The following is a 105,998-nucleotide window of genomic DNA, read 5'->3' on the forward strand; positions in this document are numbered from 1 at the left end:
GCAGAAGCTATCAGGAAAGATCCATTGATTAAGGGATTCAAAGTGGGTCAGCACGGACACAAGATAAATCTAATGGCAGATGATGTGTTGCTGTACCTGACAGACCTTGCCAGGTCTTTGCCAAAGTTGCTCACCACACTGGAGAACTATGGTACAATATCAGGCTACAAAGCCAACTTAGAAAAAAACAAATCAATATCATGTTACTAAAAAATTGGACCACGAAGAATACCAAAGAAACAGCAACTTCAGTTGGCAGGCAGGAGCTATAAAATACTGAGGAATCAAGGATGATAGTAACATGGAAAACATACAAACTCAACTGCACCCCATGTTTGAGAAGATTGAGGGTGACTTAATGAGATGGAGTGATCTGCCCATCACCTTAATGAGAAGGGTCAACTGCATAAAGATGAAGGTGATGCTGGGACTCTAATTCCATTGCAAATTTTTTTTAAGGAGCTGAATGGCAATTCAAGGACATTTATTTGGAATGGGAAGGTACCCAAAATAGCCTTGAAAAAACTGACATGGGACTATAGCTGGGGAGGGGGGCTAAGGTTGCCTGATTTTAAGAATATTCTCTAGCAGCTCAGTCGAGGTTCCTTGCAACCTTCTTTGAGGAAGGGGAACCATCCAGTTGGGTGCAAATGTGATTGCACGCAATGGGGAAGAGAATGGCAAAGTATTTAATTTACAAATGGGAGGCCAAATTAATAGCAAAATAAAATGGATAATCCCATACTGAAACAACTGATTAAAATCTGGCATGAGATCAATGAATGTATTGGAAAGAAAGTGGAAATATCACCTAAGGCACCACTGATTTAAAAGAATTGATGCCCATGAACAAGGGCAATAAAATCTTGGAGATTTGGCACTGGCAGGGGATCGAACATAGAGGAGTGCTACGAAGGGAGATAGCTTATGTCCTTTGAGCATTTAAGGGGCAAATACAATTTGTCTTATGGGATCTTTCACTGTTTCCTCCAATTAAGATAATTTCTAAGGAGCAGGTGGGGCCTTACTCTGACCCCACCTACACCTAGTGAGATTGAAGGGTTTCTTTGACTGGGAAACGCACCCAAATTTATATCGAGTATGTACTTGGTACTCCAAGGTGAAAGCCCAAAATTGGCTGCACAGATCAAAGGAAAGATGGGAGTCAGAGCTGGGAATTACAATTGAGGAAAGATGTTGGTTGATCAGACTGGTGTAAAGAAAGTGTGACAACAGTTATCATCTCTAGTTACAGACTGGTCCAATACAACTTTCTGCACCGGCTCTACCTCACACCACAAAAAAACCACAAGGCAAAATCAGAGGTGCCAGAAACATGCGTTAGGTGTGGCGTGGAGCAGGGAACATTTGTTCATGCAGCCTGGTCCTGTACAAAGGTAGCCCCATTTTGGCAGGATTTGGCCAACATACTAACTAAAATAATGAAGGTAGCCTTCCCGCCAGACCCAACGTTGCATCTACTAGGGAACCTTATGGACATAAGCTACAAATTATCCAAATTCAATTCATATCTTTGGGCATAGCAACAAAATGCATAGTGATAACCTGGAAGTCCGACTCCCCTCTTCATATCAGCAAATGGATTACTGAGATGCATAGCTGTATTCCCATGGAAAAAATTATGTACAATCTGAGGAACCGACACAGCACCTTTGTTAAAATTATGGCAACCATATCTGATGTACACAGGAGCACGACTGTAGCCACACCCTGATAAAAAGGCTTACAGTGAATAGTAGCTATACAAAGGGGTGGCTCCACAACTTCAATGGATAGACACTAGAAGTGCTGGTGCCACATCCAGCCTCTCTTTCCTTTTCTCCTTCTCTTTTCTTCTTTCTCTCTTATTATCTCTACTTTTCCTTCTCTCTCCAGGCAGAGTTGGGGGGGAAGAGAAAAATCATATATATGTAGATTGGTGGAAGATATTGATTGCTCTGTAACAGTCAATGATGTGTTCTCCTGGTTTAATAATGGAAAATCAAAGTAAAATATTTTTTAAAAATTGTGTCACGAGGTTAAAATAAATCATGTTAAGAACAGTTAACTACTAACCTGAGCCTTCCAAATCTAATATATAAATTGCTATGTATGAAATAGTAAGATTTTAATGTGTCAACCAAGACAATGTCCTTTTATTCTTAGCTGAAGACATGTTATTCAAAACAAATTAACAAAGAGTACAAAGAGAAATAAACATGATCTGATTCCCATTACAAAAGATATAGCTGCATCATTTCATAGTTTGGGATCTTAATTCAAAGATGCATTAGTCAGAAAGGAGGCTAGGAAGCAATGCACAGGTGACTTTGTTAATTAATTGTTGTCTACATCTTTGGCTTGGCTTCGCGGACGAAGATTTATGGAGGGGGTAAATGTCCACGTCAGCTGCAGGCTCGTTTGTGGCTGACAAGTACGATGCGGGACAGGCAGACACGGTTGCAGCGGTTGCAGGGGAAAATTGGTTGGTTGGGGTTGGGTGTTGGGTTTTTCCTCCTTTGCCTTTTGTCAGTGAGGTGGGCTCTGGGGGGGTTCAGGAAACCTGGATGTCGTAGTTCAGACAGAGTGAAAAAAAAAAAGGAATGCAGTCACTTGATGAATTGTGTACAAGTTCCATAATAATAAACAGTTTAAGATGGAGTACAAAGGATGAAGTAATGGGAGCTTGTCAGAAACACAATGATTATTACAAGAGACAATCATCTAAATAGACTGGGGGGGCAAAAAAATCAGACAGGCAATGGTAGCCTCGTGTATAATTCAGTGGTTTTGGGATAGGTTCTTCGTATAGTATGTTTTGAAGCCAGCAATAGCAATGCTGGTATTTTTTGTGGCATGGTTAATCAATAAGCTGCATTAAGAACTCGCTCCTAGATAGCTGCAAGACAGAAAAAAAAATTGCATTTTACATTCAATTTAAGTGAAGAAAGAATAGTCCAGAACCAGTACTTTAAATTTAAAGGCAATTCTGAGGCTATGAAAGGAGAGATAGCTCAACTAAGTTGAGTATTCTCTTGATCTAATTTGTCAGTCTAGATGAAGTGACAGATATTAAGAGGATATTACAGAATAGATGTATTGCAATGACAAAGAAAAATTCCAAGGGTAGGACTCCCTAGCTATTCTCTAAATTTCAGATATAACCTTTTTACTTAAGTATACAATTCCACAAAGGTGAACAGAATAACAGCAAAGGATGAATAAAAATAGCAAAGGAAAACTTGGGAGTATGAAATAAAGCAAGTGAAGAATAAAAAAGCATGTTTCAATCGTACTTCAAAGTTTACAAAGTGATCATTCATTCTATAGAAAGTAAATCTAGAGACAAAACAATGACAGAGCAAATGAATTAAACTAGCATTTTGCAAGATTCTTCACAATGGAGGATACATATCACAGAAATGGCTCCTCATTAACAAGTGAAAAAGAGAGAGAAACTTGCTGTCATTTTTTTAAATTATAATCACCAGGAAGTGATATGTAGCCAATTGTTGGAACTGCAGGCTGACAAGTGTCTGAATCCTGATTGATTATATGCTTTTAAAAAATGGGAAGTGAGGTAATAAATGAAGTCATTCCCCCCTCCCCCCAAAATTCCCTGGATAGAGCACATTTTATTAAATCAGAAAATAGGCCAAACTCTTATTCAAAAAGGGAGGCAGAGAGCAGGAAATTACTGACCAGTTATCTTAACAACTGTTAGAACATATTAGGGATATTTCAGTGGGGCACATAAAAATTAAGGTAATCAGGTAAAGTCAACATGGTTTTGAGAAAGGGAGGTCATGCTTGACTAATATATTGGAAGAATTGGTATGTGGAATGAGTGATGTCCCAAACTTAGAAGGCATTTAATAAGGCATTGTATCAAAAGTTATTATAGAAAATAGGTGCAGGTGGCGTGATAGACTACTGATTGGCCAATAAGAGGCATAAATGGTCCGATTGCCAAGATGTAATAAGTGATGGAGCTATAACAATTTTTTAAAAACAATTTAAAAAATGATTCTGTTGAAGGCAAAGATATTACTAAATTTGTTACCAACACAAATCATGGAAGAGAAAATAAGCTGTAAAGCAAACTTAACCTAATTCAATCTCTTTATGGCCTTGTTAGGTGAGTGGACAAAGATCTGGCAAATTAAATATAATGTGGGGAAAATGTAAAATTGCTTAGTTGACATGAAAAAAATCTAAACTGTGAGAGATTCTAGAAATGAGATGCAGTGATCTGGTATCCAAGTGGATGATTCTCAAAAGGCTAAAATGGAAGTACTGCAAATAGTTGAGAAAGTAAACTGAGTGTTGATATTTATTGTGAGGGGACTTTATTTCTACATCTAAAGGTCATGCTTCAGTTTAAGAGATGGTGCCTTAAGAAAACAGCTTCCATCATCAAGGACCTTCACTATTACTATCAGAAAGTAGGTGCAGGAGCCTGAAGACACACTGAATGTTACAAAAACAGCTTCTTCCTCTCCTCCATTAGTCAAAGAACCTATGGACACCTCATTTTTTCACACCAGTTATTTATTTTTTAAATCTTGTATTTACTGCATTGTAATTTATAGTAACTTTATACCTTGTTCTGCACAATACTGTTGCCACAAGACAACAAATTTTGCGATCCATGTTCATGACAATAAACCTGATCTTGAGTTGCACAGGGCAGCAGTGAGGACGCATTTAGACTTTTGGCCTCTTTATTTAAGGATGATGTTAATGCACAGAAGCTTTACTCGACTAACACCTGGAATCAGTGGGCTGCATTATGAGGAAAGATCAGGCCTGTTTCTATTGAAAGAGCAGGAATGAAGGGGTTTGGTCAGAGCTGATGTGGAGAGAATGTTTCCTCAAGTAAAAGAAAATGTTTCCTAATATAGGTGTTAGCAATTAAAAAAAGTAAAATACTTTCACTCAATTGATTATGGGGTTTTGGAACCATCTTGCACAAAGGATGGTGGAGGCAGATTCCCTATATATTTTAAGCCAGAGATAGATTGATTCTTGATATACATGTGAGGCAATGTAGAATGGATACCTCCACCAGATCAGTCCTGCAGGATTGAAGTGCTCCTACTGTGATGTACTCCTACTTCATGTGTTTCAATGTTTAACTTTAGAAAATCTATTGAGAATGTTTTCACACTAACTTGTGTGCAATGGGATGTTTAATTTGCCTTCATTGGCTCCTGTAAAGACATCTAAACAAACCAAGTATTAAGAGTAGAAGAAAAAAAATTCCACAATTCTTTAATAAAGTGTTCTTAGCAAAAGTTTAATATCTCCAGAATATATTAAAAAGGAACACTAACACCAAGTAGGAGATACAAGAACATTTTGAGTAATCAAGTAAATTTAAAGGCTTACTGCAAATTCAAAGAATCTTAACTGTCTAAAGATTTTGCATTTTCATATTTTTGATCCTATTTTAAAAATAAAAATTCTAAGTTGCAAAGATTGAATATAATGAATAGATAATGAATACATAATGAATAGAAACCAATATTATCTTCGAATCAAAATTAATTAGAAAAAATAAAATGAATACACTACATACAATTAATATAAAATTTATTTCAGTATTTGTCAAATAACACTTAAGGAACTGTTTCTTGATACAGTGATCCAAGATCATCCTAAACTTTGCTGGCATACTGTTGGCATTCACTGCACCAAGCCCCATTCACCAACTTGTATTTCTTGATCTCTCGATGCTACAAGCCCACTTTTAAAAATCTCATACAAATTAATTCTACTTTCCCAAATGAAAGAATTTATTAAAATTATCTGTACATTTATACAATTAAGCATTTCTTTCTATATACAGAGCAAGGTTTTACATAAGCAGGGCAATTAAATACAACAATTAAAGTAGAAATACTTCACTGTATTGGGCAATTTTCAAAATTTAAAATGTTTCTATTTAAATGCCACAAGGTTTATGTCTGCACAGAGGAAACAAGTTTAGATTATAATCCATAATATACAATACTATTACCAGCACTACTGCATATACACTGTACAAAACCACAGAAACATTAAGTGCATATCTGTGATTAAAGAGCAAACATGCACTTTGGTTCAATTTTCCACATTTCATTAGATTGTTTCAATGTACTGGAATTGTAAAAACTTGGTTATTTTCTTCCTGCAGAATTTGTTTCTTTAGTTTTTAAAAAATAGTATACTGTAGTACAACTAATAAGTTGCAAACTTAACCATCCAAGTATTTTCAAAAATATTCATCTTAAGCAAGTCTTAGTAACCTTGGAATACATTAAAGTCCAGAAATGTCCTTGAAATCACTAAAAAAAGTAACTTAAATGATATCAAATAAAATGTATCCACAGAGATCATGTTAAAGATTTTGTAAAGAAGAAACAAAAATAATTGAGGTACAAGAGCGATGCTGCAAAGAAAGTGCAATCCTCTATTTATTTTTCACATTGGTAAATAAAACGCTCAAGACATGTTAATCCATGAATACATGAAATGGATGCAATAGTAATGCTACAGGTCTTCAGTCCACTATTCATTAAATCCTTTGATTATGTGGTGATGCAGATTTCCTATAGATACACATGACTATCCTCAAAAGCCCACTCACTACAATTTTATAAAATTACACGTTCAGCTTTATGGAGATACAATCAGTACAGAACGTATTATTTAAGCTAAATCTAACAATGCCAAGATAAAAGGGTTAATCACAATATCAATAACTTAATTTCATCATGGATAAATATATATCTGTCTGTTAAAAGGTTCTTGAATACGGGATCAAAAGGTCCTTTGCTCCAATCTGCAGGAGTTTCAGAATAGTCAAATGTTATTTCAGGAAGTAACACTGTACAACTGCAGGCCATTTACTTAATTGGCATTTTTAATACAGCAGTCAAAAGCATCTTTTCTAATTGTAAATAGAACTGTTTAATCTAAAATCTAACCAATCAGATTCCTTCCAATCCTTTTCCATTTAAAATTCTGTGGAAACGATATGTATTCACCATCAATATACAGTTTTCATAAACAACATTTTGGAGATCTATCTTTTTCTGCCTCTTTTCCCCCTGCACCCCCCCCCCCCCCAACCCCTGCTCATTGGTGTCATCCTCTCCACTGTCACCTGATGGTAAAGATGAAGTTTAATGCTTACTTATTGTGTAAACCAGCTAGTCAGCAAGTTATCACACCAAGGCTACACACCTTGTAAATGGGCAATAACAGTCTCATTATATATATTCTGGTGCAAAATCAACTGTGTGGCCATGAACATCCTTGGGTCATCAGTAATTAGCTATTCCATGACCATCACTGGTTGTTCCGATGTTCCAAATTGAAGTTCTTCGAAGAGCAGGGGAAATCAACACCTGATTAATGTAAGGTCACAGCTGAAGGGTCAGGTACTTGCACACAGGACAATGTTCCAAAACCACCAGGAAGTACAGAACCAAAGTCTTAGTCATGATGGAGTTAAAGACGGTCAAATTGTATAACCTGCAGAGAATAAGTATTAGTTTGTTCTCTGCAGGTTACACAAAAGTCTACGAGGAGACACTTTCCACCCCCGCCCCCCCCAAAAAAAAACTGGGGAAAAATTATAGTTCAGAGAATACTTGGCTGCATTTACTACTCACACATGTGCTGTCAGTTACAAACAAGATAGATTGCTGAAGCTTCTAGCAGATGCAGACTGGTAATGACTATTTCCTTTTCAATTAGCAGCATGGACCTCTTCTTTACCATGGCTTGCAGCAAAGTAACTTTGAAGTGATTGATCTACACAGGGGTGACTAATATCTCAGGAATGATTTTTAAGACTGACAAACTTCTTGTCAGTGGCAGGCAGGCTCTGGGATTTTCTAGCACAGTGGGTATGAACGAGGCTTCCATCTGGGTACCGCACAAACACTGGCTCTGTGAAAAAGCTGCAACACACTCGGCACACTTTTTTTTCTGAAAGTTTAATACTCTTTCCTCTTGATTTTACCTGAAAATATGAGAAATTAATTAAAAAATCAGTTTGCGGCTAAAAACTCAAAATCGCATTGGGGAGAAAAATGATATAATTAGTACAGTCATCTTGGGTGCAAAAATTGGAACTCAGCCTACAAAATTTTCACATTGTAAGACAACCAAATGCAACTGAATAATAGGCAAGTACATTAGAGTTTTGAACCCAATTGAATGGATGAACAAACATGCCTAATATTTGTTCCCCACAGAAGTGAAACCAAGAGATGCATTTCATATCAGTGCTAAGAACAAGTAAGTGAAGTAAATATTCTGGCTAATCTTACAACGGTTTTCTAGGCACTTTCTGGTGTTCAATATTAATGGAAAATAGACATTGTTACTCTTCATAAGTCTGCGTTCTACATTCATTAGACACACCAAAAATTGGAATTAGGAATGAGACACAAGTGGAACGTGAATGCCTAGAAGTGGCCTTTTTTGTGACTGAATCAATAAGAATTGGGGCTGTATAAAACCACAAGGTCAAGCGAGTATTGTTAATATAGGTGGAGACTAGAAGATGAAACTGATCAAAGGAAGACAGCAGTGAAATCTAAAGATAAGGTAAAGGCAAAAGAGATTGCAAATCATTTTAATTTTATTTTTAAGAAGCACAGAAGATTAGGAAGGAAAGTTGTTAGAAATAATACAGAGTTGGTAGGAGGAAACAAGAATTTTAAGACAACGTCAAATGCTTGAAGGACAAAAGTAGGTAAGAAGACAACTTTGGTGATTTGGATTTGTCTAATAATGAGAAAGGTGGTTTTCAGTGAAGGACAAGTTGTCATCCCCTATAAACCAAATTTCTATTGCAGCCACTAAGGGATTGCAATTGAATGTACTAAGAACAAAAAAAAAAATCAAAAGTGGTAGTAGGCCATTCAATCCCTCAGTCTCCAATTCAGTAATAAAATCATAGCTGACCTTTCAGTATCCTTCCTGCACTTTCCTCACATCGCTTGATATCTAACAATCTATTCAACAAAAGTGGATCAAAACTACTTTTAAAAATATGGTGAATGGTAAAGATCTTGTTCACAGCAAATGGTCATTCTGGGGAAAGGTGAAGAGATAAATTACTGGCAGGTGTCCACAGGGTGAGCGAGATGGAAAGGAGGGTACAAATTAATGAAGCATATCAATGCAAATGAAATTTTTGGAAATCTGATCTCAATGCTTCAATTTCATTTCATCACATAACAGTTTAGAATGGACAATAAAAAAATGTAGTGATAAAGGTTCCTCATTTCATAATGCAAATCAAATATCAAATAATTCTATATTTGCAACTGACTTCTTAAAGGATTTACCCAATCCAAGTTGAAAGTATATTGGACAAGTGCAATTTTTCCTTCTACAAAAAGCTACTCACCTTTGAATATTTAAAAATTAAGTTTTCAGATCTTGCTAAGTTTGATGCAAGTTCTGTCGTGCACTTAGCATGAAAGCTCCCTCTCATTGCTTTGGTTAAGAATGGTGAAACCAGTTGTAATGACCACTCCTCTGGGATCAGCTGTAGAACTTGAATTACATCAAATTGAACAGCATGGTTATTCAGAAGGTCCACACTAGCCATAACTAGATCATCAGTGGTATCATCTGTGCGCAAATACAGTCTTAATAACATGTGGAAGAGCCTCTGCCGGCATGAAGGACTCTTGCCTTTGGAATTCCAGAAACAGTAGTCCTCAGCAGCTTGGAAATCCTTTAACTTGTGAACTAGGATTTCAAGAGCTTTTTCATGTTCTTCCAGTTTTCCATGCAATATTGCACATTCCATGTGGAGATCAGTGTCTTTAACTTTACCTGTAATGCAGGTATTGGGGAAAATACATATTACAGAACAGCTGAAGAAACAAAATGTTACGTTCCTATTCTTGTAGATGACGTACAGTAAAGTTCTAATAATCTGCATTTGAAAATCCTGTGTAAAATCTAAGAAAATAATTACTAATAGGAACAACATTGAATTGTTGGATAATCGGTCAGGTGAGGCACCACTAAAAAAACATGAGTGCCAGACTATCAGAATTTTAATATAGTTAGTTTCAAAAGATTTTTTAAAAGGATTGTCTTTTCATGCTGCAGGTAATTACAGAAGTCAGAATACACAGCACTGCATGCATGAAGACTAAGAAAATGATGTCAGTCTATCACTTAATAAGGATAGAGTCTGCATAGATATTTTCTCATCAGGCATTTCATGATCATGATTCAAAGCCACACAGTCGCTTGCTAGCATTGGAAAAGTTAGCACTGATTAATGTTAACAGCACAGTTGCCGACTGAAATTATGAATCACCTCAGACTTTAAAATATGAACAACTCTTGCTAAGATTGATTGCTTCTTTCAACTGAGCACTGAAGTTAAGTTATTCATAGAAAGTACTGCTCAACAGCTTTTTATTCATTTAACTTAGTGCAGACAATAGAGGAATACTTGTTATAATAACACTACAAGCATCAGAAAAGTATAAATATGTTTTACCCAGCAAAAGATGAACTCTATAAAGATTAGAGTGCTGGAGCAAGTTTTTTAGACTACAACGTGCTGAAGTTAGTTGTGAAACATTCCCCTCCTGGGTGTGCAATTCTAGTACTTTATCCAGGTATAATACAGCCAAATGCGTGTGGTATTTTTCCTTCTGCAGATAGAAGTAGATAAAGAATGATTCATTCCAATGAAAATAGAAAATACCGTTCTGCTATACAAGTTTGAGAACAGTCCAATGCAATGGAATTTACTGGTCCTTTACATCCAAGTCCACATTAAACCTGTTCTGGACATCAGTTGGAACTGGGCAGCAATCAGCACAGAACAAAACAGACTGTTGAATGCAAAGTGGCAATTCCAAGATTACAGCAAGAATTATGCAAATTATCTAAATATTTGAACATATCTGATATAGCCAGCTGGCTCCAGTATAAAAATCAATAGGACACAGCAACTAACAACAGTTAGTTTTGGGCTTCATTAGAAATTCCTTCAAACAAATAATTATCAAATTGAACTCCATCAATTTTGTTTTGATAAATAGACCATTTTTGAAATTGACATAGAAAAAAGTTCACCCAGACATGATGAACCAAAAGGCCTGTTACTTGACGTAGAACTCTGTGTCAATTTGCTGAAGAAACTCAGGCGATTAAGTCACCGAGTTCCACCAGCAGATAATTTTTTTTGCTCTGGTATCCACCATCTGCATTCTTTTGTAGTCATCAACAATTGGATTCAGTAGTGAGTTGTGAGAATGGGAGGGAAAGATGAGGAAGATAAAAGTTTGAGAGTATTACTTATCAGGTGCACAAGCTAAAAAGGGTAAAATCTGCTTCTGCCCCAGAGAAAAAAAACATTCATTTATGTGTGATGGTAATGGCTAGTTATTTAGTTTAACAAAGAATGCTATTTTCTAGAGGTTTTTTTCAAAATACATTTTAAAAAAAATTTCACTCTATCCAGGTTTCTACAATTAAAATTTTGAAGACAGAGTATTGCATAGTTTGTCTTTCAGAAAATTCTATAAAACAGCATGCACTTTCCATGAAAGTGTACCTAATGTTTTTGAAACCCCAAACATAACTAGGTTTGATAAAGATTTACCTGAATATTTCTTTCAAAAACTAAGTGTTCCAAATAAACAACAACAGCTTTCTTATGCTTGTGAAGGTAGTTGACAATGTCATCTGGATTCATACCAGTTGTCTGGTTTTCATCAATTGGTCTTCTTGAGAAAATCTGGATCCCAACCTGACCAGGAATAGCAACATGACAATCATAGCAACAAGGATTCTTAATTTGCCATATCCTACACACCTTCTTACAATGTTTCTTTAAGAACAGTGAATACTTGGAATAAGCATGCACTTGCTTCAACTTTCCGTTACTCTTAGAAATGGTATCAAAACCAGAAAAGCTGCAGTAATTTTCTTAAATGCCATCTGCCAAAAAAAGGCTTGTGTAAATTCACATGGCAATTAATGATTCATTATAATTTTATCAGTTAATATTCATTTACAAAAATTAAAACCCCATGCTCCACAGCAAGATAGGTGGAGGGGTGTATGGTATTGAGGAAGCAGGGAATCTGCAGAGGGACTTAAACAATTTGGGAGAATGTGCAAAGAAATGATCGATGGAAGACAGCAGAGAGAAGCGTATAATCACGCACTTTGATGGAAGGAATAAATATACTACTTTCTAAATGGGAAGAAAATTCAGTAAACAGAGATCAAAAGGGACCTGGAAGTCCTAGTTCATGATTCCCCAAAGGATAATTTGCAGGATGAGTTGGTAGTAAGGAAGGCGAAGTCTACCACCAGAGAGTACAGCGTCAGAATAAAAGGACACCCCGTCAGAATAGAAATGAGAAGTTCTTCAGCCAGAGGCTGGTGAATCAGTGAAATTCAGACCAAGTCACTGAGAATATTTAAAGCAAAGATTAATAGTTTCTTTTTAGTAAGGCCATCAAAGGTTATGGAGAGATGGCAGGATAATGAGATTGAAATGGAAAAACTCATAAGCCACAATTTGAATGGCAGAAAAGATTCAATGGGCCGAATGGCCCGATTCTGCTCCCAGGTCTTGTGGTTCACGCTGACCATTTCTGCTCATGGATGCTCTCTGACCTGCTGAGTTCCTAAAGCATTCATTGTCTAAAAAAAATTCTCTAATTTCAATTTCATGCACCATTTTACCTAAAGTTCTGCTGGTGTTCATGATGACAACGGAACTTTCGCAAAACAGAAAATGAATTCATATTACTGTAGCATAAGATTTAAACAATAGCTTGTGAATAAATTCAGTAGTATATATTAAAATGATAAATTTCTAAAATTATTATATACATTATATTTGTGTATTAAACATTCAAAGATTATTTGTATAATACTATTACAAAACCAATAACTGATAATTTTCTGTTAGCCCGATTTACAAAAGAAATGTTCCACTTGTCTTGCATGGAGCCGATTGCATTGTAAAGAGTGTTATCTTGTTCAGCCAAAAAAGTTGTGTTCACAAGATAGCTCTCAGGAAGCTTTGACAATCAGCTGACATCAATTCTTACTTGGCCAAATGTCAAAACTGTTAAAATATTCAATGTTTCTGGTATTCGATCAAATTTGAAATTTAATCAAGCTATTTTTTTTAGTCAATTAAAAATATCAATGCTTTGTACTTGGAATCACTTCTTGTAATTGAAATCAATGGAGAAGATGGCATTGGATCTTTGGGCAGATGCCCCACGATAAATGGTGGAGAAATGCCACATTTCCTGCCTGTAACTTGGAGACTAGGGCTACAATTCTCTGGGGAAATTTGCAGATATCAAGGATCTGCTAACATTTTCTATAAAGAAATTTAAAAACAATGACAACTCATTTATTATCTATATTAATAAAATGAAAACCAAACCTCTTCATTCTTCTGTAAGATCCAATCAGCATACTTCCACACCAGTTCATGATCAGAGCAGAAGCTCAGGAAATCCACAATATATTCAAAAAGATCTGAACGTGTTGTATCCTGGAGCTGTCCATCTACAATCTTCACCCACAACTATGAGGAAAGGAAATAAATATTAGCTTACAAATGCCTAAAATCAAAAATAGAAAAAGCAGTTTTAGTAGAACTTGCAGTATTCTTTTGCTGGAGAAAACTATTAAATTACTAACACAAGCATGTTCACTAAGTACACATCAATAATATTCCACGACCTGTCACCTCACCATCAACCATCTCGTCATTTCAAAAGAGACCTAGTGCAGAGAGGTACTTAAGCATGCAAAAAAAAAAATCATAATCTAACAGCAAACAAATCATGTTTTTCCAGATACTTTTAAAAAATTGTCAAAAAGTTAAAACTACTTTGTCTCAACTTATTAAGGCTTTTTGAACATAATGTAATCTCTTCTAAAGTAAGGCATCTTCAGGTGCATTCTCCTCCAAGAATGCGCCTGCAGAAGCGGATTCAGTCCTGTGGAATGGTCGTTCAGGTGGCAGCGCTGAAAGCACAACGCTGGCCATCTGAAAGGGACAACTGCACAGGAGGCGCCTTGGAGTGCACTCCGGCTCCTGTCCCTTCGGGCTGCCCCCGAGCTGGGGCGGCCCCGAGCTGAGGCGGCCCCGAGCTGAGGCGGCCCCGAGCTGAGGCGGCCCGCGCGGGTTGTCCCCACACCCCTGTTTCGGTTACCACTCTGAACCCACTTTCCCACTCTCTCCCCATAGCCCCATGTCAGTCCCCACACTGATCCCACTGCTCCATGCTCTCCCCACAGCCCTGTATCAGTCCCCACACTATGGGGCAGCTGGCGTGTGCTTTCCCCACTGCCCCGTCTCGATCCCCACACTGTCCCCATACTGACAGCCCACACCGGCTGCCCCATAGTATGGGGATTGATACAGGGCTGTGGGGAGAGCATGGGGCAGTGGGATCAGTGTGGGATTGACGCGGAGCATCATCTCTCCTCATGGAGACTTACCAATTATGAGAATTCAGACTTTATTGTCTATAATTGAAGGAAATGTAAATATTAAAAGATATTCAAGAATAATGAAGTAATACTCCACCTGTAATGCTGCTTCATTTTGACCATTATAGTGATAAAGAAGACCAAGAGCAAAATACCTGTTCAAGAAAACATATTAACACATTAAAGATTACAAAGCTTACAACCACCCAAATGCAAGAATATTTAAAATGCTGCAGCTCCAAGATCTCAGAAAATATTCATATGTCACAAAAATGCATTTAATCTGCTTCTGTAGTGCCTCTACTTTATATCTCAAAAAGTGATTTTATTTCTTCAAGCAGCAAGCAAAATAAAAATGCTGCAAATTTGAAATAAAAATGAAAAATGCTCAGAGGCCAGGCAGCATGAGTAGAAAGAGAAACCAATTTCAATCATTAAAATGTCATTGACCCAAAACATTAGCTGTTTCTCACTCCATTGATTCTGTCTAGTCTGCTGTGCATTTCTAGCATATTTTTATTTTACTCCTTCACTTTCCCTTTGTTTCTTCAATTACTATAGTTACAATCCCTACCTCAAGGTAAATACCGTGCTTCCAGAAATGATCTTTTTACAATTCTCAACAGTTCAAGCATCAAGTACCTTAGTCACTTTTTACTATTGCACGGAATTTAAAACTTGGAATACCTGGTGTATTATAAAACTGGATAGAAAGTTATCTATCCGTTTTAAATCAATACTTTAAAAAAATTATTTATTACACATTCATGCTGATTTCCCTTTACATTTTTATTGAACCCTTTATTTCAGTTACTCTTATTCCACAGGAGGTCGTGTGCTTGATATTATAAAAAAAAGTCTCTTGGCACTCAAACTCTTGTATTTGTGGGTTTTTCCTGTTTTCCATAAATGCCTTCGACATCACCATCTACTGATGTCACTTACATGACACTATGATGGTTTAAAATAAACAAGTTTGTCAAATCCACTGATTTACTAAAGATGTGTGAATATTGCAAAGATTAATGTATTATATAGTATGAAAAGAGCAGAGTTAATTTCACAAGGAAAGTGGTAATTCCCTGGTGTAAACATTACAATCTGGCGATAACACAAAAGGAAGAAACCTAATCCTGAGTACACTGGAAGAGCTACAAGCTAAGTATCTGTAGAAGAGGTAATGAACACAAATGTAGATAGATATCACAAGGGCTTTAGATAGACAAACTTCACAAGGCAAAATGGTCTCTTCTCTTCCTTGTTTTTTTTTTAATGTTCCTTGAAGCAATGAAAACACAAGTCATCTGTACGTACTTCTCATATTTTTCCAGCCATAGTACAGAATCCACCAAGAGACAGGAATTTTCAGAAACCAACAAATCCAGTAAGCTGTCATGGTTAGCTTCAGCATATAATTTTAACAAAGCTGTGTCAACTTCTTCCTTGTATCCATTTGATACATCAGTGTTTCGGATCTCATTCAAGTAGGTCATAAGGAAGCGCTTGCACTTTGTAATTTTCTCCTGATCACCCTGCATGAGGTGATTTAAGTCTGCATATTCATGTAATGGGGGGTGGGACCGTATAAATGTAGAGGTTGATGGAAGCAGTAATGGATAGAGAGCTATCAACTCTCTTACATCGAGCCGGCCATTCCTGTCAAGAGAGACAAAATTTAAATAAACACGCTGATCAACGTTTTATAAAATATTAAAAAGACAGATAAATAATTCAGACTCTCTGAACAATATCTGTCAATTAAAGGCTTTAAACTAATAGCTCTGAATTAACAAATGGTACCAGTGAAAATCTTTAATCGCTATAGTCAAGAGATGCAGAATTGAGAATAATTAGATAACTCATGTCGAGCCAAGGCACACAATCATAAGCTGAATGACCTTGTTCTATGCTAAAAGATAATTCCATGAAATTTTGATTCATAACTAATCTAAGCCTGGTAAGAAACAAGTGTGCACTGGGTTAGATCTAACTGGAGCTTTTAAACAACATCAGGAAATTCTGATTCATAACTAATCTAAGCCTGGTAAGAAACAAGTGTGCACTGGGTTAGATCTAACTGGAGCTTTTAAATAACATCAGGAAATTCTGATTCATAACTAATCTAAGCCTGATAAGAAACAAGTGTGCACTGGGTTAGATCTAACTGGAGCTTTTAAATAACATCAGGAAATTCTGATTCATAACTAATCTAAGCCTGGTAAGAAACAAGTGTCCACTGGGTTAGATCTAACTGGAGCTTTTAAATAACATCAGGAAATTCTGATTCATAACTAATCTAAGCCTGATAAGAAACAAGTGTGCACTGGGTTAGATCTAACTGGAGCTTTTAAATAACATCAGGAAATTCTGATTCATAACTAATCTAAGCCTGATAAGAAACAAGTGTGCACTGGGTTAGATCTAACTGGAGCTTTTAAACAACATCATGAAATTCTGATTCATAACTAATCTAAGCCTGGTAAGAAACAAGTGTGCACTGGGTTAGATCTAACTGGAGCTTTTAAACAACATCATGAAATTCTGATTCATAACTAATCTAAGCCTGGTAAGAAACAAGTGTGCACTGGGTTAGATCTAACTGGAGCTTTTAAACAACATCATAACAAATAGAACATTTGGGAACCAGCTACAATAGTTCATTAAGCATTATTAAAAACAGAGAATTGTATGATTTAAAAAAAAAACACCCTGAACTATGAAAGCAAGTGGCTGCTTCAAAAACTATTTAAATATTAAAGGGACATTTCACTACAGACCAAGTTGCAATTTGTACATACAAGATTGGTTACAGTTGTCATTAGTGTTTCGTCTTTCATCAGTCTTCCTTAAATTATTATTTGTTGACCACTTGATCATATGTACAATTTAATTAAGAAAATACAACTGATAATTCCAAAATGACTGAACAATTAGGAGTAATATACATAAGACTATTTAATGGTTTACTAGATCTGAAATATGATCCCTTTTACTACTTTTTTAAAAAAGTGTTGGTGAAATAATATGAAAGTGCAGTGAAAGACCACTAACATTACAAGAAATTAGATTTAGGATGCAAACTAACAAGCAAAATCCACCACATATCTTGATCCATACTGTCACAGGAAATGTCCTTACCTGAAGAGTTCTTTAGCTTCTAAAAATTGAAGCTGGCCAAACTGTATAAACCCTGCCTGCTGCAGAATTCTTCTGTACATACCCTGCAGATTTATAAACAGATGTAATTAGTGAAATAGCTTGAAATACAATTAATCAGGTGCGGTTAATTGAAGCCTTGGGGTAATCAACCTGAATTATGAACAAACAAATCTCTAACCTGTTAAAAATAAAGATCCAGAGAGCAAAATTTTTTAGATACAGTGACCGCTCAAATAGGAATTCTGTACACATTTTTCAGACAATTATTTTCTATTAGATATCATTCATTCAGTTACATGTTCAAAGATTAACCTGATAATCATTTAAAAAACACATTCCAGCAAAAATCTGGCTAAATTACAGTTATGTACAAAATACTATTACATTGTGCAAGTATTCTGATGCAAGCACAACAAACAAAATAGCAAACAACCGCCAAATTTCCCGAATTCTGAAATAAAAGCAGGCAGTTCTACTTGTGTTGAAATTCTCATTCACCATTTAAATATTTCGTCTAATATTTTAATTATTCATTGTCAATGGCATAACTGCAAAAATATTATAGGGTCCATTTATATGCACACCTAAAATGGATTACATTTAGCACTATAACTGAAAAGAATATAGAATGCATATTATTCAATTCCATAATGTCTGTACGAGGTCTAATGGAAATGCAGAACTACAATGACAGAAATTAATAACAAAATACATGGCTTCCCAAGGAGAAACTCTTGCCTAATTTCTACTTGAATTATATGCCACTGGACATGGTAGTATATGAAATGGGGCAAAACATGGTCCAAATTGTTTCACTGGATGGCTCTGTTAAATAAGTGTTACAGCCTGGAATTCATTGCTTTGTTTTTATGTTTACTAGAATAATTTTGACAGTTTTCATTCTGAAAATCCGACTTACCTGAAATTTTTCCTTTGGAATGTTCCGTCGAGCTCCTTTTGCCAAGACAAGTGCTTCCTCTACTCTGCGGCTGGCAAGAAGGTCTTGAATCTGCCTTTCCAAAGGCAAAGGCACCAGAACATGAATCTCTTTACTAGTTGCTAAAATCAGTTTCCCTGTTGAGTACAACAGTCCAAACATACAAGATCTGCAAATAATACACTTAATACATCAGCAAAGGTATAACGTAAGCACATAGGACTAAGTTTAGAGCTTCCATTCTCAAACTTTATAAGACTCTGCTCAAAGTTTACAGGCCCCCTTCCCTGTGAAAGTCAAGTTTAGTGGGTTTCTTTGGTACTTCTTTCCTACCGACTATATAAAAAAATATTTTGTTACGTGAGGTGAAAAGAAAACAAGGTTTTTCTTTCTTTGGCTTGGCTTCGCAGACGAAGATTTATGGAGGGGGTAAATGTCCACGTCAGCTGCAGGCTCGTTTGTGGCTGACAAGTCCGATGCGGGACAGGCTTTTTATTCTGAACGTAACAACTGTGGCTTGTGATTTCATAACAAAGAGAAAATAGGAAATCATTCTCATTGAACATATTGGAAAGAAGAAAACATGAACATAGATATTACAAAAAAATTAAAAAAAATTTATTGGAGCACAATGAGGGAACCTTAAACATAAACTCAAGAATATGAAAATTTAATAAAAGAACTTAAGAAAATAATTCTTATAAAATGAAAATGTTAGTGAAATCCTGGATTGGATTCCAGTGCAAATATTTTGATGTCAGGCTCCAAACTGGAGAGTGATGGTTGAAAGTCACCTCGTATAGCGGTATCAACTCTGTTTCTGGATTTTGTCAAGGAAGCTACCTTGCTGAATCCACATTCAACTAAGCATGTTGAGGAAAGGGCAATGAAAAATATTTCAGCCATTTCCCATAGTTTTGGAAGTCTACTCAGAAGATCACTCTTAAATCAAAACTCTTTAAGTTGCTTGAACTTACAACGTACATATCACACTGAAGATCAATAAATCTCTCTTGAATTTCTGTGTCCAACATCGATTGGTTGATCCTCAAATGGATCTAATGTCCAATAGAGGATATTGAAGATTAACAGGTTATTAAATCATTCCTGCAGATCTGTGAGTAATTGCTTGAAATGTTTTATATAAGCAAGTAATGTGATCGTCCTTCAGTGCTTTTGTGTTCATGTTCAAATTTGGAAATCGCAGGTATTCCAGATGTCTGATATTGCTCCAATAGGCTTTGAGCTTGTTCAGGAAAAAAACATGGCTTCATTACTGTCAATAAGGTTATTGTATTTACACTGGTAGATCTTGTTCAATAATCAAAGATATCTGGCAGATAAAATATGTCTGCCTTTGCATCAACAAGTTTTTCTCCATGCTCGTTATGAGAAAGAAAGTAAACAATCTTGTCCCGGAGTGCAACAAAACGATGAAAACATTTTCCTTGGACAGCCACCTCACCTCGGGAGGTTTGGAAGTGTTCATCATTTTCTTCACACAGCTGCTGGATTAGATGGTATTGAAGCCAATATGGTTTTACAAAGTTTACCGTCTTTAAGACAATTGATAGCAAACAATTTAAACATCCTCCTAAGTTTTTAGCCACCAAGTGCTCCCCATGAATGATGCAATGAGAATCAGAATCTACTGTCACAAACACGTCATGAAATTTGGTGTTCTGCAGCAGCAAAATATTGTTGTAAATTACACAAAAATAAATTAGTGCAAAATAAAAGAAAATGAGGTTTGTGGTTCATTATCCATTCAGAAATCTGATGGCAGAGGGGAAGAAGCGATTCTTGCGCTTCTGTATCTCCTTCCTGACAGGAGCAGTGTGAAGAGGGCATGGCCTGGGAGGTGAGGGTCCTTGAGGACAGAGGCTGTTTTCTTAAGACACCACCTCTCGTAGATGTCCTCGTTGGAGTGAAGACCAATGCTCATAATGGCATGGGCAGAGTTCAACTCTGAATATTTTATTGATCTGTGCATAGCTCCATACCAGATAGTGATGTAACCAGTCAGAATGTTTCCCATGATAAACCTGAGGAAATTTGCAAGTCTTTGGTGACATACCAGATCTCAAATTCCTCATGAAATATAGCTGCTGGCAAGTTTTATTCATGATTGCATCGACATGGAGGCCTCAAGAGAGATCTTCAGAAATCTTGACATGGAGGAATTTAAAGCTCTTAACCCTTAGAACTAGTTCATGTTCTCCTGATTTCCCCCTCCAGAAGTCCACAATTAGATCCTTAGTTTTTCTAACATTGAGTGCAAGGAACAGTAGAGATTGAAGGTTCAACATCTTTTCAGGCATGTAATGAATTCTCTGTATCATCTAACCATTGAAGCGGCACCACCAGTTGAATCAGGAACTAGATTCATAAATGGAATAATATTCTTGTTTATGTAATTCTTAACTTTGTCAAAAATACTCAGTTCCCTAGTATCGGTTTTAATCCTTCTGATTAACAACACATTTTCCATCAGCTCGTTTCCATTCCAGAATCTGGCAATAGGCCAATGAGAAGAGCTTCATTCTCTTGCAGTGTATTTGTCTAATTATAAAGAGAATTTCTTGGATTGCAATGGAATGACTAATTGTTTTTTCAATATCTCTTGCGATCTCAGCAATTCTTCTAGAAACAATGGAATTACTCAAAAAAATGACAACAGTTTCTTTGGCATTTAAGCTCATGACATCAGATATTATTATGGACACAGGTAAAATAAGTGGCTCAGTGTCATTATGAGCATTTCCACTTTTAGCAATCAATTCACTTGTCAAGAAGACCCTTTTCTAATTTGTGTAGTTTCATTAGTCATCTGTTTAAGCATTGGCCTTCTCAAAATTATAAGGTTTTGAAGTAATCCTAGCATTTATTTTTCTTCTCTATGTACTGTTATAAGCCCAAAGGACCCCAAAACCCAGCAGCAATAGACATTCACCAAGACAAGTAATTACTTAAACAAAATTTGTTTTTAATTATCTTTAAATATGAAAACAGATCAAACTTTAACTTATCTCTTAACTAACCCAAATTAACCCTCTTCTAATTCTAAGTGCACGTGTATGATGTGTGTGTGTAAATTTAAGAAAAGTTCTTTGGTTCACAGTTCAATCTCACTTCTCCTTCTTCCAAGTTCTCTGGATGCACGCAATTCTTATACTGTGCACAGAATTTAACATGTATAAAGTTCACCAGGCTTTGGTGCTCGAAAGGTAAATATTTACCGCTCAGGAATGATCTTGTAGGGTTTGCAGAGAGAGATTTGTTGTTCCAGGATTTCCACAACTGAGGTACCACCATTGGTCACCTCAAGGTTTCGCTGATGAAACTTGCCCCATCAGGGTTCTCCAGATGATAACCTCTTTCTTTCAGGCTACCACAGAGTTCCTTTCTGTTACCCTTATTCCAAGAGAAACATCAGACACATAGCACTTTCACCCATCCGCCACTCTGGAGCTTTGTTTCCCACCAGCTTTTCCTGGATTGTTTCAGCCGTGACTGTTCAGTCTCTTTCAGTGTCACACACATACTGGAGAGCTTGTTGAGCTCGTCTCTCTCTCTCTCTCTCTCTCTCTCTCTCTCTCTCTCTCTCTCTCTCTCTCTCTCTCTCTCTCTCTCTCTCTCTCTCTCTCTCTCTCTCTCTCTCTCTCTCTCTCTCTCTCTCTCTCTCTCTCTCTCTCTCTCTCTCTCTCTCTCTCTCTCTCTCTCTCTCTCTCTCTCTCTCTCTCCCCAAGACTGCTAGAAAGCCCCATGTGACTCTCTCACTTGCAAAAACCCCCACCTTCTTCAGCAAACCACAGGAGTTATCCTTCCGCTCCCATCTGTTGTCTTAGATAAACAAAAGCCAGGAGTAACCTTTCTGTGACCACTCTGTAGGTACTTGCAAACAGCCAGTTTGTCTCCTCTTCCAAATAATTATGTCATTTCAATTAGCACCTACATGTGAAATGTGCATAACATTCTCCATAGCCTCTGCAATGTTACTAAATATGAATTCTTCAATATTTCAAATAAGATGTTTTAAAATGTGTGTACGTATGTAACCTACTCTAATTTTACCAAATTCTCCAAAATATATATACTCCATCACAGTACCACTTCTAAATGTTGTTTCAGTTTGCTTGGCCTCGTGCTTTTGTTTGAGCATTTATTTTAAAAAAATCAAACACAAGGACAGAGAAGGGTTTCATGGAGAGGTAATGAAACCATATAACTATTCCATCAAATATTGCCGACACTTCTTTTTGCTGAGGGCAAAATTATTTCTGAAAGTAACAAAAATTAACTATAACAAAACAAAAGCACTTCTTACAAGGGTTATCTCAAAAGTCGGCTTAAATTTTATGGAGAATAATGAACAATATATACCTTCTTCAATAAAAGCTAGCAGAAGAAGACATGCATTCACTACCCATCACAAGAACTCGAAGCAAAATGAGGCTGCTTGCCTCATTACAGAAAAGGTTACAGAGCAGTGGGCAGTTAAAAAAGGAAATTAGGGAACTTGCTTAGATGGGGTTAAGGGAGATAATTAAAGTCAGGTAAATGATGACAGACCAGAATCTAGAGTCTTCTGGCTGAGTGCAACTTTAGGAAAGATCATACTCTGTCTCATTTTGGGAGTTTCACAGTGATGTGGAAGTATGTAGAAACAAAATGAGAAACCTATATTTTTTTGGAAGGTGGTAAAGGACATAAAAAAACTTCTTACAAAAAATAAAGAGCAAGCTCCATTTCCTCATTCAACCGAGGAGGAGCAACAAAGTAGTACTTTCAGTCTGATTACTGTATCAAGGTACTAGTTGATAACAACTGATTATTCTAAATGAGGTCATTGCAGGGTTGGTAGTAATATCTTTTCAGGATTTAAAATAATTATGGCATACATTTGACAAGTTTTAGTTAAAATAAGGAACTACGAACAAGAACAAAAATTTGAGGGTGGGATTGTGAAGATAAAGAATGACATTCTTCAGATACCTTCCATAGTACCACCAGTGCAGAGAGAAAACGATCAGACCAATTTGCTCTGCTTGGTTTCCTACTGCAACTTTTTCTGATATTCAAATGAATAGAAGACAGCTCATCCAGAGGGTGATTACAAATAAACTAAGCAAACAGAGTTTTGGATGCAAAGACAAGTTCAGTACTTATGGCACTAATAACAGTGGAGGGTGATACCTAAAATTACTCAATGGTAAAGGCAAACTGCTTTACTCATCTATTGTTCCCATAAATAGCATCTAAAATTGCATTGAAACCCATTAACTTGTTGCAGATGTTCTAAAATGAAATAGTGTGACAAGGTTGTCCAAGTTTGTCCTTTCATAATTTTGATAACAACCTTTCATAATTTTCCTTTCAACCATAGGATGAAGAATCAGGACAATATCAGCATTCATGCTTGAAAACATCCCAAGTATTAAATGTGATTTTCACTCATATACAAGTTGTTGTATACACAAATTTCACAGATAAGTTAATTCATTGGATGATAACTTGCATTTACATCGGCCCTCAAGTAGGGAAAAAATAACCTCTTGTATATTTTATAGAGAAGATCATTCATTTTGACCTTTAGAGTGGGGGAAAGAGAGGCAAATAACATCTTGTTAGAGAAAATAGGTTTGATAGGTCAAGTGGTGGAAAAAGTTACATTACTGAAGGATATTACCATCAGTGTTCAATGTGGTTTGAAATGCGTAACAGAATATGCAATTTTTAATAGAAAATTCATTTTATTCTTTCTTCCCATTTAAAGAATCTGGGCTCACACAGATATACATGTACACTCACACAAATATATAGTTGCAAGCTATTTATATCAGTCTTCACAAAAAAAAGAACATACTATTGACTAAAGAATAACAAGGCATGGAAATGATTTATGTGGAGACAGAAGACATCTTTGGATAAATGGCTAGATTGAATAAAATGCATCTTAGGGTTTCAGAGAAGCAAGAATGAATATTAAAGGCTCTCATCATGCTCTTTTTTTTTGGCTATGCGCAAGCTACCACAATCCTAGAAGAATATTAAAGAATATTAAAGAGGTGGTTTTTGTTTTTAAATGAGAAAAAGGCATTTATTGTGGTGCTGATCTGTCAGCCATTATTGGAAAAAATTCTGAATGAAAATATAAATGAACACAAATTTGTAAAGAGAAGCCTATGTCTAACTAAAATGATGTACAAAGATGGACAACGAGAATAGCACATTTGATGTGGCCTTCTTGGAACCTGGCAAAGCACTTGACAAATCCCACATCAATTTGATCAGGAGCCTAAAAGCCCAATTCTTAATCTATTAAGAAATGGCTCAATGAAAAAGACCAAAGTTACAGTCAATATAGTTTTAGTGATTGATAGTGGGATTCTGCAGGTCTCTTGCCTTTGGTGAGCAATTTGTACCACATGTTAAAGGTTAAGAAATTTCCAATGGTATTAAAAGTAGAAGCATGGTCAATAATAAGGAAGAAAACTATAAGCTGCAAGAAAACATCAGGGGTATGTTAGGTGGACTGAAAAGAGGCAAACAGAATTCAATCTAAGAGAAGTGAGAGATAAAACATAGGAATGGAATACACAATAAATAGCAGGTTACTAAAATTGTGCAGAAGTGCAGAGGTAGATTGTAGATTGCCAAATAGATAGATGATGGTGATTCAGAGAGCATATGGAAGATGGCTCCAGCATAGAATACAAAAGCTGGGTGTCATACTGGAATGGAATACAACACGAGTCAGCCATCTGCAATAGCAAGTATTGTTCTGGTTAATATATATAAATATAAAGCTGACAGTACCAAGAGTGAAGAGCAAATTTCTGAAGATGTTGTCTGACCTGCAGGATTTTGGTAATCTGGGAATATTTCCAAAGAAACAAAGGAATTTGCGGAAATATTTAAAAAAAGCAAAATAAATTCATGAGGAGTCTTCAGTTGGTGGAGAAAGAGCCCCAGAATGGAAGTTAATAACAATATTAATTAGTGGACAGATTATAGTAAAATGATTAGATAAAATACACATTATCTCAAAGTATGAAAAGTTTGGAATTCATAACCTGAAAGGCACGCGTAAGTAAAAACAAATCACTTTTTTAAAAAGCTACAGGATGAACACTTGGTACATTACAACCTTCAAGGTACAGGTTTGAGAATTGTGATCACCTTAAATGTCTCCCTCTTTATGTGGAATGGTCATAGTTGTGAGAATGTTGAACAACCAAAGGAAATGCTCACACTAACCATCCAAGACTCTGATATGTACAAAGCAATATTCATTTGTGTATATGAATACTTGTCCTGAAAATGTTTGTCTGGGTGCATGTCTGCATGTTTTGCACCAAGGCCCAGAGAATGCCATTTCGTCGAGCTGTGCTTGAACAATCAGATAAAATAAACAACTACTAGACTACACAGATTCCTGGGCTATTACTTTCTGGGATGCTCGGTGGAGGCATTTCATTTAAATTACCTTCAAAGTCCTGTAGTATATGGCCATCCCGGAATGGAATGGTCTGTTTCTGCTGTTGATCAAGCATGCTATGTACAGTAACAAACTCTTCATCCAGAGCTACCACATAAGGAAAGCACACAGCTGCTCCAGTCACATTCTCTGACCAGTGAACAGGTGCACGCTGGGAGATTCCTGCTGCTGTCACAAACATTCCTGCAAAGAAATTTAAAGTAATTAATGAATTGCAATCATGTCCCTAATGCTTTGAAATAAATTTGATGCCTGAATGCTAAGTACTTGTTCATAATTATATCACCGACACCATTGAGAATATAAAATGTGCTAATTCGCACATTTAATTACAGGCAATATTCAATCCTTTCCCATTCCCCAGGCTCCAACAAATATAACTTCTATTGGCAGCTGGCTACACAAATTTTTAAAATCTAATTTAATCTTCCCTCATTAATAATGGTGACTAATAAAAACTACATCACTATAAAAACCCATTTGGTGCACAAATATCCCAGTCTGGGCAAACAAGATTCTAGACCCTTCAATGCAGTTGATGCTAAAATGCTTTCTGAAGATGTATCACACATTATATTAGAACCACAACATAGAAATAGAAAGTGTCGAAGCAAACACCAAGCATCTCACTGACTTCCCAACCTCCCAAAATCCAATTAACAACATCTGAGAAATAGTGCCCAAATTGAGAAAGCTAAACCATAGACCAATCGCACAATTGACAGGTGTCCTCAAAGAATCACACCTTACAGACAAGGTACTTGGCTCCTCCATCACAATCCTGGGTACATCTTTCCTACAATCACAACAAATTCCCCAGGGAGAGTGACATAATGAAGAATAGGTGGGAGAGAGAGTCTTCAAACATTAATTCTACATCCCATGAAATTCCTGGTATCAAGCCAAACACAAGCAAGAAAACTTTCTCATGAGTACCATTAACTATATTCTCTCAGATGATAAATCAACAATAACAGGAAGCACTGAAAGTAACAAGTGGTTTTAATGTACCCTGGATATTGTACTTCAGTGTCCACCAGTAGCAACATCACTCTATGAACTGGCCAAGTCCAGAAGGGCACGGCTGCCAGATTGGGGCTGCAGCAGGTAGTATGCAATCTCTGCCAATCCAGTTGCAACAGATACATCATTCTTGATAGAAATGAGCACCACAGTCCTCAGAGGCAAAGTCCCATCTTCCCAAAATTCTAAATGAAAGATTCAGAACAGAACTGACAACTCTCCACAGATGATGCCTAACCTGTTAAACACTTTCAGCATTTTAAAAGCTCTGCAGTCCTACCTCATCTAGCCATTAATGGTACTAGGATAATTAAACAGCTGGTGAAACACAGTGAAGACTCCAATGACATTCCTATTCTTAACAATGGTATGGTTCAGTAAACAAGATATGGGTGAAGATTCACATTCAGCCAGAAGTGCTGAACAGGTAAACCATTCTAACTTCATCCCGAGACCCTCATCATCACAGAACTCAATCTTCAGCCAATTTAATTCATTCCATATGATAACAAGCAGCTGAGAGCACTGGATAACAAATGACATCCCAGCTGCTGTACAGAAAACCTGAAATCCAGAGCTGGCTCCCCTCTAACCAAGCTGCTCAAGTGTAGCTAAAAGTGCTAGCACCTATACAGCAAAATGAAAATAATCCAGTTAGGTTCTGTTCATAGAAGAGAAATGCAGTCTGTCCAATTATCATCTAGTCTATTCACAATCATCATTAAGGAACAACAACATCATCAGGGCCCCTCCCCAGTCTCTCTCCTTCCTTATCCCTCTCTCCACTCTCATCCAGCTCCCCACCTCCTTCCCTCTCCATTCAGAGAGCTAAACCCTCTCCTTTTCACCTCAACTTTTTTCCCTACTGCCCTCCAAACCATATCCACCTACTACCTCTTGTCTGTGGGCCTGTGCTCCTCCCCCCTGCCCTTTCCTCCTCTCCCCTCAATTTTATTCAAGAGCCTGCCTGTTTTGTCCTCATACCTTGACAAACATCTCATCGTTGAAACATTGGTTACGTATCTTTGCCATAAAAAAAGCTGTTTGCCTTGATGAGTTTCTTCAGCACTTCAACATCATTATCAAGTGGCACCTACTCACCCATGCATAGTTTAGGTTTCACCAAAACTACTCAGCTGCTCACAGACTCAGTCCAAATGTGGATTACACACTATACCATCTTCAAAATGCACTAATGAGTAATATAGGTAACTCAGACAGGTTCCGATAATCTCTACCTCCAATAAGGACAAGTAGTTTCAGACACATAGGAGCATTAGCACCTGAATATTAACCTCTATGTCACAGAGTAATTGTTAAAAAAAAATTAAATTTAGACATAGCATGGTAACAGGCCATTTTGGCCCATGAGTCGTGTCACCCAATAAAACCCCTGGAATGTTTCAAACAGTGGGAGGAAACAGGAGGCTCCGGGGAAAACACACGCAGACAAGGGGAGTATGTACAAACTCCTTCCAGAAAGTGCGGGATTCAAACCCTGGACCCGATCGCTGGTGTTGTAAAGGCGTTGCACTAACTGCTACACCAACCTGCTACGCAAATATTACAAACAGTCCAAAAGTCTGACATTGCTCATCAAAAACCTGGAACTTCCTAACCAACAGTACAGAGGAAGTACCTTCTTCACACAAATTACAGCAGTTATGGGAGGAAATCACCACCATTTACTCAAAGGGAAACTTTTACCAAGATTCCCCAAAAATGAAAGAATTATTTTTTTTAATTCTACTTCAGTTTATTTTTCAGTTGTTTTGGTACCAAATATGCTTAAGGATTATTTTTGATTCAACTCTCAACATTTTTCCTCCAAAAGGTTGTCTTCTTCATTAAATTTTGAAAATATCAATCAAGTCTGGGAATTTGGTGGCACTATTAAAAATCTCTTAATTTGAGAAAAATACTAGATCTATCAGATTAGTGCTAGCAGGATTTTTGAATAAAATAGTCATGGAGTTCACCTACAAACTTTATTAAAATAAACTTTTTAAACAAAACAAAATTTGTGCTGTCAATGACTGGTATGCATCTTTGAAAAGAAGAATATTTGAATCTTGAAATTTTATCAGACTGGGGTGTTAACTGTTTTTCTATCCACAGGCTGAGCTACTGAGTTCTCTTATCTTCAATGTTAATATTTCTCATTATAAAAACTCTATACTTCCTTTTTAATAAACAAGTGAATCATTTTTAAATCCTGCTCTGGCAATTAGTGGAAAAATTGTTGACAACATTTAAGTTATCCTGCTTTTATTTGCCATTTTAAAAAAAATCTGTGCATTTCCTTCCTCTTGGGCACAAATAAGAAATGCAAAATTTCACAAAGGGTTGAAGATAAAGGGTAAAAGAAATTAACCATATTTAATTAAAGAACAAAAATGCACAAAAAAGAACTGATGCTTCTGGATCTGCTGACCTCCTCCAGCAGATTGCTTTATGCATCAGATTCTAGCATCTGTCGTCTCTCCCGTGTTCCATTTCATGTTGTTCAGCAATCCCATTTCTTTATCTGAATAATGCACTTTTTTATAAGCAACAAGTATCATAAAAATTTAGTCAGTGGCTATGATTTTCCTTATTTTTGAGGCATGGCTGCTTTTTCAATAATTTGGTCACCAACCAGTCCTCCTGTTCTTGGCTGATAATCGTGAAATTTCTAATGAGCTCCATTTCAACATTTTTCTCTTTCCATTAAGGTGTGAAAACTGCTTTGCTGTGATACATGTGAAATAAAACAAGTAACAACACAAAGAGACAAATGGAACAGAGTGAATATGTTCATTGCTTACATAATATAGTTGACTGCACTTATTGTTTGAAGAGATTGTGTAAATTATTAAGCAGAGCACATATATAAAACAAAATCAAGAAATCCTACACACAATAATCCAGTTTTCAAAACTCTGGTCTCTCCTCTACTTTGGAGTTCCCTGTCCCAAAGGGTGATGAATTTGCTGCAGAATTAGTTTTGCTGCTTTGCCACTCCAGGGATCCAGATTCCAACTTGATCATGTGTGGAGTTTGGACACTTTCTTTGTGAATGCAGGTAGTCCAGCTTCCACCAATAACCCAAAGATGTGCTGTTGGGTTCATTGGCTGTAAATTTTCCCTTTCTATGGATGGGTAGGAAGAAAGATGATTGCCATTAGAGAAGGGAATAGATCTGATGGAGATGCTCTGAGCTGCCATAGATTCAATAGGCAGAATGGCTCCCTATTCAGGAGAAATAGATGAAATATGATTTTGAAAAATTCACATCCTTCCACTCAGCAAAAGCTTGCAAAGATGCTTTCATCATGACTCCTAAACTGTTTCGGGTTCATGGATCATTGAGAAACACTTATCCACTTCTAAGTTTAACACATTAATCTTATAACATCAACTTTGAAGGATCAGCTCAGAAGATAAAACTAACTGATTGAAATCAGCACTCACAATTAACCCAAAGCAAAAGAGAGTGGGTAAAAAGATGAAACTGGCAGAAATTAGTTTTGATTTGCCAACACATGGGATCAAATTATCACCCCTTTGGGACCTACCTCTATAACTACAGGAGGTGCTCCACTTACGCCAACAACTCCTCCATAAGCAAGATTCAGGGTCCCCATACAGTTCTTCAAAGTGAAGCAACACTTCACTTGTGAATCTGCAGGGGGTCATCTACTACATCCAGTGCTCTTGTTGGGGTATCCTCTACATCGTAGAGACTAGACATAGATTAGGAGATTGCTTCGTTGAACTTTTGGGTCTGACCACCATAAGAGCGGTGATCTCCCAGTTGCCATTTCTCTGCCCCATTCCCTTACCAACATGTCTGACCATGATCTCATGCACTGCCAGACTGAGACCACGAGTAAATTGGAGGTACAGCTCCTCAAATTCTGTCTGGGCACCCTCCAACAAAATCGCATTAACACGATCTTCTCCAGTTTCCATTAGTCTGCTCCCTGCCCCCCCCCCCCATTCTTATGTTTCCTTTCCTCTAGTTCACTCTTCTCTCTCTTCCCTTTTCCCCCAGCTCTGCATTCACAGAACCAAACCCCTGCCACACCCCCATCAATTCTCATCTTTCCTCTCTCTCATGTTCTCCAATCTATATCCAATTAACATCTTTTGTTTGTTGGCCTGTACTCTTCCTCCTGTCTTTTCTTTTAATTTAGATGCCTATCTGTTCTTAACTCACATCTTGAAGGGCTCAGGCCCAAAACATCAGTTATCTATCTTTACCTTCTATAGATGCCATGAGACCTGCTGAGTCCTCCAGCATTTCTGTGTTTTTAATATAGTAACTAGAGCCCAGCTATTTATTACCAAAGAATTCTGCACAATTCAATAAACTATCCGACAAGAAAACAAAATATGCATCATATATCTTTTAATATTCTCTGCTACTGGGTTCCACGTGGAGACCAGCAATAGAGCTAGATCTTTCTGCATTTCTCAGTATTTAGCTTATTGTTTTCAGTTCAGTCTGTATGGCTGCAGAAAGATTAATAAGCAGAAGGCAAGATATTTCATTATAATAATCAACTTTGTTTAATGTTTGGAATTATTTGCATTTTTAGTTTTTTTTTAAACCTTGAATAATTTCACTTTTTTTGTTTTAATTCTTTGGGCAGTCTAAACACAGGTGGAAATGGCCTCCTGTGTCAGATACTTTTCAGATTCTGTTCCAAGGTTGCAAATTACAGAGAGATTATTACACTATTACATTCTGGTACAGAAATAGTTTAGTCACCCATTTCTTTTGAAGAATCAGACTTTCATTGAACAATTAAATAAAGGGCATCTTAAAATGGAAAATTACAGAAAGGCAATTGATTTGATTTGTAGAAATAGATTGGTTGATAGATTACAAATTCAGATCAAATATACCAGTGGATCTTTTTTTAAACTAGATTAGGCAACCTAGATATTTTCATTTTTGCTCCAAGATTAATTAAGAAGCTAGTTTTTTTAAGTGTGTATTTGATTTCTATATCTTACACTTCTCAAATATCCCACAATGAAATTCTAAACCCCAAACTCCAAATTTTTACTAGCTTAAGCCCTCAATTGTTTCTAGTAATCAAATATCTGAACTTATTGATCTGAAATGCAGAAGGCCTATCTCACTGGCTCAAAACACACTGGAGTCCAACAGAAAAGTGTTGTTGCAGGATATGACACACATTGTCCTGAATTTACCCTGACAAATCTCGAGTGGGTATAATTGCTGCTGAAGGATTAATACATTGGCATTTAATGGAACAGAACCCCAAGATTTACTGACACTGAAACAATTAAGAACCCCAGTATTTACCAACAAAATTTGGGACATTATGTGAAGAACAGAATTGAAACTATTAGAGATAAAGGTAGGCAGATGTGCCTGGAGGGCGAGGTCATCACTGAATACTTCTCTTCAATATTCACCAAGGAGAGGGACCTTGATGACTGTGAGGATAATATGGGTGGGGTAAATGTTCTAAGGCATGTTGATATTGAGAATGTGTTGGAGCAGTTAAAATGCATTAGGACAGATAGTCCTCAAGGGCTGACTGAATATTCCCCATGCTACTCCACAAGGCGAGGGAGGAGATTGCTGAGCCTCTGGCTAGGATCTTGGTGTCCTCATTATCCATGGGAATGATACTGGAGGATTGGAGGGTGGCAAACATTGTCCGCTTTTTCAAAAAAGGTAGTAGTTAAAGTCCATGCAATTATAGACAAGTGAGCCTTATGTCTGTTGGAAAAGATTCTTAGAGTTAGGATCTATGGGCATTTAGAGAATCATGCTCTGATCAAGGACAGTCAGTGTGGCTTTATGAAGGGCAGATAATGGCTCACAAGCCCGAAAGAGTTCTTTGAGGGGGTGATCAGACATATAGTTGAGGGTAATGCAGTGGATGTGGTCTACATGGATTTTAGTAAGGCATTTGACAAGGTTCCACATGATAGGCTTATTCAGAAGGCATGGAGTCCAGGGAAGCTTGGCCATGTGAATTCAAACTGGCTTGTCCAAAGAAAGTTGTGGTGGAGGGAGTACATTCAGATTGGATGGTTGTGTCTAGTGGAGTCCCTCAAATATCAGTTCTGGGACTTCTTTTTGTGATTTTTATTAATAACTTGTATGAGGGAGGTTATGTAATGCCATAGGGAACGCAGCACACCCTTCTGCCTCCTGGGGATTTTAATTTTAAAAATTAAGTTTTTATAATTAAAGTTATTTTAAAGTTCATCTAAAGTGTCGACAGTTGAAAATAAAATGCCACCGAGAAAAGAAAACTTTAAAAACTACTCTGAAAGAAAAATGCGAACTCAGGAAAGAAAAAGAACCTGGGCCTATCTTCACAGAAAAGCCGGCCGCCAGAGATTCTCCTGGAGCCATTGCAGACAGCCCTGAAGAGGGACCATCTCACAGAAGCATCCCTGCAGCTCTGCAAAGATGGCACCGTCGGGAAAGGTATGTCTTCACTGTGCATGCACGGGGAGTCGAGGATGGGCACTGTGGATGAAAAAAAGTAAAAAATTCTTAATTTTAAAATTAATTCTTAATTAAGAGACGTAGATGTATTAGTAGTAGTAGTAGCAGAAAGAAGAACTACCTGGTATAGAAGATGATTCAAATGATTATGTGAGTGAAGAGGAAGATACAAGCACAAAAAAAAATTTAAAGGCAAGGCAACATTTTTAAAGAAAAAAATGGATAAAATTGAGACGAAACTTGATAAACTTGCGAATGCAATGGAAAATCATTTAAAATTTTTAACTGGAGAAATACAACAAGCTAAAGTTGACTTGATCAAATCAATAAATAACTTTTCACAAAGAGTTGATAAATTAGAAGAAAGAATTCAAGATGACCATAAAGAAGTTCAATGTATTGTGGAAAGAGCAAATGTTAATGAGGACTCTGTTAGTGCTTTGATTTCTATGAATAAAAAAATTATTGGATAAGGTCAATGTTTTGGAAAATTATAGTAGAAGGAATAATCTTAAAATTGTTGGCATGTCTGAAGGCAAAGAAGGCCAAGATGTAATTTTTTTTTCAAGATTGGATACCGGAAATATTTGGATGAGAAAATTTCAAAGAGAGAATTTTGATTGAGAGAGCCCATAGCTCCAACCAAAACTGGGACTGAATCAGAGACCTTGATAATTTAAAAATCTGATCAATATGGACCAAGAGAGAGAGAAGATACTTGGTTTGGCAATGAGAAGAGCTAAATAATGTGGACCTTTGAATTACAAGGGTGAAAGATCTTTTTTACCCAGATTTGAGTCAAGCTCTTTTGAAGAGAAGGAAAGAGTTTAATTTGGTTAAGAAGACTTTATATGATAAAGGTTACAGATTTATGCTACAATATCCAGCTATATTGAAAGTATTTATGCCAGATCAGCAGAATGTCTTCTTCACCAATTATATTCAGGCTGAAGATTTTGTTAAAGACTTACCCAAGGTTCAATTACCATAAGAAGACAGTAAAATGATTTATTAATAAATGGGGAGTATGTTCTCCTCTTTCTATAATGAATTTTCTTTCTTTCCCCGCCCCCCACCACCCCCCCGTGAGTCAGGGGTAGTGTTTGTTAGTTTCTGACAACTGCATGTGTTTTCCTGGTTTGACCACAACCCGTAAAATGGAGGGTGTTAATGCTGGTTCTTCTGGCATTTTCGGGAAGGAGGGATTTGTTATTATTAATTTTTTTGTGAGCTTAATACTTTTTTTTTTATATAATGTTTGTAGTTTGAATAAGTTCAATGTTTTTGGATTACACCTCAGACCAATTTAATTTATGGGAATTCTTCCTGGACAGGAATGTATGATAATAACTTGTTAAAATCTATAGATGAAAATAATGGGTAAAACAGTTAAGACATTGAGTTTTAACATTAATGGGATTAATGGAACAATATAAAGAAAGTTTTATCATATATAAAGAAATTAGGAGTAGATATTGCTTTTTTACAAGAGACTCACTTAACTGAAAGTGAACATTAAAATTGAAAAGAGTTTAGGTAGGCCAGTTAGCTTTCTCTAATTTAATTTTAAATCTAGGGGAGAGGTAATTTACCAGTTAAAATTCAAGATGTAATTACAGACCCAGTGGGCAGTAAAGTATCTTATAGTAAATTGTCAAATATTTTCTGAAGAATGGACTTTATTGAATATTTATGCACTGAATTTAGATGATCAGAAATTTATACAGGATACTTTTTTTTAAATTTAGTAAATGTACATGAAAATGTTTTGCAGGAAGCAACAAAGTATTGACAACAGCTTGCCTGGGAGAGCATGTGATCTTTGCAGGCAGAGGAGAAGAGTTTGGCTCTCAGAGAGAGAGGGTGTGAAACAGAGAGGAGACAGAAATCAGTTCAAGAAGGACAAGCTGGCAAACTTTGGAAGGGTGCCTGGTCGAAGGAGAAGACTGACAGTCTGAAAGGTGACCTGAAAGAAAGAGGATCATCTGGAGAACACAGAAGGGGGCAAGTTTTGTCAGCAAGACTGATTGAGAAGGAATCAGTTGTGGATGTCCTGGAAAAGGAATCTCTCTTTGAAAACCAGCAAGAACCCTGCTGAGTGGTAACCTGTTAAGCATCAAAGACTGGTGAACTTTATTAATGCTAACTTCTGTGCACAGAACAAGTGTCTGCAACCAGTGAGATTGAATTGTGATCCAAAGAACTTTTCTAATCTTAAATATACATTACACACACCTGTGCTTCATATTGGAGGGGGGAATTAAGCAGTTAAGTAGGTTAAGTAATAAGTTAAACTTAAGGAAGATATTAGAGTGGCTATAAGAAAGATATTAGAGTGTAGCAGAGCACTAGTGGAGTGAACAAAAGAGACCAGTAGTCAGTGGGCTCGTCTTCACTCGAAGGTTTATTTTACTTTCGTGTGCAATGCTTTAAGGCCACTAGAAGTCCCACCTCTACTCTGGAAGATGAGTCTGTGTGACACCACCATGCAGTCCATGCATATGCAGGCCCGGAGCCTCTGCTGGAGGAGATGAATGCGTGGAGTCATGTTTGACACAGCTGCTCTGCTGATGCATGCGTGACACACGTAGCCAGTTCACCTGTCCATCAATTATGTGGAGCACCACATAACACCCCCCTGGACTGGCATCAGTGTCTGTACTTTGAGGGGCCTTTAATTTGGGAGGTCTACCCCTATGCTTGGCCAGTGGGCAAGTCTAAGTGGGCTGGTTTCAAATGGTCGTGAAAAATTCTTCCCTACGTCCAATGTCCAAAGTGAATGTAGAGCAGTTGTCGCGGATTACATCCTCCTCATAAGGTTGTTGTAGGGGTGGGAGGTGGGCACCCCTGCGAATGAACACAAATTCAGAGTGTTTTAAGTCTTTTTGTATGGAGGAGGGGCTCTGACCTTGGTGGGATTGTGGGGTGGTGCTAGGTTGCCCAACTTGCTGTGGAGCTGTTCAAGCACTGCAGCGCCCTCTGCCTCCTGGTCACATATTGCTGGCAGGAATTCGCCTGGAAGTGTGAAACATAGAAACATAGAAGATAGGAGCAGGAGTAGGTCATTCGACCCTTTGAGCCTGCTCCGCCATTCAATGAGATCATGGTTGATCTTAAAGTTCAGTACCCCGTCCCCGCCTTCTCTCCGTAACCTTTAATACCCTTATACTGAAGAAATAGATCTAATTCCCTCTTAAATATATTTAATGAACCTGTCTCTACTGCCCTCTGTGGCAATGAATTCCACAGATTCACCACCCTCTAGGTAAAGAAACTCCTCCTCATCTCAGTCCTAAATGGTTTGCCTATTATCCTCAAACCATGGCCCCGGGTTCTGGATTTTCCCATCACTGGAAACATCCCATCTGCATCCATTCTGTCCAGTCCTGCCAGAATTTTATATGTCTCTATGAGATCCCCTCTCAATCTTCTAAACTCCAGCAAATACAATCCCAATTTGCGCAATCTTTCCTCATAAAGTCATTCCTGCCATTCCAGGTATCAGCCTGGTGAATCACCTCTGCACTCCCTCCATTGCAAGAACATCCTTCCTTAGATAAGGTGACCAAAACTGCACACAATACTGCAGGTGGGGTCTCACCAAGGCCCTGTACAGCTGCAGTAAGGTATCCTTGTTCCTATACTCAAACCCTCTTGATATGAAGGCCAACAAACCATTTCCCTTTTTAACCGCCTGCTGTACCTGCATGCTCGCCTTCAGAGACTGATGTACAAGTACCCCTAGGTCTCTCTGCACTTCCCCATCTCTTAATCTATTGCCATTCAAATAGTAATCTGCCCTCCGGTTTGTATTACAAAAGTGGATAACCTCACATTTATCCACGTTGTAGTGCATTTGCCATGTATCTGCCCAGTCCCTCAGTTTATCCAAATCACACTGGAGCTTCCTGACCCCCTCTTCCGTGGACACAACCCCTCCTAGCTTAGTGTCATCTGCAAATTTGGAGATATTACATCCAATCCCCTCATCCAGATCATTAATGTAAATTGTGAACAGCTGGGGTCCCAGTACAGATCCCACTGGTCACCGCCTGCCACTCAGAAAACGAGCCATTTATCCCAACTCTCTGTCTTCTACCTGCCAGCCAGTTCTCAATCCACATCAATACTTTGCCCCCAATCCCATGAGCCTTGATTTTGGAAGCCAGTCGTTTATGCGGGACCTTATCGAAGGCCTTTTGGAAGTCCAGGTACACCACATCCACTGGCTCTCCCCCATCTATTTTACCTGTCACCATCTCAAAGAATTCCAATAGATTTGTCAAGCACGATTTACCTTTTGTAAATTCATGTTGACTCTGTCCGATCCCTTCTCTGCTAGTCATATGCTCCGCTATTACATCCTTAATAATGGATTCCATCATTTTGCCCACTACTGATGTAAGGCTCACCAGTCTATAATTCCCCACTTTTTCTCTACCCCCCTTTTTAAATAGTGGGGTAACATTAGCTACCCTCCAATCCATGGGTACTGATCCTGAGTCTATCGAGTTCTGTAAAATAATTCTTAAAGCATCTGCTATCTGAATGGCCACTTCCTTAAGTAATCTAGGATGTAGATTATCAGACCCTTGGAATTTATCTGCCTTCAATCCCATCAATTTCCCCAAGACCATGTCCTTAGAGATACTGATTTCTTTCAGTTCCTCCCTTGCATTAGTCTCTATGTTTCCCAACATCCTTGGGAGGTTATTTGTATCCTCTCTTGAGGGGGGGGGGGGGGAAAACTGTCCAACATTTAGGCTGTGCGGATCCTGAGGAGGACCCAGGGTAGTTCGTACACCCAGTTGGGGCTGGTCAACTGGGTCAATAAGGGCCAATTTAAGGTGCCCGTTAAAATGTTCAATCAGGCCATTGGATTGGGGATGGTAGGTTGTCGTGTGGTGCAGTTTAGCACCGAGTAAGCAGGCCAACTCTCTCCATAGGGTGGAAGTGATCTGTGCACCTCAGTCCAGTCAAATGTGTGGGAATTCCAAAGCGGGATATCCATATGGACATCAATGCTCTGGCGCAGGTGTCCACCGTGATCTCACTAATGAGGGCTGCCTCTGGCCATCTTGTAAAGCGGTCAACAATGGTAAGGAGGCACCTGGAGACTGGAAAGGGCCCCACAATTTCAGCATGTATATGTTCGAACTTGCAACTCGGTGTCTCGAACGGCAGAATGGCCTTAGTGTGCTTGTGAATCTTGGTGGTCTGGCAGAGCATGCATGTTCACACCCACTCACTGACCTGCTTGCGCAGGCGTGCAAGACGAAACAAGCAGTGACGATATGTACCGTTGTCTTGATGGAGGGATGGGAAAGGCCATAAAATGAGTGAAAAGCCTTGCACCTTCATGCAGAGATTGCCCAGGGACACATCACATTGTAGTGTCTTTCCATTCTGTGCCAGCTGGATGTCCAGTGGCTGCAAACCAGTGATGGCAGTGTGCAGAGCACGAGTCTCGGCATCCGTTTCCTGTGCTTGTGTGAGCTCTGTGTAGTCTCGGCCTGGTGCTAACGTTTGAACTGCCGCAATGTTGTTTTCTCTGCCAGACAGGTGTCGGATATCCGTGGTGAATTCAGAGATGCAAGTCATGTGGTGCTGCTGTCGAGCTGACCAGGGCTCCAAAACCTTTGAAAAGGTGAAAGTTAAGGGTTTGTGGTCAGTGAATACTGTGAATGGCCTCACCTCCAAGAAGTATCTGAAGTGGTGTACCACAAAGTAGAGTGCCAGCAGCTCTCTGCTGAAAGCACTGTATTTGAGTTCCATTGGCCTCAAGTGCTGGTTAGAGGTTTCCAATGCCCACCTACTGGCTCCTTGAGTATCCCACAGATGCATCAACAGTGAGAGCAGTGGGAACGTCCATCCTTGGGTTTATGAGTAATGTGGCATTGGCCAGAGCATTTTTTGTTTGTTGGAATGCCTCTGAAGCCTCGTCGTCCCATACTAGGTCTTTCTTTGTGCAGCTATCACGGCTAAAGGCAGTCACATGATCTTAGCGACAGCTGGAATGAAGCGGTTGTAAAACTTGACCATACCCACAAATTCCTGCAGGCCTTTCACCGTGGCCAGACTGGTAAAGTGGCGTATGGCCTCCACTTAGGCCGGTAGGGGTGTTGCTTTGTCTCTGGTGATCCTGTAGCCCAGGAAATCGATAATCTCTAGTCTGAATTGGCACTTGACTGGATTGATGGTGAGACCAAAGATGCTGAGGTGGGAGTACAGCTGGTGCAGGTGGGATTCGTGCTCTTGGTAGTCCTCGCTGGCAACGAGGATGTTGTCTAGGTAAAGTTGAAATGCAAATCCCTGCCAACTGCATCCATAAAGTGCTGGAATGTCTGTGCCACATTCTTGAGGCCAAAGGGCATGTGCAGAACTCGAAGAGGCCAAAAGGCGTGATGATGGCTGTCTTCTTGATGTCATCAGGATGCATGGGGATCTTATGATAGCCACGGATTAGATCGACCTTTGAGAAATTCATGCACCATGCAAATTGGCTGTGAATTCTTAAATGTGGAGGCCCTGGTAGTGGTCTGGAATGGTGGCATCATTGAGGCACCTGTAGTCCTCACAGAGTCGCCAACCGCTGGTGGCCTTAGGGACCATATGTAACAGTGAGGCCCATGGGCTGTCGGAGCCATGGGCAATGCCTAATTCCTCCATACATGTGAAATCTTCGTTCGCCAGTTGCAGCTTGTCTGGAGACAGGCGTCAGAGGCATGCATGGGGGGCAGGGGTTCCCTGGGTGGTGATCTGGTGTTGAAAGCCATGTGTATGTGAATTGGGGCTGGAGGATTGCCAGGAACTTGGCCAAAATGCAGATGTACTTATCAATGTGGGTCAGTACCGAGGAAAGTTGTGGGGCTTGCATTACTGCTTCGAGTGGGAAGGTCTGGAAATTTTGAGCGTGCACCAGTCATTTGGCCTTTAGGTTGACTAACAGGCCGTGTGCTCTCAGGAAGTCTGCAGTGTTTGCACTAATGCAAGAGTGAAGTCCCAGCAGAAGGTCTCATCTCCTAGTCAAATTTCCACCCATCGTTTCCCAAAAGTCTTAATAGAGGTGTTGTTGGCCTCTCACAGGGTGGAGCAATAGGGTCTTGTGTGGGTCTCGAGCGCGGTTGGTGGCATAATGCTGATATCACACCTGTGTTGACCAGGAACCTGCAGTCCGTGGACTTAGGCAGTCTGTGGCATGGAGGAGGCTGTCTATGTGGCCAGCCACTGAAGCCATCAGCAGTGGCTAGCCTGGAGTTTCCCAGAATTTTTGGGCACCAGCTCCTCCCCCCATCTCTGGTGATAGAAACTCCATTTGGTGTCTGTTCCTGCATGTGGCCTCCGGGGACGTTGTTGGCCCCGGGGTGGTGGGGTTTCATCTGTGGCTCTAGTTGTGAGCAGATCAACAAGCTAATGATGGACTCAGTCTCACACTTGGTCTGCCAAAGTATGTCCACTTTGGTCCAGAACTTTCCAGGGTCACTGAAATCCATGTCAGCCAGCAGCAACTGAATGTGGTCCAACAGCTGCTCCAAAAACACGTGCTCGAACATCAGGCATGGTCTGTGGCCCTCTGCCAGCGCGGGCATTTCTTCCATGAGAACGGATTCATGAGCCTGTCTGCCTTCTCGCGCCTGGAGACCCCATATGTGCTGATGAGCATTGACTTAAGTGCGTTGTATTTACCCTCCTCCAGTGGGTTTTGAATGAGGTCGTCTACACTGGCTGCAGTTTCTTGGTCCAAAGAGCTGACGACATGGTAGTATTTGGTGGAGTCAGAGGTGATTTGCTTTATCTGGAACTGTGCCTCCGGCTGTCCGAAATAGATGCAGAGGCAGAGTGTCTAGAAAATAGGTAGTTTTAGCACCATGGTGCTAACTGCTGCAGCATCCATGCTGAGTGGTTCTGAGACATCTGAACCCATCAGGGTCACCAATGTAGCACAGCACTAGTGGAGGGAACAAAAGAGACCAGCTGTCGGTGGGCTTGTCTTCACTCAAAAGTTTATTTTACTTTTGCGCGCTGCACAGCAAGTCCAGCAGAAGTCCCGCCTCTATGCCGGAAGCTGCGTCCATGTGACACCACCGCACAGTCTGTGCGTATGCGAGCCCAGAGCCTCTGCTGATGAGCACGCAGCACCACAGAGCCGGTTCACCTATTCATCAATTATGTGCATCACCATGAGGAAGGTGTTTTTTTTTAAACCCAGAGTGGTTGGTGAGTGGAGTGCACTATCTGGGTTAGTGGTGGAGGCAGGTATATTGATGAATTTTAAGAGACAACTAGACAAGTATCAGAGACAACTTCAGTGTCTTGGCCCTGTACACAATATGGAGGATGGCTGCATCCCAAAAGATCTGCTGTACAATTGTCTGGCTGAAGGATCTTGACCCACTGGCTGGCCACATCTGTGATTCAAAGATGTTTGCAAATGTGATCTGAAACTCGCTCACATCGATGTGCTCAACTGGGAACCCCTTGCTGATGACCGTGGCCACTGGAGAAATGCTGTCAGAAAGGGCGTGAAGAGCAGGGAGGAATAGTGGACATACCAGCTGGAGGATAAGAGAATATGGAGGAAGCAGATTCAACAGAGCCAGTGGACCACAACCCATCGTTCCGACTTCATCTGCAACAAGTGTGGCAGAGACTGTTACACCAGAGTGGATCTTACAAGCCATTCCAAGCGCTGGTCTAAAATCAACCGACTATCCTCCCCCTCAAAAGCAGACGTGGACATACCCCTCCATAAATCTTCGTCCGCGAAACCAGGCCAAAGAATGAAATTCAAAATTAAAGAAAAAACAAGTTATACACTGGCGAGAGGGGAGCATTGTTCTAAGATGCTCTCATCTCATTGGTAAAGAATCATTTTCATAATTAGCTTCATAGAATGCAACTATGATCTAAACTGTGTTCTGACATTGACTTTACCAACCCATAGAGTATTTCCATGTTTACGTCATTCTTCACCCTCAGCTGTGAAAGTGACTCAATTTAATATTAATATACATTATATAAATATATATAAAAAAATATATCGATATAGATATATATATAGATATATAAATAAATATATATATATATATATATAGGGAAAAAACAAAATATCCTGTCAACAATTTTTAAATCTTCCACAGAGCGTGTTTGTAGGTTTTGCCAATATAGTGCAATGTTTCTAGAATATCATACTAAGGTACAAACGAGTTTTTTAAAATTTTACATTAAGCCAACACTACAGACCAAAAATAAACAACTTCTATCAATCACTGTGTACATGCCCAATTATCCTAAGAAATAAATGATAAAATTTGATGGTTACTTCCTGGTTCTCTGGCTGAAAATTCTTCAATGTGATTGGTTGCTTACTTCATTTGATCACATCACAGCTGCTGAACTGATGTCTGTGACCCAATGTTATCTCCCTAGTGGAGGTACATTTTTTTGATGTTTTTGTCAACTTCACCTGCAATCACTGTTTCTTTACTGCTAATTCACTAAGCCTGATTTAATAATGCCATCAACACAACATTTCAGCAAAATATTCTGAATATGTATTTGCAAAGTATTGGAATGTCATGCACCTCAGGGAAAAAAAGGAAAAGCCATGATACATTCATAAAAAATGAGAATGTTTTCTTAAATATGAGAATTCTGTAAGCAATAGTCAGTAAAATTGAATAATCTGAATGCAAGTCAAAAACCAGCCATCAGGTTTTGATTATATTTTTAATGCCCCAACATTGAAAATTTGCAATAAATTTTAAAAAAATTAAAAAATTAAAAAATAAAAAAAAAAAAATCGCCCATCTTTAACGACAAACCCAATTCAAAATTATTTTCCTGAAAAGCTTGATGACCTCAGAAATCAAAAGATTTTTAAAAATAGAAGCAGGCCCAATTGCCTTCAGCCCACAATTGCTGTTAATTCTTTTAAATACCTGTACAATTACTCTCCCTTAACTTTAACCACTTTTTCTATTAAGTACTTAGTCAATTTCATTTTCAAAGTTAAGAATGCTTTTCCTTCCATCATCCTTTCAGATCACAACTCACAAAGACCAAATTCTATAGCTCTTCCCATTTTTTTTTTGCCAGTTACTATAAATCTGTCTTCGCTGATTACTGAAGCACTTGTCACTGGAAACAATACCTCGATGTGAAGTTATCAATTCTCTCCAAAATTTTGAATCCCTTGTGAATTCCAGCTTTATACAATTTCTCTACATAAATGACATGACCACAGATAACATTTTGGTACATCTACTCTGCACCTACTCATGCCGTTGACATTCTTCCCAAAGAGCAGAATCTGTAATTCACAATTGGAATTCCAACAACATTTAGAAGCTTTCCATAATTACTTGTTTTAATGTATTTTCCTTTTATTTAAAATAAACGTGCATGTTTCCCTCAAATGTATATATGCATGTGAATCATGGAGCGTCTGTTCCTGGACTCCATTTATGTTCATACTACCTTTCTTTTTTCAATATTTTATTTAAATTTTACGTGTCGAACATGGTATCGACAAAACAGTAAAATTTGAATAGAATAAAAATAATAATCTTTGATACACGATGGCTATAATCCCCATCTCTCCCCCCCCCCCCCATGAATAGTGAGTAAAGAAATAGACCCCAAAGAAATGCAGAGATGCAGAAAAGAGAAAAGAATAGGAAGAAAAAAAATAGAAACAGGGATTGTTGGGCATCTGTCATCTACCCCACAAATTTCACATTTTCAAAATTTACTTACATCTCGGGGTAGAGCGGGGGGTGGGGGGGGGTGGAATTAGCATGGATCACATGGGTGTGATGGTACGCAATAAAAAATTTGCACCTGCATTTTGCAAATATGGCTGCCATATTTGTAAGAAAATGTCATACTTATTTCTTAGGTTATAGGTAATCTTCTCAAGGGGGGCCTAACTGCATTTCCACATTCCAATGGGCTATACCAAGATACGAATTAGAATTCCGAGTAATTGCTATACATTTTATGGCCACTGCCAATGCAATCTTGACAAATTTTGTTTAATGTTAGGACAGTCTTATTTTAGGTCTTATACTGGCAATATTCCCCAACAAGAATAATTTTGCATTCTGTGGAAATTGTAATTTGGTCTAAAAATTTCCTAAATCTATCCAAAAGGGTCTTATCTTGGAACATGCCCAAGTTGAATGTAGAAAAGTTCCCACCTCTTCACATCATCTAAAGCATTGATCTGAAATGTCTAATTTTAATTTATTTAAATTTTTGCAGTGTGAGATATAAGTGGTGCAAAAAATTATATTGTACTATTCTATATCTTACATTTATTATATTTGTAATACAGTTCTGGCATAAATTGGGCCAGTTTTGATCATCAATGCTTATATTTAAGTCTGATTCCCATCTCTGTCTAGACTTGTGTACCCCTGTTTAGGGGTTCCTATTTGAAGTAGTAAATACATTATTGAAGTAAATTGCTTTCCATTTCCCTTTTGAATCAGAGTCTCCACATCACTGAACTTTGTTAGAATCATTGTCGGGCCAAGTTTATCCCTTCAGTATGCTCTTAACTAAAAATAGCAGAATATTGTATTATTAGCAATACTATGCTTGTTTTTTAATTGTTCAAATTACACGTGTTGCCCCTGCTCATAACAATCCTTGATAAATCTGATCCCTTTTCGGGACCAGGCATCTAAAATCTTATTCCCCATTGTGAGGGGTATAAGTCAATTCTGAGTCAGAGGTGTTTTTTCCTCCCCTTAGGACCCATTTTACTCCAGATGTTAATTAACTGTTTTAAAAAGGGGCCTTCTTTCTCACCAGATATTAATTTTGAACCCCATTTATATACAAAAACCTGCTATTTTTCTCTCCCACTTTTTACAGTTCTATTCTCCACCCCCCCCCCCCCCCCATGAAGACTTAGCTTCTCCCTCAAACAGGGAGGTAAGAATTTTAATTTGGGCTGCTCAATAATAATTTTTTTAAATTTGGGAGCTGTAAACCTTCCAACTCATATTTCCACATTAATTTTTCTACAGAGACTCTGGCCATCTTACCCTTACATAGAATTTTCTGATATGTTTAGTTAGTTCCTGAAAATACCTCTGAGGCACTGATATTGGTAGTGTCTGAAAGAGATATTGTACTCTTGGAATTATTATTTTTTTTTTTCACAATTGACTCTGTCAACTAATGTTATTGGCAAAGCCATCCATCTGTTCAAGTCCTCTTCAACCTTTTTAACCAAGAGATAATTTATATAAAATCTGTAAATTATTATCCATTTTGATCCCTGAATATTTTATCCCTTTTGATGGCCATTTAAATTGAGTATTTATTTGACATTGACTGTAATCACCACCCCACTTAAGTGGCATAATTTCACTTTTATCCTCAATTTATTTATTTTATAACCCAAGACTTTTCTAAATTATTCCAGTTTTGAGAACAGTTTCTGTAATGAGATTACTGGTTCTGTCAAGTATATCAACACATCATCTGCAAATAAATTAATCTTATAGTGCTCCTGGTTAACTCTGAATCCCTTAATGTCTAGGTCTTGCTAAATTGCCTCAGCTAACAGTTCTATAGCCAGTATAAAGAGAGCCAGATATAATGGACAGCCTTGTCTGCTAGATCTAGATAGGGGAAATACTGGAGAAATTTGTCCATTAGTTACAATTTTGGCTTCAGGTTCATGATATAATGTCCTTATCCAATTTATAAAATTATGTCCGAATCCAAATCTTTCTAGCACTTTAATTAAAAAATCCCATTCCAATCTATCAAATGCCTTTTCTGCATCCAGGGTCACAGCTATGGTCAAGTCACCTATCTTTTGGGCCAAATAAGTTACACTCAGCAGTCTGCTTCCATTATCTGCAGACTGTCTCTTCTTGACAAAGCCTGTTCAATCCATATTTATAAATTTCAGTAAAAATTTTACCAGTCTATTTGTCAAAGCTTTGGCAATAATTTTATAATCCAAATTCAATAATGAAATAGGCCTATGATGAGTTCAATGGATATCTATTTTTCTGGATATCACTGTAATAATTGCTGTTGAAAATTATTCTCGAAGAGTATGAGTCTCAACCGCCTGATCCAATACCTTCATAAAAAGAGGCATCAAGAGATCTTTAAATTCTTTAAAAAATTTTGGGGAGGGGGAAAACCCATCCTCCCCAGAGGCTTATTAACCTGCAATGAGTTCAATTCTTCCCTTATCTCAGTCCCTCTTGTTCTTCCAAATCTAAACTTAGAAGTGCCATTTGCGAAAGAAACTCTTCAATTTTATTAACATCTCCTTGAGATTCTGATTGATACAATTTAAAATAAAATTGTTTAAAAGCCTCACTAATTTCTTGCGGTTTGTAGGACATTCTATTAGTATCTACTTTGACTGCCTTGATTGTTCTAAAGACCTGTTCTGCTTTCAACTGTCAAGAGAGGACTTTTTGAGCTCTTTCCCCTAACTCATAGTACCTTGGTTTAGGACTTTTTCTGTCCTATATGTTTGTAATGTATCTGTCTTAAGCTTTTTATTAATAAGTAATCTGCATATTTCTTCAGAGCCCCTTTGCTGAAGCTCCTTTTCTAAGTGGAGTATCTCTTTTTCTAATTCTTCCATCTGCATTGTATATTCTTTCTTAATCCTTGAAGTATAACTTATTATTTTTCCTCAAATATGTTTGTAGAAGATCCCCTATAATAACTTTATTAGTAGTTGAATTGCAGCTGGTCTCACAGGATATCTCAATCTGTCTCCTTATATATTATATATAATATAAGATTTCTCCTTGTATAAAATAAAAATCACAAAAAGTCCGATCTTCTTAACAGCAATGAATTAAAATGCCATTTATATACCATCTGTTGTTCATCTGATGTTGAGATTGTTAATACCAGAGATAAGTGGTGACATATACATATAATATATATATAATATATATATAATATATATATAATATATATATAATATATATAATATATTTTATATATTTTATATATTTTATATATTTTATATATATATTATATATATATTATATATATATTATATATATATTATATATATTATATGTATATGTCACCACTTATCTCTGGTATTAACAATCTCAACATCAGATGAACAACAGATGGTATATAAATGGCATTTTAATTCATTGCTGTTAAGAAGATCGGACTTTTTGTGATTTTTATTTTATACAAGGAGAAATCTTTTCCAAGCCTCCATTAAATTCAATTCTCTCATTAATACCAGTGTAGCTTTCACCACCTTTGTCTTAGCAAGTGCCCTTTGTTGATTTATCGAGAACTGGATCCAGACAAAAATTGAAATCCCCTCTAAGATGTTTTTGTGTGCATCTGAATATTTGAAAAAGGTTTCATTAATCAGTGTTTGGAGCATAAAATTTCATCAGTATCCAGAATTCTGAGTATATCTGACAGTCTTTGGCTTGGCTTCGCGGACGAAGATTTATGGAGGGGGTAAAAAGTCCACGTCAGCTGCAGGCTCGTTTGTGGCTGACCAGTCCGATGCGGGACAGGCAGACACGATTGCAGCGGTTGCAAGGGAAAATTGGTTGGTTGGGGTTGGGTGTTGGGTTTTTCCTCCTTTGCCTTTTGTCAGTGAGGTGGGCTCTGCGGTCTTCTTCAAAGGAGGCTGCTGCCCGCCAAACTGTGAGGCGCCAAGATGCACGGTTTGAGGCGTTATCAGCCCACTGGCGGTGGTCAATGTGGCAGGCACCAAGAGATTTCTTTAGGCAGTCCTTGTACCTTTTCTTTGGTGCACCTCTGTCACGGTGGCCAGTGGAGAGCTCGCCATATAATACGATCTTGGGAAGGCGATGGTCCTCCATTCTGGAGACGTGACCCATCCAGCGCAGCTGGATCTTCAGCAGCGTGGACTCGATGCTGTCGACCTCTGCCATCTCGAGTACCTCGACGTTAGGGGTGTGAGCGCTCCAATGGATGTTGAGGATGGAGCGGAGACAACGCTGGTGGAAGCGTTCTAGGAGCCGTAGGTGGTGCCGGTAGAGGACCCATGATTCGGAGCCGAACAGGAGTGTGGGTATGACAACGGCTCTGTATACGCTTATCTTTGTGAGGTTTTTCAGTTGGTTGTTTTTCCAGACTCTTTTGTGTAGTCTTCCAAAGGCGCTATTTGCCTTGGCGAGTCTGTTGTCTATCTCATTGTCGATCCTTGCATCTGATGAAATGGTGCAGCCGAGATAGGTAAACTGGTTGACCGTTTTGAGTTTTGTGTGCCCGATGGAGATGTGGGGGGGCTGGTAGTCATGGTGGGGAGCTGGCTGATGGAGGACCTCAGTTTTCTTCAGGCTGACTTCCAGGCCAAACATTTTGGCAGTTTCCGCAAAGCAGGACGTCAAGCGCTGAAGAGCTGGCTCTGAATGGGCAACTAAAGCGGCATCATCTGCAAAGAGTAGTTCACGGACAAGTTTCTCTTGTGTCTTGGTGTGAGCTTGCAGGCGCCTCAGATTGAACAGACTGCCATCCGTGCGGTACCGGATGTAAACAGCGTCTTCATTGTTGGGGTCTTTCATGGCTTGGTTCAGCATCATGCTGAAGAAGATTGAAAAGAGGGTTGGTGCGAGAACACAGCCTTGCTTCACGCCATTGTTAATGGAGAAGGGTTCAGAGAGCTCATTGCTGTATCTGACCCGACCTTGTTGGTTTTCGTGCAGTTGGATAATCATGTTGAGGAACTTTGGGGGACATCCGATGCGCTCTAGTATTTGCCAAAGCCCTTTCCTGCTCACGGTGTCGAAGGCTTTGGTGAGGTCAACAAAGGTGATGTAGAGTCCTTTGTTTTGTTCTCTGCACTTTTCTTGGAGCTGTCTGAGGGCAAAGACCATGTCAGTGGTTCCTCTGTTTGCGCGAAAGCCGCACTGTGATTCTGGGAGAATATTCTCGGCGACACTAGGTATTATTCTATTTAGTAGAATCCTAGCGAAGATTTTGCCTAGATAGTATACCATTACCAACCTACCTGTAGGATCTAGAACTACATCCTGTATTCCATATCAATATTGCTACTCCTCTTGCCATACTACCTTTCTTGACTTTTTGTCTGCATTATAGGCCAAGTGCCATTAGTCCATGATCTTCTGAACTACTGGGGCTTTCTACCTCACCATTTAGAGCATTAGTACAATTTTTAAATGGGGCAGTACAGTTGACATTGTAGTTAGTGCAACACCTTTATAGCACCAGTGATTGGGTTTGAATCCCACGCTGTCTATAAGTAGTTTGTACATTCTCCACCCCCCCCCCCCACCCCCATCTGCGTGAGTTTTCCCTAGGGGCTCTGGTTTCCTTCCTCAGTTCATATTGTACCGGGGTGTAGGTTAACTGGGTATAAATTAGGTGGCACAGATTGGTGGGCCAATATGATCTTTACCATGCTGTATTCGTCTAAATTTAGCTTTGAAGTTAGGCCATGAAACTAAAATGAAGTTCATTAATTTATTGAAGGAAAGTGATTTCCAATTTTCACTCTATGAACACACGGAGTTTTATGAGATTCAATGTCACAGAATTGTTGGACTAGCTAGTCATGCAATTGCTTCCCTTCACCGATTTTACACAGATAATTTTTGCATTGAATCCATTCATAGCACTAAAACACCACAGAAACAGATCAAATAAGTTTTTAATTCCTCATCAAGCTACCTCACCTTATCTCACTTTCTTAACCATACTTCACCCACATCAACATACATCCACACTCAAAAAGGGTGACATTGAATTATAAAAGCTTTTCAGAATCTTTACATCTTGCTTGACTTTGGAAGAAATGGCTAACTAGCCAGTCTTCTATCTAGGATAATTATCAGTATAAATCTCAGAAAAGAGTCAACCTGTACATTAAAGATCAGAAAACAGACAAAAAAAACTTACCCAATGCACCTGGGCCAGCTAATAAAAATTCCTCGCGTGCAATCCGCTTAACAATCGGTTGTTTCTCCTCGCTATTGAATGGGAACAGGTCTTGTGAAACACCAGTGTTATAACACAAAATAATATATTGTGTGCTCATTGCCAAGCAAAGGAAGTAGCCATCTGCAGCTATCGCAACCGGCTGCTCTGGCGTGGACACTTCCTTTATTAACTGGACATGATCTTCATGTACTGTGTATATTTGCACAGTTTTCCGCTTCAGTGAAATGGCACAAACCTCAACACAAAAAGGGTCTCCAGTCACTGGGTTCTCGTTTACAGCAAATGCAGTTACTCCTTTGATTTTAGCTCCTGATGGAATTGGCTCCAGGTTGATCATATGCAATAAAGTCACAGTACTGTCACACAGAACCAATAGTCTGTTCAAAGCTGATGCTGCTTTTAGTTCGTTCACAGCTTTTTTAAGCCCCAGATACATGTGCAGTTGTTTTATTGGAGTAAATACAAGTCTTCCTGAGGTGGATACCTTTTCTTCCAATAGGAAGTGATAGATAAAGCAGTCACTTGTTCCAACATAGAGGTTCTTCCCACAACATTCAATACAATCAATAGACTTCCAAGTTTTATCTCCTATCAACAGATCTCGCTCAAGAACTGGAACAAGTTCAAACGCCTTTACACTCATCATGAATTCCAAGGCATCTAAAAAGAAAGAAACATTATTTTTAAGTGGTTTAACAGATTAGATCAAACAATTTTAAAAAACCTCCATGATATCTTTGACTATCAAAATTTTTAAAGGAATTCCCAATCAATAATCCAGAAAAAAAGTTTTAACAGAACTGAAAGCAGTATTAGAACTTGCAGACATAGCCTCAAGATTTAGGGAAGTAATTTAAGAAAGGGATGAGGAGTAACTGGTGAATTTGTGGCATTCCCTGCCCAAGGAAGCAGTTGAGGTTGTCTCATTAAATATATTTAAGACACAGGTAAATAATTCTTTGTATCGTTAGGGGATTATGGGGAAAAGGCAGGTAGGTGGAGCTGAGCCCACGTTCGAAGCCGCCATAACCTTGATGACTGTGGAGCAGGCTTGATGGGTCAAATGGCCTACTCCTGCTCCGATTTCTTACGTTCATCTGTCCAGTGAATTAATACATTCATTAATATGACAGCAACAAAAAAAAATTTTAAATTTACTGAAAATCTTATAACATTAAATCTTTAGTATTTATGAGTCACGAAACATCTAATTTAATCTTAACATCACATGAAAAAGCAGAGCCAAGAAAAAAAGGAACAATACACTGAGAATTAATGAGCTCACTTGTATTCTGCAATTTCTCTGGCATCAAGACAACACCCAGATAGTACACCTACTAACGGAACCCCCAAAAATTAATTGATCTACTACTGAAAACATGGTAATCTGATACTTGAGCCAGGTTAGATGGCAAAAATGCCAGGACACGTTTTGTTTGATGAGCAAGCTCAATTAATAACATACCTTGAATATCTCGTTCTTTGATCAGAAGCAATAGCTCTTGTTAATACATGAACAGATTTGTAATCCACCTGACAAGCAACAGGAAACTTCATAACAATGCATTTTACCATTTATCATAGTTTTGCATAGCATATTTCCATCAGGGATTGGGATCCCTTAGCTCTTAAGGTTTACAATTTTATAATAAAGCTCTTAAGATTTTTAAATAACATCCCATCACAAACTGTGTAATTTCAACAAAATATTGGCGATTTTAACACATTTAGTTAAGTAACCTGATTATTTCAGATTAATAAAGTTAGTGTATAAATCAGAGCTTTCTCATAATTAACATTTGAAAGACATATACATCATGATTCAATACTAAAATACTTCAATTTTATTGAAAGCTGATCAAATTATTGCAAGAAAACGCTACTATGCATGAAATGGATTGAGTCCATGATGCATCATGCATGTTATCCCCAGACTCCGCATTCCAATCATATGGTGTTTGACTTCTTGCAACTGAATCCCCAAAACCTAGAGACCGAATTAAAATAGCTAAGATAACAAAACTGCTCAAAAATTCTGCTTTACGCTATCTCCATATCTTTGGTGTTATTTATTCAAAAATAGTACAGTATGTGGGATATAGATGGGCAATAACAAAAGATTGAGCCACAATTTCTTATTTTCCAAGACGGACAAGCAAAAAGCAGTCAAATATCTTTAATGAAGTTTCCTATCTTGTAAATATTTAAAACGTTTTTCACCATCTAATTCTTGGAACTATTAAAGCCCTACTGTTAGGGGCCAGCACGAAACTATCGCAGAATCTCTGGACCAATGCCATGTCCAGGACATCACTGCAGCTGATCTGCATGTAATAAACAAGTTTCTTTTTGGCTATTAATACACTATGCTATTGCATTAAATGTTACCATTCCTTAAATTCAGTCTACTCATGTTATATAGATCAAAACTTCTCAATTTGTTCACAAAAGTCCAAATGGAATGGATAATAACATCCAATAACTCATCAAACCTACAGTGCTGTCAGTAAATATTTCAAAGTCATTTTTTTTAAACCAACAACCATAATAACTTATTTATAATACTAATGCAAAATTTAATATCATGTACCTATTGTCAATGTAATTGCAGAATTGACTACTGAATTTCAGATCAATCCAATCTACATTAGAATTTTATCGAAATAAAATTGAGTGCACTTGATAAATATTTTGAGTTAATTAATAGGTGTCCAGAGCAAATAATGTGGGATAGTGCAGTGCAAAATCAAGGACTAATCTGGAATTAAACTTTTTAAACTGGGCTGACTTCGCTCAGACACAGTAACAAAATTATAATAATCGCTAATCAAGAATTTGTGCTGGATTATCTACATGACTATGTTCACAGAAGGCAATTGGCAAGATTAAAAAAAAATCAAGAATATTACATGACTACTGACCATCTTGGTATCAGAGAATTGACAGAGCTCATGTAATAGAACCTTAGCAAGAGTCATGGCTTTCTGGAGGTAAGGGTTAACAAAAAAACACTGATCACATGAACTAATCTAACATCTAATTATACAGTGATCCTAGCTGCAGAATGCAGTTAATTATTACAGAAAACATTATGAGTAAATAAGCAGTCATTTTAACAAAGTTCCATCCTGGGAATATTTGGTCAAACAGTGTGTAGAATAAAGATATGGTGCATTTCTACATTTCTTCAGCAAATAATTAACAATAATAATGAAATTTTAAAAATGTCAACCATTAATTGTCTCTGTTTTCTAAGTGTAAACATAGGTCTATCAAAAACCATTTCAACAAGCAGGAGGAAGGCCTGACTTTTTACCTGCACCCCAATTAGATGAATGATAAAATGATAGAGTTATTGTCATATACACAAGTGCAGGAACAGAGGCACTAAATTTTTTTTACTTGCTGAGGGTTAACAGGTACTGTTATACACCAACAACAGTATAAATTATATTGGACAACACAGGTTTTGCTTCCTGAAGAGTTTTGGGATTATTTTATAGATTTGGAGCTGCTGATCATGAAAATCACTTGAAATTTTTCCTATCATGTACTGATTTTTAGATACAACGTATTTTTGTGATTTCCTGTCAGATTTTTAACATGATTCAAGTATTCAAAACCATGAAGTGCAACATGTCATTGAAAATTCATTTTCTGCTTTCGCACTTGGACATCTTCCCTGCTGATCTTGGTGCAGTCAGTGACGAACATGGTGAAAGGTTTCACCAGGACATTGCAACCATAGAAAAATGGCATAAGGGCAACTGGAATCCATCAGTGCTGACAGACTATTGTTGGTCCCCGACATCAGATGCTGAATACAAATGAAAATCAGCCGCAAAACACTTTTAGGTCAGTTGAAGAAACAGATTGTGTCAGCATCATTATGTGATTAAAAGTTCATTTAATCATTCTCCAACTTCCTACTGAATACAGCAAATCTGAACTTATCTCTGTGTTCAGCTTGAGGTTGTCTATCATAATCCCCATTTTTTTTTTCAGGAAGCAAACCTTTTGAAAAAATAATTGCTGTCCAGTGTTTTCACAAAATGCCATGGCAGAAAAAGATAATATGGTATAAAAGAATAATGAATAAATATTCATAGTTAGTGCAAGAATATAGGACTTTTGGTGGTACCAAAGAAGTTTATGGTTAAGGTAGAATGGTGAAATTCAAGATTCTGATAGCTATTGGGAAAATAGCTATAGCTATAGGCACCTATAGGTGCTGAATTTCTGGCTTCTGTTCCTTCTGCTTGATGGGAACAGTGAGAAGCATTCAACAGGGGGACGGATGCCCTTTATGAATCTGTTTGCCTTCTTCAGGCAGCATCTTCATGTCTTCAATGGATGGGAGGTCACTGCTCATGATGGACGGTGAGTTAAGTTCTAGTCTGCGAAGCAATCAGTCAGTATACTTTGTACTATACACCTGCAGAAAGAGAATTCAACGACATGCTAAATCTTAGAATGTAAAGGTGTTGGTCTGCCTTCTTCACTGTTGCCTCAATGTTCTGGCTCCAGGACAGGTCCACCAGTATATCAACTCCCAGGAATTTGAAGATACAAGTCCTCTTCACGAGCATCCCAACAATGAAGATGGGTGTGTGGTCCATTAGCCTCCCCTTCCTGAAATCCACAATAAAATACTGGGCCTCGCTGATGTTAAGAGCAAGATTGTTGTTCTGGCACCACTCAAGCAGATTCTCAATCTCCATCCTGTATTCTGACTCATCGTTACCCATTATTCAGACAATAGCGGTGGTGTCGTCAGCAACTTTATAGACTGCTCTGGAGCCAACCTTGGCTATATGAGTGTTGAGGGAATATTGCAGGGAACTAAGCGCACAGCTCTGAGGTGCCCACGTTGATGGTCAGCAAGGATAGGTGGCTGGTTTATCTCCCCTTGCTCCAAAAGGTTGAGGAGGACTTGTTTAGATGGAGAACTCTGCCCATAACATCAGTGGACAGAGTGAACTGTACAAGAATGGAGTTGATGTCAAGGATACAATATCTTTTTCAAACGTTGCCCATCCTGTTGCCCCAGTAATTCTTTAAGAGGCTCAGTGAGTGCGGTGGAATGGCAAGAGGGCTAGGGTCTCCATGGAAAATTTGACAGAGGAATACAAATTAAGGGCCCTAAAATTGCAAGATTTTAAGAAATATTATTGGTATCCCAGACGAGGTTTATCCTCTCACTTTTTGAGGGAGGGGGCCCCCTTCCTGGGCACAAATAAAGGAAAAGATAGCAGGAGAATGGGACACTAAGTTAGTATCCAAAAATTGGACAACCCCATACTAAAACACGTATTCCAGGCATGGCATAAAATACATCAATGTATTGGATTGAAGGTGGGGTGGTCTTCCAAAATGCCTTTGACCCACAATAATTTAATATCCATGATTCTGGGCAATAAGATCCTGGACACTTGGTGCCAGAAAGGGATCAGGTTTATCAAGGATGGTTATGATCAGCAGCAGATGATGTCATTCGAAGAGTTCAAGATCAAATTTGGATTGTCTAACTGAACATTCTTCTGCTATTTGCAATTAAAATGTTTTTTGAGACAAATTAGAACTAACAATGATGTTACAAGAGTGTGGTATCCTGGAAACAGGGGAATGTGTTTAAGTTCATTTCTAGCATGTATTTCTTATTCCAAAGTGAGGCCTTGAAGCTGGGGTAACACTAGTCGAGGGAAAGATGAGAGTTGGACTTGAGCAAAATATTGTTGAAAAGTGGTGGGAAGGTTTGTGTCTGAATAACATGATGGGAATTGCCAATACCTGATACATCCATGTGCAGTAAAATTTTTTCCTGCATCAGTTATACCTCATATTGGAAAAATTACATAAATTAAAGCCAGAAATTTCAGAAAGATGCTCTAGATGTGGTGTAGAGCTTGGAATCTTTGTCCACTCTCTCTGGCTATGTCCGAAGGTGAGACCCTTCTGGGGGGAACTGGGTGACATTCTGAAAAAAATTACAAAAGTAGATTTTCCAGAGGATCTAGAATGGTACCTTCTGGGAGATATTGGGGAAATATAGTTTAGATTGTCCAAACACCAATTTCAGTTTGTGACGGTCGCCTTATCAGTAGCCAGGAAGTGTATAGTGTTGCGTGGAAGTCCAACTCTCAGCTTCGCATTGCATGATGGAATGTGGAAATAAAGAGTGGCACTCCCCTGGAGAAGATTAACATAAGGAAGTATGACACATTCATTGAAGTATGGCAGCCATATCTGAATCACATAGGTTAGAAAATATGAGCAATGTCCATCCCTCCCCCTCTTTTATGAGCCTTGAGTAATGAGGGGGAAAAAATCCCACTGGGAACATAAAGGAGAGAGTGAATTGGAGGGCATGGCACAGATAATACGAGTTTTAGTTTTAATTTTTATTCTCATTTTCATTGTTTATCCCCTATCTTTTATTGTTAATTTATTATTTGGGGTCCAGTAGCATGTTGTCTTTCTTATGTAATTGTATATCGGAATAAGTTATGGGAGAGGGGAGGGAATAAGGGATGGGAGAGGGGAGAGGGGAAAATGCTGGACTCTGAATTATATTGTGCAGAAGGAAAATGTACTATATAGTTTTCTTGGATTTGCATGAGTCTTGAAAATAAAATAATCAAAAAAAAGGACAGGAGGCTGTTAATTCACATTGATTGGGGCCAGCCAATGAGGAAATCGAGGATCCTGATGCAAAGGCAAGAACAAAGTCTTAGATACCCAAATTTGATTCCCATCACCTGGTCACAACTATTTCTCTCTGCTACCTTCAGGCGGAAGGTACAAAAACCTGAGGACCAATACGTCTAGGTTCAAGAACAGCTTCTTTCCAGCAACTACCAGGGTCTTGAACCTCTTCTTTTAATTTTGATTTATTTTAAATTTAGACATACAGCACGGTAACAGACTCTTTTGGCCCACAAGTCCATCCCACCCAATTACACCCACTTGACCTACAGCCTCCTGAATGAAAGGGCGAGAGGAAACCGGACCCCCCGGGAAAACCCACACAGACACGGGGAGAACGTACAAACTCCTTACAGACAGCTCAGGATTCGAACCTTGCTATGAGTCAGCATACAGGATGGAGATTGAAAACTTGGTTGAATGGTGCACCCACAGCAACATTGCACTCAATATCACCAAAACTAAGGAAAGCCAGAGGTATACAATCCAGTGATCGTTGGGGAATCAGAGGTGGAGAGGGTGAGCAAATTTAGGTTCTTGGGAGTCACTAACTCGGAGTGTCTTTCCTGGACCAAACACACCAATGGCATCATGAAAATATGTCAGTGCCTCTACTTCCTCAGCAGATTGTGGAGGTTTGGTATGACACCAGAAACCTTGGCAAATTTCTACAGAGGTGTGGTGGAAAATGTGCTGACCGGCTGCATCATGGTCTGGTATGGGAGCACTAATACCCCTGAGCATAAAACCCTGCAAAAGGTAGCGGATATAGCCCAGGACATCACAGACAAAACCCTCCTCACTATTGAGTACATCTACAGGGAATGCTGCTGTCAGAGGGCGGCAGCAATCATCAAAGACCCACACCACCCAGCATACGTTCTGTTCTCACTGCTGCCATCAGTAAAGGGGTATAGCTGCCATAAGACCTGCACCATCAGGTTCAGGAACAGTGATTACCCTTCCACTATCAAGACTCCTCAATGACAAACTCAATCAGAGAATCATTTAAGGACTCTTATTGTAGTTTATTGATTTTAACTGTATTGCAGTTTGTTTACATTCATTATCTGTTTACAGTTCTTTTATTTGTTTACATGTTCACGGTGTTTATTTTATTTTCGGCACTACTAATTAGTGGCAATTCTGCCATACTCACGGGAAAAAGGAATCTCAGGATTGTATGTGATGTCATGTACTCTGACAATAAATCTGAACTGTGTTGCTTCTTGCTACACTAATTAGAAACTGCTCTGACAACTCAAAAGGACTGTCTGCACTATTGCAGAGTCACTTTTTTGCACTACTAGGATAACTGTGAATATTTATTATCCATTTGTTTCTATTTACAGTCTCTTTTTAATTCAATTAAGTATATTATTGTAGTTATATTTTTTGTTGTTATTTTTAAACAAAATACCTGTTTATTGCAGCATGCAAGAATGTTGGTGCACATGTACATCGGAATCAGAATTTATTGTCAGGAACAAGTCATGAAATTCAGTGATTTGCAGCATTGTACAATGTTTACGAAAAGAACTCTATCGTGATTATTAGTCTTGCTGGTAAGATGTTAAATGCTGAGCTGATTTCAATGAACAACAGTAGATGTTTTTGTGGTCCATGTGATCAAATGCAGAGTGGAGAACACACAAGATGGCATCTGCTGTTGCCCTATTCTGATGATGTGAATTGAAGTGGGACCAAGTCCTTCCTGAGATAGAAAATGATTTGCTGCATGACCAACTTCTCAAAGTACTAAGAGCCAATCAGCTAGTCATTGAGGCAGATCACTTGCTTTTCTGGTACGAGTGGGTGGGCATCAGCAGCAAGAGGTTTGCAAAAACTCCACCCAGTTGATTCGCACAGGTTTTAAGGATGTGGCCAAGTAGACATCTGGACTGAATGCTTTCTAAGTAGTCACCCTCTTTAAGCATCTTTTCACATCAGCCTCAGTAAGTGGGTGCATAGAGACAAGGGGCCATGGGGGCTCATTATTTTCCCTTTTGAAAATGTTTTCAATTTTCATTAAATTCACAGTCAACAATTATTGGGGGTTAAGCATTCAGCAAGTTAAGTTCATTGTTTTGAAGAGTCCCTACATTATTTGAACTCAATTCTTTTGTACAGCAATTCTGTAAATGTAGCTCACATATCTGATGCTCCCCCTACTATCTACTCTTCCTCCCAAAATCCTGATTCCACCTCTTTTACAACAATTGTTGAACCTCTCTTTTCATGCTTGTTATTGCCAAACATTCTAATAAACAGCTTGCTAAACACACTTAGCAATAGCATCTATGGAGAAAGAGTTAGTATTTCAGGTCAATGACCTTTAATCAACAAAAGCACTCATCTTAATGCAGTTCCAGAATGGGAAAGCAAATTGAAATAAAACTGTGATGTGGTAAGCCACATACCTGTGAAATGAATAGGAATGGACAATCAGAATAAACTTCTATTTCAGATTTCCAGGTCCTGCAAATTTTTTGCTTTTAAGTATTTGAACGATCGGCTGGCTTTCCAAATGATACCATTGAATTTGTATGAAAGCCCCAAAATATTTGACAGCAGAACAAAAACCGCTAAAATTACTTGGGCTTTCCGGGCACCAAATATATCTATACCAATGGAAATGTGAGAATACTAGAACTTAAAAGTGTGGAGAATGCATGAAGCATTATCAGTGGTGTACATTGAGGGAAAAAAATCAATAAATATAAAGGAGAGCATCACAGTTAGGATAGCTGTTAGCACAATATAAATACAATCCCAGTGTCCCAGGTTCAAATCTGGTGCTGTGTATGAGGAGTTTGCATTTTCTCCTCCTAACCTGCGTGGGTTTACTCTGGGTGCACCAGTTTCTTCCCACCTTCCATTAGCATACTGGGTTAGTAAGTTAATTGGTTTCATGGGTATATTTGGGGAGTATGGCTTATGAGCCAGAAGGGACTGTTCCCATTTTGTATATCTAAATTAAATTAGAATAAGACCACAGATGCTGGAACCTGGAGCAAAACAAACAGGTGGAGGATTTCAGCAGGTCAAATTTCTGTGGAGGCAAAGAGAATTTCAATATTCTGGCTCAAGATGCTAAAAGTGCAGAGGTGAGAGAAGGGCTGGTAGGTGGAACTACGTGTGGTGGCCAGTAATGGGCAGAGGTAGAAAATCTTGGTTACACAATTGGAGACACAGAATGGAAGGTAGTCAAAGGAAGGGAGTACCTTGGAAGGTCAGTACGAGTGGGAAAGAATATGGTGGTGTAGGTTACCAGGTTCTCTTTCTTCCCCATTATCTAAATTCATTCCTCTGTCCCACCTGATTCAATCTGCCCATCTCACACACATCTATTCACCTGGATTCTTCTCCCTTGGCCTACTTTTCCTATCCTCTCCCTATCATCCCCTGCCCTCCTCACCTCTTTTCATTCTTAGCCCCAATGCAAGGGTCTTGTACAGAAGCATCAATAGATCTACTTGCTTCAAGCTTTTTATGTTCAGAAGAAAATATCTGCTCATTTATGTCAGATTTGGCTGCAGTAGATCCTTTCATCCTTCAGTCAGAATTTTGAACACTTTTTCCAGAGACTAGTTATCAGATTTGGACCAACCCTTGCATTAATACTAAGAATGCTATGCTGTTTTAGATGATACATTTTTTTTAAAAATCCCATGACATTAATTCAACATCTAGTGGCCCCGCAACTAGATTAAAAGTACAGGTTATCCGGTCAGTGGTAAACGCTACTCTGTGCAGAAACTCAGTACGCATTCGTTACCCACAACAGGTCATATACCAACAAGGCGTGATCGACTTTTAAGTTCTCTAGAAGGTCGAGAGAGGGCCAATGTAAATGCACTCCAACATAACTGAAGAATAACAGAAATAATCAATGTTCCAGAATGCATCTGTAAATGGGTTTCACCGACTTTCAGGTCAAGCAAATATTGAGTAATTGCCTCTGAATCATGAATGACCACCCCTTAATCTTGACCAAAGCGACACCCAGACTCCATCACCGTGTTTGCGTTCCCTAAATTACCACGGCCGGAGCCTCAACCCTCTTACCCAAGCCTCCAGATCCGAGCTGCACACCTTACTCGCCAACAGCTGTTCGCCTCCTGCGCCTGACATCCGGTTGCTCCCGGGTCTATTTCCGGTCATGTCTCCTTCGCGGCAGCCTTTACTCGTGGACACGTGATCCTGCTCCTCACCCCGCCCCAGGGGCACGAGCGGTTCGTGTCAGCTCACTCAGTCGCTTCCATCTTCGGAGAGCGCATCCGATCTCCGCACGACGCAAGCTGTCGGCGGTCGAGCAGCTTTATGATTGGCGAGGCGAAGGTCACGTGGGCATCCAGTGGTGTTGATTTGAAGGAGTTACTGAAGAAAAATGGCGGTGGGTGCAGGAGTGGATGGGCCGAGCGAGTTTGATTCCAATCTGATGCTGCATCCTGAGCTCCTGTCCGAGGGTTTCCTCCTGCAGCTTTTGAAACAGGTGAGATGGAGACGTATGGCTGGAGCTCCTCGACCTAGTCGTGTCGATCGTTCGCTTTGTTAGGGCCTGATTCAGATCTCTTTCTTCCTGGATGTCAGTGTAAGATGCATCAAGTGCATTGGAACTGGGCAAATATATTCGCAAAGCGTCATTAATAAATGATACCAAAACCTGGGAAGTTAAGAAAATCTGCAGACACTGTGATTGTAGTTGATTTAAAAATGCTGGAGAAACTCAGCAAGTCACGCAGGGTTCTTGATGTAGCAAAGATAAAGGCTCTGGGCCTGAGGCCTTCATTAAGATGTGAGCAAAATGCAGGACAGGTGCCGGAATGAAATGGTAGGGGGAGAAGCACAATCCCCCCCAGGCTAGAGGTCATAGGTAGCTATGGATGGGAGAAAGCTGAGAAGTGATGGGAAAGGGGTATTACTCTGAATGGAGAGGGAGGGGGTGGAGAGCTGGAGGAAAGGAGATAGAAATGGGGAAGAGAGGGAGTGGCCTAACAGAAGTCAATGCTAATGCCTTCTGGTTGGTGGCCTTGGTTTGGCCACATGTCCATGTGGGAGTGGGATGCAGAATTGGAATGGCTGGCCACTGTAAGATCTTTGCCATTGTTGCAGATGGAGCAAAGGTGCTTAACAAAGTGATCTCCCAGTCTGCGTCCAGTATCTCTGATTATATATCTGCTCCCATGATGAGATCTTCCATTTCAGATCATTTGAGATGATGTCCTTCAAAAAATATGGCTTCCCCACTACCACCATCAACTTTGTCCTTGCCCGTATCTCCTCCATTTCTTGCACATCTGCCCTGACCCCCCTCTGCTCCTACATGCAACAAGGACAGGATTCCCCTATCTCCCCACCAGCCTTGGCAACCGACATGTTATCCTCCCCAGTATCTGATCCCACCACCAGACATATCTTCTCCACCTTCACTCTGCCTTCTTCAGGGACTATTCCCTCATCCTCTCCCACTAATTGACATCTTGACACCTACTCCTGTGCTGCTCTTATGCCCACACTTCCTCTCTCTTCATCATTTGGGGCTCCAAACATTCCTTCAATATAAACCAACATTGCACTTCTGAATCTGCAGGGTCATCTACTGCATCTGGTGCTCTAGCTGTGGCCTTCTCTACATTGGAGAGGCTGGATGCTATGTGTGTGAATTCAGAAAAATATTTACATAAAGAAGGCTGCGTGACTTGGCGAGTTTCTCCCGCATTTTTGTGTAAACAAAACTGAAGTTGAAGAGAGTAAAGTAGCTTACCTAAAGAGAGAGATCAATTGGAAATATGGGTGGAGAAATGACAGATGGGATTTAATTAGGTAGTGTGAGGTGTTGCACTTCGGGAGATAAAATGTAAGATATACACTAAATAGCAGGACCCTAAAGGACACTGATGTACAGAGGAATGTTGTGTACAACTCCATAGCTCCCTGAAAGTTGCACAAGTAGATTGAGCGGTAAAGAAGGTGTATGGCATACTTCATTGATTGGGCCGTTGAATATAAAAGTTGGCAAGTCATGGTGCACCTGTATAAAACTTTGGATATCTTTTGAATAGCATTTGATGAGGTCCTTTGTGTAAGGTTGGTTCAGAGAGCTAAGGCATGTGAAATCCATGATGAATTGGTAAGTTGCATACAAAATTATCTTAGTTGTAGGAGACAAGGTAGCTTTAGAGGATGTTTCTCTATGTCCTTGAGGTTGTGTGGGATTTGGAACAGTACAAGAGGTCAAAGGCAGAGATTGGAATATTTGGGAGAGTTTTTTTAATCATGGCTGGATCTAAACTTTAAAGAAATTTGGCTGTGGACTCTAAAGTATAGATAAATGGGTGATTTTTCTGATTGGATGGCTGTAACTTCTAATGTGCCAGTGTTCAGTGCTGGTGCCACAGTTATTTGCAGTCTTATCAGTGATTTTCATGATGGAGTCATGTGTATTATATTCAGGTTTGGGCATAATTTAAATGAACTGAGGATAATCCAGATATATTTTGGTTAGCACAACACTCTTGCAGCACCAGTGGTCCAGGTTCAAATCAGGCGCAATCTGTAAGGAGTCCCTGTGTCTACGTGGGTTTTCTCTGGGTACTCTGATTTCCTCCCACCTTTCAAAATCCTATGGCATTGGTGTATTTGAGCAATGCAGGCTCATGGCCAGAAGGGCCATGTCTAAATGTAATTTTTTAAAAAATAATGTTTCAAGTACAGACAGAATGGATGCTGTCACGAGACCTAGAATATTTTATGGGAAAAGTTTGCTATTCACTTTGGTGGGAAAAATGTACTGTATTTTAAATTGAGATATTTAATTGGTGTGAAAAACAACCTCTTTGTACAAAATTAGTGAAAATTAACAAGCATGTACTGTAAGTAAGTAGAAAGGCACTATGTGCTGTGGCTAATTTCTATGGTAGTGGTATAACTAACCGGGCTGTTATTTAATTTCCAATAGCAGATAAGTCACTCACGTGACTGAGAATCTGGTGTTATTTATGATCCAGTCATCACTCTTTCAACAGTGCATTCAGTGAAATAATACGGTGAACATAAACCTATTTCTACTAGTGTGCAGGGAGTCAAAAACAATTTCAAAATTTATTGAATAGGATCAAATGTTCTCAAAAGTAACTTTTTCCCCTTTCATAATATCCCAGGAATCAAAATAATGCGAGTTTTTTTTCTGTGAGTAACAAAACCTCCCATTTTCTTGCCAGAGGGAAATAGATACTGAGAACCTGCAAAATGCAGAAAAGGATCGGATTGTTGAAGTATACATTCAGCATGTCATTCCGCTGCCACAAAGAGAATTGCCCAAGAATAGATGGGGAAGAAAGATGGCTGAGAAAAGAGGACAACAGCTCAATCATGTGGCACAACGTAAAGGGTATGTACCGTTAATTTCTGCTTTATACATTGATATCACAAATGTTTTTCAGTGATGCTGTAGAGGTGGTGATATTTCCAGATAACATGTTTCAAAATTCTATAAATTCTGGAACGGTTCCTGTAAATTTGAAGATTGCAGATGTCACCCCATTATTTAAGAAAGGAAAGGTGAAGAGAATGTATTTCATTTTGTTAGTAGAGAAAATCATGAAATTTGTAATCATATCAAAATCATCTAAAAATATGATTGACTGGAGTCGTCTTGGATTCAATTAAAGGGAGTTCTTTGAGGATATTGAAAACTTAAACAAGATAAGGCTCAAAGAGAATGACCAAAGTTTAACAAGATTAACCTATTTAAAGTTGATTAAGTTGCATGACTAGAGGCATGTTAATGAAAAACAGGAACAATCAGTTGCAAGAAACCTGCGCAAATAACTTGTGAAACTACACGACTACATAAGATGTACCTAAGTGCTGCATGACTTGAGTGAGGCTCAGTGCAGGGAATGAGTGACACTGTCTACTCATTCTTTGTACCCCTTGCTCCCACTAGCATCTTCAAGACTGAATAAAGAAACTGTTGTATGCTTAATTGATTCTGCTGTTATACAGTGTGGACTGACTTTCACAATGTATTTTTATGGATTAAATAAGGGGAAGAGTGTATGTGGCACATTTGGATATTCAGAAAGCATTCAGTAATGCCCATGCAGGAAGTTGAAAAGGATTACAACAGGTTAAATGGGGGTAATATGATAGCATGGATTGAGAGTTGGTTAACAAATAGAAAATGAAAAGTGGGGATAAACTGCTAATTTTCCAGTTGCCAGGCAGTTCCTAGCAGGGAACTACAGGTACTAATGCCTGAGACCCAACTGTAGTAAAATCTGGATAATCCACTGTCATGGATTATTCAGAAATCTTCATGGCTCTGTGTCTGGCTCACCAGGGAATGTTGGTCAAACTCCATTTCCATAAATCTGCGCCCTTCATCCCCCTCACCTCCTCTAACACGTTGGTTCCTTGTCTCCTGTGCTCTGCTTTAACTTGCCAGATTCATTGGAATTTTTTTTTAAGTGAATTAAGAATATTGAGCTATTAATAGAAATATCCAATAATTTGGAAACATTGCCAATTCACCATCATCAAGCTATTGGTTGCACCAGATTATCAGTGTTGCACTGTATTCACAATCTAAATCGATTTTTAAGAAGTTAGGATGTAATATTTTGGAATTAAATGGGAATATGGGTGGATAAAGGGGATATAGCCAAGCAATATGATTGAGCAAAAAGATGATGGATAGAGTACAATGGGAAAATGTGTTGCTACTCATCATTACAGGAAACAAAAATGTTCTTTTTTTAACGATGAGATAGCAGGAATTTTTTTTAAAGGAATCTGGTTGTCCTTGTATACAAGTTGCTTGAAACTAACACAAGGGTGAAACAAACAGCTAGGAATGCATATGGTGTAGAGAATTTAAGCACAGCAGCATTATGTTGTGGCATAATTAGGATGGCCTTGGTGATATTACATTTGGAGTATTGTGTGCAATTTTGGCTACTTTCCCTTTGTGTGCAGCTCTGATGGGAATTATAAAATATTCCCATTCAGAACTACTAAAATACAGCAAAAGAACCAGAACCACAAAACCAAACACCCATCAGCAAGAATATCCTAAGGTTGCTGGTAGACCTCGATCAGCAGTCTCCTTCGGCACCTTTAAACAGCTGGTGCTCAGGCAAGTACAACACCACAGCGGGAGTTTTAAGCAGCCAGCAATCAAGCCATTTAAACTTTCTGGAAGTTGCAAGCAGCAGGCGCTCAGTACATTTAAACATCACAGATTTAAAGGGACGGCACACGGACCATTTAAACACTATGGGAACTACCAGCATGAGCCCAGTAAAGAAGACCCAACCAGGTGGACGCGCGGGGGGGGGGGGGGGGGGCTACAGGTCAAGCTGAGGTGCTGACACCAGAGGCTTCCACACCCTATCATCCTCCTGGCCAACATACATTCCTTGAAGAACAAACTTGATGAACTCCAAGCCAGACTTCAACATCAGAGAGTCATCGGGGAATGCTGCATGATGTGTTTTACAGAAACATGGCTAAATGTGGACATTCTGGACATAGTGCTGGAGCTCCATCGCACTGACCTAACACCAATGTCTACAAAAACCAGGGAGGCAGTGTTTGTGTCATAATCAATTCATTGTGGTGCATGGATGTGGCGGTTATGTCCCAGTCCTCCTACTCCAATCTGGAACATCTGACGATCAAGTGCCGCCCATTTTACCTGCCGAGAGAGTTCACCGCCATCATCCTGTTCACATTGTACATTTTGCCCCAGGCTAACGTCAGGCTGGCACTGGAAGGAATGAGCACTGTGATTAGCAGCCATGAGACAACACATCCTAATACCTTCCCAATCATTGTAAGGAACCAATCAGGCCAACCTGAAGACATCTCTGACAAACTACCACCAGTACATCATATGCAAGATCAAGGGAGCCAACATACTCGACCACTGCTACACCACCATGAAGAAAGCATACCGAGCTATACCACGACTGCACTTCAGGAGCTCTGATCACTTGGCTGTACTTCTGCTCCCGGCGTACATGCATAAACTGAGGACCACAGCACCAGTGGTGAAGATGATAAAAGTATGGTCGAGGGAAGCGGAGGAGTGTCTGCAGGACTGCTTTGAATCGGTGAACTGGAACATATTCAAGAACTCATACATAGACTTGAATGAATATGCCACAGATGTCTTCATCAAGACCTGTGTGGATGAGTGTGTGCCCACACACAAATATCAGATGTTCCCTAACCAGAAGCCCTGGATGATTCCGAGAATTCATAACCTACTGAGGGTGAGACCAAGGGCGCTTAAGACCAGAGATCGTGATCTTTGCAAGAACTCCAGGTGCAACCTGCAAAAGATCATCTCTGAAGCAAAGTGGCAATTCCAGAAGAAGCTGGAGACAAACAGATACATGGCAGCTATGGCAGGGAGTACATGCCATTATAACCAACAAAGTGAGAGTGATGGCTGTGATGCTTCATTACCTGATGAGCTGAACACCTTCTGTGTCTACTTTGAGAGGAACCAAACGTGCCTACTGGAATCCCTGAAAAGGCTGAGGACCCTGTGACATCTGTCTCTTGGCGTGACGTCAACATCATTCAAGAGGGTGAACCCTCACAAGGTGTTGGGCCCTGACAGCGTACCTGGCAAGGTACTGAAAATCTGCACCAAGCAACTAGCTGGAGTGTTCACAGACATTTTCAGCCTCTCATTGCTGCAGTCAGAGGTTCCCACCTGCTTCAAAAGGGCATCAATCATCCCAGTACCAAAGAAGAGTCATGTGAGCTGCCTCAATGACTACCACCCAGTAGCACTAACTTCTGTGAACTGTTTTGAGAGGCTGGTCATGGCCAGAATTAACATGTAACTAATGTGACAGATTCTATTATACTTTATATTGTATATAGATATATTTTTGAAGGAGATAGATTTTGGGAGTAGTGCAAGTCAAAAATAAATACTTCCCAAAACAGATCTCGTTTAAAATGCCAAAGCTCTGGTCAAGCCAGACAGTCCAGGCTCCGAGTGCCTTTGCAAAAACTTTGAAGAATGTCTATAGAGACTTCACAAGGTGTTAATTGGACATGCTGTGGAGTAACGGATTATTGTTTTGAAAACAACATGAACGAACTCAGAAGATTGGGTCTGGTGCTGCAATCTGTCTGAATTCACTTTGCTGTTCTAAGAAGATCATGTGGTTTTGCAAGCAGAGAGAGGAGACCAAACAGGTCTCTGTGTGTGTGAGAGAGAGGGAGGGGAGGGAGAGAGGGAGGGGAGGGAGAGAGGGAGGGGAGGGAGAGAGGGAGGGGAGGGAGAGAGGGAGGGGAGGGAGAGAGGGAGGGGAGGGAGAGAGGGAGGGGAGGGAGAGAGGGAGGGGAGGGAGAGAGGGAGGGGAGGGAGAGAGGGAGGGGAGGGAGAGAGGGAGGGGAGGGAGAGAGGGAGGGGAGGGAGAGAGGGAGGGGAGGGAGAGAGGGAGGGGAGGGAGAGAGGGAGGGGAGGGAGAGAGGGAGGGGAGGGAGAGAGGGAGGGGAGGGAGAGAGGGAGGGGAGGGAGAGAGGGAGGGGAGGGAGAGAGGGAGGGGAGGGAGAGAGGGAGGGGAGGGAGAGAGGGAGGGGAGGGAGAGAGGGAGGGGAGGGAGAGAGGGAGGGGAGGGAGAGAGGGAGGGGAGGGAGAGAGGGAGGGGAGGGAGAGAGGGAGGGGAGGGAGAGAGGGAGGGGAGGGAGAGAGGGAGGGGAGGGAGAGAGGGAGGGGAGGGAGAGAGGGAGGGGAGGGAGAGAGGGAGGGGAGGGAGAGAGGGAGGGGAGGGAGAGAGGGAGGGGAGGGAGAGAGGGAGGGGAGGGAGAGAGGGAGGGGAGGGAGAGAGGGAGGGGAGGGAGGGGAGGGAGGGAGGGAGGGGAGGGAGAGAGGGAGGGGAGGGAGAGAGGGAGGGGAGGGAGAGAGGGAGGGGAGGGAGAGAGGGAGGGGAGGGAGAGAGGGAGGGGAGGGAGAGAGGGAGGGGAGGGAGGGGAGGGAGGGGAGGGAGAGAGGGAGGGGAGGGGGAGAGGGAGGGGAGGGGGAGAGGGAGGGGAGGGGGAGAGGGAGGGGGAGGGGGAGAGGGAGGGGGAGAGAGGGAGAGAGGGAGAGAGGGAGGGGAGGGAGAGAGGGAGGGGAGGGAGAGAGGGAGGGGAGGGAGAGAGGGAGGGGAGGGAGAGAGGGAGGGGAGGGGGAGAGGGAGGGGAGGGGGAGAGGGAGGGGGAGGGGAGGGGGAGGGGAGGGGGAGGGGGAGGGGAGGGGGAGGGGAGGGGGGGGAGGGAGGGAGGGAACTGGTTTTTGCAGCATGGCAAGTTGGCAGCTTGTTGAAACTCTATTTTGAAGACTGGTTGTAAGTTCTGCATTCAGCTAGTTGAAGCAACCCAGGTGATCCATACAAATGGCTGACTAGAGTGTTTCACCTGAAATAAGGGAAACAAAAAGGAATTCTGAGGTGACCCGCATAAGAAGAGGGTTATCATTTGGAAAGCCCTGATGGGGCAAATTTCTTCGGCAAGACACTGAAGTGGATTATTGGAGGGAAGCAGTTTGTGTGTGTCCAATGAGCAATAAATCTCTCTCTGAAACCCATGAGAACCTTCCTGAGCAGTAACCAATTACTTTTAAACACCAGAGCTTGGTAAAAATTCATAAATGTTAAATTCTGTGCACAGTAAAAGAATTGCCTGATACCGGTGAACGGAGGAGTGAGAAGTGAGATTGGACTGTGAATCAAAAAACTTTTCTGAACTTGTACACATTACAAACACATGCACTTAGAATTAGAACAGGGATAAGTTCATAGTAATAAGTTAAAGTTTGATCCTGTTTTTATGTTTAAAGACAATTAATAACAACTTTTTAAGTAGCCATTTGTCTTGGTGAATTTTTATTGCTGCTGGGTCTTGGGGTCCTCTGGGCCCGTAACACTAAGCAAAGATCTGGACCCACTGCAAATGCCTATCGTCAAAATTGCTTCACAGCAGATGCAAAGTTGCTGGCTCTCCACTTATCTCTAGATCCCCTTGAAAACAGCAATTCATAGATAGGGGTGCTCTTCATTGACTGCAGCCCGGCCTTCAATAACATTATTCCCTCAGTGCTGGTCAAGAAGCTACAAACTCTAGGCCTCTGTAATTGGAAGATCAGTCAGTACATATTGGAAACAATGTCTTCTCCTCACTGATTATCAACACAAGCTCACCCCAAGGATGTGTGCTTAGCCCACTGCTCTACTCATTATACACCCATGACTGTGGCCAGGCACCATTCCAATGATATCTCCAAGTTTTCCGATGACACCACAGTTGTCAGCAGAATTACAAACAGCAATGAGGAAGTGTACACAAGGGAGATAGGTCAGCTAATTGAATGGTGTAATGACAACAACCTTGCGCTCAACATTAGAAAAACTAAGGAGATGATTGTGGACTTCAGAAGGAAGTCGGGGGAACACGACCCAGTCCTCATCAAGGTCTCATTATTGGAGAGGTTCAAGAACTTCAAATTCCTGGGTGTCAACAGCTGTGAGGATCTGTCCTGAAGCCTCCATGTTGAGTTAGTCTGAGGAGATTCGCTATGTCACCATGTCTCGTAAACTCCTACAGGTGTAGCATGGAGAGAATTCTGGTTGCTTGCATCACTGCCTGGTACTGGGGTGCCAACTCTCGGGTCAAGAATAAACTTCAGAGGGTTGTTGGCTTGGCTTATGACATCACAGGCACCAAACTTCACCCCATTGAGGATATCTATGAGGCAGTGTCTTAAAAAAGCAGCCTCTATCTTCAAAAGACCCCCACCACCCAGGCCACGCCCTCTTCACTCTATCATTGGGGGAAAAAGATGAGCACTCAATGGCACATGGACAGCTTCTTCTCCACTGCCATCAGATTAATTGAACCAAAGATACTGTCTTACTTTTCAGGCACCTCTTTATTTATTTATTTATTATTATGATGTTGTAAGATGATTATAATATGAATGTTTGCACTTTGATACTGCCACAAAACACTGAATTTCATGAGTTGTTCATGACAGTAAATTCTAATTTCTGTTAAACAGGTACTTGAAATGAAGGGAGTGTTGCAAAGATTTACTAGCTTAATTTCTCTTTGGGAAGATCTGGCATATGAGGCAAAACTGAGTGTGCTAAAGTTTTATTCCAATTTAGAAGAATGAGAAATGACTTAATTGAAAAGTACAAAATTCTAATGGGATGATGGATTGTAGGAAAGATCTTTCTCCTCGCCAAGGTGTTTAGAACTTGCACTCTCAAAATGAGTGAGCAATCTGGATTTCTTTCCCCGGGATGGCTCTTAGTACTCTGCCATTATTGCATTTAAAACTTTGATTCATAAATTATTTGCAGTTTGAAGAATTGAAGGTTATTGTCTGGGGTAAATAATTGTTTGAACGGTGAAAGGAGTCAAATTATCTCATTTTTGTTTTATCTTTATGGTCTGCAATTGTATGAGCTACTGCTAATCCTTTCAAGCTATTGTTCATATTTAATTGTATTGAATAAGGTGGAGGATGCTGATGATCATTTGGCTTGCAGAGGGAAGAGAAACATACAGCATTAAGATACTTAACCAAGTGTTGGCAGTAAATTGCTTTTTGGATATTCGATGGACTAGTGCCTCAATTCCACAATAAATTAGTTTTTCTACCTTGTATAGCTCTTTCTGTTGAGTAAAAATATTTTAACATGTAGCTCCATAAACATTTCAGAATATGAAAGAAAATTTTATTGATGTAATTATATAAAGATTTTAGCTATAAACCTTAAAATATTAAAAGAATGCTGTATTTTGTTCTAAAATAGTCCCATTTTTACATTAGATTCTTGCCTAATGTTTTGCACATTTGTGTCCATTCCTACATTGAATTTATGATATTTTGCATTCAAGGGAAATTGTAAAGATAAATCTTCCATTATTGTCATGTAATACTACATTTAGAATGTAACATACATTAAATTCTTTAACTTTTGTCTACCATAAGGCAGACAGAGAATTGCCACTTATCTAGTGTCCCTCAAAAACCAGGTGTTGCTAGGCGGTTTGCCCTCCAAGTACTGACCAGGCCTGAACTTGCTTAGCTTCTGAGGTCAGAATCTCGGGCTTATTCAGGCTATTAGGCTTGCGTCATTAAAAGCAATGAATGACTGACTCAAATATGGGTAGTATCTGTGGTGTAATGTTTTAGACATTTCATTTTTGTTTTTAAACATTTTGTGCAGTTTATACACCCTTTCCATAATATGGTACCATTGAGGCAGAGTAGCAATTAGTTATTTCTGAATTGATTCTGTAGCTTGTCCCAGAACATTCTCATTCCACTATATAATGTGTTTTAGATATTTTAAATTTAAACCTACAGCTCAGTAAAAGGCCCTTCCAGCCCTCGAGCCCATACTGCCTAACTACACCCAATTGACCTATGACCCCTGGTATGTTTTGAACAATGGAAGGAAACCAGAGAGCCGGGGAAATCCCACAGTCCTTGTGCAAACTCCTTGCAGGCACCACAGGATTTGAATGCCAGGGCCTGATTGCTGGCACTGTAATGATATTGAGCTAACCGCGATGCTAACATGCCGTTCAGTTCTCTTGCATGTTTGTTAAATACTCATCTTCTCTATGGGCAGTTTACAGTTGCCTATTAAACTAATAACCAGCATGACTTTGAAATGGGATAGGAAACCATGTCAGGTGAAAAATGTGCAAATTCCACCACAAGGAAAAAAATAAATCAAACCCTGGTCACTGGAGTGTGCTACTTGCAGCATCACTGGGCTACCCTGAAAAATAGTTTATCTTGACTATGTAGAATTTATACTGGACATGTTTATTTGTATTGTTAACACATTTGAACCCCACTTATGTACATAATTTAGACTTGCTGGAATGAATGTCCTTATTCAGTGTCATAAAGAAACAATTATTTAAAAATGTAAGCAATGGTACACTCACCACTGAATCTCAATTGTTTTAGGGGTGAAAGACATTGCTTGAGCTCAACATGCATTCTTATGAGCCTGATCTCTGTCCATCATATTTTGAGCAGAAATTTTACAAAATTCAGAATAGAATATTTTGCAATTTTAGAGTAAAGTATTCAACGTAGACTTTTGTTGCTTATTTTGCAGACCAACAATGGAGGCTTCAAGAAAAAGACCTCTCATTGTGTTTGATGGCAACTCTACAAGCACGAACATAAAAGTCAAAAAGAATGAAAATGGAGTGGCCAATCCAATCAAACATCTCCCAACAGGGATTGCAGGCACGAGTCCCACTAATAATCTTCCTGACCAGCAAAGTGATACCCGCATTCTGACTGATAATAATGCAGTCAAAAATCCAGTTCGAGGTGCTATATCTACCAATGGTATGGCTACCATGAATCATGGAGGTGACATGCCTTTGAAAGCCTCACCTGTGCTGTGCCCAACTTCTCCTGGAGGCACCAATCCCATAAAACTAAAGCGAGCACTTCCAAAAGATGGAGAGGGAGATCCACCAGTAAGTTCTAAGATTTACCGCTTTCGGTCAGACCTAAAAGAAAATGCAGTTATAATGTAACATTTTGCACATTTATGCAATTGAGTTTTTGCAACTACAGTGCTTTTTATATGGATGAAATTGATATGAACTATCTGATGAAGAACAGATTCTATTAAAGAGTGATACTAGAAGCAGACTGTTTTATTGGAGTTGTATCAAATAGCAATGTCCTGATGCTTCAAGTTAGTGCATTTTGTCCAATAAACATAATCATTATCTGAGATTAAGTTTTTGTTTGTTTTTTGTATGAATATGTTTACTGCCTAGTTTTAAATAAACTGTTATAAAAATTCATATTCAAGCCAATGTAGCCTTGTTCGTATCACTTTTCACTACATTTACATTTGTCACTCTGTGATAAATTTGCCAAAAACAGTCGATGCTGAAAATGCCAATCAAGTTGGGCAACTTTTCAGGAGAAAGAAAGAGTTCATTTCAAACAAATGGCCTTTGATAGGAACCAGCAACTATTTTTAAAAAACTGATCTGCTCATGGACTCGGCTCCATCTTCCTGCCTTCTCTCCATAACCCTTAATTCCCCTGCTGTGCCATAATCGATCTATGTGTTAAAGATATTTAATGAAGCAGTCTCTACTGCTTCCTCAGCCAGAGAATTCCACAGATTTACTACTTTGGGAAAAGCAATTCTTCCACCTCTCCATCCTAAATCTACTCCCCTGAATCTAAAGCTTGTGTCCCCTAGTTCCAGTCTCACTAGTGGAAACAACTTTCCTGCCTCTATCTTATCTACGACTTTCATAATTTTATGTTTTTATAATATTCCCCCTCATTCCAAAGAATATAGTACCAGATGACTTCAACTCTACTCATGGGCTAACCCTCTCATCTTCAGAATCAATCTGGTGAACCTCCTCTGCACTACTCCAAAGCCAGTATCTCCTATCTCAAGTAAAGAGACTAGACCCGCAAACAGTGTTCCTGGTATGGCCTCACCAGTATCCTGTACATAACAGAACCTCCCTGCTCGCAATGAAGGCCAACATTCCATTTGCTGTCTTGATCACCCTTTACAGGAACAGAAAATACTGGACACAGGTCAGATCACATCTTTGGGAAGAGAAATAAAGTTAATGTTTCAGTTCAAAGGTCACAGATGCTGCCTGATTTAGGTGTTTCCAGCAATATCTGGTTTTAATTCAGATTTCCAGTATCTGCAACTTTTTTTTGCTTTCCAGTACTGTCATAAAATAATTACAACTTCTGTTCTGCTCACATGTGCTCCTTAATTGTTGATGAAAGTACTATGTCTAGTCCTTTTATTATTGTTAACAGAAATTAAGTGTTCGTGCTCCATTTAAGACAAAGTTATACTATTTCCAATTATTTATTGTATTTGTTGCTAAATCAACTGCCTGCTCGTATCTAGATTGATGATATATTACCTTGAAGTTAATGTTATATAATGGTGAATCTTCATCAGGCCCTGCTTGATCTCTGAGTGGAGACTGTACTCTTGGCCATGAACTACATATGGCACCCACCCCATCAATTACTCTTGTTCTGGAAACTTGATTGTTTCTGCCCACGGCGGTTCATATTGTCTTTTTTTTTGTGTCTGGCGGATTGATGAAAAAGAATATGGTTAATTTAAAACTGAAATACCACAATCTCTTACTAGTGATTTGAAAATGAATGAAAACATGGATCAGTGCATTTATGGAATTATCTTTGAAGACCTCTGGTGCTGGGCAGAATGGGTATACTTGGCAAAGGATTTTCCTGTCCCTGACAGCTTCAGGCCAGAAAATGGTGCACCAAACCACAGCCACAATCTGAAATTGACAGCTTAATACACTCATCTGTGTTCCTATTTAGTTTCCTGGTGGTTTCCTCTTTGTACTTTAAACTGAGAAAGATCATGGCATAAGCCAAATCTAATTTTCTTAAGATCCCATTGCCCCACAAACAAGAGAAAAGATGAAGTTGAGCAGTAAAGAAGTGGAACACCTCTTTCTGTTATCCTGTTTCTAAGGTGTTATTGCACCGTGCTCCACAATTGAGGAAGCACAATGATTAATACTCTTGAATTGATTTGCTTTTTTCTAATTTGCCCAAATATTCATGCCATTAAGAGCATCACTTGACTGAGTGCTATCAGCTGGCTCAGACATGAATCAGAAATTGTTTTTTTAAATGCAAATCTTTACCTTTTGAAATGTTGAAAGAATTTTATTAGCTTGGTTCAGAAATAATGGAGTACCACGCTATAATAAATACTAACCAAATCGCGTGCATTTGTAGAGATCTGGGAATCAGTCTATCAGGATTTAAAAGTTCTGCTTGAACTTTTACCTTTGAGTTTAAGTAGTGTTTTATAAAGACTTATTACCACTTCCTTCTACAATTTTATCTCTAGTCTTTTTTTTTGCGATATTTAATTGGCTAATAACAATGTATCCTTGGTAAGAGCAAGTAATTAACTTAAACCACAATTTTAAGCATTTTCATTAATTACTGAACAAATTTATTCAATCCTTTACTCTAGTTTAAAATGTATATTGTGTTGGAAGCCAGCCCTAGGCCATATTTTCAGGATGAATTTATTGGTAGATTCAGCTAATGGTGCTCATTCTCGGGCCTTTGAAATTTTAGATGAGTCTATTGGGCACATAAATATTATGTATAGATTCATGTCATATTTAATTTACCTTCATAATTGGCAAATTATTCTGTATGCAAAAGTACAAACTGGCTCAGGCAGCATCCATGAAAAGAGCTGGAGAGTTGATGTTTCAAGTTGAAACCTTGCTTCAGAACTGACCATGGAGAGAGAAGACTGCCAGTATTAAAGGCAAAAGGGGTAGGGGCCAGTAATAGTGGGTGGGCTGAGAGGTGTGACAGGAAGATGGATCCAAGTAGTAAGCAAGAGGAATGAAGTTGGGAGATTGATAGGTTAGACCAAACAAAGGAAGGAAAATAAAAAATGGCAGGCAGAATGATTCTGTATTTTAAGTAAATAATTTTTAGTCCTTTAAAATTTGATTATCTGAGGAATATCCATATTAAGTGCTAAAATGTTTAAATCAGAAGTTTTCAAATGCTAATCGATTGCATAAAGTTTTATAGATTTTGACATTCACATGTAATGAGATAAAACAAAGAAGGAAATGCTTTTCAAACTGGTGTAACTTCAGATCCATTTTATTAATTTGATAGAGAGAAATATTCCGTGTATATATTGAGATATTAATTAAATATATAGCTTTTATATAATGCAATGAAAAATGAGTCACACATCAATTACAGTCTTGGGGGCGTGGCCATGCAAAGGTCTTAGATGAGTTTTAATTGAGCTCTCTGGGAAGAGTATTTTAAAAAAAATGTTAAAATCTTAAAACTAAGAATTTTTTACACTTTTTTTTAAAAATGGACAAAACAAGTACTAAGAAACTAAGACAGCTGAGAACAAATATTGTAGAAGTTTCTACTCAGCAGGAACATCGAATTAAAGCCCAAAAGGGAGTAGTGAACCCTGGCAGAAGTGGGAAGTCAGGACAAGAACTAAATATTATCCTGGAAAAAAAATGGAAAACTTGAGCAATTGATTTGCAGATGTGAAAAATGTAAAGGGAGACGTGACTGAAAGGAAGACTAAAATTAAAGAAATTGTTTGAGACGTAATGGAAAGAATGAACCAAGCAGAAGTAGACTTGATAAAAACACAAGCTAAAAGCTTTGGAAAAAGATGTAAAGAAATTGGGAGTCAGAAAGACAAGATCTTCTACACAAGATTGACCACAGGAAGAATTTTAGGAGACAAATTAATGTCTGAGTTATTGGACTGAAAGAAGAATCGATGGAAGAGATCCAGTTAACTTTTTTGAAACTTGGATCCCACGAGTGTTGGGAGAAGACAAATTCAGAGAAAAATTACATATTGAAAGGGTTCACCAGACACTTGGACCAAGGAGAGTTGGCATTCAGTGACCATGACCGGTCCTGGTAAGACTTTTGAGTTGCTGGGAACGAGAGACCATTCTGGGAGCAGCAAATGAACACACTAAGCAAAATAATTGCCCTCCCGAGATTGACTGAAAAAATGCGTCCCAAAAAATTAAAATATTTGATGATATACCCTGTGACTCTGAAGGTCAAAGTAGCAGAAGGTAATTAACGGTTTTTCAAGCCTAAGAATGAGGTGGAAGACTTCCTGCAAGGTTTATGTAAAGACTAAGGTTGCCAAAGAAGAGTGAAGAATGTTTACAATGGGAACAAGTGAAAGTTGTATTTTTTATTAAACTATCTTGTATTTATTATTGAGAAGTAAATTTTATTGAAATGTTTATGGAGAGCTCAGAAAAGAATGAAAACTTGGGAAAAGTAGTAGCACAGTAGAGACTCTGGTCTCAGTGGGAGAATGGTACCCGAAGAGGAGTATCTCTGAAAGATGGTGCTAAAGGGAGGGGTTGTTCTTCCTCAAAGGATTTCATGGCTTTTTTTTTTTTGCAGGCTTTTAGGGTTTCATGTTTGTGTCACTATCAAGGCAGGGACATTGTATGTGTTTTTTTAAGAGGAAAGATTTCTATTATTTAAACAATCAAAGGGTTTATTGTTAAACAGTATTTGTTTAAAAAAAATCTAGATAGAATGCTAAAATTTATTAGTCTAATGTTAATGGGATAAACGGAACAGTGAAGAAGAAATGCATCTTGGCACACCTTTTAAAAAAAAAAGACAGACATAGTCTTTCTATAAGAAACACATCTTACCAAATTGGAACATGCTGAATTAAAAAGAGGATGGATGGGACAATGATTAATGTCTTCATTTGGCTCAAAAGCAAGAGGAGTAGTAATTTTAATTAGAATAAGCCAATAATAATAGAAGAGATTCTGACTGACCATGCTCAAAGATTTGTAATGGCACATTGTAAAATTTATGCAGAATCATGGATGTTTATGAACATTATGCACCAAATTATGACAATGAAGCTTTTGTGAAGGATATCTTTTTAAAAACAGTCGAGGGAAGACAAAATATACTGGTTGGAGCATTTCATTTCTGTCTAATATTGGATAAATATTGGATCTAATATTGGATAAATCAGCCAGAACAGTGACAAGGGCTAAAGCAACAAAAATGACACTATCATTTATGAAGGAATTAAATTTGATTGATATATGAAAGCAGCTTTACTTTGTAGAAAAAGATATTATGCAATAATGGAAAAACAAGGAAGTGTGTATGGATAGCGTTTTAATGGAAAGACTTTTGTGAGTTTATTAAGAGATAGAACTATTTTGTGTAACTAATCTTTCTTCTACTGATAATTATAATATGGGATATCCTTAAAGATTACTTAGGAGATTAATTATCTCTTGTACAAAAAATCTTGAGAGAACATACTACAGAGTTGGATGATTTAGAGAAAGATATAACAAACTGGGAAAAGAATATCAAAGAATGGGGTGACAAAAATATAGATTATTAGAGAATAAAAGATTGAGATATAACACATGACAAACAGAACAGGAAAAAAAAATATGCTAAAAACTAAATAAAAATATTTTGAATTAGGAGAACGGGCACAAAAGTTTTATCTTGCAGGTAAAGGCAGAGGAGTCATCTAAGATGATAAATGCAATAAAAACAGACCAATATTATAACATAAAAAGAAGTAAATAATATTTTAGGCAATATTACATGAAGCTATACAAATCTGAATTAATAGGAGATGAAAGTGAGATGGATGAATTTTTAGAAAATATGTAACTTCCAAAATTAGAAAATAGAGAACAGGTTGATTTGGATGTCTCTTTTACAAGAGAAGAAATTGAGAGAGCTTTGGGCACTTTGCAAGCTAACAAATCTCTGGGGGAGGATGGGTTTCCTCCTGAGTTCTAAAGGCCATTTAAAGATTTATTGATGCCTCTTATGATGGATGTGTTGGACTGGGAGGTGGAGACCCAGTCCCTCTCAGAATCATTCTGAACTGCTATAATTACAGTGTTACCGAAGGAAAGTAGAAACCCATTAAAACTTAATCATTTAGGCCTAAATCACTCCTGAATGCTGATTATAAAATATTGGTAAAGGTGCTAGCTAATAGATTGGGACAATATCTAGCAAAATACATACAGATCAGGTGGGATTTGTAAAAGGCAAACATTCTTCAAATAGACTGGGTAGACTATTTAATATAATACATATGGCAAAATCAAGGTTGAATCCAAGTATAACTGTCTCCCTAGAGTCAGAAAAGACATTCGGCTGTTTAGAATGGTCTTTTTTTAAAAAAACATTGGAAAAATTTGGTATAGGTTAAAAAAATTATAAATTGGATTAAAACTTTATCATAAACCACAGCCAAAATCATAACTAATAATCAGAAATCAGTGGTTTTTCCCTTCAGTAGATCGAGTAGGCAGGGATTTCCGCTGTCCCCAGTGCTTTTTATCTTTGTAATTGTATCGCTGGCAGAGATTATAAGAAGAGTTCCAGATATTAAGAGCTTCAAAGTTGAACAGAAAGAACATAAAATGAGCTTATTTGCTGATGATGTGCTATTATATACGTCTGAACTGGCTGAATCCTTGATTAAAATTACAAATAATATCAGAAAAATATGGAAGAGTATCGGGTTATAAAATAAATATGGTCAAGAGTCAGATAATGCCACTGAAGAATTTTGATTATGAAATATATCAAAAGGATAGCAGTTTTAAATGGAAGACTGATGGAATCAAATATTTAGAAATAATGGTGGATACTAATAACATTCCTCTTAGAAAAATAGAGAAAGATTTATAGAAATGGAAAGACTTGCAGGTTACTTGGTGCAGGGAGCAGGGGTTCAGATTTGTGGATCATTGGGAACTCCTCTGGGGAAGGTCTGGCCTCGACAAAAAAGGATGGGGTGCATCTGAACTGGAGGGGGGGGCCAATGTCCTGGCAGGCAGGTCTGTTGGGCAGGGTTTAAACTAGTTTGGCAGGGGGGTGGAAATCAGAATTAGAGTACGGATTAGGGTAGGACAACTAGATTTGAAGGGAGAAAGGAATCCGATTGTTAAAATTAATGAAGGAGAGGGGGTAGTAAAAGCACATGGTTATCAAAGGAGTGAATGTGGGGGACATTTTCACAAGTGTATTTCAATGCAAGGAGCATGGGAAGTAAGGTGGATGAGCTTAGAGCATAGATTGACACATGGAAATATGATATTGTAGCCATTAGTGAAACTTGATTGCAGGAGGGGCATGATTGGCAGCTAAATGTTCCAGGATTCTGTTGCTTTTGACATGATAGAACAGGGAGATAAAAGGTAGAGGAGTTCCATTTTGTAGAGAAAACATTATAGTGGTGCTGTGACGGGTTAGATTGGAGGGCTCATCCAGTGAGGTTATTTGGGTGGAAGTGAAGAATGGGAAAGGCATGAAAATACTAATGGGGGTATATTATAGACCCACTAATAGACAGAGGGAATTATAGGAGCAAATTTGTAATGAGTTAACATATGTATATAGATAAGATAGTGATTGTAGGAGATTTTAACTTTCCACACATTGACGCCCATACTGTAAAGGGCTGGATGGGTTGGAGTTTGTCAAATGCGTTGAGAAAAGTTTTCTAAAATCAATACATAGAAGAACCGACTAGAGAGGGTGCAGTATTGGATCTCCTATTAGGGAACGAGATAGGTCAAGTAACAGAGGTTTGTTTTGGGGAACACTTTGGGTCTAGTGATCATAATACTGTTAGTTTTAGGTTAATTATGGAGAAGGATAGGGCTGGGCCTAAGGTTGAGTTTCTAAATTGGAATAAGGCTAATTTCAAGGAGATGCAAAAGGACGCAACAGATAAATGGGAAAATTTTGAGAGTACAGGGTCGGTATGTCTCTGTGAGCATTAAGGAAAGGTTAGAAAATATAGGGAGCCTTGGTTTTCAAGGGATATTGGGAATTTGGTTCAGAGGAAGAGGGATGTGTACAATAGGTATAGACAGCAGGGAATAAATTAGATACTTAAAGAATATAAAGAGTGCAAAAAAAAAAAATTAGAAAGACTAAAAGGAGATATGAGGCTCCTTTGGAAGGCAAGGTTAAAATAAATCCAAAGGGGTTTCTACAGGTACATTAAAAGTAAAAGAATAATGAGGGATAAAATTGATCCTTGAGGATCAGAGAGGTAGGCTATGTGAGGAGTCAAAGGAGATGGGGGAAATTTTAAATGTTCATTTTCTTCAGTATTCACTATGGAAAGGAATATTGAGTCAGGTGAAGTTAGGAAAACTAGTGAGATCATGGAAAATATACAGATTAGTAGAAAGTAATACTGGCTATTTTAAAGAGAATAAAGGATAAATCTTTGGGTCCTGACAAGATATTCCCTAGGACCTTGAGGAAAGTTAGTGTAGAAACAGCAGGGGCTCTAAAATAAATATTTAAAATGTCATTAGCCACCAGGAGGTGCCAGAGAATTGGAGGGTAGCTTAAGTTGTTCCACTGTTTAAAAAGGCTGTAGACGTAAATGAGTAATTCTAGGCCTGCGAGTCTGACATCGGTGGTAGGTAAATTAATGAAGTGTGCTCTTAGAGATGGAATATACAATTATTTGGATAGACAGGGACTGATTAGGAGTAGTCAACATGGTTTTGTGCATAGTAGATCATGTTTAACGAATTTTTCAAGGAGGTTACTAAGAAGATTGATGAAGGGAAGGCTGTGGATGTTGTCTATATGGATTTCTGTAAGGCCTTTGACCAGATTCTGCATAAGAGGTTAGTTAGGATCAATCATTAGGTATTAATGTTAAAGTAGTTAAATGAATTCAACAATGGTTGGATGGGAGATGCCAGAGAGTGGTGGTGGAAAATTGTGTGTCCAATTGGAGGTTGGTGACTAATGGAGTGCCTCAGGAATTGGTACTGGGTCCATTGTTTGTCATATATATCTTAATGATCTGTATGATAGGGTGGTAAATTGGATTAGTAAGTATGCAAATGATACTATGATTGGTGGTGTTGAGGACAGTGAGGAAGTTTTTCAAAGCTTGCAGATGGATATAGGCCAGTTAGAAGAGTGGGCTAAAAGGTGGCAGATGGAGTTTAATACTGATAAGTGTGAGGTGCTACATTTTGGTGAGAATAGTCAGCAAAGGTAAAATAGTAGACAATTGAGGAATGGGGTAGAACAAAGGGATTTGAGAATTCTGCTACACAATTCCCTGAATCTAGAGTTACATGTAGATAGGGTGGTGAAGAAAGCTTTTGGTATGTTGGCCTTCATAAATCAGATGATTGAATACTGGAGTTGGGATGCCACATTGAAGTTGTATAGGGCATTGGTAAGGCCCTATATTGTGTGGAGTTTTGGTCACTGAATTATAGGAAGGATATTAACAAAATAGAGAGAGTGCAGAGAAGATTTACAAGAATATTGCCTGGGTTTCAGTGTTTGAGTTACAGGGAAAAGTTAAACAGGCTAGAGCTTTATTCCCTGGAGTGTAGGGGTGATTTGATAGAGGTATTTAACATTATGAGGGGACAAATAGAGGAAATGTGGATAGGCTTTTTTCATTGAGAGTGGGGGAAATTCAAACGAGGACATGGATTGAGATTGAAGAAGGGAAAGTATAGGGAAAACATGAGGGGGAACTTCTTCATTCAGAGGGTGGTGGGAGTGTGGAATGAGGTTTCAGCCAAAGTAGTAGATGTGGGCTCAATTTTAATATTTGAGGAAAAGTTGGATAGGTATATGGACAAGAGAGGTATGGAAGGTTTTGGACTGCGTGCAGGTCATTGGGACTAGGAGTTTGACAGGGACTAGAAGGGCAAAACTGGCCTGTTTGTGTGCTGTACTTGTTATGTGGTCTTATGGTTACTTTAGTAGGAAGAGTAAATTATATTAAAATGAGGATGATGCAAAGATTACTGGGTCTTTTTTAATTGTTGCCTATTGCACTAGCTAAAAATGTCTTTAAATTACTAAATAATTATATAAGGGAATTCCTATGGAATAACAAAGTCCCGAGAATGCGATTATAAACTGGGAGGATTTAGGCTCCTGGATTTTATTATTTATCAGAACAAGCAAGATTTTTATCATTGATCCAAATGGGATTGAATTCAATAAAAGAGGGGATAATGAAGTGGAATATTGTTAATAACAAAAAAGATGGATAACCCTATATTAATGCATATGATTAGAATATGGCAAGAAATAAATGAATGTATTGGAAAAAAAAAGGGCAGGTATATCATTAAGAAGATCATTATGTAAAAATGTGTTGCCGTCTATGAATCAGGGTAACAAAATATGGTATGATAAAGGAATAAGATATATATTGATGATTGATATAGAGGGATCTCTTATGTCTTTTGAACAATTAAGAAATAAATATGGAGTAGCTAATGGGTTATCCTTTTGTTTTCTCCAGCTAAGATTGTTCCTAGGAGAAAAATGGGGACCTGAAATTAGTGAGATGGAATAAACGATTTGGCTGGGAAATACACCTAAATTTATAACCCAGATGTACTATGCTCTCCAGAGTGAAAGTGCAAAACCAGGTTTACAGAGATCGAGAGAGAGAGATGGGAGTCAGATCGAGGTGTTGCATTAAGATGTTGGTCTGATTGGTGTTTGGATAGCATGACATCAATTATAAATGCAAGATACAGAAGAGTGCAATATAATTTTATAAACCAATTGTATCTCACACCACAGAAGTTGCATAAATCAAACTCTAAAATATCAGGGATGTGTTTTTGGTGTGAGATAAAAATAGGAACCTTTTTACATGCTGCGTGGAGGTGTGTGAAGATGAGTCCTTTCTGGCAGGATATTAGTGACATATTAACAAGCATAACAGGGGTGGCCTTCACGGGTGACCCAGAGCTTTATTCTTTGGGTAACTTTACTGAAATAAGCAATAAATTAATTAATTCCAAATTTCATTTGTTAAAATAGCCTTAGCAGTGGTTAAGAAATGTATTGCAATTACTTGGAAATCCGACTCCTCTCTACATATAGCATGATGGACTGCTGAGATGAATAGTTGCATACCTATGGAAAAAATTACATCCAACTTAAAGAACAAATATGACATATTTATCAAGATATGGCAGTCATATTTGGATCATATAGGGGCCCAATTGTAATTGTAATTATAACTACAATAATAAAAAGGACAATAATCGATGCTGCTGCAGTATAAATGCAAGTGACTTCCCATATAGAATTTTTTTTATGGTCAACATAATGTAAGCCCTGATGGTGTGTGGATTTATATTGTAAAAGGGGAGAAGTTGTTTTATTCATTTTCTTGTAAGAAAATTTTGAATAAATATATATTATATATAGGCTTTGATATTGGAGAGTTTACTAGGTATATTTATGTAAAAAATATATTCAAAAAAAATTATACATTGTTTTATGTAATTCTCAAAAAAAAGTGAAGTATCCTTATGATAATTTCACTTTGTATTCTAATATTGAGATATACATTGTGATTATCTAAATAGTCCAATCTCTTCTAGTTAAAAAACAAAAATAAGAACAAAAGAAAAATGAAGAAAAAAAACCATACTAATCTAACCCCTCCCACTAAACATGGTCACCAGCAAATTAATTGTAAAGAATTAAGACATCAGATGGAAAACCCCCAGAACACCTTTGCCTGAGTAAATAAAATTATGATGATAGTCCATGTATGATCCCCATATCTTGTCAAATTCAACCTTGATCCCTTTAACATTATATCTATTTTTTTTCCAAACTCAAGCAAGACATAACATCCTGTAAGCATTGCATATGTGTTGGTTCTATGCTCTCTTTCCATCTTATCAAAATTGCTTGACTGTCCAACTTCAGGTCCAATTTACTGTTTTTTTTTCTGATTCCACCGGGTGCTGAAGATCTGTCTCTGAATGTTTGTAATGCTGAGGGTTTCACATGCATTTTCTTGAAAAACATTTTCGAATTTCATTTCATTTGCCCCCCCCCCCCCCCCACCGAATGCCAATATCACCTGTCAGCCTAATGTCCACTTCTCTCCTCAACATTGTCATATTCTGCCAACCAGAAAATGTTGCTATTATAATCTCCTAATGAATTACCAGCCCACATTACAACTTATTTCCAATTTAGTGCACTTTCAGTTTTGCACATCATTTCAATAGAACCTTATCAAATGCCTTCAATTCCCTTTTGTTAAACCCATATTCATTCCTTTATCTACCATGTTAACAACTTTGACATAATGTTCCGTAGGCTTAACAGACACAAATCATATTAGTTAATCCACCTGATTCTTGGGACAAGCTGAGCACAAGGTTTATTCATCCTGTTCCTGCTAATAGATTTGACAGTTTTTTTTTTCCCCTATGATGTTAGAAGTAGCATGTAGTTTCTTGATTTCTCATTTATTTTAAATAATATGACCTATATTTTTCAATTCAATAGCATAATTTCAGAATAACTCAGAAAATCTATATCTTATGCACCTATAATGTTTTTTCCTGTATCATTTGATTCTCTAGTATGGAAATCATGCTTTTTAGAAAATTGCCCATCTTAAAATCCATTATCAATGTTAAACTTACCCAGAACATGCTGTCTCCTCGCTCTTTCCACCGAGAAGAAGTATTTAACAGCAGGTTTAAGGACAGTTGCACGCCTGCAGGCATCAGGCTCCTGAATGAACCCCATAACAGTGTTGTTACGTTGCCCTTGCTTGGTGCTAATTAATCTTCTTTTTCATTATAATCCTATACTCTGTAAATTGTTCTCTGTACACGTCTGTATATAATGCTGGAGATAGCCTGTTGGTCTGCTCGTAGAACTTTCACACTGTTCAAGATATTTTGTGATAAATAAGCTTAAACAATCTAAAAAAAAAATGTTAAACTTATAATTAGGTCTCCCTTCATTCAATTGCACTGTATTTGTGGTTCTATTTCCACTTGCACCTATATTAGCATTTTCTTTATTCTCTTTAGTACTTCCAAGATTTGTCACTGAAGATCAAGACTTTAAAAGGAAAATGGATGACCCTTGGGTGAAATATCTATCTATTGTCCTCAAAGAATTTTGCCATGACTTGCTTCTCCTAAGATTGGAAAATAAAATATGTTGGGATTCTTAAAACATTCTTCATTCCACCCTTGTTATTGTGCAAGTTCAGATAAAGTTTTATCTCTGTAGGCTTTTTCAGGCTAAGAATGCGCCTGAAGAAGAAGAAGCGGCCCCTTAAATTGCCGTTCAGGTGGCAGCGTTTAAAGCGACCTGAAAGACACAGCTGCACAGGATGCGGTTCTGAGCACACTCCAGCACCTGCCCAGTGCCAGCTGTGATCAGCAGCCTGACCCTTTAACATCCGCTTTCAGCCAGCTGCATTCAGGTGGCTGGGGGAGCTGCTGAGCTGATTATTCCTCTTGGAGGAGGGTTACGTAGCTCGCCCCAAGAGCGCCTCCTGCACAATCAGGTGGCCTCAAAACAGCCGCATATTGCCTAAACGTGCGGCTTTACATGCGGGGCAATTGGCCACCTTTAAGTGCCTTATGATGAACAGCAAGAAAATGCACAAAAATTACCAGTCACATATGTTACATTGTAGCAGGAACATGTTTTACTTCAAAACCTTGTTCCATTGAAGTCGTTGTTGCTAAATTTTGAAGCAATAGTACAACATAACACTGCCGTTATACAATGAAATGAATTTAGGGCAGCCCACTTGTGTAATGCAGGGATCATGAAAAAAGCCATTCCACCATAGTGGAATGCTTACCAATCCATTGTTCATACTTTTTCCCTGTGATGAGAATAAGTTCCGAAACTAGCTTTTCTGTATTTTTTTCCATATGGGATTCTATTACTGTTTCAAGGATCTGGAAGTACAATACTTCCTGCACTTTACATGTTATTGTTGTGTATGAATGAAAATGTTAACAAGACCTTTCATCTTATCGTAGTGATATTATGGAGATTATGGTTTGTTATTTCCGACTTGACAACGTATTTGATAGAGATGAACATGAAACCTACATCTTTATTCCAGATTACCAGCATTACTGCAAGTGGAAGGAAGCATTTGTTCAAATGAGTGATTACTTTGGTTTTATTGAGCTCCCCAGAATTATTTCTAAAATGATGTACAGATGTGACTATTAATGGAATTGATAGATATGTATCATGTGCTAGCAGCAGAAATGTAGTTTAATTTGGCATCATGTTCAGCATCTACGTGGACCATCTCAGGTAAACAAAATGAGCAGACAATGCTGGTATTCAAGATATTTCACTGCAGCATTGAAAATGTTACTTTATTCACATTCAAGGTCTGGCTTCAGAACACAAATCAGGTCCTTTAACACACCAGATCTGTGCTGATAATGTGTTAATTGTCTTATATATTTGTAGAATGTACATATGCACCAAAATATTTGCTTGCTGCAGCTGAACAGGTACTTTTTAAAAAAATAAAACTACAATAATATATTTAATTGAATTAAAAAGAGACAATAAACAAAAAAAAAATAGATATTATTCACCTTGTCCTATTAAAAAGAGTCTGGAATCATACAAAATTGTAGTCCTATTTTGCCCTCCCACATTCCACACTACTACCTCCACTGCACCCACCCCCCCCACCCCATCTCTCTGATCACTCTCGTACACTGTGGGACCAATTAGCCAATCAACCCACACATCTTTGGGATGTGGTTGGAAATTGGACACCCAGGGAAACCCAATGAGCTAATGAGGAGAATAGGAGGAGTCCACACAGACAGCACTGGAAGTCAGGATTGATCTCATGTTACTGGAGCTCCGAGGCCTCGGTACTGCTTGCTGTACTGCTAATTGGCACTTTATGATGTATTAATAAAATAATCTAAACAATCTTATTGTTCTAAGGGGGAGCAGCATGGTGGCATAAATGCAGAGAGTTCACTCATGCAATCTTTATAGAATTTACATATTCACACTGTGAGCTCACAGGTTTCCCCGAGGTACCTCAGTCTCCTCCCATCTCCCAAAGGCCTGCTGATTGGGGATTGGCTACTAAAAATGACTTGTGCAAACATGTGGCATTCGAATTGTGGGTGTGGGCAGAAGTTGATGGGCCATGTGAACAAGGTTGTGTAATACAGGGAATTAAGTGGGGAAATGAATGGGATAAATCTGGGAACTGATGTAGGTTTGGTGGGCCAAATATAAAAGAATTTGAGAGCGTATTTGGAAAACATTGGATGATTTTAAAAACACAAAGAGTTTGGTTATTTTAAATGTCTTTTGTTTCCAGTGAAAGTTTAATTTGAGAACATTATCAACGTTATGCACTGATTGCATAAGTATTGCAAATAATATTTTGTTTTTGCCTACAGGGGGAGTTAAGATCTTCAGAGCCAAAGAGAAAGATTCAACATATTACTTGGCCATAAAATCTGCCAGTCCTAATATTCCAGGGAAGGTGTTTTGTTTATATTTATGATTTAGCCATGCAAACAAGCCTCTTGTAAATGGCAATCGAAAAATTGAAATGATGGCGCACTATTAATACTATTTTTAAAAAGATCATCTGACCAATTTTGGTTCAGTAAACTACTAGAATACATCCCATACTAAGCAATTTTGTACTACAGTACAATTTATATATTCTGTGCCACAGTGGATTTTTTGATTTAACTTTCTGTTTGTGAAAGGTTCCAATGATTACTTTTAATAGAAAATGTCATCTAGCATGTCACATGTGGTACATCACTTTATGCACAATTTCTGAATAAATTATTAGATCTGCATATAATTGCATGAAAAGTGGGTGTAAAATTTGATATTATTTTTAATGTCCTATTATTTAAAGAGCAACATTCTAGCTTTTGTTAATTTTATATTCTATTTTTCCATTTGAACTCAGTTTCCAGAATTTACTGCTTAATCGTTTTATGTTGCAAACAAAAGCCCAAGAAGAAGAATAGAAATTGTTGTTCCTATTGTGAAGTGTGGAAACATGAGCATGCATTAGAATAAATCCAATGAGAACTAGCACTTTTTACATGATTCCCTTTTTTTTTTGGAAATGTAAACTTGTTGCTCTCTATTGGTTTGTCAAACAGCATTATGTTGTCAATACAAATTTTAAATTAAGTTTATAAGATTTTTTCATGTCTGATAAAATTGCAATGTTTTCACAGGCATGTGAACATTAGAAAATGCCCTAAGTACATTGAAGCCCTGTACAAATGATGTGCTTTCCTGTCTGCAGTTTCTGGATTTATATCAATACATATAATACAGCAGCACCATATACAAATAACCATTTCTCTGTGGAAATGTTTTTCTGGTGTTAGTGTCCTTTTGAAGAAATACTGATTAAGAATTGATGTAGAAATGAAAGACCTCCATTTATATAGAACATGATGACATTGTATCCCAATGTACTTCCCACATGTTGAATTAGTTTGCCATCTTGTTACTTAGACCCAGATAAAAGAAACATTTTGAACATAATGGTTAATTAATAAGAAGCTCAAAGTAAAGTACAAATGAAAGATTTGATTATGTTATGATTAAGTGCCTTTTAGGTAAGTAGTTCCTCTGGTATGTATTTTTTTTTAATATTGAATTATTGTGATGTGTTCTTCAGGAGGCCTGATAGTGGTAGAATGTCACATGCCTTCTCATTTCACTTTCTCAGAATTGGCATTAAACACTCTCACCTCAGATATGCCACAACAACTACCCCTAAGTGTGCCTCATCAATGTGCCTTATCTTACAGAAACACAGACTATCAGCAATGTCTGTTAATAATAACCCTTATCCTCTCAGAAAGTTTGTTGATTCGTGTCAAAGCAGATATAGTGCAATAACATGCTAAGACAAATTAAGTTGATACTGAAAATAGATTTGTAGCAAAGCCAACTGCACCAGAAGATCTCGACTAGAATCAAACCCATGGAGCAACATGTAAAATTTCATTCATGCCACATCTACTACTTTATACAGCTGATTCTGTTGCAACATGTGATTAAAAGTGAGATGTGCTTCTTCTGTATTCCAGTGTTGTCAGGTACATGATCAGAGATGGTGCAACTGGGACTTGAAGTGGAATGGACCTCCCAGTAATTATTTAAAAAACATCTATAAATGGTGCTTATGAGCACACTTGTTCACTCTATTACATTAAAGATATAAACATCTCTAAAAGCCAGCAAATGTAAAACTCTACATGCAACTGTATTTGATGTAGTTTTGAGGATTTAAGAAACTATCTGAGTAGAATTATCTCCTAAATCTATTTTGCTCAGCACTGGATTCCAACCATCTGTCAGATCAGGAGTCATATTGCTGAGAAGATAATTATACAAAACCTTTGTACTCTCTAAAGGAAGAACCTAGATTGATCGTGTTTCTTCCATGAACTCAGCATATCACAAAACACTCTACAATAGTACAGTTGAAGTAAACTCATTTATGTAAGTTAGAACAGGAGCCAATATGCCCCAGTAAATTCCCACAAATGGCAGTGAGATAAATAATCTGATAATATTTTTGACAATGATTTTTGCTGGTTGAGTAATGATGAGGTATCTGGAGATGTCCCCATTCTTTCAAATCATTCAAGAGTACCGACACATCTCAGCTCAACAACTTGTGCAAAAGACAGTGTAGCTTTTTCTCAGTGTTGCACTAAAAGGCTAGATTAACTTGTTTTCAAATCGTCTTCCATCTGGAGCTTTGTTATTGAGGTTAGTGTGTTATTGAGCAGCCGCTGACATCCAGGATTCACCTCCTGGGTTGGGATCCAAAAGGGAGTCCAGTAGATAGTGTCTCAGAAATTAAAGAATGAAAACTAGTGTGAAGTGTGCAGGAATTGTTCCTGTTTTTGAACATCACCAAGAAACTATACAATATCATGAGAACCAAACTCTGGGAAAATGCTGAATCCATTTGAAAATGAAATGTTTAATTGCTGAAAAATAGTGAAATCTGGCTGATAGTCAACATTCGAGGGACTACAGAGTGGGGATCACTTCTGGGGAAATATATTGCTCTAAGTTATTCTGGTGCCTGACTATTTGACATTTACAGAATCATTCAATTCTTTGTGTGAACTTTATTTAGGGGAGGCTCAAATTGATGTATATTTTATTAATCTTCAACATCATCAATATATATGCAATGATTTTATCATGTTCTGAATTAATTGTGTCATCGCCATTGGCAACAGAGAAGTGTTCTCCTGCAGGATTAAACTAAAGTAAGTATAATAAGACATTGCCAGCCAGTTAGCATGAAGATGATTTCTGTATAAATATACACAAACCTACATTTTTCTGTAAAATTTATTCTGGTTTTAATGACTGAAGTTGCTGAAATGTGCTTCCTTTTTACCCGTTTCCTGAGAAAATTCCATTTATTTACTGGTGAATTATCTTTTCACTGGGAGTCATCCCCTCAGTCTTACTTCCATTTCATTGGCTCACACAATGTTGCCAGTTAGGACTCTCAATTGGGCTAAAATGTCTTTCAAAAAAAGAACCGATTACCAAACCTGTTACCTTCAGAATATGACAACTAGATCTGTAAATTGTGTCATTTTGGTGATGTGTAGCAGAAATTAATATTGTGTTAGATGTGAGTAATTTTTGTATGAGTGGTAAAAATAAATGCTACATTTTCAATAAATGATTTTAATCTTTAGATTTTATGTGTTTATTTTCCCTACACAGGTTAATATAGTTGGCACTATATTCATGCTTGGTCAATGTTCTGAAAACATTCCCATCTACCTTAGAAAATAATCTATAAAAGTTCACTACTTTTAATGTAATTTTATGGCCATTATTGTAAACATTGAACAGTTTTTAAAGTTCAGGCATGACATCTTGAGTCATGCACCTACTCTGATCGGCGGATCACTGCAGTCTCCCTCCCTCCATCGATATAATCTACCAGCATCGTTGTCTGAAGACTGTGAGCAAAATCATTGAGGACCCCTTCCACCCTGCACATATTATCTTCCAGCTGCTCCTGTCGGGGAAGAGATACAAGAGTATCAGAACCACCACCACGGGCAGTGAGAATGCTGAACGACCAAAGGAACTACTCACTCTTAACCAGATGAGATTTTCGTATATACAAAACAATATTTATTTACTTGTATGGATAAAATATTTGTCCTGCATATGATTTATTTGTATGTATGAGTGTTATGTTTGGTTGTATATCTGCATGTTTTGCACCGAGGACCAGTGAAAACTGTTCTGTCGGGTGGTACTTGTTCAATCAGATGGCAATAAACTTGACTTGCCATCAGATACAACCCTGAGATCCTTTTTATTGTGGGCCAGGCAGAATTTTGTACTTATCGGTAGTTATTTTCATGAGTGCTAGAACTGTCAAAACATGATGACTGATAAATCATAAGTTTTACCAAATTGTATACTAAACAACTGCCCCAAAATCATTCAAGGTTTTCTCCAACCAGAAGCCCTGGATGAACAATGAAATTCAGAACCTGCTGAGAGCCAGATCACAGGTATTTAAGTCCGGAGATCCAGATCAATACAGAAGGAGCACGTATGACCTGCAAAAAGCTATCTCTTGGGCAAACTGGAGATTTCAGATGAAAATGGAAACAACAAAAGACATCTGTGACAGGGCCTAAATACCATAACCTCCTACAAAACCAAATCTGGTGCAGAAGCAGGCAGCAAAGCTTCATTCGCAGAGGAACTCAATGTTTTCTATGCCTGATTTGACCTCAGTAACATCAAAGAACCAAACCACCATGTCCCCTGATGATCCTATCCTGTCTGTCTCTGAGGGTGTCATGCACGCTGCCTTCAGGAGAATGATTCAGAGGAAAGCAACTGGTCCAGATGGAGTATCTAGCCGAGTATCATCAACAATGATGAAGTGAAAGGCTGGTGTTGAAGCATATCAGCTCCTGCCTGATCAGTGACATGGATACATTCCAGTTTGGCTGTCATAACAAGTTTATGGCACATGCCATAGACTCACTGGCTCTACACAAAGCCCTGAAACACCTGGACAGTAAAGATGCATATATCAGGAGGCTCTATATTGGCTGCATTTTGGCATTGAACACCATCATCCCCTCAAAACAGATCAGCAAACTCCAAGACCTGAGACTCAACACCCCATTGTGTAATTGGAACATAGATCTCCTCACGTCCAGACCACGTCATTATCTCAGAGGAACTTTCCTGGACCCAACACACTAATGGAATCATGAAGAAAGTGCCTCTACTTCCTCAGAAGTTTGTGGAAGTTTGGTATGACACCAAAAATTCTGGCAAATTTCTACAGAAGTGTGGTGGAAAGTGTGCTAACCTGCTGCATCACGGTCTGGTAATGGAGACACCAATACCCTTGAGTGTAGAGCCCTCCAAAAGATAGTGGACACATCCCAGGACATCACAGGTGAAACCCTCCCCACTATCAAGAACATCTACAGGGAACGCTGCCGTCGGAGAGCAACTGCAATCATCAAAGATCCACACCACCCATCACAACTGTACTCACTGCTACCATGAGGAAAGAGGTATAGGTGCCACAAGACTCGCACTACCAGTTTCAGGAACAGCTGCTACCCCTCCACCATCAGACTCCTCAATAACAAACTCAATCAGGGACTCATTTGAGGACTCTTACTTGAGCACTTTATTGATTTTCTTTAATTCTCTGTATTGCAGTCAGTTTGCTTACATCCATTATCTGTTTAGAGTTCTTTATTTGTTTATGCTGTGTACATTTTTTTTTTGCACTACCAATAAGTGGTCGCCTGCAGAAAAGAAAATCTCAGGGTTGTATGTGATGTCATGTATGTACTCTGACAATAAATCTGAAATCAATCTTTTTAAAATTTGACAAATTCATGTGGATTTTCTTTCATTTGCTCCTTAACCGGGTGAAAGTTAAGGATTCCAAAACACTGGGTAAAGACTAGCCTTTCAGTGCAGTTAAGTGGAATATCCGTGCTGCAGTGACAGATTCCACTGTTGAAGCACAGACTTCTCATATCCTGGGAGTCTGGAATTCTACCCAGCTCTCCTAAGACAACTTAATGGGAAGAAATGACAGTGGAGAGATGGTGAGTGGAAGTTAATTCCTCTTTGGTTTAATTCTGGGGGTTTTAGTGTTTAAATTATTTTCTGATAAAGTAATAATTGAAAATGCTTTAATAGCATTTTAATGCTGCCAAGGTGTAGCTGCTTGATTTTGAATGTTGAAGAATACTTGGAAGCAGGCCGTCATTAGCTGCCAAGCCAATCCTGCCTCTTATTATCAGGGAAGGCCTGTTGAGGTTCCCATCTGAGAAAATACATGCTCCAGGTAATGCGGGCAATTCATTCGACAGGTGCAGGTCTAAATCAAAAAAGTGAAAAAAATCTTCCTTTTGTGCATCATGGGTAATAATTGAAGAAATAATACTCCGACTAACTTGCAATAGAATAAGTTTGAGAAAATTTGGATGAACCAATGTATTGCACAATGGAGAGTTGATCCAAAAGATTTGTACCCAAAGTGAGTATTCTCCAAATCAGCTGGGTTTTCAGGTTGATGCAGATTCCCACATGAAATGAAATTAATGCAAGTAAATGCACAAAAGAAACTCAGCAGAGCCTGCAGCGTCCGTAGGAGGGATATTTAACCAACATTTTGGCCCTTTGTCCGGGTAAGAGCAAAAAGCAGGCAGGTGCCTGAATAAAAAGGTAGGGGGAGGAGAGAAGAAGGAGCAGAGGGAGGAGCATAAGCCAACAGCTAAGAGGCCATTGGTGGATGCAAAGGAGGGCTGGAGAAAAAAAAGCTGAGCTGGGGTAGGGAAAGAAAGTGAGAGAGAGTCAAGGTGTGGGGAACTAGAGGAAAAGAGTCAGGGATAGGGAGTGAGAAACCTGAGAAGTCAATAGCCCTTTTAAATTGCAGTACCTGGGTAGCCCTCTGGGACCCGGGTGTGATTACTGGGGCAAAGGTGCTGAAAGCACCTTTTAAATTGTAGGGGATCGACCCATTAAATTGCCAACCTGGCAATTTAAGGGGTATCCCACCTGTGCAATGACGTGTTGAAAGACACATCACGCACTCACCAGAAATACAGCCAGAAGTGAGGAATCTAAGTCCAACTAGCAGACGGGGATGATCTTCAGATGCTGGCTGTGCAACCCTGCAATGTTGTAGTACAGCAGGCAACTATTCTGACCATTGCTGTCAGGTGAATGCTGCAGTCAGTTGAAGAGCAGCAGGATATAAGCATTGTGCAATTCAATTGATGGCTGGAGGAGGACGTGGAGGATAGTCAGACTACCATTGGCATACAGAGACATAGGTGACTGGCTAATGTAAACTTTCTCCAGAGTGAGGAGGAAGATAGAGCACAGGGACCAGTACTGTGGGGGAACATCAAGTCCAAATTTGATGATGTGGAATAGCAGATTCATTTCCGAATGTCAAAGAGCACCTTTACCTTCATATGTGACCTCCTGGAGCCAGATTTGAGGTGTCAGGCTACAAACTTCTGAAGACTTCTTGAACCTCGTATTTGACTTGCCATTGCGTTGTGGTGGTATACCGCCTCATGTGAACATCACACCATCAGTGTTCTTTTCAGTGTCAGTTTATCTACTGTGAGGATGGTCATAGCTCTGGTGACTCGTGACTTGAGGTGGACCCTCATGAAGCATTACATTCAGCTGCCAAGTGGGACATGCCTGCAGGAGACTATAAATGGATTTGCCAAGAAAGAATATCCAATGAGTGCTGAGGCTGTCGACAGCACACATATTCCTATCATGGCCCCAAAAGATTACAAATCATCCTACTGCAACCACAAGGGGTGGCACTCTATAATTCTTCAAGAACAGTAAGGGAGTTACACACTTTAATAATTGTTTGCCTGCAGAAATAGGTGCCCTCAGGTAGTCACTCATTGCATTGCGCTGTTTGATTTCTGGTTCACAGGCATGTCTATGGGATTGCACTCATGATACTTGGTATTACCCCCTTACAGGAAGGCAGAGGATGTGGGTGGATATCCTGTGGGAAGTATGTATCCACACCACAATGGACAGATAGTGTGCAGGGATGAAACAAATGAATTGGTCCACCATGTCACGTACACAGACAACAGAGTGGATGTTAAATGTGTGCATCCATTAAACAATGAGTGAGATATATACATCTGTTTTTGACTGCTTACAGATATCCATGCACATTGACAATGTGGAGACTCCAGCACATCTGGTTTGGGACCCTGCTTACCTCCTCAGGAATTGGCTGATGAAGAGGTTCACACAGCCTCATGCTCTCAACCCCCAGAAACAGAAGTACAACCATCATCTGAGCACAGATAATAGTTGAGAATGTCTTTGGAAGCGTTTGAGCAAGCGGATGGACATCAGTATGTCATTCATTTCTGATGTTGTTATTGCCTGCTGTGTCCTGCATAACATTTGTGAGATTAACAAGGATAACTACCTGCCTGAGTGGAACATCAGTGTGGTGCAGGCGCTCCCTCATCCAGAGAGAAATCCTTTGCGTGGTTCTACACCGCGTGTTGCCCATGCCATCTGTGATGCCATTGTGTCAACTATGTAAATATTGGGCATTAGAGACTTTATTGGATTAAATATCAAGGCTGGTAGTGCAAAGTTATCATGCAGCAAAATGCAACTTAGCTCATTAAAGATTTGTGGAGGCACATAGTGCAATGTTTAAACACTGCTAGTGCAAATGTACAATTGTAAAGTGGCCTGACTGTCTCCATTTACCATTCATTATTGCCATGTGCAATTAACATCTAATGTAAACATATGATTGTTTAATGCCTTTCATTCTTTACGTGTGGCTGAAGAATGTTTGATATCTAATTAAAAAGTTGGATCTGACACCTGCGCTTATCAGTCATTTAACTAAACAGACATGTAAACCTTTTCCAAGCATTAATGCTCCCTGCAGGACATTGGTGAAAAGTAATAGACGATATTACACAGCTTTCCATAATTTAATTGACCCAAGCATTATTTCAATCCCTCCCCCCCCAAGCAATAGCTTATCAACCTCAATACATTCATGTAGTTGCAGCAATGTGAGATAGCAAAAGACAACATTTGTTCAGCCAACACCTCTGTGTTTCCGTGTTTCCATATAAGCATATTACTTGCTAATATTGTGCAACACTGAGTGTCAAGAGGTATGATGCAAAGGATATTGAAATACAAAACACTCATTTACTGACCGCTACGACACTGCAGAAAGGATGAGGGGAGGGGGAAAGGATGTAGGTGATTTCCCCTCGGGACTGGTTGCCATCAACAGCAGCGGGATGGAACTCCTGCATGAGACTATAAATGGATTTGCCAAGAAAGAATTGCAGTTGGACCTACATCGAGACTATTGAGGAGGTGGCAGGCTGCTGGTAGGGTGATGTGAGAGGAAGGGTGGGGGTGGTGCACATGAAGGGAACCCTGCGGAGATCTGGACAAAAGTGTAACGGAGCAGTTTATTATGTGCACCATCTCCCACATTATTGGTCTTCTCCTGTATGACATCCTGAAAGGTGGTCAGGATCCCTGATACATCAAGGCTGCACCTTATCACACCATGTTGCTCAACCTGCAGACATCTGTACTGTTCTAGTCTTCTCTCATGCCACACATGGTCACACTCCTCTTCCTCCACCTCCATCTTCCTCACAAAGCTCCACATTGCCTCGATCATGCACTATTCCCAGGTGGGTCTCCTCCTCTTCCTATCGAATCCTACAGGTCAAAGAATAGAATTTACAGAGAACATGGGTTAGGTCCAAATTACAAGTGGACAAACACTGCCGAATATAATACTTGAATGACACTGGAATTGAAGTTTGCTCCTGTATGCACTGTTCAGGTTTACTGTTCATATGTCCTGCCTCCATCGTTGGAGTGCTGGGAATGAATTGGGCATATCTGCTCATGATGGCAGCAGCTCCAAGCTCGTCACACTATTGTGTGCCTGGCCGCTGATGTCCTCCATCTCACCCCCACTAGCTTGAGGACTTGGCTCAGAGGGTGCCATGGTCGTGCTGGGAGTGAAGGCCTCAACTGGACCTTCCAGCTGGGTGCATGGCCTTGCTGACGTGAGCTATCAGCAGTTGGTGGGCTATCCAAGTCAACTATCAGGGAAAGAGTGATTCCCTGGTTCACTAATCCCTTCCCACCAATCACCCGCTTAGTATCTACTCCTGTATTCACAGGAAATGCTACATGTGCAATACCTCCTCCCTCAACACCATTTGGGACCCCTTCCAAGTTAAGCAACACTTCACTTGTGAATTTGCAGGGGTCATCCGGTACATCCAGTGCTCCCTTTGAGGTCTCCTCTATGTCGGAAGGACTGGACACAGACTGGGAAATCGCTTTGTTGAGCACCTTCTCTCTGTCCCTTGTAATAGCTGGGAACTCCCAGTAGCAGCCCATTTCAATTCCCCACCCCATCCCATGCCAACATGTCTGTTCATGGTCTCATGCACTGCCCAACTGAGACCACCCACAAATTAGAGGAACAACACCTCATCTTTCATCTGAGCACCCTCCTACCAGATGGCATTAACATCAATGGTGCTGGTTTCTGTTACCAGCTCTACCCCTTGTTCCCCTCTGTCTATCTTTTCTAACCATCTGATTCCTTTCCTCCAGCTCTGAACCCCTGTATCCTCTAATCAATTAGCAGCTTTTCTCTCCTACCCTCCAATCCATGTCCACCACTGCCTTCTTTGCTGTTGATCTCCCTGCCCTGTCTTCCCTCCTTCCCTACCTTTTTATTCAGGCAACTGCCCTGCTTTTTACTCTGATTGTGACTGGTCAAGCCCATGTCACCATAGAGTTCCTTTTTGCTTCTCTTATTCCAAGTCAAACATTAGACAGCCAGTCCTCTCCTCTTGCATGAACCACAAGGGCTTTTACCTGGCTGAACTATGCACTCACAATCCATCTTCCAAATGAACCAAGTCCTCAAGCTGCTGTTGTTGACTGTAACACTGTACAAGTGATCTCTGTCTCTGTCTCTGTCTGTCTGTCTGTCTGTCTGTCTGCCTCTCTCTCTCTCTCTCACACACACACACACACACACACACACACACACACACACACACACACACACACACATAAAGCCTGTTTTACTCTCTCTGCTTGCAAAACCACATGACCCTCTTAGAACAGCAAGTTCCTCTCCAGACTGTCTGTGGCTCCGACAAACTCTTTCATCTGTTGCCTGTTTGAAAACAACAATCCATTAGTGAAGTCTATTGGGCACTTTCCAAAGCTCTTGCAAAGGCTCTGAGGCCCCATGTCTAGCAATAGCAGAGCTCCAGTATTTTAAATAAGCTCTGTTTTAAAGAGTTTGTATGTGACCTATACTAACAAAGCTTTCCCAATTTATCTCCCAAAAACATATCTATATACTCCGCCACATGACATAGGGCTCAGGCCTGAAACATTGGTTATGTATCTTTGCTACCATCAATATGGCAGGACTTGTTGAGTTTCTCCAGCAATTTTGTGTGTTTACTGTAATCACTGCATCTGCAGACTTTCTTGTTTCACTCAAATTAATGCAAGTAACTTGTGGCTATACATTCACATCAGCCAATCACCACATGGGTTTAAACAACCCAAGATAAATTTACTCCAAATATTTTGAACCAAAATACTAACATTTTATTGAATTAATTGCTCTTGAAGATGTGAGCGCTGCTATGCAAATAATTCTGATGTAAACTCCACAGAGTATACAACAGGCTTTAATCAGCTTAGATACTTAAACAAAAGTTGCTTTTAATTATCTTTAAACACTGCATCAGTAAAGGCCCTTGCATCATTCAGATCACGTGACCAACCTGGGATTCCTCAGGCCAGTAAGATTCAAGCTCCTCCCCCAGAGCAGTCAAGCATGGGCAAGATAGAGCTAGATCGGCAAGATATGGGCTGACAATTATTCTAAGAGGATTATAATAAAAGATGATTTTCATTGTTTGACCTTTAAGAAAGAGACAAAGATGAAAAGTAAGACATTTTTAGAATGCAAAATGTTTTATAAAAATGACTATTAAAAATTAACTAAATTATGTTGGGTTAGTATTTACAAACAAAGATTTAAGAAATATATATTCATATATTATTTTTACAATGCAGGAGAAATAGATTCCAGCTATTGAAACCATTCACCACTCAATTACACACAATTAACCTTCAACCCCGTACTTTTATTTTGAAGACTGGGAGGAAACTGGAGCCAATGAGAAAGTACACATTCCCCTTCGTGGAGGGGTCCCTTGATATTGTCACTGAGCCATTTGAAGGGCCTGGATGCCTTTCTGGGATGGTAGAAGTGCAACTTGCCCTCTGCACAGACCTGGCATGACCTCGTCATTTCCCTGACATCCTCAATTGAGTAGGGTAAGTTGCGTGCCTTGACAAAGTGAGCCATGCGAGTGATGCCTGGATGGCGAGCTCATTGTGCAGTGACCGCAACTAGCTGGTGTGTGCAGAGGCACAGCTTCCTCTGGACAGGGCATCTGGAGGCTCATTGAGGGAACCAGGTCAGTAGACTATGTCGTAGTTGTAGGTGGAAAGTTCGACCCTCAACCTAGCAACTTTGTCATTTTTAATTTTGCATCATTTTGTGTTGTTGAAAAAGACCAATTGCTGGTCAGTGAGGAGGGTGAATTTCCTACCCACCAGATACTGCCTCCAGTGCCTGATGGCCTCGACAATGGCTTGTGCCTCTTTCTCCACTGATGGATTCTGAAGCTCGAGGCCTTGTAGGGTCCTGGAAAAGAATGCAACCGGCCTACCCGCCTGATTAAAGGTTGCAGCCAGGGCTATGTCTGAAGTGTCACTTTCCACCTGGAAAGGTACATTCTTGTCCACTGCGTGCACGGTGGGCTTTACAATGTGGCTTCTGATGTAGTTGAAAGCTGTTTGAGCTTCGGCTCTCTGTGGAAAAGAAGTGTTTTTTAGGAAGTGACAGACCTTGTCGGCATATTGAGTGGCCCATTGGGCGTAATATGAGAAGAAGCCCAGGCACCTCCTCAAAGCCTTCATGGTCCTTGGGATCAGGAGTTTCAACAGGGGACGCATCCTGTCAGGGTCAGGGACAATGATGCCATTCTCCACAATGTAGCCTAAGATGGCTAGGCACGCACTTACTGGTGTTTAAGTGAGGTTCCATACTTTAGCTGTGTAGAAAAAGTTCTGGAGGCTGGCGTCATGGTCCCCCAGAGTGTGGCCACAAATGGTAATGTTGTCGAGGTATGGGAAGGTGGCCTTCAACTTAAATTTGTCTACCATTCGGACCATCTGTCTCTGTAAAATTGAGACCCCATTCATGATACCAAATGGGACCCTCTGGAACAGATAGAGTCTCTTGTTAACCCCAAAAGCAGTGTTGGGACAGTCTTCAGAATGGATTGGCAAATGCTGATAAGCAGCTTTAAGGTCGATGGTCGAATAGACCTTGTACTGCGCAATTTTGTTCACCATGTCCGAAATGCGAGGAAGGGAGTATATGTCCAGGAGTTTGAGTAATTAATAGTTTGGCTATAGTCAATTACTAGTCTAGACTTTTCTTACCCCTTTACCACAACCACCAGTGCTCTCAATGGGCTGGTACTGTGTTCGATAATATTCTCATCGAGCAGTCGCTTGTCTCAGCCTTGATGAATGCCTGGTCCTCTGCACTGTAGCACCTGCTTTTCGTAGCAATTAGTCTGCAATTGGCGCTCAGATTGGGGAACAGAGGAGGTGGATCTATATTTAATGGGGAAGGACAGCAAATGGCATCAGAATTTTTGGACCAAACCGTAAAGGAAGAAAGAGGACCAGAATATTGCAGGGTCATGTTTTTAAAGTGACACAAGAAGTCAAGACCCAACAAAACCGGTGCACATAAATTCTTCAGTACATACAGAATTCCCCCTCCTGTTCTTTGGCTTGGCTTCGCGGACGAAGATTTATGGAGGGGGTAAAAAGTCCACGTCAGCTGCAGGCTCGTTTGTGGCTGACAAGTCCGATGCGGGACAGGCAGACACGATTGCAGCGGTTGCAGGGGAAAATTGGTTGGTTGGGGTTGGGTGTTGGGTTTTTCCTCTTTTGCCTTTTGTCAGTGAGGTGGGCTCTGCTGTCTTCTTCAAAGGAGGTTGCTGCCCGCCAAACTGTGAGGCGCCAAGATGCACGGTTTGAGGCGTTATCAGCCCACTGGCGGTGGTCAATGTGGCAGGCACCAAGAGATTTCTTTAGGCAGTCCTTGTACCTTTTCTTTGGTGCACCTCTGTCACGGTGGCCAGTGGAGAGCTCGCCATATAACACGATCTTGGGAAGGCGATGGTCCTCCATTCTGGAGACGTGACCCATCCAGCGCAGCTGGATCTTCAGCAGCGTGGACTCGATGCTGTCGACCTCTGCCATCTCGAGTACTTCGACGTTAGGGGTGTAAGCGCTCCAATGGATGTTGAGGATGGAGCGGAGACAACGCTGGTGGAAGCGTTCTAGGAGCCGTAGGTGGTGCCGGTAGAGGACCCATGATTCGGAGCCGAACAGGAGTGTGGGTATGACAACGGCTCTGTATACGCTTATCTTTGTGAGGTTTTTCAGTTGGTTGTTTTTCCAGACTCTTTTGTGTAGTCTTCCAAAGGCGCTATTTGCCTTGGCGAGTCTGTTGTCTATCTCATTGTCGATCCTTGCATCTGATGAAATGGTGCAGCCGAGATAGGTAAACTGGTTGACCGTTTTGAGTTTTGTGTGCCCGATGGAGATGTGGGGGGGCTGGTAATCATGGTGGGGAGCTGGCTGATGGAGGACCTCAGTTTTCTTCAGGCTGACTTCCAGGCCAAACATTTTGGCAGTTTCCGCAAAGCAGGACGTCAAGCGCTGAAGAGCTGGCTCTGAATGGGCAACTAAAGCGGCATCGTCTGCAAAGAGTAGTTCATGGACAAGTTTCTCTTGTGTCTTGGTGTGAGCTTGCAGGCGCCTCAGATTGAAGAGACTGCCATCCGTGCGGTACCGGATGTAAACAGCGTCTTCATTGTTGGGGTCTTTCATGGCTTGGTTCAGCATCATGCTGAAGAAGATTGAAAAGAGGGTTGGTGCGAGAACACAGCCTTGCTTCACGCCATTGTTAATGGAGAAGGGTTCAGAGAGCTCATTGCTGTATCTGACCCGACCTTGTTGGTTTTCGTGCAGTTGGATAATCATGTTGAGGAACTTTGGGGGACATCCGATGCGCTCTAGTATTTGCCAAAGCCCTTTCCTGCTCACGGTGTCGAAGGCTTTGGTGAGGTCAACAAAGGTGATGTAGAGTCCTTTGTTTTGTTCTCTGCACTTTTCTTGGAGCTGTCTGAGGGCAAAGACCATGTCAGTAGTTCCTCTGTTTGCGCGAAAGCCGCACTGTGATTCTGGGAGAATATTCTCGGCGACACTAGGTATTATTCTATTTAGTAGAATCCTAGCGAAGATTTTGCCTGCAATGGAGAGCAACGTGATTCCCCTGTAGTTTGAGCAGTCTGATTTCTCGCCTTTGTTTTTGTACAGGGTGATGATGGTGGCATCACGAAGATCCTGAGGCAGTTTACCTTGGTCCCAACAAAGCTTGAAAAACTCATGCAGTTTGGCATGCAGAGTTTTGCCGCCAGCCTTCCAGACTTCTCGGGGGATTCCATCCATCCCTCCTGTAAAGATAAATGAACTATACAATGTTCTTGAATATTTACAGTCTGTGTATGGGACTCTAAATAAATACGATAATTAGTTTGATACACTTTGAGATTGAGATATTGGACTGTCTCTGCATCTATGAAGCTTTCAGTCGATCCAGAGTCAATTAAGGATTTCATTTTATGCCCATTAACTCACACCTTTGTCATGAAATTCTTCAGTTGGTGTGGTATCTCCTGGTCCAACATCATCCCTGCCAAGACTCCGGAGATGCCATCGTTCCCCTTGCTGGAGTTGCTCCATCCATTCAGATCCTCATCCAAGCAAGATGGTGGAGGCCGTGAGGCACAGTAAGATGGCCACCCTCCATTTTCTTCTTCCATTGTTGTAGATGGCGTGAAATTGGAATGCCAGCAAGATGGCAGTGCAGCAAGATGACTGCGCTCTCTCTTTGTCAGATGAAGGTGGCGCAGGATGGTTGCCAGGTTTTCCCGCACCGCTGCTCTTGCCACGTGACTCTGCAGGAAGGACATGGTGTACAACACTGGCACCGGGAGGCCATGGGTTTGGGTTTTGGGCTTGCCTCAGTCAGCCCATCAGTGATCACGCACACATTGGACCTCTCAGTGCTCCCCCTCGCACTGCAGACTTTCACCCAGTGCCCCTTCTTACCACAACCAGAGCAGATGGAGTCTTTAGCTGGACATCAAGTTCTTGGGTGCTGTTACTGACCACAGAAGCACCCCTTAGTGCCCAAGGCTGCCACCATCAGAGCCGATGCAGTGTGTGGCATTGTGCCGGGATCCAAGTCCTCATGAAGGATGCTGTCACCTTCCAAATTGTCAGCTCCAAGTTGGGCCATCTCCAGCGATTTGGCCAGTAATACATTGTCAGGCAGCGCCACCCTGCGTTCTCTAGCAACCACTACCGAATGTATTTGTACTGCATCCCAGTGACCAGAGTATCCCGGATTTGTTCATCCTCCTGTTGTCAGGCCGTGTCATCCTGATACCCGCAGTTCCTCGTGGGTACTTGTAGTATGAGGTCATAGTCTTCAATAGACTCACTAGACCACTGCTTCTGTTGCGAGAGTTGATGCCTCACCAGGACAACGTTTTGTGGCCTCATGTAGTGGGCCTTCAGCTTCTCAACAGCCGTTGCATAAGTCATACAGTCCCTGATGATCGGGAATCCTTTAGGTCCGGCGCGAGAGAGGAGCGCCGACCTCTTGACCTCATCCATTGAGTAGACCTCTTGTGTGGCTGACAGGAACTTTTGGAAGCACTCCAGCCAGTACACAAACTTTCCGGGGCATCTTGGGACAGTGGGTCGATGAGGAGCATCGTGGGCTTCAACAGTGCTTCCATCCCATTTTTTATTGAATAAAATTGTAGCGCAACAGAGAGCACTCAACACCAGAGAGAGTACAACATGCTTTTATTCAATAAGAATGGCACACATGGATTGAAATGGGGTTTTG

At 39.4% G+C, this 105,998-nt stretch overlaps 2 protein-coding genes across 5 annotated transcripts; one reads left to right on the forward strand and one right to left on the reverse strand.

Moving 5' to 3' along the window:
- Positions 1 to 7,098: 7,098 nt before the first annotated feature.
- On the reverse strand, positions 7,099 to 61,581 carry tgfbrap1 (transforming growth factor, beta receptor associated protein 1). 3 transcript variants are annotated; one of them, XM_069891119.1, is made up of 13 exons: positions 61,351 to 61,581; positions 52,043 to 52,110; positions 50,536 to 51,237; positions 26,097 to 26,291; positions 18,590 to 18,744; positions 17,650 to 17,732; positions 15,826 to 16,167; positions 14,609 to 14,666; positions 13,454 to 13,597; positions 11,642 to 11,788; positions 10,529 to 10,685; positions 9,413 to 9,846; positions 7,099 to 8,014 (listed from the first exon to the last, which is right to left on the reverse strand). In XM_069891119.1, exons 3-13 carry the CDS (start codon positions 51,221 to 51,223, stop codon positions 7,826 to 7,828), a joined length of 2,592 nt encoding a protein of 863 aa, XP_069747220.1. In that variant the 5' UTR covers positions 51,224 to 51,237; positions 52,043 to 52,110; positions 61,351 to 61,581; the 3' UTR covers positions 7,099 to 7,825. The 3 variants fall into 3 exon arrangements, with proteins under 3 accessions (XP_069747220.1, XP_069747218.1, XP_069747219.1); XM_069891117.1 differs by lacking the exon at positions 52,043 to 52,110 and having other exon boundaries at positions 61,383 to 61,581; XM_069891118.1 differs by lacking the exon at positions 52,043 to 52,110.
- On the forward strand, positions 61,524 to 92,512 carry c7h2orf49 (chromosome 7 C2orf49 homolog). Of its 2 annotated transcripts, XM_069891121.1 has the most exons (4): positions 61,524 to 61,777; positions 64,506 to 64,675; positions 73,440 to 73,812; positions 89,194 to 92,512. In XM_069891121.1, exons 1-4 carry the CDS (start codon positions 61,673 to 61,675, stop codon positions 89,248 to 89,250), a joined length of 705 nt encoding a protein of 234 aa, XP_069747222.1. In that variant the 5' UTR covers positions 61,524 to 61,672; the 3' UTR covers positions 89,251 to 92,512. The 2 variants fall into 2 exon arrangements, with proteins under 2 accessions (XP_069747222.1, XP_069747221.1); XM_069891120.1 differs by lacking the exon at positions 89,194 to 92,512 and having other exon boundaries at positions 61,534 to 61,777; positions 73,440 to 74,075.
- The last annotated feature ends 13,486 nt before the right edge of the window (positions 92,513 to 105,998 follow it).

This window comes from Narcine bancroftii, chromosome 7, assembly GCF_036971445.1.
Source record: "Narcine bancroftii isolate sNarBan1 chromosome 7, sNarBan1.hap1, whole genome shotgun sequence".
In the NCBI taxonomy this organism is placed as follows: Eukaryota; Metazoa; Chordata; class Chondrichthyes; order Torpediniformes; family Narcinidae; genus Narcine; species Narcine bancroftii.

Coding starts and splice junctions, on each gene's coding strand:
- tgfbrap1 (XM_069891117.1), bottom strand. CDS start 61,446: ATGACCGGAAATAGACCCGGGAGCAACCGGATGTCAGGCGCAGGAGGC. Junction 26,292..50,535: donor AGCTGGCCCAGGTGCATTGG/GTAAGTTTTTTT, acceptor ATTTCTTTGCAG/GAATGTTTGTGACAGCAGCA. Junction 8,015..9,412: donor TAATTTTTAAATATTCAAAG/GTGAGTAGCTTT, acceptor TCATATTTTCAG/GTAAAATCAAGAGGAAAGAG.
- c7h2orf49 (XM_069891120.1), top strand. CDS start 61,673: ATGGCGGTGGGTGCAGGAGTGGATGGGCCGAGCGAGTTTGATTCCAAT. Junction 61,778..64,505: donor TCCTGCAGCTTTTGAAACAG/GTGAGATGGAGA, acceptor TTTTCTTGCCAG/AGGGAAATAGATACTGAGAA. Junction 64,676..73,439: donor CATGTGGCACAACGTAAAGG/GTATGTACCGTT, acceptor CTTATTTTGCAG/ACCAACAATGGAGGCTTCAA.